At 41.6% G+C, this 121,896-nt stretch overlaps 1 protein-coding gene across 2 annotated transcripts; it reads right to left on the reverse strand.

The window, feature by feature from the left end:
* Positions 1–10,509: 10,509 nt before the first annotated feature.
* RSU1 (Ras suppressor protein 1) lies at positions 10,510–120,847 on the reverse strand. 2 transcript variants are annotated; one of them, XM_075746283.1, is made up of 9 exons: positions 120,651–120,847; positions 120,282–120,393; positions 108,791–108,841; positions 93,956–94,076; positions 90,248–90,366; positions 88,683–88,765; positions 88,299–88,413; positions 73,522–73,654; positions 10,510–10,980 (listed from the first exon to the last, which is right to left on the reverse strand). In XM_075746283.1, the coding sequence occupies exons 2-9, from the start codon at positions 120,388–120,390 to the stop codon at positions 10,878–10,880; spliced, it is 834 nt and encodes a 277-aa protein (XP_075602398.1). In that variant the 5' UTR covers positions 120,391–120,393; positions 120,651–120,847; the 3' UTR covers positions 10,510–10,877. The 2 variants fall into 2 exon arrangements, with proteins under 2 accessions (XP_075602398.1, XP_075602399.1); XM_075746284.1 differs by lacking the exon at positions 108,791–108,841 and having other exon boundaries at positions 120,651–120,806.
* Between the last annotated feature and the right edge of the window lie 1,049 nt (positions 120,848–121,896).

Raw genomic sequence — 121,896 nt, forward strand, 5'->3', positions numbered from 1 at the left:
GTTGCGCTGTTTTCTTAATAATCCCACAGAAACTGATTACCTCAGTTTACAACTAGTTTAGGGCAAAACTCAAAAAAAATGACAAGGCTACAGTCATAACCATCACTTCAGAGGCGGATTATTCATATTATATTATAGGGAGTGGTGAATTACTAAAAAGCCTTCTTCATGTCTGCACCACTGCAATTACTCCCAATTACTGTCACTCACTCTTGTAAGGGATTTCTTGCTGCTGTGTTTGCACCAGCAGCCTCCCTCCATGGGGACGGAGCAGCGTGCCCCAGCTGGGCAGTGCTTCTCACATGTCGCCGGCCCCCCAGCTCGCTGCCGCTGCCCTGGGGTTGCTAATTTTGGAGCAGGGCTTATCCAGGCCACTGTGCAGGCTTTGCCTGGACAGGGATGTGTGAAGAGAGGTCGACCCCGTGTCCTCTCACTGCTATGACCTGCTGCATCCAGCCTCTCCTTTGCAAGACACTTGCCCTCAGCCTAATTACAGCTCTGCCCTTTTGCAGGGCTGACCCTTGCCGGGGCCCGGCGGAGTGTGGGGAAGCAGCCCCTGCACCGCCCCGTAGCCACAGGAGAGCAGCGGGCAGCACCGAGGCATCCATTACATGTGCTCGCACTTTATGCCAGCCAGAAATGAATTGTCTGCCCCAGGCAAGCCTCCACGGCTGTGAGAAGGTGCTGACTCTGTAGTAGCTCCCCTTGCTTGGGCTGGGCTCCCCTGGCGCGGGCTGCTAATCGCCTCTTCTTGTCAATGCTTTTTCCTCCCCTTCCCCTGTTGCTGGTTTGAGGAACTCCTATTAACCTGGCTGATTTCAAGACCATCAAAACAATTGTCTTGAGACTCATCCAATTATTCACCCTGTTGTATCTCTTCCAGGGTGGGAAAGGGGGAAGGAGCAGCCGGAGGACTGAGTCCAGCTTTCCTCTGCGATCATGACAACTCGCCTCCCCGAAGACTCGAGCTCACAGGGGCATGAAGCCTTTTATATCTTGCAATAAGCCACAAATGGCTCCTGCTGCCAAGTCCTCCTGCCCGCTGAGCCCAGCCCAGGTGCCCAGGCCCTGGTGATGGCGGCGGCCCTGGCTGCCCGCCGGCCTTCGCAGCTCTCCTGCTGCAGCAGAGGCACGCACCCACTTGCAGACGCAGCACCATGCCGGGGCACCCGCGTCTCCTCCATGTCTGCCAGTGGCGGGCGGTAACCTCCGGTGCGTGCCAGTAACACCCCAGTGCTTGCATTACTTGGCCGGGCAAGGCATCTCAGAAGCTAGGAGTAATGCACCATGTAACTGCAAATAATTACTGTGGAAATGCAATTTTTTTGGTTTGTTTTCATCTGTGTCTGCGGTATCGTGACTGGAAACAGACTCATGTTTTTGGAAAGGAAACAAAACTCACTCCTCTCTTCATTTTTTGTCTTTTTCTTTGAAAACCCCAGATCTTCATTCCCTGGACACCCTCCTTTGGTTTTGGGAAGATCTGTGCATTGATGGGACAGAAGCAGCTTGGCTCATTCTTCCCTCCTAGATTCAGACTTTTAACAAGAGCCTCATATTGATGACAATAAACCACCAAAACCCAAGCACTTGCCATTATTGGGGGATTTTTTTGCACTTACTAATGCGGCTGCCCTGGTAAGGACTGTTACTAAGAAATACGTGGCACTGGTGTGATTTACCTAGATGTTCCTCCTGCTGCTGATAGATTTGCTTTTCTACACTCAGATGCTGGAGCCTGGTTTTTGAGGTTTGTCCAGGAAAAGAGGACAGGAAGAAGCCCTCTGGTTTGGCGAGGTCTGGTCTGCAGCAAACACAGCAAACGCAGCCCACTCTGCTCTGCCGCCGGACCTGGCCACTCTCCCCTGAGAGGATGCCTTAGAAATGGCTGTTCAGCCACACGGGATCGAGGGAGACAAGCACAAGGAAAGGTGGAGTCACAGCCTGACATAGAGCCAACAACTTGACTCGGTGGAGAGACCCACTGGCCGGTCCTGAGGACCTAGGGGTGGCACCTTCCTGCTGGTTAAATTGATTTCTTCCATGCTTTTAGTGAAGGCAGGAGATACCATCCCCTGTCAGCGAAACCACTGTTCAGACCAGGTGGTCTTGTGTTAACCTCATGAACATCAGCTCAAAAAGTATGAAATCCTCTTGGATCCAGGCTTTGTCTGCCTCTCGGTGCCTGGATGCTCCTGGGGACTGAAATCAAACCTCCCATGAACCCTGGCAGGGAGCTGAGCCTGACCAGCCCCCAGGGCCTGTGTGCCCGGCATGCAATGCTCCTGTCCTTGGGACTCAGCACCAGCTCTCGCCAGCGCCATTTACTGGGGCGCTTTACCCGTGACTGGTGGTTTTCAGCTCTGGTTTGCACTGTTGAAGTCCTGAAGGGAGCACCAAGGCTCGGCTTGGGCTTGGGCTCAGGCTCGTCTGTCCTGGTTGGCTTGATATGGGGGGGTGGCATGGGGACAACATGGCATGGGGACACCCTTCCAAAACCCACGTACGCAGCGCCAGCCACGACTACACGGCAGAGAAGAGCTCTTGCCCCCACCTGTGCTCTTTGGAGAGAAGCCATGTTCAGTGCTGCTCACCTCCTGGTGTATGTTTTTGCAGGATTTGTCTTTTACCCTTCATTTCCCAAGAGGGCTTGTGAGTTTCACGAGCACTCAATGAGTCTCGGGGTCCTTCTCCTTGCTCCAATCCCTACTCCGACCCAAACCTTTCTCCCTCTACCCGTCATCCCAAAAAAGTCCTTACCACGCGATAAGCTTTTCCCTACCTCTAACCCTATGCACCTGCAGTGTTATCCCACTCTTGCTTTCCTCAGGGTCCTTTGGTCACCCTTCTGCCTTGCGAGCTCCCAGGCTGTTGCATGAAAAGGTGCGAGACCAAGGCTGGGATTTTCGGAGGCGCTCGACACCTCATAGGTATTCAGGCTGCCTTCCTCCTTGCTGACGAGCCTCGTCTACAGAGTTTTCCTGCATAAAAAACTGCACATGTCAGAGAGGAAAGACAAATGACGATAGCAATAATGTGGAAGAACATCCTCTGAACATCTGAGAGGGCTAAATTCATGAACCACTTTTATCAAGGCGTACAAGAGGCACTTAAATATTAGCTGCTGCTTATAAATAATATTGGTATGTTAAATACACACATATTTTCACAGTTTTATAAAGCGAGTGATCTCTGTTTGCTTTCAACTGGAAATCATAAAGTAAAAATCAATGAGCTTATATCAAGCTTATATTATAGTCCTTGAAGAGTCAACTGACTCTATAAAAATGACTGTTTTCTAACGAAGATATCATTAATTGGATTGAGTTGGCAAAGTTTAAGTGCCTTGTCATATTTTGATTGCTATGCAGTGCTAGAGCTTATTGATTTTATAGAAAAGCCTGTAGATAAATGTAATGATTAATTTCATTTGGTTTGCAAGAACAGAAAACTTCTATGCAGAAGTGGATGCACTACTTTTTTTTTTTTTTTTTATAACTGCCTGTACCTTGCAAGAGCATGGGTCCAGCTGTGAATCTATGCCAGGTGGCCTGGCCTTCCCTGGTTTCTTATTTACTCAAAAGAAATTCCATTTTCCTCCCAAACCCATGGGGTTTGTTCCCCTTCTTTCATTTCAAGGGCTTTGGAGAGATTATTTTTCAATCTTTATTTCTTGGGCGGGGTGGGTGTTTCTGTTTTCTTGTTGAAAAAAAGGAATGATCGTTAAGTTTTATTCTATATTTCTCTGTAAATCTGTCAGCCACAGGTCTGAAACCCAGGCCCGGCTTGTGGCCCCGCTGCTAGGTCAGTGTTTGCCTCGAGGATGGAGAAGTTGGCTCCAGGCCCCCCCAGCACAGGGGTCTCGGGGGTCCTTCAGTGGCTGGGGGGCTCTCCCAGAGGAAGGTGCAGAGGAGCATCGCTGCCAGGGCCTGCCCTCACCAGGTTTCCTGCACCGTGGACCTGGGGGAATGTCTGCCCTGGGGACTGGCTGCCCCCCAAAATGGGGCGAGCTGGGGTCGTGATCCCCTCACACACACTGCAACGGGACTCTGCTGGATGCAGAGCCCAGGAGCTGTTTTTCCCTAGGCTTTGGGGTTATTTTTAGCCCTTGCTATGGCACTTGGCGCTGCATGGCTGCCTCTGAATTATTTGGTTTCTTAATTGGAGGAGTTGATGTAGAAGCAAAGAGAGGGGAAAGGAAATACCAGCAGCCTCCCTAGGGACACCCTGCCAAGCCTAGAGGTGACAGTCCTGCTCGCTGTGAACTGTCTCGGCATGTTTTTGTACCAGCAACACGAGGAATTAAAAGGATTTCAGGCCTTAATTTGTGTTCAGGTCTGGTGTTTTCATGCCTTGCTGTTCTAATTGTATTATTGCACCCACTGCTGGCAAAGGTGGAAAACTGCATTTCTAGATGCTGCTGGTCATTCCTCCTGTTTGCACAATTAAGCTCCAAGCCTACACATTACCTGCAAGGTACCTGAATTTAAATCACAGTTTTGATTTTTATGTTTGCCCTCAGAACGGATTAGTATTGAATTCCTGATCTACAAGGTGTTTAATGCGTCTCTGGGTACCACCGACTGAGCAGAAATCTTTGAGTAGCTTAAGCTGACCAGAAATTAAGACAGGAAAGTAATTTTGTAGAGTCTGGATGGTAACTGCTGAAATTGTATCCCAACATGTGCCTGTGCACCTCATTCCTCTGAATCAGCGCTGTCTTCAAACATAGATGCTCATTTCTGTGTGATCTTGGGAAATACCAGGTGTGTTTGTCTGAGTAGCTACCTAAAATAAAATATCTGGATCGATATGAGAACAACTAAGAGGTGGTGGAGGGTGCTCAAACCAGGCCACCAACAGTATGGTTTCTAAACCTAACCCCTCTGAGGGGGCACTTGACAAGATGACCAGTTCTGCATGTCACTGCTGCGATGTTACATCCTGAACTGCATGGCTGGAGGGAAAACAACACCCAGTATCAAGCTAAAATCCATATTCCCACTGAAAGCCTGAGCCACCCACGTCCCAGCACACATCACAGCCTTCATGGCATTGCCCTTCCTCCAGCGGTGCCCCTTGCCTCTGCTCCTCTCCGGTGGCTCCTTGGCCAGGCGCTGCCATGCCCAGCCCCACCGGTGGTTCCCAGGAGCGACTTTTGCCCCGGCGCTTTGGTCCTGGGGAGTGCTGCTGACCGAGCTCGGGGCGGCCCCAGCGGGTGCAGGGTTGGCACATGAGGATCACGGGGCAATCGCTGGGGCGGGAGGCATCCCCGTTCCTCAGGCTCTGCCTGGCAAAGAGCTCCCTGCTGCTGGGAAACCCACTGCCAGCAGCCTGTGATTTCCACGCCAGCAAAGCAAAGATTAGCAAAACCACGATAAGCATAGCGTCGCCCAGGCTCAGGCAGAGGGCGAGCCTCCCTCCGAGGGCCTATAGGACGCCAGCCCTTGCGGAGGGCACCCCATCTGAATGATTATTGACATGATGGGAGTATTTTGTCCAGTGCCTGCACGCTGCCATTCGCAGGCACGAGTCGCTCCAGGCTGGAGGGTGCAGGCTCGTCCCCCTGCTAGCACCCGCAAGGCCACGCTCCCCACTCCCACTTGCGCTAGTGGCTGGACATTTGAAATACCCGGGATGTCAGGAAAATTGTGATGCTATGCTCATCACCGCTTGGCTGGGGACCCACTGGGCGCTCAGGGCTGCCGGCGGCGCAGGAGCGGGGCAGAGCGGGCGGAGGGGCTCCCGTCAGCAGCCAGGGAGCCGAGGTGAGGAGCGACTGCCCTGGCAAAGCCGCCTGCCCTGTGCTTTGACCCCAGTCACACCTCATCGCTAAAGCTGCCTCTGAGTGTGCCTAACAAGCTGCAGGGGTGTCTACCGCGGCTGGCACGTGTGTGATTACCGTGCCTTCATCTAAAAATACGGTTAAAATTTTGCTCTAGAGATACATTGTAAACATGTCAATTTTAAGGGCTTTTTCACAATAGGGAAACAGTTCCCGGCGAGCTGTAATTCAGTCCCCGCTCCGAGGGGGACAGGGAGCGGCGGTGCCTTGTGCGGCACCCACAGGTGAGCTGGAAGGGGAGGCAGGAGCTCAGCTGTGCCAAAGGCAGCGGCTCCGGCGGCAGCGCTGGACGGAAACCAACCACAGACATTTATAAATCACTGTGCTTTACGGGCAAATGACTTCTCCTAGGATCAGAGGAAACAAAGTACCCAGGAGGGGAAGAACATCTAACTTTTGGGAGGTTATCATTTCATCCCAGAACATCTGCCAGCCCCGGTGTCAGCGTGAGGCAACAAACACATGGCATGAATCCGGGACTATAAAAGATGTGTCATTGCAAGAAGGAGTAGGAGGAAAATAAAGCAAGTTGACAGCTCACATCCTGTGCCATAATCATAGAAATTGTTAATATTTACAAAATTAACAACTAATACAACCAATGACAATCTCACTCCTCCTGGTTGTCATGAGGATATTAACAGTTACCACCCGCTCCAAACTGGAAATATTACCCGTCTCCAGAGCTCCTGCTGTTCAGCACGCACGGGGACAGCACAGACTCGCCCTCCCAGCTTTCCTACCAGCACCAAGCCGTGAGCTGGCGTGGAGCACCCAAGCGTTGCCGGGGCTGGCGATGCCTCCTGACCTCACCCTGCTCCTTGGGAGGGAGCAGGGCGTCTGGCAGAGCAGCAGGAAGGTCTCTCCCTCTCCCCGGCTCCTCCAGGAGCCCAGCACCTGGCCCCAGGCACTGCAGTGTGGTGCGGAGAGCCAGGAGGAGGATGAGGAGGATACAGGGTGCCTGAGGGCAGAGAAGCGCGGGCCGTGCCGGCTTGGATCATACCACTGAACGAGCTGCCATTTCAGGAAAAATGCCCATGGTGCTGGTGTGATTTGCCAGCTGTAAAGCTGGCAGCTAACTGATGAACAGATGCTACAGTGTCATTTCCTTAATAGGAAAGACCTCGCTAAAACCAGGCTAAAACCAAAATAAAGATGTTTGTGTACCAGTGACTCCATGTAAAACATATTTCCAGAATAAGAATCATAAAAAAGTGAAACTTTAGAATCACAAAAAGTTGCCCACCTTCATTTTAAATAAGAAAGAGAATAACAGTGCTGCCTAAGTTCTCAGAGCTGAGATTTTTTTTGTTGTTGTTCTACTTTTAAACTCTTACCTGTCCACTGGGAGGCCTGCTGGAGGCAATACAGGGTTAACAGACACTGTAAGTACCAGAACACTGTGGATGGTGCCCACGCACACGGGATTCCAGGCTTCATTTTGCCCTGTCTTTAGCAAGAAGCATTCATTCCCCAGGCCACTCTTTGCACAGGCATAGCATATCAGTCTTATGATAATTTAAAAAAGTTTTGTCAGGGTGCATTGTATGCAAAAAAAGTCGCCAAATTCTTTCCAGTTCACCATACGCAAAATCAAAACAGAGAATTACCTGCGCTGCTGTTTTCAAAGAGCTCCCAGGTGCTGGAAAGCTGTGAAAAGCAAATTTCCTTCTCACAGGAATAATTTTCTCCCCTTGAAGTGACATGTTGTTCGCTGTAGGAGAGGCTGGCCCAAAGAGGAAACCTGAATGACTGACCGTGAATAAATGGATGGCAAACAAGTCCTTTTCAAGGCACTCTGACATCAGGGATCTCATTGCCAACCAGGCCAGTGAAACAATAGTGACCAGAGGAGTGAGGAGCTGCCTTTACAGAGCTCCAGGTGGCACAACACCTCGGGGGAGCAGCCAAAGGCTCACCGGAAGGGGCCTCAGCTTGATGGATCCTCTGGAGAAATGACCATGGGGACCATCAGAGGGACTATCACGAGCTACGATGCTCATTAATTGGTTCACTGCACTAGGACACAGCAGTTCCTTTCCTTGAAGTACAGTGGGGAAAAAAAATGTGACCCAGAAAAATGAAATAAGATGGTTTTAAATATTAAAAAAGCAATGACTCTAGAGAAGAGATACATAACATCATCAAACTCACATTAAAACTGTTGTGTAGTTTGCTCGAAGAAGCTGGTACCTTTTTAAAACCACTAAAACATTAGCATGTTACATCCCAGATGGTTTGCTTTTCTTCCCTACGTCTTTTATTCTGCCCTGAGCCTCTGAAGAGCACTCCTTTCCCCTCCATTTTGTTTTCTGTTTGCAAAGCTTTATACATTTCAGTTTTTTGTCGTCTTCTCAGATCATTATCTTATTTTTTCATCTTTCTTTTCAAGAAACGTCTTTTTTCCCCATCTGCCACCATCTTCAGTATAATACTTCTCCCTTTAGGATTTCTTTTATCCTTCTCATCTTTATGCCTTTCACTTATTCTTCCCCAGATCCTTCATTCTTGCTTTTGCTTGTCAAAACTGTGTTTCTTCCTCCTTCATGGGGGAAGAAGTGGGAAGGTTAAGTGGATTTTTTTGCTATGAACACCCAAGAATGCTCCAACCAATACTTCCAAACCCTGCAGAGGAGAGCTTGCATGAGTCTTTCAACACTTTCAAAATTTGCAACAGCAATTAATGAAAGTCTGACTAATGCTTGAATATCAGCAGATTATTTTAAAGCGGTGCTGTAGCTTCCCACCAAAAACATTATCAAGCCTTCCCCAACAAACTTTTATTTTTACACCAGAGACTCAACTCCACACTTTGAAACCCTTGTAGCCCCATAGCAACTTCTCTCTTTCTAAACCCCAAGACACAGAGCAGGTGACAGATGCAGCTCAGACATCACCCGGCCGTGTTCAGCTCTGCCTGGATTTCTGTTGACAGTCATGTCACTACCCCACTCACAGAAAACTATGTCCAGGTGTACCCAGGAAGATTTCAGAAGAGCAGTGAGTCCAGTTTAGCTGGAAGCGAATGTACACAAAATGTCTTCAAGCCTGAAAGTAGGGGTCTAGCCACGGCTGTAGACATCTGCCGGGAGAGCGATGGCTCAGCCCTGTGGGCATTGCCATCCCCGAGGGCTGGGGTAGCATTCGGTGATGGGGAAGGATGCTGGGGGAAGCACCTAGAGCCTCTTCACCCCCCCCCCCCCCACCGATAGATGTGCCCTTGCTATTTATTTTGTTCCACAAGGAATTTGCAAGAGTAGTTTGGGGATCTTCTGACATTTCACTGACATTTCTTCAGGGCTTTTTGTAGCATGGTAATTATTGTCATTAGGTATGCTCACGTGTTAATGCCTACACTACATTTGATTGTGTGCATTCCAGCCGGGGACCAGCTTTTGCTGTGAATTCTTAAAATGCACTCAACCTAGCACCTCCATGGGCCTGTTTCAGCTGGACCTGTTCCCCTAGACATATCACTTAAGGGCTCTGGAAAATCCTCTGCAGAGCCTGCAACAGATAGAATTGACTGTTCCTGACAAGTCTACCATTTTTATTGTTTTCCATCTGCCTACCAAGACTGCCTCATTCTTCTGAAGTACCAAAGACCACTTCAAATATGTCTAAAGCTTGATGCCAACTTCCTAGCCCTGCTTGCCAATTTAAAAAATCTGTTGTGAAATACATGTCAATACATTTACGCCCAGATTAAGGCAACCATGTATTACTTAAAGCCTGGGCTAATCCTAAACACGATCAAGAGGCCGGTGGTGGTAACAGAGTCTTCGGATACAAAATGGCTTTTATTTAAAACCTTTTCTTCTTTTATTGAACACAACAGGCCTGTTTCGACAGTCTGGGCACACCTCCTGGCTTGCTGTCTGGATGGCATCCGAAACTCGGTAACGGGTTGCTCAGGTATGAAATTCATGAAAGCGGCATGGGCAGGGAGGTCCTGACACGAGTGATCTAGGTATGAGTATCTGTTCTCGCTCCTTGAGTTTCCTGGTTAGCTTTTGCTCTGCTAAGACTAAATTGTTTGGAAATCACTGTCTGTAGATTTGAGGTTTTTCTTCCCCACTGGTAAGACCTGAAGCTATATTTCAGATGTTAAACAATTTGTTGTTTAATCACTTCACAACTGCAGCTTCTGAGGTTGGTTGTGGTGCCGGCTTTGTACAGATAAATATAGAACCTGTGGCATTTTCAAAAGCCAGTTGGAACAGCTCTTCAATATAAGCACTTTCACGGCAGAGATTAAATACATTATTTGGGGTTTCTGCCTAAAAAAAAAAAAAAAATCACTTAAAAAAATTGGCAGAAATACCATTTTCTTCAAATGAGAAGGTTCTCTTTCCCCAAATTGAGGCTGGCAATTGGCAGCTCTTTACAAAGACATTTTTTTTTCCTCTCTCCTTTCCCCTACTCCTTGATTTCAAAATAACCTTCAAGGCAAAAAAGCAGGACATAGCAATGTAAAAAAGAAATAGAAACTGATTAAAATTTTTCACTCCTTGAACAGAATGCTTTACATTTTAACTAACTTGTATCAGATAAAATTCTATTGCATTCCTATGCAAGAAATTAACCCACTGCAGGAAACTGGACACAAACATTCCTCAAGAAATTTGCTATTCAGAAGTCTTACTGAAGAAATTGAAACACAATACAAATAAAGACCTTTATTAAAATCACTTGGAATATTATACGAAATTTAATATTGTATAATATAGGTGAAAAAATTATATTAACAGGATGTGATACATGTGAAGAGATGACATTCATATACATATAAACAGAAAAGCTAAAATGTGTTTGACAGTGATACATTAAATGGCTACTTAAATGTGTCCATAATTAGGAGAATATGTAATTTTGTATTCCTTAAGCAATATCTTCTAAAGCTGTATACATAGTAAATTGCTTTTATCTCTTGTGTCTGCTTTCTTATGAGTAACAGGAGATGCATAGAAATATTATAGGCACATGCAAAAGCAATGTAAAAGATATAAAAACAGAGGCAGAAGCCAGAGACTTATTTGTTCTTGGCTGCCAGAGGCTTACGGCTGATCTTCTTTGACTTGTCATTGTTCTTCTTTGGAGGTTCAGGGTTTGCCTGCATGTGTCTGCCATAAAGACTGCAAGAAAATGAGACAAAGAATATTTGTGATACAACCATTACACACAGGCTTTTATTCTGCAACATGTTAAACAATACATCTAGTTACTAGAAATAAAAAAAAGGAAGGCCATTATATTTATTTTGTCTCAATATGCTGAATTTTCTATTAGATCTCATGCTGCAGTCCATAATACTAGGTTTTTCGTGATTTATCAGGAGATTAACATCGGGAAGAGCAGGCCTTTGGAGCGGTGAAGGAGCAATCAGTTTTGCCTTCAGAAACTAGCAACCTTTACTCTGCAGTTATGGGATTAAGGCTCAGAAGGCTGCAAGGATGTGTATTCAAGTCGACAATGACAAAAATTGGGTTGAACTGGAGAGATAGAGTGCCCACTTAGAGCAAAGTGAGCATCGTCCCTAACCAGAAAACCCAAGGGCTTGCTAATGTGACAGAGAGCAATGGTGTCACAGCCGCCTTTGCTGCTCACACATGATTGATAGTACTGGGACAGCTACCAACACATCAATGCCACATTAGTAAGTACCACTGATTAAATGTTGACAAAGTATCCTACAATTAAGATGGCTAGCATTCACAGCGAAGCTAAATAGACTACATGGCTGAGAGGATCTTGCTAAATATCACATAGTAATTAATAGATAATTTATGACTAATCCTGATTAAACTAAATTAAAAACCTACCCAAAATAAACACAGCTCAAACTTAACTTCCCTTATTGACATAAACTGCTTTTTGAAGACGTACTTTGTGGGGGCGTCAGTGTATCTAGAAGGGAACAGAGACAAGCTTTGTTTCTGCTCATTCAGCTGTATAAACACGGGCAATGTTGGCACCAATACTGAGATCCCTCTGAAAGGTGTCCCCCCACTAGTACCTCAGCCTGATGCTGGTGGGTGTCCACCCCAATCCCATACCGGGCTATTGCGAGTCCAGCTAGACACCAACTTCTACCACTGATAGGAATTCCGCTGCTGAAGAGGATAATGGCACCGGTTCCCACAAGAGCCTTCCTTGTGTCATCACTGCCAACTCCACCTTTTGGTGGACTTTGTCAAGGAACAGGACCGATCTATGGGCTTGGCATTGAGCCTTCCTAGAATTGCCTTTTGATGTGTCAAAATCTGGATGGGTAGCTGTCAGCACTGTCGCCACAGAACCTGGGTTCGGCATCTTCACGTGTCTGGGGCACGCAGGTCTCAGCTGCACTGGTCCATCACACACCCCCTCACATGACTCTTCCCCGCTGCAGTCCGTGGTATGCAGGTTGCATGTCTGTCCAGCCCTTGCTACAAACAAGGACCAGGTACAGATCCTTTTGCTATTTTTGCTTAATCATGTTGGGACAGACGTAGTTACTCATGATACGTTGTTTCTTATCCAGAAAGCATGACCTGATATACATTTCTGCAATATATATCAGCCTGAGCAGGTATCTCAGAGATAAAGTGACTTCTTACTTAGAGTGACCTCTTTTAACTTTGCAGGGTAAAACTAATTTCAGCAGAGGATTGGCCCTCCTGCTTCTACAGGGCCTGGTGGACTATGCAGTCAACCATATGCAAGAGACATTGACACAAGGATCCAAAGAGACAGGATCCTTGAATAATCACGCTATAAGGCATGGCTGTGGAGGGGCTATTTATGTCAGATACAGAGAGATTTTAGCTAAGACATATAGAAATTGGGAGGCTAAAAGCTACCATCTGGTCTGAGCTTTATTTTGCTGTATCTGGGGGATACTGCAACCCTGGGGTTCCAGGACTGTGGAATGGGATTAGAGCTAGCAGTAAGGTGGGGTGGAGAGGCAGCACTTGCTTTCACCTCCTCAGCAGCTGCAGTTTTACATCATGCTGCTAAACAGGTTGCTGTCAAGGTGCACTGTATGCAAAACAGCCTTGCTCAAGGAAAATACAACTGTAAACTATGATATTACTTCACCTTACTGAAATTTTATGTGTGCCATCACCTACTGTCAACGAGGGATCAGATGCTGTTTCCTCATGAATGCAGAGAGCCCTGACCCTCTGAGATAACTGCACACTGACTAGCAGCTACAATACACATATTTTTCTTTTCATAAGAGATACAGCCCCAACAGCACAAGGCTATATCTTATCCAAGTATACAGTATGCGTACTAATCAAATATCTATCCTAAATAACTGTCCTGTTTTGGAAGCTGTTAATGAGTTGAGGGAGGGAAGATATGGAAGGAGATGTCTTGGTATCAGGAAATACTATCCTTGTGGAAGAGCACAGAAGTATTTCAGGTGTCCTTCAAGGAGGTTGTCCCATCAGAAACCTATCCAGGGTAGAAAAAGGCAGGGGACAAGAAGCATCTTGTTCTCAACAATACGCAGTGTAGCATTTGAACCACTGTCAGCAATAGTTTTGCAAGTCTGAGAAGTTAGCAACAGAGAATTGGAAATGCATGCTCAAATCTGTGAACACCAAGAGTTAGTTAAATACTACATTAACATTCGAGTTGTTTTTCGGCCCTAGAGAAATAACTCTATGTTGGAGTAGAATGTGAGGTTTTTTCAGGTAATAAGTAAGTAAGTCCCCATTTGGGACTTTAAGCCCTGAATTAACAGACAATCCACAGATCCACTGTATCTGAGCAAAAAGACCGAAGTAGATGGGAGCAGAAGTCTGGTCACTGTTCCGTGCCTTCCACCTCCTGCTGCTCCACAGCTCCTTTGCCTTGTTAGTGCCAACCTGGAGAGGACTAGAATGGCTTTTGTGGTTTTCAGATGCTATATACCTTTTTTTGTTCAGGTTGGTTTAGGCTCCACTTTTTTTGCTTTGGAAACTACCTGAATTTCCGTCTCGGCCAACACTTTTGGCATTCATTCTGTCTCTTGTTTCCCGCTTTCTCAGTACACATGTTCAAGTTTGTGGACTGGTGGAGCTCAGCTTAGGGAGCTTTTTCTGGAGTGAAAGGGTGTGGTGGGAATTCTACTGACTACAGGGATGCTTTTGAAGTGCAGAAACTGAATACTGACAATTCTGAATGAACTTCAGAGTTCTGGGAAAGCCTACTTGGGCAACACCTTCTGACTGTGAAACAAGGTCCAGTCACTGCATGTGTTAAGCAGTAAAAATCCCAACTGACCTGTAAGTATTTTTGATGGTTTTTCTTTGATAGTTGCTCCATACAATATGTAGTGTTGTTGGTGCTCCTGCAATTCCCCTCACCCTATGCAAATACTATGTTAGTAGTAGTAGATGTGCAGAAGTTACAGATGTCTGCAGCACTTTTACATTCTTTTTAGTTACTCTCATGTGCAACCACTTCTATCAGCAAGTGCACTGAAGTTTCATGTGGGAAAATAATTATTTGGTTTGAAATAAGCAAATCAAATATATCTACTTAGGTTTTTCTGGCAAAATTTCAAGGAAGTTTCAGCTGCACATTGCTATCTCAACTGAAGATAAGTGCTCTACAATCTATCACAGTAGTCTGCTTCGCAAAGAGCAAGGATCAGACGTATTTCGATTATATAAGCCTTCACAGACAGGGACTCTCTCTTGTGTTTGCACACATCAAATACAAGGAGACATATGGTGTCACAACAACATTTAAATACAATAATGACTGTGATAATGCCTCTGGAACAGAATTTGCCTTCTGTTACACCAGGGAAAAGAGAATTCACAATTTTCAATGAACTTCTGGTACAACAACAGACACTACTTCTATAGCTCCTAAGGAAAAAAAAAGCCCAGAAAAAAAAACAAAAGAAAAAAACCTAATGGAGCTGACCAGCATGGACAAACAACTATCTGAATTACACCAGAACCTATAACCCTTTGGCTGTAAAGGATGTGGAGTTTAAATATACAGTCCTTAACAATTTTGATACCTGCTGGAAGGATACAGCCACAGAAACCATAGTTTGCACGTGATCACCTGTCAGCCAAGCTGTAGTAACTAACTGTGTACAGGCTCTTGCTTTGGCATCACTGTGAAGTCAAACACGTTAGTCAGAGACACTCGCACACCATCCTAGGCAGCGGAGGTCAGCTTAAGACATGCACACAGAGAATTATGCAGCTCCGCTGATGGACGGTAACGTATTAGGAGATGGCACCTTGACATATCTGTTTGTATGACTAGACCTGACCCTTAGCGAAGGCAGATCGTCTCCATAAACAGACAAAGGAATATTGAGGCAGATCGTGGCTACTGTTTCAAGGCAGATTTGTGAGATAAGTGCTGACACTACATTCACCGCAGCACCTTCACACTTGCTATTTTGGAACATCACCTGTTCACGAGGCTGGTACGGCTCTGAGCAGGACATGACACACACTTCACAGACCGAAACCTCAGCTGAAGAATAAAATCTGGAGTGCAAATAAATATTTCAGATGCTTACGGTTTGCAGCAACAGTCACAAGCTAGTTACTATAACCAGTTCACAAATTGCTGAACCTTTGTAGACTTAGCAGCTACAGTATTGCAGCCTTCTCATTGTTAAAGTGAAAGGGGAGATTAAATACAAGACTGAAAATGCAGAAAGGCCTCAGAGAGAGATCTCCAATTGCTTTATTTCCTTGTATATATTTTTCAAAGCAAATATCTCTCATGAACATAAATGTTTCTTTGTATGCAAATATAAACATAAATGAAATCTCCCTGCATTCTTTATCTGCCCCACTGGAAGTAACAAATGAGAGCACTATGGCTGCTGCAGCAAAACTAACAATATCAAGTGAGAAAGATGCTCATTAAACTTCATCATTCTGCCTACTTTAATGATGCTTTTACTTAATAAAAATTCCCCAAGCAGTTGCAAGGATATTAGGCAAGGTCTTTGGTTATGTATCAGGGGTCTAAGCTGTCACTAGCAAGCATGCAGTTCAGGAGGGGCATTCCCAAGAGGAAAGAATGAATACAGCTTTCTTGTAATAAATTCAGGGAGAATCAATAACCACAGCCTGCCACATTACTTAAGCATTTAGGAAAGTAGGTGATCCTTCTAAATTAAACTACAAATTGGTAAATGTTGCAATTAACAGCATAAGATCAGGCATAGAGCCATGTAACTTGAAAGCGTACAGTCTTGCTACCAAAATCTCTGAATTTAAAAAAGAACCATAGGTAAAATGCAAAAAGTTCAGAAGAGCCACTTTCAAAAACCAACTTCAGCACAATTGCCTCGAATTTTTGTCTCTTGTACAACAAAACACTCACTAGCTGAAGGCTACATGCTCCTGGACATGAAAAGAGTGAATTTGCGTAAGCTAGTGAACTGGTGTAAAGTGTTTGATGGACAAATTGGTTCTCTTGAGTTTAAGCATTTTTAAAGAGGATTTCAAGAATGAGCCATAAGAAATACATTGCTCTCACTTTATGTCTGGAATAGACCTATAGGGTGAGTATGTAGAATGAAAACGATGCACACAGTTAAAGATGATCCTGGAGAGATGCTATCTCCAGGTATGTACTGCAGTCTGAGAAACAGAGGTGAAACGTTCCAGTGCTGCTCACTTTTCCAAAAGCTGGAGCTCAGGGTCAGGCAGGTATTTAATGCTCAGATGCAGCTTCACATATGCGTATTTCCAGTGACATCAACAGGACAGTCCCCAGCCACAGCTGCTGAAGCAGGAGAGGGGAAAGGCTGAATCAGTGGTGACATCACTAGAGACCCAAAGCTGAAAGAAGTGCTTGCAAGACTGATATGTGCTGGTTAGCCTGTATTACAATTCTCAAGCAATTACTTTAAGATGCTTTTGCCCTGGCAGTTTTTGCGTAGCTTATTGCTGCCTCTGGTATCCCCTCGGAGCGACTGAGACGGGCCTTTTCTCCCGTGGGAGCTGCTGACACATCACCTCCTCAAACCACATCTTCTCCTAGGAAGGGACAGATACTGGGGTTTAATTTGCCAGTAACGTACCAGTGAGGGAAAATAGTGGGGGTTAAAATTACTCTGCATGTATCATATTATTTTGGTAGTTTACCAATAATTTATTTTTATTCTCTGTGACATAAGTCGGGTGATTTAAATTAAGAGGAACATTCCATGGGTAAGTGAAACGAGTATCAGGTTTCCTTGCACACTTGGACGGAAGCTGAAGTTTTAGGATTCTTAATAAGGAAGAACAGACAAGAGTGACTCATTTTATTCAGCTAAATTCTTGCCCCTTGTTTGCAAGTGCTCTGAGAGCAGATGGCAGCAGTGTCAGAGATGTTCATCATCTGAAGCTCTCTGCAAGTTTCTTCAAAAAACTCAGCTTTGGCCTGTCATCGGTGTACCAGCTCACTCCCCGTGCTCGGACCCCGCGGCAGCAGTCACTGGCTGAAGGGGGCAGGCGCTGGTGGGGCTGCATGCCTGCTACGCTGCGGGAGCCTCTGGGCTACTGAACCTGCAGCTTTTCATGTGCTGTAAAACTGCTCCAGTATTTTTAGGTCTGTAACAGTTCGTCTTCCTCTGTTGCCCACTCACACTCTGGTTTGCCTAATACTTCAGACTGCCTCAAACCTCCACACCCCAGAGACCAGCCCAAAGACACTCCAAAGTGTAACTACCTGTGATATTTTTCCATTCCCTCCACATGCCCCAATAATCTTCATAACCTTCATAACCTGCACAGTTTGCTTTGGCATCACCTTCCCTAATCCCCCCAAGTCCTCTACTTCTTTCAAAGAGACTGCATCACCAGAAATCTTTAATCCCCTCAAGTGCTTTCTGGGGTCTTAACCCACAGAGGCACTCCGCTGGAGAACTGCTCACCTCTTCCCATCCTGGTTTAGCTCTTTTTGCAGCCAGCTGCACTTTTTGTAGCCCTAATCAGATAAGAAGGAGTGGATTCTGTACAGGTGGAGAGTTAGATACCCAAGCCCATGCTGCAGTCAGTGGAGATCTGGCTAATGAAGCCAGTGGAGTAGAGAGCTTTTTGGGCAATCAAATACAAGTGTCTGCTCTGAGATGCTCAGCTGCTATATTCTGTTACAGATTTTCACCAACCACAGTGGGCAGCTAGCTGACACACGGACACTCACATTTAGGTATTTTAAAATGCTAGATGAAGTCCACCCAAAGCAACCACTCCCTCTCTGTTCCCACTTTGCATGCTCTCACAAGCTGTTAGCTACCTCACATTATAGACTTTGCTGAGTCATACAGTGCAACGTTGACTGACTGTGAATTCCTGCCTAAAACCACTCCAAATCTTAATAAGCAAAAAAATGTATTCTGCCAAAACTGTCCTGAATGTGAATCCTCCAAAATAAGCCCACCCATCCTGTGTGTCTCCTACTGGCTACTTCATCATGCAACTAATTCCCCACAGGGCTCCCTTCTGCCAGATCCGTCAACCCCAGTGTGTCCCCTTTACATTTGTTGTGCCATGTACCTGAAGAAGAGAAAGACTCAACCTCTACGTGCCGTGTTTCCCACCCTCTTTCCCTACAGGTTACTGTCAGAGACGGACCCTGACCAGACGGACCTCTGGCCTGAGCTCTGAGGGTCCCTGTGGTGCTCCTCACAGTAGCATCATCAGTCCTGCCACAATGACACAGCAGCCCAAACGCAGCAGCTGTAAAGGGAATATAGTCCAGTCGGATGGATAAGGAGACACCTCGGGGGAGACGTGTCTGTGTGGGGAGATTTGAGCCGAGGTAACTATGATTTACAAACACCTGCTCTCCTACAGGGCTGGCCATTCCTAGATAATTTTAATTCTGCCAGACATGTCCTCTGCTCTTAAACTGGTTAATTTAATCCCTGCTTTTTTGAACTCACCACCTTGCATGTTAAGGAGAACTAATTTTTTTTTTTCCAGAAAGGAATTCCAAGTAGGTGTTAGGCATTAATATACAGTAATAAAAGAAAGCCTTCTCCTTATATTCTCTGAGGCTAGCAGCCTTTTGAAGCAAGTACTTTAAATGAGAGGCTTGTTAGGGGAGCACAGCTGGAAGCTCATAGAAACCTAGCAAAAAAAAAGTCTTTTTAAAAAGAAAATGTACAGGCCAAGATTTGCAAAACTGGCTAATGACTTTGCGTACTCAACTTGAAAGACCTTACAAGAAATGTGGCTGTTGGCAGAGAGGATATAAAAGCACAGGGAACACCAGCATCTGCTCTCTGAAAGGCAGACCTAGCCAATGCCCAGGGAGCCCAGCACTGAAAATTGCAGCTGTGATACAAAGCCAGAGACACACACAGAGGGGACCTCCATGGAACTATCACAAAGATGGAAAGGAGAGGACGTGCTTATGCTTATTTCTTTAAAAAATAGAGACAAACGCATTAAGATTTCATCTAGAGAACCTATTATGCTGATAAAACAACCCCCAGCCAGCCCAGTATAATGAGTCGGCAACCTGAGCGGACCAGGGAGAGAACGATTCATTTCTGCACGTGGACAGAGTCCTATCAGACTATCCCAATTATGAAGAATTTCTCACCCAGGACTCGCATCTTCAACTGCATCCAGGAGGGCTGATCTCCCTTCTCACGTTCCATTTTGAATGGATCGGTGAGGGGTTCAGCCTGAACATGCAGACCAGTCCCTGGTCCCAGCCCAGGCATGGAGAAACTTCATAGGTCAGAACCTGAAGTCCTCACAGCTGAGAATTCCCGCAGATTGCAGTGGAATATTTTCCCCCTTGTTCTTTTCACAGATCAAGTGGTGCTTTCCCACCATGACCAGAAAAAACAATTTAGTGCCAGATACGGGCATCAGATGCAAACCCTGAGGGCTGAGGTATCCACTAGAACAAATGACATCCTCCACCTAATGAATCAAAAGGAATTAAGAGCCACAGAATCTGCACGAACAGGCTCAGTTTCTTTGGCAGAAGCCAGCACAGGTGGCTGCAGAGAAAAATGCACCAGCAAGAAGGAAAGAGACTACTCAAGTAAGAAAGAAGTGTGTTCTGTTTACTGAAGTCATCTGTATCATCACAACCTTTGTCTTCATGTATTTGTAATGCCATGAGCAACAGTTTGCTCCATTTCACCAAACCATGTTGTGGGGACCATATTCAGAGCCACCTGCATGCTCTCAAACTAACCCTGGACAGGCAGAGAATGCGGTGCAGAAAACAAACTGGCATGCGGCACAGCCATCTTCCTGAGCCAGCTGAACATAGTCGTCTTCATTCTTACGTTATTTTAATGTTGCTGTCCACATGGAGTCCTTTGGGCTTAAGTAAACCAGTGCTCATTTTCCTTTTCGAATGCTACACTAAGGGGCTTGCTGCTCAGATAAATCCCCTTACATAATCTTTATTATTGATTTACTACATGCATTTTGCTGTGCATCTAATTAACATTAAAAAAAAAAAGGGATAACAGAAGGTAAAAATAGCAAGGTGCAAACCAAGGAACTTTAAGTTATTCTACAACTGGCAGGTATGTATTTCTTTCCCAGTAACTAGACAAAGTGTACCAATAAAATGTACAGAAGGGACTCTGGGGAAATACTGATACGTAGGGTCTCTTTTTTCCTCTTTTTTTTTTAAGCAAAACTGAAGTTTTCTGATTAACTGAAGTTAATCTGAGCCTGCTCTGCTGCACACTGAGGATGACCGATTTCACTGGCACTAGCAGGGGGATCATTCAGGGGACCACAATTCTCCGCACGCAGGGTTTATACAGCTGCCCTGCTCTGCTGGGCTGGCTCACCTGCGTCTCCCAGGGTGTCTACCTTCATCATCCCTACCAGCCTGCTGGGCTGGCTGCCTAATGGCTCCTCAAAATAGACACAAAGACCAAACAGTGACATGGTGGGGAACTCAACCTCCTGAATCACCACTCCTGAGAGTCTCAAAGCTGAAGGACTAAGCCCTGGTCCCACCGCACAACCCACTTTGACGCAACCCAAGAAACTCTGAAAGGGTGCGCAAGCTCTGGGGACCACTGTGTAAAGGGGGCATAGGACATACTGTGGGATGCGTACGGGGAGTCTTGGGATTGAGGAAAAGTATCTAAGGATGATACAGGACTTGTGAGATGTTTAGGGGAAGGACCAAGAGAGATGAAGGTGAGGAATAAATGAGGGCAATAGTGTGCAAGCAGGAGGCTGGTCAGCACTCTTGTTTGGCTAAGCTCTGCACCAAATCACCTCCACTTTGTCCTACCTAAACCCTGTTTCTAACTGTTCTCTGTGTGAGTGTGGTCTCTGTTCTGACAGCATGCATGACCTGTCAGTAAAGTTCAAACCAGACCTAGGTCACTAGGATGGACTGAGTCCTGGATACTGGAGAGACCAAGGGTGTGGGACCAGCTCCCAGGGAAGATGAGGGGCTGTAGGCTGGTAAGACTGGATCTGAGGGCCTGACACTTGAAACGTAGCCAGGTACCAGAGGAATCCCTGATATAGGGTTTTCCCTGAGCATTGATCCCTCGAAATGCAGTCTGGCTGTTGTCTGTCCTCTCTGCGTCATGTGAATCTGTTCATGGTTGGCCATGTCTATATACACGTGTATATACGTGTTCTGAACTTGTGGTTAGCCTTGCTACTGGCAGGACAAGGGAACAGGGATATGGTGCAGCTGCTTATTGCCATCAGTGGAGGAATCCTTTGGCTCCTCCAGCCCACTGGATTTAGGTGCTCAAAAGCACTACCAGGAAAAAGGTGAAGAAATTAAGAAACTCGCATCACCTTTTTGACACAAAGGACCACATCTGAAGTGCTATGCACCACAATCCAATTTCAAACAGTCACCTTGATATCCATAAAGTAGAATTTTCCACTTTACAGGGACAGAAATGTGTTTGGGTTAGTGCTTAGACACTGTTTAATTTAGGGTTAAATGCACTACTTACTTTGCTGACGACTGTATCTTTGAAGAAGAGCCAAAAGACTGATAAAAAGCATGCTTTGCTAAAGAGTATCCTTGAAGGAGAGCTGAAAAACTGATAAAGAGGAAACATCCTGCCCCAGAAGGCGCTGAGAGCTGGGCGATTGCCAGAGAGGCCTGAAGTCAACAAGAATCGCCAGTAACCAGGGGATGGGAAGGTGGCTGGGGGCGGGGGGGGGGCAGGTTTACCACCACCTGCCCAATTGAAGGACTATGCAAGTTACAGCCCCCAAACCCTCAAGGAGCATGCCTGCTAATTTAAAGATGCTTGACCAACAGTAGATGATGCGGTAATTAATAACCAATTAGCGTAAATTTAGGCGGGTTTTTCTAATCCTGTAACAACATAAATATGTGGTAGATGCTGTGTGTGGTGTGCTAGCTTTCTGGAATTGCCACCTAGCACCCATCTCTGCACGGATATGAAATAAATAAGATACCTCTGCTCTGTGTGTATATCGGTGTGCTGCACACCGGGTAAATGATCCCACTTTTGGGACAACACCTGAGTCACCTTTGTTTGACTCATGTTAGATATGCTTTTCAGAAAGACTGTTCCAGAGGAAACTTGGAAGGAATTTTTTGAACATGCCTAACAGGTCAATGCAAATACTAAATTTTGCCATCTTCTTCATGAAATCTCTTTCCAGTTCCCAAATACAGCCCTTTCAACTACCCCCCAGCCAGCACTGGCACAAACACGCCAATGATGTCAATTTTCCACACACTCTGATGAGTTGTGCTCAGACAGGTCCACATACATGCAAAGGAGCAAGGAGATTCAAAACCAATTTCAGAATCACTGTCACCATTCATGTTAAAATGCTGGAATTTTGAAAGCCAGAGATCACGTACTTCATTATGGAAGCAAAAAATATCAATACAATGGTTTTCCAGTTATATACATCTATTGCGGGAGACCAAGGATGGTCACACAGACATCACGTAATAAAATGATACAGACCATTCACCCCATTTTCCAGCCAGTTTTGAACAAAGCAGCACACCATTAATATTTGGCAAACAATTACGGGGTTTTAAGCAAATCTTTGGCATTGTTCCACAGCTTTTACTGTGCCAACAAAGCTGTTCCAGAATCTTTTCAGGAGGGACCTGTGTTATGTGGCAGCCAATAATCTTTATGGTAACACTGCAATGAAAATGTCGCTTACTGTAATGAGTAGAGATCATAAGTTAAGCCCCCAGCTACCTTTCTATTATTTTTCATTACAGTCTTTCTGGGTTTGTTATGCCTCGGGGAATTACACCAAACTAGGCTCACTAGTCAGCTCTTCATTACTCAGACCACACTGAAACTGAGCAATCAGCAAACTGAACCAGCTCCTGAGGTAACACAAGACACTAACATTTGTTGGAATATTTACCATTTCTTTTTTAGCTTGTCCTCTTTCTTAAAGCTCTGTTCTGTAAAACAAACTTGCCTACAGTTGGAGGCAGTTCTGAAACAACAGGAAAATCACATAATATTTTTTCATGCCATTAACACCTTGAACGAAGGGTTGGGCTTCCTTCTGTCTACCAGAAACAAACTATGATATATTCCTGTTTTCCCGACAGCAGTGCTTTTCCTCAATTTGTGTTCCGTAGTACTGGGTGAGCTGGGCAAGACAACAAGTCTCACTTGCTGTGTGACTCCTTGTCCCTACTCCATTGCAGATTTTTACACTGGCTTGCTTTCTTCTTGCAACGCAAGAAGCTGACTGTCCTTTTGGAAAACAGCAGTTACACTGACATCAGGAAGTTCTGATATCATCCAATCTGCACAACTTCGGAAGTTGCTTTCAGTGTCTTTCAAGGCCCATGGTGTGAAGAACATAGAGCCTTTTGAAAGGCTTTCTTCTCCCCTATGTCTGTCAAGATGAAATGGCAACACAGTGTCAGTCTGATTTTGATTTCAACAAAATCAATACAAGTTTTGCTTCTGATTTCAGTGGGTGCAAGGCTTGGCCTTTAATGTCACACAATCTATTCCTGACAACTGAAAATCCACTAGTGTGCACCGTGCAGCATGGGCTATCTCGTGAGACAGGTCTCATCATAGACTTGGAAAACACCTACATCTCTTATTTTAGATCTCTCCTGAACAGAGTGACTTGGGAAGTGCGAAGACCTCTAGATTACTTAAGAATTACAACAGAGGTTTCATAATAATTTGTGTTGTAATTAGTGTTAGCAACTGAGGGATACCTTGGAAACTGTGCAAAAACAAACATGGCTTTACGATGTCAGTCAAACAGCATGTTCTTTGTTATTTAAATCATCTACACATGGCCATTATTATCCATGCAAGCAAACAGGCAAACTGCACTTGCAGGACAGCTCCCAACTCCCAAACTATACAGCAACATATGAACAACATCTAGGCTGGCTATGAACACTGGAGTGAAAATGATGTCTTCTCATCAACTGCTAGTAATAGCTAAGGCCAATGAGTCACTCTTCTTAAACTTCTTAATGCACACATTAACCAAAATAGTTTCTCTTACAAGGAAGGTGGGATTATGCATACCGATATGATCTGGTTTTGCTGAACATCTTTTTGCTGTAGGTAGGTAGCACTCATCCTAAATCGTTGGTGCTTATGAACACTCATGAGCTAGAGGAACAAATATGGAACTTTTACTTAAAAGGACAAGAACTAGTTTACTCGATCATCAGACATTTGCAAAAGGCACCCACAGGAGCCTTCAACAGTGATGCAAAATAAAGCAGAGGTTCCACCTGCTTCTGGGCAAGAGGAAAAGGAACATGGAGTTGAAACCACTTGCACTGAATCAGTCTAAAAGTGCCACGGTAGCAACGAGGGCCGAAAGAGTGCAACAATGGGGAGCCAGCCCTCAAGCTGCAGTCTTGGAGGATAAGCTGCAGGACATCTACTCTGCGTCTTCTTAGAAACCTGTTGGAAAATACATTGCAGGGAGGGCAAACATGGTCCCTGGACTACTGTCCTTATTTTCTGGTTCCTCAACATATAAGCTACTAAGATGTTTGCCACATCCCAGCCTATGCACGCAAGGTAGCAAACAGGCACTCCCTTACTTGTGAAACTGCCCTAGTGTTCCCCAAGCTTGCAGCACAGAGTGGATTTATGAGCAATGCAGGAGTGGGAAAAGCAAAGTGGGAAAAGATTTGTCAACAGCTCACTGTCACCAAGAAAGCACTTCATTAGCCTGTCAATTGCACAGTGTCTAGGAGATACATTTATTGACAACTCACTGCCAATTGATCCAACATCTATATAAAGCTCTTCTTATGCAATGAGGTTGCTGACTCACATGATCATCAGATCTATAGAGAACTAATAGCTGTACTAAGCCCCAAATTGCTTTAATTTCTAAACAAAATGAAACCAGAAGTGGTAAAATCCCACCAACATCTCAGCAGCTAGACTACATTCACTGCTTACAGCACAACATTTTAAAATGAGATTCATTTTTGATACGCTTCATAGGTGGGGTATGAACTCACAGTGAATAAGAGTCCTTATACAAAACACTGTTTTTCACTTCTATGGCCATCTGTGCTTATGGGATTACTTTTGAAATACAGGGAGTCTGCATTTTCTACTCCCTCAATTCAGCATGGAAGTACCCAGTGATGTTCAGTTCTGTATGGCAACCAACTGCTCTGTGCAGTCGGGTCCCTCAGCCTCTCGTCAGGTTAGGATAATGCTGTGAATGGCTAATTGATCCTGCAGTGGCTTTAACAACTGGCAGTCACTTCCCACAGCCAGCAGCATTCCTGCAGTGCACATGCTCCTAACCCTTGCTTGTTTTGCTTTGTGCTACCTGTTTTATCACTTCATGATAAGGCAGCATCAAAGACAGCAGGAGTAACCTATTCTGGCGTCTCCATCTGGCACTATATATCAGACTTGTGCTGCTCTGGTGGATTAGTTTCAGATCCCTGTTGGCAGATCAAAGGTAGCAATAATAACCACAAATCAATCCCTCTTTAAGGCCTAAAACATCTTCTCCCTCACAGAGGATGCCTCATTTCTTCACCACCCCACAGCCCTTATAAATACCAGCTTTGCCTAGACACAACAGTTGTATGCAGATACTCAGGCCCTGGAGAATTTGGTGCTGTGTTTTTGGCTGCTTTCTCCTATTCACTGACAAACAAAATAAGCAGCATCAGTAGAGAGGAGATCATATAGATTAAACTTGAGTCCCTGAAAGTCAGAAAGCTGCTTGGTGCCAAAGAGAGGGCATACAGAGAAGATGGCTTGCTTCCCTCAGTCTCATCTTAGGTAATATATTTTCCAGCACCCATCGGTGAGACAGTGCTGTATTTTCACTGAAGCACTCAGCTACCATCAGCTCAGTGCTCTAAGCAGACCACCAGATATTTTCAGAGCACATGTTCAGATACCGAATAGATGCATCCCCAGTTGAATAACTGCACTGTAGACAGGTTGCTTTCTAGTGGCGTTTCCAGACATTTTACCCACTTGATTAGCACACGCTCTAGAAAAGAGGACTCAGAAAGGGGATTAATGAGGTTCAAGATCCACACGGCTGCTCCAATATAGGGGGAACACCTGGTCCCTTTCGCAATGACTGTGCTTGTGTTCTTGAGATGGCGCTTGAATTCTTGATGCTCACCTGTTAGGTCTCAGCTAAAGGCCGTGGGAGTTAAAATATGACTCAAAGGCTAGGTATCAGCTCTCTGCCTGGCTATACTTTACTGTCAAAATGAGATTTTTTACTGCAAGAGAAGTAGCTTTTGTTTGCTCCCTCTCCCTAACACCTTCATGGTGACAAAGCTGTATTTACCAAGATATAGCTAGGCAGCTCCCTAGGACTCAACTCACCCAGAGATATTGTGGCAAAAAAAATATCTGTGCCTTGGATTTCACAGGAGAACAGCTATTATGCTGTAAAAGATATACCTGCATGGGCAGTGAAGACATAAACGCTTCTCTTATCTTTAAGTCTTTCAGTCCTGTAACTTGCAGTTTGAACTATGTCTCCAAAGAGACTGCAACATCAGCTAGAATAGCAACCGTCCAACATTCCTACATTCTTCCTAAAACGAAACCCAGAGATACATAGTGAAAATGATAGCTGCTTAAAGATCTTCTGATATTCTTAAGAAAAAAAAAAGAATCAATTAAAGGCAAACAGCCGCAAATCCTCTTGTGCCAGTATGGCATACTAGTACAGTTTGCAAAGGCCAGAAAGACCTAATATTTCAGAGTTACCACATAAGGGCCCAAAGAACATTTTGTCCTAAAATTCTTTTGAATACAAATGTAAAGTACTTTGATCCTGATTTTTTTCAGTATTCGATTAAGATACAGTGCCGTTCGATTGACTGTTTATCACTGAAAATTTTTTTACTGTACACATAAAACTAGAACATTGTCTCAACATACAGAAAATGTGGATAGTACATATTGCTCATAGCTGCACATAATTTTAAGAAGTGTAACCGTACTATTTCTAGGTAATTTTTAAACTATGACAAAGATGCATGCTATTGAAGAAAAATGGCAAGCCTATAAAAAGCTACATGTATCTGAGTCAATGAAGTATAAAGAGTATCATTTTTTCTTATAGTATGATTCTTTTACATGCTAGTGCAAGTAGGAAGTCAGAAAGATTAATCAAAGATTAAGAAAAAAGACCATTCTCTTCCTCCCCCCTCCTGCTACTGAGCTTAGAAAAATATCCTAAAAAAGAAAAAAAAAAACATTACACTGGCAGCTTCTAAAAGAGTTTAATAAACCTTGGGGAAGGCCTTAGTGTTGAATTCGCCTTCCTGGTAGTACCTAAAGCACTGCTACTAAAGCAATACAATAAAGTTTATGAACTTGTCTTTACTGCTGCATAATTTATCTTTGAGAAACGATACTATGGCGAACAACTGCTCTCTATGAATCTCTTTGGGGCTTCAGTGGACTGCAGTTTTTACCACAGCAAGTAAACTGGATTAAGATTGAACTCCAAACCAAAACATATATAACATAGTTTTGTATTAATGAAAAATAATTCCAAAGTTAAACATCACAATACTCACATGTTTTCTTATGCTCTATGTCAACTTCCCAACTAAAAGTCTTTCTGAGATACTTTACACTGAAAATCAAAAGAAACAAATTCCAGAACTACTCATATTTCTATTCAAGAAATTTTCTCTTTGCTATTAGTTTCCTCCCTAACAAACCCCCAATATATCCCTTCATTAAAAAAATCCACAACAAACCAAACCACATAAACCAAAACAAACCCCACAAATCCAAAACCACACCGCAAATTCAAAATAAACATAACTAAAACCCAGCAACCAAAGCCAAAGGTACATCCACTTCACTTCTTCACCTGGTCTAGTGCTCATGGTGTAGTTTGCTCTGACCACTTTCCAACACTGTAGTTACACTGCTCTAGAAAATGTTTATTTTGGGGGTGCATGCTTTCTGTCAGGTTGGCAAGTTAACATGACTACTTTTTGATTACCAGATTTAATGTGATGGAGGCATGGGAAACCTTAGCCAGAGGAAAAAGGTAAAGGGAAGAAAATAGATCAATCCATTTTTGTAATTACCCCCCCCCCCCCCCCCCCCGCCAAATCAGACGGTATGAATCAGAAGGTGCAACTACACAGAGGGACACGCATACGTGTTATGGAGAAAACTTTGTTGTCACTCAAAGCCCACAAGCCCATGCAAGGCTGATGTAAAGGGCCGTGAGGAAAAAGGACAAAGGAAGGGAGACCCACAGAATAACGGTCAGCCCCCCTTTCTTGCCAAGGACGTATTACATCAGTCTGTAGAACAGCTTCGTAAGAAAACCGTCAGGTATTCAGTGAGCCTGGAAAAACAACAGCGCTGAGGAACTGATGTACAGTACAGTAGGGTAGTTTTCATCCCTGGATGTTATGATTGTTGGCCGGGTGGCATTTTCCTGTGTGTACATCCATTACAAGACAATTTCAGGATGCTGGATTATCTGATGAATTCCAACATTTCCGGGAATGTTCTAGGCAATGGGCAATGTCATATTGATTCTGGTGAAAACAAGAAAATGAAAGGGGAAGGGTACATATACGCACAGGGTTTGTGACCTCTTGCAGTTAGCAGGTGCAGCTGTTGCAGCCATCCAGGTCTGTGGGTAATGACCTACAGATCAAAGAGCCAGAGGATGACTGCCATCTTCTCTGCCAGCGTTAACAATCCTCCCCCTTCCCTCCATATCCTTGCAGCGCTCGCTCCCAGTACAGTTTAGAAATGTGGACACCCAGAAGAAATTGCCTCAGGGAGAGGAAGAAAGACCGAGCTAGAGAAAGGATGAAAGAGAGGAAGGAAGAGCTATGAGGACAAAACAGGGATGAAGAGAGGCATGAAGCTTCATTATGGAAAAGCAGCTGACCTTGGCATGGGAAAAAGAGGACAACACCAGTATACTGCCAGAAACACTCAGGCAACTCTCACTTTGGTGAAGAAAGGAAGCATGGAGGGAATGAAGGAACAGATGAGCCTGCAGACCATGTGAATTCAGGGAGCCCTTATGTTACAGAACAGAAGAACATGGAAGGTCCTTGACAGATGCAAGGAGCATATCTCCCAAATGCTGTGCGAGTTCTCCTTAGTTTATGATTTTCAGTACCATTATTTCAAGACCAAGCACATTCAGCATGAGCACAGACTGCAGCAGACCCTTCCTCGTTTAAACATACATGGTGCTTGTCACTTCTTCACATCTATCTTTCAGTCACATTAGCTCTGTTAATGAAAAAATAAATGTTGCAAAAGGGAAGTATTAACATAGCCAATGCCAGGGATATTAATTTTAAAAACGCTATTTACTTTGTAGCAGAGCAGTCATATATCTTGATCTTGAGCAGTTCTTAGCCTCGTCCAGATTCTGATTCCATGCTGTAGAGACAAACTCTGTCCTGACTCTCCTTCCTGCCCATGAATCATTCACTCGACATCTTTAGTACTGCACCCACTTGATGGGCTTCATGTATTTAGTAAAAGACAATAATTCTTACTTAAGCAAAAATGAGTTCTTTAGTGCAAATCCTGGATAGTGACTTACTGTGAAGTATAGACACAATATGGCTCAAACTATATGTTTGAAGAGATAAGTCACCCTGCTCCAAACACAAGAGTTGGCCTCATGTTTTGTGAGAAATTTGCAGCTCCGTGAAGAGAGTGGGTGGGTTCCCAGTCTCGAGGGGTGAGCACCAGGTCCCATGAGGTGCCTACAAGCATCACTCAGCATCTGGCTTTAAAGATCCATATTACGTCCTAACAGTGCAGATGCAGGACCCTAGTGAAGAGACTCGTGCAGGTAACCTGCCTTCCTGACCTGTTGCCCTAACACAAACCAACCACAGATGTCAACTCTGCATTTTCCCCGAAACTAGAGAAAAAATTAGAGAGCACAAAAGTACTGCTGAAGCACAAGCGAAAGGTCAGCCCGTGGCTACTCTTCAAGGTTTTTTTGATTTGCCAAGAGAACTAGGCAGCGCAGGTGGGAGAGCCCAAGCAGCCTCTGGGACGTGAGGGTGGTGCTCTCAAGACATAGAAGACCTGGGAATTATCTCCATAGCAGTCACTGTTAGAATTAAACCCACTATTTTCAGGAATGGAGAGGAAGGAGAAGCAATTACCCTGTCAGGAAATGTGCCAATAGGTAACTTGGGAATAACCTCCATATGTGAACACAAGGTGAGTTTATTTCCACCACCTCCCCATCCATCCGAGCCACGACTTCAGTCGCTCGCTAGCAGATGCCGGGTGACCTCGGTGCTCTCACGCACTCATACCGCATTACTGCCCGCCTCCCCAGCCAGGCTCTTTGGCAGACGTCACATGCTAAGTTAGCATTACTGAAGCCCCAGCTGATATTCTCTTCAAAACTCTCTGTTCCCCCCGTTTCTCGGTCACTATGGCAACGTCCATCATCCTGCAAACAGCACCAGCCGACTCAGGGCTTGCTCTGCACTCATTTATCTAAGCTGGTTTAAGAATTGCCTCTTTTCCCCATGCAATGTTTCTAAAAACAGGGTTTTACTCCCTGCTGATGCCCCCACATCTTTGACACAGTTCCACTGCCCCGTGTCGCAAACTCACGGCCACCCCAAAAGCGGTTCCACTCCAGACTAGGTAAAAGAGCCAAAATCAAAACCAAACACAGAGCACGTTGTGTGAGTATCTCTAAGTAGTCTGGAGGCAGACTGAGGATCTTCTCTTGAAAACCCTGGTTTGTGTGAGCAGCTTTCCCTTTTAAAAGCTGTCCCTGCTAAGTAAAGGCATTGAAGATCAGCTGCAGATAGCCAAAATAAAAACAGTGGGGCAAGAACAAAATATCAGGGCTTTCCTTTGATCTAATTTCTTCCCAGGATACATCTTCCTTACTTGCTATTTTAATTGGGCTGTGACAATATGTTATTATTCCTTACGTTACACACATTCTGTATTTAATGTTAATCCTGGCCTGAGAGAAACAAGATTTCATTAAACTTGATTCTGTTCTTACTGATATTTTACTATATTCTTGAAATATTATTTCAGTACTGGCAGCTTTAGATCAGATATTCTCACAGCCGTTCTGAATATTATTTTTTTATTTGGAAATTATTTTTAGTAAGGCGGGGAATACATTTGTGGTGTATTTCTTAATTCTGCCAGAACAATGAAGAACAGGCCAGGGGTTCGCAGTTTCAAGATAAAATAATCAACACATAAAATAAAAACAGTTTGAAGGAAGAATGACATTTTTTTGAAGGAGTCTTCCATAATTTTTGCAAAAATTAGTTTAATAGTACTGCTGTTTACGTGTATGGGGATAAAAACTGCACATTGTACAATGGGAGATCTGTAACTTCTCTCAATACACGGGAGAAAACAACATTTTCTTTCAGAAGGAAAAAGTCATTTTCGTTGAGGCAGTATATAATTTTCCACACACAAATGTGTTCATCCAAACCCAACCTACATGTCTCTGTACCTTATGCTCAAATTTTCTCTCAGTGCATTCAATACATTAAGTGCTGCCTAACTCCCACCTCCTGAATTCAGTAAAAAAATCATTTTTTCCTTTAAAAAACACACCCTTTGAAATAGAATGTATTCTTATTGTTATAGCCTACAAGTTAGAGGCTGAAAACAACCATTAGCAACCTACCCATTACCCTGTAAAGCATTAACAACGCGCGAACCACTGCTGTAAGGAAATTGCCCAACGAAAAGGGCAGGGCACACTCCCTGAGCCGCTCTCTTCTGGAGAACAAACATGTACATGGGTTTACCACTCAAAAAGCCTTGCTCCTTTATCCTCCAGTCCCAGCTAACATTTGCTAGCCAGCAAATGAAAGGGTGGGCCACAGCACAGCCAAGGGTTTAGCATCTCTGCACACACTCATGCATCTAGGTCAGCGTCTAGATCCTGGAAGCTCTGTAGGTCTTCCGGAGCCACCCCACCACCCTACGGACAGGGAGATGCGCGAGATTACGCACCACCGTGCTTAGCTCACTGCAGGCTACGCACCCCTTATATGCCTGAGCAATCAAGTCAAAGTGTTTGCTGGTTACTGTATTAAACGAGGGGAGGGGATGTACTGAAACTTGCACTTTTGTAGAAGCATGAGGAAAAGAGATGATCCAACATTGCTCAGAATCATTTTAGAGCCTCTTAGTTCAAGCTACAATCCCAAAATAATATGATTCAAATAATTCAAAGTAGTTACAGAGTTTAGCAATACAGTGGTATTGAAGGAAGTGTGGTCTACCCGAAGTAAACATGGTGAACCAAAATCACACGAAGGAAACACACAGTCCTAAGAAGACGATGAGCAAGAAAATACAAGTTGGTTGTGCCTTTGACATTTGTCTGTCGTGCCTCTCCCCAACCATCCACTGATTGGTAATGGGAGGAAAAGGCAGCCAATATCCTTCTATATCCTATCCTTTGATTATTTGGTGTCCTTGATTTCTGTTTTTACTAAATTCTCCATTTTTCTGCTATTGCTGCACTGCCTCCCTATCTCTTCCCTTTGCCTAATCAGCTGATTCTCCTCATTTATCTTCCCTGTCAAGAATCTTGGCTCTTCCCATTTCTCTTCCCTTTCCAGCTGATCAGCCTTCGCCTTCTTACTGGTCTTCTTCCTGTACCACTTTTATGCTTTCTTCCTGCCTTTCCTTGTTTCTCATCATTTTATCACTCTTTTTTTTTATATAGGATACTCATCTTTCCATCTGTGCTCCCTTTTTGCCTCTCAGGTGGTTAGATCTGAATAGGAGTGACTTTGTTTTCAGACATTTAAGTAGGAAAATGAATGACTCTTCTTAGTATTTTCCTCAGCAGATGGACACACACTACACAGAGGCGATCTGCTATAATGTGTTTTAAGATATTTTCCTGGATCGTTCAAAAAAATATTTTAAAAGTATTTAAAAAGGATTTCATATGAAACATTTCATATAAATCTTTATGGGAATTGCAATAAGTTCCATTTTTTCCCTTAAAAAGTAGGCATGAAATAAAAGTTATTACTGACATCTGTCATATTATAAATTACTTTATTAAATTTAGTAGTGGCAGCAACAGATGTAGCATAAAACATTGTGAAACGATCTCTTTAATAGAGCATCCTTTAAGGAAAGCAGCTTCATCATTGACAGTCATTTAGTAACACAGGAGGCAGCTTCCCAGAAGGTATTTGCTGCTGTTATATTAGAGGTAATTAAACTATAAGGTGATTTATTTCTTTGCAGCCACGTAATTGAACTTTCTAAAGCCATTAATGATACCTTATGAAAGTATCAGCAGATATGGAACATGATTATCCCCAACAAAACTGCGTTTACAACACAGAGCCACAAAAACTCTACAAAATGCCATTTGTTGGCAAAACATTAATATATTAAGCCACAAAGGACAGTGCACTGAGGGTAGAAACACTGTCACCAAATGTACTGCTCTCCTTCACCCTTCCCCCAGCTCTCCCCTTCCTGTGACTGACAGCAATTTTCTGAGTAGGCATTATCTCCAGGCAAGAAAATCTGCGTACATAAAAAATAGTTTTACATTAGTTCTATTGCAGCACTATTGATTACTAAAGGAAGCTGTAGGCAACAATATATATATATTTTTTAAAAAATAATGTGCATTTCAGAGTCAAAAAACCCCTATGTATAGAAATTCAAAGGAGTATCAGTGTCTCGCACATTTTCCCCACCATATTAACTAATCCAGCAAAAAAGATCCTTGGTATGTCATTTGCTGATTGATGAGCACAGAGAGCTGAGACCTGAGCACGGAATTTTATTGCTGAAGACATTTTCATCTGCAGCCAAATCACCAGGGAAACACTTTGTCAAACAACTTCATTCTGCAGGGAGACTTTGTGACACTATTGGCAACTTAAGAATTTGTTCTGGTTTTTCCGATAGCATCTACCTGTCCATGTTGAGAAATATTTACAGTAGCACTGCAATTCATGCAGATGTCCAGCTTAAGACCCGGGTACAAGTGGTTCACATTTCATCGCAACAATATGTAAAAAATAGATGGTCATGAGCCCTATTTTTTAAATCCATTTATCTATATAGAAACGATCCAATATATTTTTGGCAGAGTTCAATACCAAACCCCTGTACTCTCATAACAACAACTGATCTTATATTGAGCATCTGCAGGGCTACAAATTGTTACTTGTTTTCAAGAGCTAAAGTACCTCTTTTACCCTTTTTTTGTTTTCTTTTGCAACTGGGGGCACTGACTTGAACAATCTGCTGCTAACTTTTACATCATCACGTTAGGCAAGATATTAGGCTTCCAGTAGGACACCACGGGTTAATATATCCACACTTATCCTCTTGCTGCTCCTGAAATCGCTAATAAATTTGAGTCATGCTGATTGTCTTGAAGCTTCTAATTATTTTCGGTGTTGAACAAAATTCCCAGGTTTCACAATTTTTTACTGTAGTGGCAGCAAAAGTGACCTACTATGAATTTTTCCCTGCTGAGTAACAGGCATTCCGCATTCTCAATGGCTCAGGCTATGCTGTCCACAATGGGCTAAATCCAGAAATAGGTAGCCCCAATCAGGATTTAGGCATAAAATTGTACGTACAATTCTTTTGTCCACAGATGAGCATAAGAAAACAAATGAACAGCCAAACAAGATGCTTAAGACTTCCTGGCATGTGGTGGAGTGGGGGAAGCGCAGAGCATTACTATTTCTCTGCAGATACAGGCATACTTTCAACCCAGCAGAACAGTAATAAACTCCCAGCTTTGATTCAAGCTAATGGTAAAACTCCAGTCCCTTGCATTCAACAGGGTTAGAGTTTCTCCTTGGGATTTTAGGGTTAAATCCTCTAAGCCTCATTGACAATTCTGCATCTGAAAAGGGGGGTTAAGCTGAATAATCATAATTTTTCCCTGAGAAGTTTCCCTAGCTACTGTGATGCCATTTTATGTGGGCAATCTGCCAATGGCATTGTTTCACCGACTAATTTAAAGGATGGGGGATCAAGTGTTTAATACTAGCTGCCAGTCAGCTTGCAAATAAAAAGGCTTTCATCCCGCACTGAGCATCCATTTCCACCATTCCTGTCACCACAGGATCCACTCAAACCCCCACTGCTGCCCATCTTCCTGATGCTGCCCTTCAGAAACACACACAGAATTATACTTCAAAAAAACCCCACCCCATGCCACACGTATACTAAGCAAAAATAACACACTGAAATATGCTCTGAGCAAGTTACCACCAATTTCATTACCTTTTTTAAGCTATGAATACATTTTAATAGTTAGCTCTTATGAAACATATTTCTCTGTATCAACTACTCTTATATGAAACCCTCGGATCAAGGCCTACCTCAGACAAATCACCCCCTTTGTTTCTAGATAAATTCTGGCAGGGATGAATGATTTGATGTGAGATTTTAAAACTGCAGTTCTTCATACCTGCTGTTTCATTTGCTCTTTTTTTTTTCCTTCATAAAAGCTGAATTAAAAAAAAAACCCCAACACATTCTTTCCTACACCATGAACAGCTTAGTAAGAACAAGTGGGTGGGTCTTTTACTGGCTAAAATACATTGTGAGTAGAGCCACGTGCCTAACACTCTTGTCTGAGACCATCTACACATCTTTCTAAACGACAGCTGTGCTCTTCTTACAAGTACCCAGCACTAAGCTGCTTTTGCAATGGCTGGTGAGAGGAGCGCCCAGTGCCCTCTTCATATGTCCTTGGTGTGAAAGGTAGAAATGACTCCTCCGGGCTGGGTATCCTCAGTCTGACACCACTGGTCTTTTCCTAGCAGATGACTTTTAAATATTTTTTTTCCCCCAGATATTTGCTTTGTGATCTTTGGCTTGTTGATCTCTGGCTGGTTGCTACAGCTTGAAAGTTCAAATGGCATGCAAATAAATATAATCCAGACAGCAGTGTAGTAGTTCTTACACTCCAGAAGACGAAGCACATGAGGACAGGTTCACTGGACACCTCGCCTCACAGCTGGAAGAGGAAATGCTTCTCCCTTCCTACCAGAGCGTATGAATACAGTTTGTTACAGGCACCATCGCGTTAACGTGACAGGTTTACAATGCCTTGGCTTGCTCAGCAGTAATGATCTCTCCACGTCCCTGTCAGATCAATGCATGGCTTTCCTCGGGACCTACTTACTGGAACACTGGTCAGGAGGGAACGTAACTTTGCAAAACAGCATCCAAACCACATGGCTCCACTAGTAACTGCTGCAGTGAAACACCAGGCTGCTTGCAAACTTCTTCGGCTCAGTGTGCTGGAAGGATGCATCCCTGACCCTCCGCAGACCACACTGCCGCGCAGCTTTTTCTTGTGTTACCTACAATTGTTAAGGATTTTGACCGAATGATCTAGATTTGTTGCAAGTCCTTTCCCGCCGCTGGGTGGTAATTTTTGGCAAATGTCTCACCCCATCTGGTCTTTACCACTGGCAAACAGGTGACAGTGGGAGGCAGTTAAGGTACCGTCCTGAACATACTTTGACAAACTGCAAATGGAAAGAAATCATGCGACATCTCATTACCATAAAAACATGCTGTTTTTTACTGTCTCCTAAACATAAGTGTAGCTACGCGTAGCTTGATCGTGGAGACCTGTTAAAAAAACAGAAACAAAACAAAACACCCGAGAAATGACAACTCAGCTCTTACTGTTGGGTAACGAGTCATTTCTTAGAGTCCGCAGAGCAACTTCTTCATTTGAAGCAAAGAGGTGCTTGAGTGGAGGGGGCAGACATGATCTTTTTCTTTTTTTTTTAAACACTTCACTGTTACAATCTAACCTGGTGAAACTAAATTTCAGTAACAATATATGTGGTCGTCTTCTTTTATATTTAAGCCATTAAGTTTTAATTCTCTTGCTCTATTCGAGTAATAGCTGTGAACAGCATTGCTATTAGTCCAAAGAGAGTTCAGAAGGTAATTATTCATAGTTACCTTAATCACAGATGCAGGCCATATAATTAAGAAATCAGTTCCTAATTTGAAATTATTATTTTCTGGACAGTGGAAAGTCTATCCCACAATTTGGAAGCTGTTTCTCAAGGAATTTCATTTTCACACCTCAGAATTACTAACGTGAAAACACCTTCTTTCTGCATGTCAAACACAAGGCACTAACACTGCACGTGTCTGAGTCCCGAACGCGGCATCACCGCAGCGATGCTGCCTCTTTCAAACCTGCCTTCTCTAAGACAGAAGGCATTAATACCTGACTGAACCGTGCCAACATTGCTGCACCTCAGGAAGCTGAACCCCAGCTTCTCAAAGAAATGTTGGAAGACTGCTGCTATGGACTTATTACCTAATAAGCTTTAGGGTACAAATGCTAGTTTCACCTAAAATGCATCCGTTTAGTCATAAAAAAGGGCAGCTTTATGATAATTCAACAGGAATGTACGTTGTCTTCAGTGCACACAATCCCTTAACAATAATTTACCCTCCTGATCTCTTTTAAAAGAAAGCAAAAGCCAGAGTGCTAGATGGCGAGAGCAGCCAACATCATGCGGAAATGAGCAAAGCCGGTGCGGTCCCCTCGCCAGGGTCCCATTGCTGGGGGCAGATACACAGCTAAGGTCGTAATGGAGCAACTGCAAATGCTGTGTTTTCAATCCTGCTTCAAAACTATTATTTAAATCCTAATATATTGCTGTCTCCATCTGAACACCAGAAATAGTAAGAAATTAGGACTCAGTACTTATTCATGAGAACAAATTTAAGCAATTCTTCTTTTCAGGATTACAGGCTTGATTCTCCTCTCGTTTGCTCAGACACAGAAAAGGAGTAATTCTGCTGAGGTCAATGCAAGAAAAGGACGAGTCATTCCTTAAGCGCAGGTCTGTATGAAAGGGAGGAAGCAATTCCCAGCCAAGGTAGCACAGACAACAGCAAGCAGTGAAGCAGCCGAGCTATGAGGTTCACATCAACTGTCAAGACTACACTCAAGAATTCAATGGGTGGACTGACTATAGCGACACACAAACAAGTCCACAGATAATTCGGAAATGTTTCCCACAGACTAAAGTCACACAAAGACACCACATTAAAATGCACTGAAATGCCTGCAATGAGGTTTAAATTTAATTAATAGGATACAAGATTCAGATGGACAGACATGAACAAAAATAGACAAAATGAAACAAAACCCTGAAGCTCCCTCCTTTCCACTGCAGGAAAAGAACTTAAAAAAAAAAGAAAAAAGAAAAAAAGCCACGGATATTTTACAGGTATAAGTATTAATAACGGTTTCTATATTCCTTTTACTTCCCTTTGAGGGAACACTTTTTTCTGTTCTGACAGTGACAACTTCTTTGACAGACAAGAATACTCTTCAACTCCATAAGGTATCAACTCAAACTGCCTCTTAGGAAGCCTCAAACACCGGTGACTACCACAGAGCTCGAGGAGTGCCAAACCTGAAAATCCCTATCAAGAATCTTGACAACGAACACCACAGCCTCACACCTACTGGAAATCAGCCAGACGGATGAAGGAACCACTATGTTTGCAAGAAATTTTATTCAGAAGTACAAAGCCAGGATGATAGTACAAAGAAACCTGTCAGGGCGGACAGACAATACATTTCAGATCACCAGAGTGACACAGCAGACAAGTCACACCGAGCAGCACAGCAAACAGCAGCAGCTGAATGGCCAGGACCACCACTGGGGATCTGCAAGTGAACTAACATGTAGGGAACAACTCTTCCCCATACCTGCTCTCACTCTTCTCTGGAAAGGACTAATTTTTAACTTCATGGGAGCTGAAGAAATCTCAGCAGAACAGAAGAAACTTGTTTTGCAAAATTTAAAACCCATTCCAGCTTTAAGGAAAGCATGAGGAGGCCTGGACAACACAATAAAAAATGAACGGAGAACTCAGTTTTGCCACTCTCTCTTCAGGAAGTATTAGCAACTTTGCCTTGTAAGACCCTATGATCAAATGAGCTCTGACCTCAGGGGACACAGCTGACCTTGAGTATTAGATCTACCACTAATACACGGTGATGCAGCTAGGCAACTTTTTTTAATTAGCCATGCATCTCCAGAATACAGGAGCTCGCTTACCAACTGTAAGCTGGAAAAAATTAGGCTACAGAAGGCCACGCTAGGCCAGAGGATTAATCACTGGAAAGATTCCAGTGTCCGATGCTTTTCATCACTTCTTAAGTTCTCACCTCCTTTAACTTGGCAAGTCTATGGCATTACGTGAAGGGACTTCAACAGTTAAAAATACAGCTTCTAAATTATCTGGATCACGCCTTTGCTGCTTGAAAATAAGCATCTTTTCTTCCTTGAGAATTACTTTTCTCCTTTACTTGGCTGCTACCAGTATGTAATAACCATCAGGAACACCTGTTGGGGAAACTAGCAACTGCCCCTCAAAAATAAAGTGAAATTACTGCTCTTCTGCAAAGAGGATTTTCTAAAAGCTGGCTATTTAGGCCGCTTCCAGCCTGCACAAACACTCTTCTCCAGCAGGAAACACAAGAATTTTTCTATATCAGGATCTCATCTGTTTCTCTGAAATTCCCCAATCAGTACTTAAGAATGAGGTAATTTTTTAATCAAAAGCCTATTCTGTGAGCTGTCTGCCCTCAGGTCCATCTCATTCATCTCTCTGGACATGGGTTTCAGTTTTGTCCTCCGAAGAGGTTAACAGATTGCTGTAATTGGATGCCCCCAAGAAAAGTGCTTCAAGTATCAGAGCGGCCAGAAACAGAACCCAGCCCGTGCTCTGAGCAATGAAAGATTTCCCCCTTATTAAATATTGCTAACAATGTGTTTTAAGTACTTCAGGGGAAAGGATGATCTCAAGAGTTAATTCACTTGTATCTTGCTATGAGAAGGTCTTCCCTGGCATTCAGGCTAAAACTGTCCATATCCCCCTTGTAATAAGCTAAAAAAAAATTACTCTGACTAGTGCATTCATCTTTTAAACATCTGTAGACTGTTATGATCCTGTAATTAACTTCCTCCCCTTACTGCATTGCCAGCAACTACTACTGCCACAGCTCCTCATGTGTCTTCTGCTTTATTTGCAAGCCTATCTCCTCAATTATTTTCTAAAATTACTTCATGAAAATGCACGAATAAGAAAAGATATCTTTACTGACCTCTAACCTTGTGAAACCTGTATGGTATTTTTCATGACTAAAAAAGCACACCTGGTTCTGCATTCTTTCTGTGTTTTGTTTTTGGGGTTTTTTTTAGGAGGATTGTAACGAGGTCACATCACTGTAATTACAAGCAGAAAACAAAACAACTTTCAACTAATCATTCACAGTCAGTTAAAATGGACACGTCTGAACAACATGCAAAGCTATGTGACACATCATCTTTTAAAAAGCATATTTCTGCAAGTGAAAACCTCATCAAGTGTCACATACTCCATCACAATTAGGATTTCTTGAAGTTTCAACCTGAATATGCCTTATACCTTTTAATTATCAAAAGAGTTGGAATGTCCATGTAGAATTGGTGAATATTTATTGAGAGTTAGCATAACACTGAATAACCAAACAAGGGTAAATATATATGTGCAATCCTCTGTGATGGCTGTGAAAAAGAAACCATGTGAAAACCCCTAACTACCAAATCAGATTAGACTTTTCAGTATTTCAAGCTAAACTGAAGCCTTCCCCATTTTAACAAAACTGAATATCTAAACTCTGTACTGACAAAAACTCAACTGTTATCTGTTGATACCACTCACAGATAAAAATGGTCCCTGGGATGGCCCACACCACACAACAGCAATCTACGGTATGCGGACTACGGGGAGTAAGTCCCGCAGTACCTAACACGCTGAATCGAAGATGATACATCTGGACAATACCAGTTAAATCCATAAATACAGTGACTCACTGGAAGGATAATAAGATATCATCTCTTATTGAATCGGGATGTGCAATGATGGATACCCTAAAGAATGATGGATATGCTTCAGTTAGAGGGAGAATTTCTGCTACACATAGAGATATCAGAGGCAGATCTGAAAAAAATATTTACAGCCTTCAGATGAAACACAAATATTATATCAAAAGCATTTGCTATATCACTTAACCCAGGCAAAGATATAAAAATACTTTTAACGTGTCATCTTTTAAAAGCAGGTCTTCCAGAAAAATCCAGTTATCCAAAATATGTTTCTTCTATTTCCCGATGCTAGAATTTTGAAGCAATGTATTAATCAAAATTGTTTCTAAGAAGTGGGATGTTTCTTTTTCCTTTTTGTTTTTATGGCTGGGACAGAGTAGCGAGGTGAAAAGGACAACAGACCCATTCATTAAATTACACACACACATATATATTCTTTTACATACAGATTGTCAAGAAAGTAAAAAAGATCACCATCACCCAAGTGTGAATAAAAAAATGTAATTATATTGACAATTCCTGTTTTAAAGGCACCAGAATTACCTGTCACACCAGAGCACTGTTCTGCGGGTCTGAGGGACAACTTTGAAAGGCATTTGTCACTGCACCGATTCACTGGAGCTACTGAACCAATTCACACAGGAAAACCATTTAAACTGGCAGCGCCTACAATGCAATTGGACTGAAAGGCAGAAATATTTGCTCCAAGTTTGAAGTGTGTAAGACATGGGGACAGAAGGTGGCAAAAAAGCTTTCTTAAAAATATTAGAGCAATCAGCTAGGACTGTTATATCAAGCAGAGGGGAGAACTCTCTGGGAGCAGAAGCACCAGTGAAGCATTTGTCCCACATTAAGCTCTGCTCCCAGGGACGTCTCTGGGTGTTGTTATTTACATGCTGAGAAATTCTTGCAGTGCACCCAACTAAGGGTGATTACTCGGGAGGAAAGACCTAATGACAAATGTTATTTCTGCAAGAGCACATCCTCCTTAAAAGTGCTGTCTTTAAATCTAACTACAGATCTAATATATTTACTAGAAACTCTGCTTGAAAACCTGTGATTTCCCAAAGCCTTGCTTTATGATTGCTCCTCTCCTCAGACAACGTTTTTCAGCGGGTTCTAAAATAGCCTGGCGGTTTCCAACATAAAAACTAAACATATCTCCCAAAGCATCAAAAAATATAACTGATAGATAAAAGCACTTTATCTGACTTTTAAAAATACTGTTGTTGGAGTTACAAATCTGGGAAACGTAAATAAGAACTGGGGCTACTAGGTGCTGTTAAAAGAAAACTATTTCATATCGTTATATGGTTGCTTTGAAGCTTCTATGTCAAAATAAAGAAGAGGGATTTTATGGATACAAGAAAAATATTTCTTAAGTTCTAGGTGTTTCAAAACTTGCCTAAAATACCATATGCATACTGAATATATGTGAAAATGAGATGGATGAAAGCCAGGCGGCTTTTACCGCAGGGGTAAAGCACGTTTGCCTCAGGATACGAGGGTGTGTTTCAGCAGGTCTTGGGGAGCAGCTGGTACGCTGGAAGGTGGTGTGACTGTGCTTCTACCCTTGCTCTGAGCCTCAGCACTGAAGAAAGGGCAGGGAAGCAAACTTGTAGCAGCTGAGGTCTTAAAAATAGCTTCCAGCCCCAAAAGCTGAACTGGCCCTGAACTAATCGTAGCGTCTCAGGCAATGTAGCAGTTACAGAGTGACTCTGTGTAGACTACGGGTCAGCAACGTTGCACAAGTGGCATGTCAGACTGCATGTATTCATCCTAAATCAGTAGAAAGCCAACAGGTCCTAGAAGATGCTGCATCTCAGAGGAAAACAGGGCTCTCCTTTTACCAGCAGTATCTATCCTCTGCGGAGGAACCAGCTCTTCTGAGATGACAACTTGGTGGGGAGCAAGTGCCAGAGACGCTACTTCTCTGGGACACCCCTCAGCACGCTACAACCACTAGCTCTTCTTCTGCTAAATACCACCTGAAGTATATGGCTCTCTTCACAACATACTCTTACACAGACTACGTCAAACAGACAGCTAGCATAACATGAAGGTGCGTGGACAAGAGGAAGAAAAACCCATACCAAAGGGGTATTCTCAGCCCCAATTCTCAAGGCATCTCCTCTTTGGTATGTGTCACTCCCTCCTCCTGTCACCCACAGGTGACTTCTGCACGACTTTCTTCTAACTCACATCATCTCTGTATCACCAAATAATAAGTTTTCTGCCCACAGAGCTTTAGGTGAATCCAGCTCCAATAACCTGAATATTATGCGTTTCCTCAGAACATGAGTACTCTGGCTGCATGCTAGGAATCTCCAGGAGACTGAAATGCAGCTCCTTCCTGAAGGCAAAAATTGCACCTGGGGGTAAAGGTGTAGCCAGATGCAGTGCCTGGGTCAGGTGATGGCACGTGTTACGGACCACTATTTCTAGACACAGAGCAGATTTCTCTGTCAGTACAGACGCTGTTTATAAACTGCTGTGCAGATACATATTGCAACATCCCACCACTGTGTGTGTTCCTTTCTGGTCCGTGCACCCCAATTTCTTTTCCATGGGAATAGCGGTGAAGCGGGTATGAAGAGGAGTGGCCTTGCCTTGAGACAGCAGCAGAATGAGGCTGGGATGCACAGCTGGACGGGGAACCTGGAGGCTCAGCTACAACATCCAGCACTTTCTTGGCACGCTGGTCTGCACACGTTCATGCTGCTGCCACGGGAATTAAGCAGTGGAGAAGATTCGTCACAAGCTACGTGTTCGACTAGCTGCTCACTAAGCATTCACCCTTAATAGACATGTTTCTTAATGACCCTAGAAGCAAGAAGAACAGGATGTCACACGAAAAATTTCTTTGTATGTGTCCTTTTGCTGTATCCTTTTAGCAGCACTGTGTGCTATGGACTGCAGGACTGGATGAGCCTTGTTTGACCCAGCACAACTATTCATTCCTGTAGCAGATCCTCTTCTCTTCCTGCAATCAATTTTAGAGAGCTCCTGAAGTGGGGTCACACCTAGCGTATCTTATTTAACAAAACTTTCTTCCACCAGTTTGCCTAACTGCTTCTGGAACACGTTTACGCTATCCATCTCTACAACTGAATGACGTGATAAAACCCAAACTACCTCCCTCCTTCCTTCTGTTTGTTTTACATCTGTCCCAGATTATTTCTCATAATCCAAGAATTATTAAAAATAGTGAGTAAAGTTCCTTATTCATATCTATCACGTCACTTATTATTTTACAGCTCTCTAACACATCCTGGTTGATTATTTCGACGATGGAGAGTTCAAGTCTATTTCTGCACCTTTTTATTTCTTTTCTTACACTTCTCCATCGAATATACAGTTTTCCAATATTAGTAGCTTAATTAATTTAAACACCTTCCCTTCCTAACTAGGTAAAGCCAATGAAAGCCTCTAAGCTCTGAATCTGCAACCCTTCAACTATTTCTGATATAAATCTGACCCAAAAATTGTAAATTTTGTTTTGTCACCTAATGGAATAATTTTTCACTGTTCTTTTCTATATGATTCCAGGAATGAGGAGATTTTGTTATAGTTTTACAGATGTGTACTACACAAATCACTTAGATACAGGTATGCATAATCTTAACCTAATAAATATTATTTTGAAAGTTACGGGCTTCAATTGGCACAATGACTTCTAAGAGAAAACCATTATTTTTATCACAACTGCTCACCTAGAATACCCAACAAAATCCAACAGAAAAAAGAGAGAATTAAGAATTTTTTTTTTCCTTTTTCTAAATTAAACAAATCCTTATGTGTCACGATGTCCCTGCTGGGCCCTTCTAGGTCGTGCTGACCTTTCACTCAGGAACGGACTCAAACCTTTGCTGTGAGATAAACAAACAAAAAGTATTTCCCAGAGGAATAATTTTATCCCTCGCCAGGTAAGTGTCCCCTTGCCTTTACGTTCCCATATTACTCTTGAAAGACATTGACAGCAGACTGAAGGCTCTGTCACACAAAAATTACATCTGCAGAGGACAGGAGTTCAATCTTGTAATGCTTCCCTCTGACGGGATAAATTTTTTGTAGACCCTCTCCTAAAAAGGAAAGTATTTTTCTCTTTCTAATCGGTTTCATCTTTTGGCAAAATGAGCCTCACAATTTCAATGGAGGCTTGTGAATGAGATGGTTTATTGGAGAGGAAAATGATAGCTACTGCTTTCTGACCTCCAGAAAAAAGGAACACAATTAAAACATTAGCCATCCCCTACTGAACAGAAAGGCTACAGCAGATGCATATGTGCCAGAATATCTGCTAAGACTAAACCGTAACTCTAGTTTGTTTTAGAAATTTCAAAAATAAAATGAGAGAAAAGTGAGCCTGAAAGGGAAATTGCATTAGGTGGAGAACAGTGTTTTAGGCTGGATATAACACACTTCTGATCATAGAATTGAACTAGTCCCATTGCAAGCGAAACACTCAGCTAAGGACAAGCAGAAATCCTGCCAGGGTGGCCCAAAATATTCCTGTTCTGTAACAAAAGATCCACTGCAATATAAAACATTCGTACTTCAGTATGTAGCGTTACTCTGAACATGCTTCACAAACAAATATAAACACTAAAGTTGATAAATAATTAGCCTTTTTTTTTTTTCTTTTACTTAAGGAAGGAGAAATAATACTGAGCAATAATGAAAACCTGACATAAAAAAACCCAACACGATAATTACCAAAACAACATCTCCCTCAGCAACACTGAAAAGTAAGAGCAACAAAATGTGCACAATTTTCCTATAGACAGCATATATAAACTTTTTTTATTTTTTATAGATGCTCATTTTACCAAGCACACTTCCAGGTTAAATAAAATAATGTTATTCGAAACGGTTTACATTTGAAATGTCTTTTTTTAACTTTAATACATCCTGACATGACAGTCAAGTTTTACAAGATGATAAAACATGTCTGTTATTGAGCAGAACTACTCTTCAGAGCATTTCTACAACTTCATCTTTGTATCCAACGATGCACCTAACGCTGAAGTCTAAGAAACAATACCTGTTTGGCTATCTCTTAGTGCTTAAGGGGCTCAATAGTATTTTGTGTGGATAACTACATTACATACAAATACTTCATAATTTATTTTTGGTGGTGATGTATATAGAGTTTACTGTTAGCCACAGCAAATGCAATTTTTTTTTTTAAAGGAAAACTACAATTGCTTATTCTTGAAGCCTGTATTTTACACCTTTGTGAGCATAAGCAGATAAATCTCAGTGTCACTGTTGCTGAGATTTCCTGCTATTTTTATTTTCTACTGACAGAATATTCAAAGCTGACAAATGTTGTAGAACAGGCATAGTTATTAAAAGCTTCAATTTACAGCAAATAGTGACAGTTTGCTTTTGCTCCTCATAAACCAAAAATCTAAGAGGTGTAAATACAGGGAAGGTGGCAACAAAACACTCAGTTCTTTAAATAATTCTACAAGTAACGGTGATACAGAGTAACACACTTGCTTTCACTGTGTGCATCCGACATCATCAGGTTTATGGATCTTGAAACAGCCCTTTTAAGTTCGGCTTACACAAAAAAACCCAGGTACCATACACCTAAGTGAACAAAAAGACCAAAAAGATAAAGGGTGAACTGTACAGTATATTTAAACACACCTCTTTGAACTTCTGGGCTTTGCTGTGAAATACTACTGCTCTTCTTTACTGAGGTGGTGCTTATGTTTGATGAAGTGGTGTCTCTCACCTCTCTAGCTTCGGTCCCTAAAATGGTTATTTCTCCATCCTCACTTCCCCCTCTTCCCTCACCATAAAATTTGGGTAGCAATTACTACTGAAGTTTTCCAACACTCAAAAAGTTTACATTTATCTTTCAATAACCATATCAAATACTTTATTTCAGCACACAGGTCTCTGAATCAGATGAATTTTAAGCCCTTTAGTGCAACAGGGAGGTCATTGTCTGAGATGATGAGGATCCCTCGGAGCATGGCACTCTCTCTGTGTAGAGATGGCTAGTCAGATACATAGAACATTCCTGATATTAAATGCTGAATTGCTGGCTGTATATCCTGCAAATTAATCATATTATAAGGTAGAGTATGAAGGATAAGGAAGGAAAGCATATCTGCCACTTCATGGTAAAGACCGGCAGAGCTCAACTACACCGAGGAGAGTTGTTAACACTTTCTATTTTGGAGGTTCTGGCATCACTGCATTGCCAGCACACACACTCTGCCCGACACCTGCACGGAGGCTGAGGCAGCCGCAACGTGTCGGAGCCCATCTCACAAAGGACCTACAGCAGGTCTGTGGATGGGCAGCATCCCCTGGTGATGGAGCTTAAAGTGTTTGATCTCCCCACTAGCAAAGAGTACTAGCACAAGAAAAGGTGATTTACTGAGTGACAGAAGCGAAATATGGAAGACTAAATCATCTCACCCAAGCTGAGATCATAAATGAACATGCTGAGTAGCTATTCTGCGACTGCTGTGTCCCACGACCCTAACCTGGACAGTGAGCACACTCAAACAAGTCAAACAAAGAGATCTCCCCTTATTTCTTTCCCCTAAAACAGTTTTCACTGAGCAATTTTTTCCCCACATATTCAACTCTAACTCAGGAAAGGCCTCCCTGTGCTTGAAAACCCGAGTTAATAAGTCTGCATTTTGCACAATTGACACTAAAAAGTTTTGTGTAATTTTTCCTTTCACTGCATGTGAAAACTCCCAGCACAAAGCACAGCACACACTGCTTTGCTCTCCAGTAAGTTAAAAATTTCTAATAAGGCTCATTTGCAGAACATCAGGCTTGCAGAAGAATATTTTTTACTTTAGGTATAATATGCACAGTAATTGCTCTGAAGCCTGAAACAATAGGTATTTCAAATAAAACACCAAATCAGTCGTTGATTTCACTTGGGGAAACCAATTTAAACACACCTGTGGGTTCCAACCAACACGAGTTGCAGCATGTTTCAGTAACTGGCCATAAACAATCTGTATACGATGGGATGAATACACAGGAATACTTAATATATACCTTAATAAGAACAGCAATCTGAAAGTTATATGTTTGATGCATCAATTTGAATTTTATTTCTTACTTTCTCCTAGTTATTTTCTCAGCTCAAAAAAAAAAAAAGTAATGTTGACTAACAACACAGTGAAATTCTATTTATTTCATCTTTTCACACTGAAATTTTTAAAGTTGACCTACAGAAGACTATCTTTCAGGCTTCACTGCTGCTTCTAAAAAATCCCCAAAGGAAAAATCTATTGAAAGCCACGCTTGACAAGAGCAGAAAACAACCTCATAAGGTAGCAAGCAAGCTGTGGCAGATTTCTCTACTTTAAATACTTATTTTTGCTTACTAAGAAATTTGAAGGTTTTCTGTTCATATTTCTGTTCACATTATTTCCTGACAAAGTTCTGTTTTCAGCTACATGAGGATATTGTAAAAGCTCGTAACTTTTGTTTTACAGTAAATAAACTCTTTCTCTCTCCTATGTAAGAGAATCGTCAGGGCTTGGGACAGAATTATTAAAAAAAAAAAAAATCAGAAAATTTACTGTAATGTCTTATGTGTGGTTGACACCTCCCTCTAGCAAAACACAGGCTATAAAGCAATATGATGGGTCTGAAATAAGAGTACTACAGTTCCATGACAGAGGCTAAGCTGAGAGAGGTATTGCCTTGCAATGACCTCTGCCCACTGAGAAGGTCAGAAGCAAACCAAACCTGCATTCCAGATTTCATGTGACCTTTAGAAACAGTTGCTGACCAAAATTATGATCTCTCTGCTGAAGCCTCCCCAGCTCCTCCCAGAAACTCCCCATATAGTGTCAGATCTTTCTTTTCCCTTTGAGATCTGATATCACTATTGTAATCTTTGTTCATCTAAATATTATGTATTTACACAATATTTATGCACCTAAAGCACCACGGATAGACCTGAAGATCATCTGATTCTATGTAACAACAAAGAAAGAGGGTGATAATTAATTATCACTTCAGTAGCTTTTTAGGGAGAAGGAAAGGTACTTTCTTTTCTTCTTTCCTTTTTTGGGGGGGGGAGGATGGAGAAGATGAGAGGAAGGGTGAAGAAAGGCCAGAATTTGAGAACACAGTAAGAAGTAGAGTCAGAAAAATAAGGCTGACAGGACATTGAGAAATCATCTGCTTCAATCTTCTGCTTCATGACAGAATTAACTCTAACTTGTCTTGAGGTCTTTTTAAAGATGCCCAGTGATGACAGAAGTCAATTCGAGTCCAATTTTTTGTATTATTCTTCCTCAAGACCACACTTTTTTTCCCCTTCCTCTTCTTCAAAGACTTGTAAAATATTTGAAAACATTTCAACATTTACTTCTTCAGGGTAAAGCCTTGACTTTCTCCATCTTTCCTCATAAGTGAACTTTTTGAGCCTTTGACTTTGCCTCTTCCTCTCCTCTGGACTTTCTCTAATTGGTTCCTATCTTTCCTGCAGCTGGGCTACATAACTTAAAGTAGGGCTGAAAGAATTTAGTACAGCGGGTGCATTACTTCTCCCATGTCACGTAAGACACTTCCCCAGTGATGTGGTGGCACTGGCTGACCCTCTGTGCTTCCAGAGCTTGTTCTGCAGGCCCAGTGCTCAGCAGTAATTCCCAGCCATGTATTCCTGCAGCCAGTATTTTACACGCAGCTCTGCTGAACTGCAGGCTGTTCTTTTCAGGACACAGTAATGGCAGCAGGATTTATATTTCAAATGTTATTTCCCTAAATCATCAATGGTGGATTTTTTTAACTGTAACTCTGTCTCCTCTACTGTTACCTTCTCTTCAACTCTGCTAATCACTTTATCATGCTGTCATGTCTACAGAAAAAAAACTTGTCTACTGCTCTCAAATACCCAAGTTCCAAATTTTTCAGAGGAATACTTTCTTATACAAATACTCTATGACTAAACAGTCAGTAGGCAAGTAGTACAGTAAGTAGAAGAGAAAGAAAAACAATGTCTGATATAAACACTGATACTCAGGTTTGGCTCAATAAAGAGGCTGAAGACTTTAAAACTTTCTTAAGCATTCATGGTCATTCTGAAGAGTCATTTTCCAACGCAGATACCTACACTCTGATCCAGTGAAGTGCTCAAACTAATGCCCAGCAGGTGTAGGCCTGGCAGGTGTAGGCATCTGTAAGGGAATATACAGCTATTAAATGAATTATGTAACACCTCTGATTCAGGTGCCTCGTGCAACAAGCACAACAGCGATAAAGAGGGAGTCAGAGCTCTAGGGCGTGTCAAACTGTAATGAAATAAAACCTAGGTTGGCTAATGTGAAGAAAGTCTTGGGTGAATTAAGTTTTGTTGCAAAGACTTGAAAATTCTTCCACCAGAAATCAAACAAATTTTGGAGCAATCAGGATTTGAATCCTGATGCTGTTTCCTTCACACCACTCTGAAGATCTGGCCATTCCCCACTGTCCAGATAGCAAAGAGCATTTTTCCCTCTGTATATGTCACTCCAGTCCACACCAGAAGGCACCAAAAATAGTTTATTCTTCTTCACCGCATTGTGCTCAATTTTCTGTTTCTCTTTAGTTGGTTCTGCCCAACTACAACCTGATACAAAAGGATCATCTTTATTTTCCCCTATCGATCCCACTTCCTCTGCCCTATCAATGACGTTAGCTTTATTGTCCCATTTCCCACATAGCAAACTCCTGATGTTCTTCCACCAACCCATGTATGGACAATCTCTCCTGCCACGCTGTGACAAGGAATTACCCCCTTATCACTCAACATTTGCAATGAGGTCCCATTTATATGGTGAAACCTCTAAACAGTTATCAAAAATGATCATGAAATTATAGAGCACTTGGGAAATGTTTATTCCCTTTGACATTGTTTTGTCTTTCAGACACAGTTCTCAAGATCAGGAACTGTCTTGTATTTGACTATCTTCCAGGATATTTTGGTAGCATGCAAAATCTAATAATCATAACAGCAATAAAAGCAGTAACACATTTCAGACGCTGTCCTTAGAGATTTCATGTTCCAAAGGGTTCAGCCAATTAATGGAAAACTCAATGTTGCCAGTAATTGCTTTTAGAGTTGGTTGGTTCAACCCCTTTGAATATGATGGTTATATTCCCACCCACTGGGTAAACAACCCTGATAGAAAGCTCATTTGCATGATTTTTAGAACACATCAGCACAAACTGAAGTGATCTGCATGATTTGCAAGGCCTACAACATGATGGTTTTTTTCAGTTCATGTGACAACATTAAAAAAAAAAAAACCCTCTTGCAACTCAGTATGGGAGGAGGGTATTAGAGAAAAATCCCTAATAGAACCCTGTCTTTTTAGCTATAACACATATTTAGCTTCTTGCACCACTTAGTCAACAAAATTAGCAATCAGTAGAAACCGTAAAGCAAGACAGATGGTTTAGTTACTGTCAGTAACATATTTCAGAGGTCTGTAACAAATAGCAGCATCAAATGAATAAATAATGTTCAAAGTCTAACAGCCGGCTTCCCTAACAGTGTGAAAATATGTAAATGTTACATCGCTTTACTCTTCAAACTGGCTCTCCTTTCATTCCTCAGAGACTCTTCTGTCAGAATAACAAGCTAAAAACAAAATATGAATGACAAGTGCACATACTTAGCTGATTGAGAACACAGAGTCGAACAGTAACCATATTAATCTCGTCTCTCAAAGAGGCTTTGTGAATTCCAGGCAGAAGTATTGATTTTGATCTAGTCTACTGCAGTGTAGATTGATAATCGGTGTTCAAAATCTATGTGGGAGTGCTTTCCTCCAAAACGGCAACCTTCAGCACTTTTATTAGTTCAATTAGGACACCTAGAATTTTATACTTAAAATCCATTAACATTGTCAAAATTCTCTGCTATGTCTATACATCCTTGCCAAACATATGAGTTGTGAACTTCCAGTATATACATAATCATAGGCCAAAGACATAAGGAAACTCCCTGCCAACTCACAAACCACCTCACCAGACCAATGCTCCTGAAGCTGCTGTTTAGCACTTAGAGGAGTAAGATGCAGGGGATTACTTGGGACGCAGCGGCTCCTTTCAGCATCAAACAGTGGCGCTCAGCTCCCATCGCTGTTCGTTTCCGCGTGACGGTGCCTCATCTGAAAAGGTAAGGCTGGTCCAGCCACAGTGGTGGTTCTTTGCCACTATCCCTAACTGTGTATTAGCAGAACAATTTGATCTTCAGTATAATAAATCCCATCCCCACGTTTGGCCCTCAATGAATCAAGAAGATCAGTTCAAACAGAAAAAACACCCAACAGTTAGTGAACTTCCAGAACTTCCAGGAAGTACAGGAGACTGTGCTGGCAGACAGTCTCAGGAGCTTCACAACAAAATGAGATAAAATTCACCGACAACACATCTGTAAATAGGTAAAATAAAAGGAAGAGTCAAGGATGTACTCTCCACCACCCCTAATATGACGATGCTGGATGCTGGGAGAGAACAAGGGGAAAGGACTGCAGGCAGCAGCCAGTCTTGTGTGCTCTCCCTGGACAGTATCTCCTACCGCCTCTTGCGGGGGGAGGCTGCGGGCTCGATGGGTCACGGGTCTAACACAGAAAGACTTTTCTTGTGTCCTTAGGATGTCCATTGTAGAACCTGGGAGCTGAAGCAGTCAAACTACAGGTTAAGACTAACCACAAAGGAATCATGCTGTAAAGGTTTTATTCAGAAAAAAATCCAATATGTTTGTCCAAAAAGGTCAAGAATCATTATTTTAAAACTAGCTATGAAAAAGTCTCAAGCTACTAAATGAAAACTGAAACATTTCATTTAGAAGTTTCACTGTGAGAGGTTAGGGAAGCGGTTACCTAAATTCCAATTAGTGCTGTATCCCATGATTTTCATACACTAATTCACAAAGGCCCATTTTAATTAAAGGAAAAACGCCAGGTCACTTTTGTTGGCATCATTAGGAGGAAAAAACCCCCACAACACTCTACAAACCAACAGTAAAAAAAAAACCCAGCAGGCACAAGCAGATGTTTACCGCTCTGTAATGCCATAAATAACAATTAGATTAAATCAGACTTCAGGAACAAGGCCCAAAGTTTGAGCTGGCATTACTCTTTACTGACTCAAAAAGTTTCTGAGATTGTAATAGCAATAGCGTATAGGATTTCCCCTCAATGGAGTAAGTTCACAGGAAAGCAAAGGGTATAATAAAACTGATGACAGTATCTCATTGGCTGCTGTTACAGAAGGACTGACCAAGGGTAGTCATTGGCCCAAATTGTCTATTATGGTGGTTAAAAAAAAGGTCTGAAAAACTTTCAGCCTCCCCTGGTAAAATTGATGTCACATTGTTCTGAGAGGGAAAAGGGCTGTCTGCTCTCTGAAGGAGAAAAGAAAGGTTAAGCTTTCCAAGTGGTCCATCTTTCATCCCCAAAACAATTGTACTGACAGTAAACCTGGAGCCTGCCGCTGCCCTGAAACCCACAGGCAGTAGGAAGTGTCACTGCTTGCAGAGACTTCGCAAAGAAATTAATACCACTGGCTCACTATTAGCTTGTAACTACAAACCTGTCCTGGTGTCTCAGTAGCTTCCAGCCAGTCTGCCTCTTTTTGTGCTGGATACCCAGAGAGAAACTCCTTCCAACTACAAAACTCCCAGAAAGTCCATCAAATATCTTTTATCTACACTGCTTGTGCCGGCAGAACAGATGGGTGAGGCTGTTTGGACAACCGTGTGCTTCTCAAACTGCTGCCTAACTAGAGGTGTAAAATGTTGGACCGCATACAGAGAAAATCCCTTTGCTAACTGTAGTGCAAATACAATTTCAGAGAGGGTTTGAGGCACTTCGTCACGCACTGCTCTGTTGCCTGCCTGGGTCACTCCTCTCAAATCAGCGCATAGTTTGATGTTTGCTGCTACTGGGCTGTAAGGTTTCAGAATCCAGTCAATTTGGGTATTTGTCTTGTCCACTTGCTATAGCAAACACTTTTAGCCATTCCTATCTGGGAATTGATTTCCGTTATCACATCACTTCAGAGAAGCACACCAGGATGTACAGACCATTCCGACACAATACCCTTAGGTTGGGAAGAAGCACGGGGTTAATTTGTGAGAGGAGTTTTTGTTCTGCCTGAGACATAATGACGTTGAATAGCGCGTTTTCACTGTGATCCTACCGGCTTGAACCACAGTGTCACACTTTCTGCAGAGAAAAAAAGACTTTTCACGTGTTATTCTGCTGAAAAGTTAAAACAGAAGGCAGCCCCCAAAATCTGGCACAACAGTCCCAAACATTTGAGTACAGAAACTAAATGAACAAATATTACTATGGAAAGGTATTTTACTTAGTTTATGTAAGTGTGAGCTCAGACAGAAAGTGGATAAATAGGCTGGCTAAAACAAAAAAATTCCTGAGATTTCTCCTTATGGATACTTACATTTGGCCAGCACATCCAGCTAAAAACCTCCCCAGAAAGGTAAGGTAAAACACATGCAGTTGCATTTTCTCTCTTCTAGCTTTCCTTATTTTCTCCTTTTTTCCCCATTTTATTTGCAGCATTATGCCTGTGTGGAAGACCTTAATCTTGCAACAGGATTTCCTGCACCACTTGGAGTCCAAACAATTCTGATGTTTTGCAAACCCCTTTGATAAAGAGAGAGACGCTGCACATCTTCGGGAGCAGGGAGTGCACAGCTGGGACTGTGGCTTTTGTTTGAATGTAAAGCAATTGCCATACCTCAGGCGTTCTATAGGCAAAGCATGGTCATGGCAGCAGCAGTCACAAAGCAATTTGTCATGCAGATTTGTCATGGTTAGTTTTTCAACTAAAGTGGTTTTTACTTAAACTGTTTTCTGTTTAATTATAAATAGGAATCTGGGTGTATTTCAGCAAGACATGAAATAATAATGTATAAAAAGGGACAGTTCCTTTAATCTCCACCGAGACATATTTAATCAAATGGAAGGTGTCCGTCTGATGGTTTGCATGGAATTTCATTCGCCTTTAATTGCTGTTGACAACTAGCGAAAATAATGCTGCATCACCATGCAAACGGCAGTACAATAACCCATTTGTAAGGTATTCACCATAAAGCAAAACATTCCAGCTACAGTAGCAGACTCCTCTGGCTTTACACAGCAAGCCCCAGCCAACTTATAGGAGTTCTACACTCCTAATGTACAAATGTTTTAAGTTAAATTTTGCTTTCTGAAAACTAAGCTTTTTCTTCTTGAGCTCTTCCAAATTACTTAAAAAAAAAAAATAATTGACAAGATACACAAGATGTATATGTACCACCTTACAGATATTGGTACAGGCAGACTTTTTTTTGTTTCAGTTCTCTTGGAAATGAGTCTACCGTCACTCTATCTGCATATCAGGTTGGTGGAAAGCCTTCCCAGCCTGGTTTTTTTGGTTGGGTTTTTTTTTTTTTTTTTTCAGCAAGAGAGTCCTGTTGCCCTGACAAATCCGGGGGAAAAGCTGTGAGGCACCACACACTCAGTAGGTATATAATTGATTTTTATAACTTTGCTGGGACATCTGTGGGGAAGGTTACAAAACTGCATTATGAACATCTTTCGCCATCCTATGATATCTTTAAAAGAAGAAATTTATAGTTGTAAGCTGGCGAATGGATAAGCCCATAAAATTTAATTAAATGCATATTCTAACTTTTTTCAATGTATATCCCTTTTTCATCTAAATAAAACCTTTTCTTAAAAAAACCCCAAACAAACCAGCAAAAAATTACATGTAGAAAATACGTATTGCTACTAAACCCTTTGAAAGTATTCTTAAATGTAAACTACAAATACATGTTTTTAAGAGATGTTGATAGGGGTTTTGGAAAATGCCCCATGGATCATTCTAAAATTTAGACAAATTTCCATTATAATGTCATGATAAAATGGTTCAGATAATGTATTGAAGCAAGACATAAGAATGGAGCAGTTCATCTAGGCAGCAAGCAGTTATGAATAATTTTAATAAATATGCAAAGACTACATTCTGCCACATAAAACAGCTAGTCAGTTGTAAACCTGCAATACATTTTTAGACTATAGTATGTGTATACCTAGAATTAAATAATTAATTATGATCTCCATGAATATAATAATTTGGATTCTGCAATATCTGCATTTTGCATCAGTTCCTCCCATGATTCATTTTGATCATCTCAGTATTTTACCTATGAATATTATTTTTACAAATTTATTTTTAACACCATTCATATTTTTATTTCGTGCCAACAGAATTCTACATTGCAATGCCCATTGTTTTCTAAATCTATCCTTCTTCCTAGAAAAGAATAAAATGGAAATGAGTTAATGGATGTATCTTCTGAACAATACATAATTTCAGCACTAAACTAAATATATACAGGAATGTGGGAGAATATTTATGGATAGATGTGTGTGCAGAGACACATACACCACCAACATATAAACTCACAACTTGTTAGAAGTCCACCTCTCTCCTTCTAGCAGAAACACAGGGCGTGTTTTAGCTTATCTTAATTCAGACTCCCTGCTTCTCTGTGTACTCGTTACTGCTCATGCATATATTCCTATGCCAGAGTACGAGTGAAAGTGGCCTTTCCAATTCCCAGCTCCACTGTCTGTGAAATTTGCTTGTGGAAAGAAAGATTTTGTGTGAAATATGTCCTAGTATTACCTAATATCACAAACTGATCCTTTACGGGGAAAGAGAAATGACTAACCTTCCCCCTTATTATGAGGGTCTCATTTTCTTACACATAAATTTGAACACCTTTTTCAGTGAGGATGTAAAGAAAGCAACTCCCACTACTTGCTTTGTGAACATAGGTAAACCTGGCTCTAGTAAACCAAGTTTCAGAGGATTAAAACTAAATATTAAACATAATTTAACATAAGCAATGAAACAAAGTTTATGAATAATTATCTACATTAGTGGATACATGAGTTGTCAAGCAGAGGGAATATGAAGTTTTAATTACCATTCATAACACCATAAGCCACACAACAGCAGGCATTTATATGTCCATAGGTAAATATTACTGGGAAAAAAAATAATCAAGCAATGCAACACTTATAAAATTAAATCTCCAGAAAAAGGAGCAAGCATCAGTACTGCCACAATCTAATGGGAATCAAAACACAACACCAGCATGGGAAAGGAAGATGTTTTATCTTTGCAAACTGAAGGGTCAAATATTTGTGAGCGCTCAGGTTACTGCCACTAGTCTAATAAAATGCATCTGTGGGTTTCAAGTTGGTCCATAAGAACCTTTACCTGCAAACTCTCCTCCATAAAACAATGTGGGATGTGCAGATTATTGCAACTCTCAGACACGTATTTGCCACCTCCAAAGCTATCAATCTTCACAGTGAATCACTTGGAACTGATGCACGACTATCAGCCAGATTTTGATCATAGCCACTGCTGAATCTCTAGGGCAAATCTAGTTGGTAGTATGTCATCATACGAACAGGACTGTACTCACGCCGAAAGTAAGAACTTTTCCAGAAGAGATTAAAATCTCATTTTGGCATGTGTCTACAGAACAGTCTCAAAACTGAAGCAAAGAGTAAACAAATTAATCAAAATCTAAATTGTGAAATGCCAGACTGAATTTCCAAGAATTTCACCTGACTTGAGGAAGAAATTATTTTGTTTCAATTCCCAGAGTAAAATTGCAAATTAAGGCAAATCAACAAAGAAAAAAAGATATTCAATATTACTAATTTAAAAAAAAAAAGGCAAAATTGCTTGGTGAAGAAATCTGTAGACATTATAGCATGATTTGATGTACCGGTGTGTAAAAACTGGTTTTGAACCATCTCTCCAAGTTATATCAAAAGTATCATACCAGAGACCACCTCAGATGCACCAGGTCAGGTACAGTAAGTATCTATCTAAACACACTGAACAGAATTCATCCTCACTAGCTTCTAACAAAAATGCAGGGTACAAGAGACAACCTCATAAAAAAAGAAAACATCATCTGTTCCTCAAGTTCTCCATTCTATTGATTAGAGCAGCTCTTGACCCTTTCCATCAATGGCAGGTCCTATGGAAGGGGCTGCGGGATTTTGGACCTGAAGAGCAGGAACCCACCCCGCTCGAACTCTGTGTGCTGAAGAAAGGGTAGATCTTCATGTTTGTGGCATCTATGGCACTCCAGAAACTTCTAGTCAAGTTATGGAAAATGAAGGCCTGGCCAGGTAGATTTTACACTGGGAATGAAGTGAACGGAGCAAACAGAAACTGTGCTCTCTAACGCCGGTGTGCTATAGACTGGCTGATTTCTTACCAGCCATCTGAACTGCAGATTCTCCACAGTAAAATGAATATGTTTTTGTTTACTGTATATGCATTCAGTAGCCTGATATGACCTTTAGGAACTTATGACCCTTAAAGTAAAGTTACCTTGTGTTGAAATCCTTGAGAAGTCGTCACTGTACAGACGTCAGTAAAGCTACACATGAAATCTGTGACAGACACAGGACTGGGATTCTAACTTACACTTTGTCAGCTTCCTGATACCTCTCCAATTTATAGAAAGACTTGGATCTCAAACTCCCACTTCACTATTCACCCAACGGATACTTCCAAACTTCCTCTGGGTGTACTCTGAAATACGTTTCAAGCAAGCCTCCTGAGCCACTGTCCAAATCGCAGCCTTTAATCCACAGTTATTTAACAACTCTATTAACTGTAGTTTTATATATTCCACCACAAAGCTGTCCTAAACCTGGACCAGTCCAAACTCCAGTCTGCCTTAAAATCAAGACCAGGGAAGATTAGTCCGGTCTATTCTGAGTGCAAATGCTACTGAGCAACAGCCATATAAAAGGTACACAGAAAGACGGTTAGTTATTTTGACATGTTAATGACAAACACACCAGCTTAGAACTGTCATGTTTAATTACAGATTTGTCTCAAAAATAAAAAGAAGATAAAAATCTACTCTTAAAGTAAGATTCACACAGATGAAACTGTAGGTAGGCTGGTAAAGAGAGGTAAACAAAATGTGCAGCTGCAGTCAGATGTTAATCCAGTGATTACTGGATGTTATCATTAGTACTAAAACCACCACACCTTTATAGCTATAAGAGAAATTAAGAGAACTGTATCTAGTTGTCTTATGCCTTACATACACCACTAAACAAGCAACAGCAACCATTTTCAGCCGTATCTCACTTGAACTGGAATCAGACCGTGGAGATAAACTTTGAGAGCTACAAGACAACAGTGTTTCTGTAAGCCGCTCATCCCATAGACAGCCCTTAGGACTTAGGACTACAAATACAGAAAAAGACAATGCTGAAGTTAACTACGTTTCTCCTGCAAAAGCATGCATTGGCTGCAAGAGGGAATAGTCGGGTTTCTTTTGTGTATTGCTCACAGTTCTGCATCGCTTGGTAGCCACCCGGAAACATCCTTTCTGGTTATTAACACAGAATAAATTCAATCTCCCTTCAATTATTTTTTTATTAGGCAAAACATAAGAAAGCTAGCTACAAGAACCCCACTAGTGAGACGTGCGTATTTTCAGCATCACCAGATTTATGTGAAATACATGGGCTGTCAGGATTTTTCCCCTCCTCCTATTTTCTGCACAGACAAGTCCAGACTTCCCACCAGTTCACTGATGTTGGGGACTTTTTATTTTTAAGTTCTTAAAAGTACTCATGTTCTCTTCACAGGATATTTGCTTCACTTGGTGCATGAAGAGAAAAATGCACGTAAGGACCAAGGTTCTCCTCCTCATGCCTTTGGATGCACAGCTGATATAACCAGCCCCTGCAACTTAAATTTACCCCAGCCAGGCTACCTCTTCCATGGCTGGGCATCGCTGCCCTCTGGGCTAGCGCTGGTGTTCAGGCACTGAGTTCAAGGAGGTAATTCAGACTAAAACTGCCAAAATAAGTGATTAGTTTCCAGCTGTATCAGCTCCCCGAATCCCCTTGCTACGTGGTCATACAAGAGCCAGCGCTGGCCCGGTGTGGACACACAGGGCTGGCATCACTTGATTGCTTCAGCAGCGTACCACCCATGGAGTGGCGGCCAAGGGCCCAGCATTCCCCTCGGGGGCCTCAACAGCATGACTTAGTTTTTTAGTGAAGTGTCTTGGCCCCTGAGGTGCCTCCTGACTACAGGGACAACCTAAGGTGACACTTTCATCCTTGTCACGACTACTTGACATGCTTACGTTCGAGTAGTGAGATGAAGCCAGGCTCCATAAAACAATGCAGTTTTCCATTTTCATGGCTCCCCAAACACCCGCCCTCCTCTGAGGACAGGGTACCAGCTTGCACATGGACTTTCCCACCAACACATTGACTCCAGTGAGCCAACAGCAGTTATCAAGGGAAGGTGAAGCCACCAGTATGTCCTTACCACACACCAGTGGCTGTGCCCCCTTGCAGTCGAACAGCCCAGATGGGCCAGGGAAGCCCATTGCTTCCGCACAGGCTGGGGAGGAGACTCAACCGATGCAAATGTTAAATGCAAGAGTGTTGTGGTAAGATGACCATTTTGCTTTAACAAAAAGATAGATTTGGGAAGTATTCAGCTCTGGTTTTACTCAGTCACAACGACAGCCACAAGAAGTGTGAATGGAACATTCTTCTTAAAATACCACACAAGAAACACGCACTCCTTTCAGACAGCAGAAAGATTACTGTATCAAGTAAGACACTAGAGGCTTAACTGGAATGAATATCACAGCTCCTTATGGAACCGGATCGGAGACTGAGGCATGTTTGGGGCATGCTGGTACTATTCGCAATGTACTTCCACACCACCCTATTCCTGAAGTACACATGATCTACTGCAAATAACTATAAAAGTTTCAGATTTTAATTAAAGTTCTATATTACATTTTACATAGACATTTCATGCTTTCTCAGAATGGTGCTAACATGAAAAATACATACATATATATAAAAAATTGAAGGAAGAAAAGTCTAGCACAAAAGGAAGCAATTGTGTGACAGTCATGACTATTTTAATGAAAGTACAAACAAAACCTCTGACCCTAGCAGTAAATGCAATACACAAGTGTCAAAAACATGTAGCCTTGAGTGATCTTTTACATGTCACTTTGTTCACCCTATTAAGATGCTAGTTGTTTCTTTGATTTATCTGATAATAAATTTTTGATGACTAGTGAGTCTCATAAAAATTGCTCTGGTGCTGACTACATTGATTAATAAGCCCAAAGAATCGAAACTGTCAGAAATTCATGTGCAAGAGTAAATTATTGCCAAACATACATTAGATATTCCATAAAATATAGAATAAAAAAGGTTGATTTGGTAATTTTATCTTGCATCAATTTGCTTGATATAATTTATATTCAGGATCACCACTGTCAGTCCTTGCATACCTTTCCTTTTTTTAAAGTCAACATTAGAGTAAATCTAAATTTGGGACAGCCAAGAAATGAACTGGAGACAGAATATCAAATACAATGATCAAAACTAACATTCAGAATTTAGCTTGGAAATTATGTCCAGTTGAAAGGTGACTAAACGCTGTTTTCTCGGAGTTGCGGCTTTTGTAAGGAAAATTCAGTTGTATTTTAGGAGTCAAAACTGGCACACATCTATCCATGCCTAAATCCCATTTTTCCAAAACTGTGATATCTCCTTATTGGGGCCTTTCAATGTAGAAAGTTCTTGCAGTGCATATGAACTAACATCTTTGAGGAGTTCTGGACTCTGCGGTCTCGCTCTCTTGCCTTGGGTAACTCCCAAAAGTATTTAATGTGCATAAAGTGCCACAAAACCAGACACTGGAGCAGGTCAGAGGTAGGGATCTGGGTATACATATGAATAGGGATCAAATTTCTCCTTTTCCCGTCAAGGGGAACCATACTTACAGCACGAGCTTTAGGATTTGCTCCATTTACTTCTGTATATATTTACCACCATGTGACAGCATTTTGTTGCAAGATATATGATTGTAGGATTGAAAACTTATCTGATTATAAATTTATAGGTGGGCTTTATGGATAACAAAAAAGGATTAAGGAATCACGGTTCCCCATTCAGTGAAATAAATGCTGCTATCTACATCCAGCACTAGCGCCAGCTTCTTAAAACATCTGGTAAAACTCTGAAGGGGGCTAATATTCTTGCATTTATTATTATTGCTTTGTTGAAACTGGAGCAATTGAAATGGTCAGTATCCTAAGTAATTCTATTTACTGTTTACGCTCCTGCACACTTCTCTTTAGACTATAATTTTTTTCCCCAATTTCCTAACCAACTAATTAAGAAGAAAAACTACAGGATACTTTTCCCGGGATGTTTGATACTAACTGATTTTTCTTATCATATTTTTAGGGTTAAATTATTAACGTGGTTGGGTACCACTGTACTACAGCCATTGCAAAGCTGTAGTCAAAAGGACTTAGCTAAACAGGACCCAAATCTGACTATCCACAGATTTAACAGTAGGACATTTCTTGTTTGGAAGAAAGAAAGCATTGAAATGTAGGACTGAGAAATCCTCTGTCAGATAATGTAGAAGCTCCTGATTTTCAGGTTATACTTTTCAAGAAAAAAATAACTTTAATAACAAGAATTTAAAATGAAATCTGATCATAACCATTTTCAACACTGTGCGTTAGGTATAAGGGGCTGTAAAAGTGCATATAAACCAGATGGCAGTAATACCTGCTAAAATAAAATCATGGATTTAAAAAAGTTTATCAGAGCTTGCACTACAAGTGGCTCCAGCAAAATACACCAGAATCATTCCCACCTCAGCCTTCCACTGGATAAACTGCTGATAAAGGCTATCATAAAATTAGGGACACTTCTCTAACTCATAACCCTCACCGGGAGGGTAAAAAAATTGCTAAAGATCACACAAAACTCTCAAATAATGCGAGACTGAAATAAGAAACTGGAGTTCAATAAAAGGCAGCATGTAATAAAACAGATATGACTGCGTAGAGAATAGAAATTGCAGACAGTTCTGCTTGATTATAAAAGCGCCACTTTTTAATTTATCTCTCAAATAAAACCAGCAAATGTGTGCAGTAACTCTTCTTGTTTGGTTGTAAAGAACCAATCTGAAGAAGAAAACAAGAAAGCAAATTAACTAAATTTTGAAGATTACAAAGGGTTAACAGGCTTACCACTACTTACTGTTAGCTGCACAAGTTTACCAGAAAACCCTTATTGCTACTAACATGGTTTCCACATTAGTTATCAATTACTATCATTTTGTCTGCTGTTTCCTATTGATTCTTCTTGTGGATTTTCTTTAAAATGCTCTATCCTTTTTGTTACCTCCTGTAAAGTCCAAATTCTGTTCTCTGCAATATCCTCACCGCCCCCCCCAAAAAAAAAAAAAAAAAATTGAGGCACCTTCAGAAAACATCAGTCAAGTTTCTTAACTGGATACATTTTGGACACACTGCCTTAGGTTAGCAACAACACTACTCAGAAATGTTGAAAAAAACCCTTGAATCCATTGGAGATGAGGAGCTGGACTCACCATGCCCATAGCAGCTAGAGCAGCAGAGCACACTATCGGATAAGAGGCTTTAAAATTGTAGCAGTTATAGTAAAGTTTAAAATCAGACAATAGATCATCATCTTTGTATCTAGGCATAACACATTAAAAGCCATCACGGTTCATACAGTAACTTTGATACCAAGATGTTGCTCTAAAACACATTTTCCCAGAAAGTATCTTGAAGCAATCAGAGGATAATGAAGGAGAATGAATCTGGTACCTTCCCTGTCAGCTTGCCCTAATCAGCATCCCTTTACAAGGTTGTACCTTGCTTTCTTTTCTTAATCTGCCTGACTTCTGCTCTCAAACAATTTTCAGGTGTCTGTATCTAAACACATTTTTAACATCCCTTTAAAACTACTGACACCAGAACTGAATTCAGTATCAGCCTCAGCTGATGTTGAAAGAGTAAGTTCCTACTCCTGTACTCACTAAGCCGAAGCTTCTTTTTGGCCTTTTGGATATAGCATTGAGCTGTGAGCTGAGAGTGCACTTCAGTTACAAGCCAATTGTTTTCTGGAAAACAGTATTCATTTTATTATTATTTTTTATCCTTTTGATCTCCTTCTGTAACCACAACACGTGGTATATGCTGCATAACTTATTCATAGATACTCAACTCTTCTTTGAGCTGTTTTAAAATACACTATGCACAGGCACAGTTCATTAAGTGATCCAGGACAGCCCATGTTTTCACTGTTGTCTTTCACCAACTTCCAGGTCACCTACGATGTTTAGTCAGAAACGACTATATATTTGCTTCCAAATACCTGAGAAGAACACTGAATATTTACAGGTCAGATCTCTGTGGAGCTCACCAGAAATGTCCTTGTTGGTAATTATCTCCCGAGACCTATCAGACAGTTGATAATTCTTCTTAATGTTTTATTGAAATTACACAGTGCAACGTTGTGCAGCTGTACAAGCTAAATGCTTCACAAGCTAAATGCTTCACAAAATTTTACGTAGTTAAAGTTGCCTTGACCAACCAAATTTATAACATTTCTTTAGGAAATAGCTCTCAAAATATATTGTACAAATTATATTCATACTATAGTCATATTCTTTAAATCTTCATTAGTAGAATCCCAAGTCTCTTCTTCACTATTTAACCCCAAACTGATGTCAGAGTAAACTAGGTCATATAACCAGTTTGGTCTATTCACCTTCCTCGATGTTGGAAGGATACTAGCACTTCTGTCACCTTTTGGCATTTCCCTGACACCACAATTTAATTAAGACTGAACTTTGGTGAGTTCAGACTCTGTCAGTCAAGCCTCCAAAACCTTCTGAGTGCCTGTCCACAGGCCTGGAGGTTTAAAACCAGTTCTCACAACAAAATGCTGGTGAGGCTTCTACTTAGTGGACTGAGAAATAGCACATCTTCCCTAGAAGATAATCTTGTTTGCACTGAACATAGAACAGAAGCATGACAGAAAATGACTTTCCTTCCTTCGTCATTATTAATAATCTGATTATCACAGTTCAGAAAAGGGTCCATTTAATTTCTAGGATTTACCATAATCAGATAGCCATAACCAGCCTCTCCGATGACTAAGAGCCTAACAAGATAGATCCCCACTTTGGATTGCCCCTCTTTCCCACCACACGTACTTTATTCAACCCCGCCTATCATTTTTCCTGCTCAGGGTGCCACTTGCCTGCAGCTGCACATCTCGCACTTTGCTTGCTTGCTTAGACCCCAACCTGTCCTCTACGCCAGGTCCTCAATTCTGTTTCTTAACACTTTCTTCAATACATCTCTACCTGTTTCTCATTTTGGGTTTTACCATAATTACCACTGATTTTTAACTCAGCTACTGATCTTGCCTTGCCCTACAGTTAGATGCAACTTTGTCTTGTTTCCCTACTCAAATCCTGTATCCTACTGTCACTGTTTCCCTACCTTTGGTTTCCCCAGCTTCTGCTCTTTCCTCACTTATTCATTCCAATTCTGCTTCTAACACAGCCCTAGACATCCGCCCCAGTGACTTAAACCCTGGGTTATCATCCTTGACATGGTAAATGGATTACTGCATAATATTCTAAACTTTGTATGAGAGTTCACATCAATGGGAACGGTAATATCAGTAGTTAGACCAGTATTTATCTGTGCAGTATCTATATCTGTCAGGAACATCAGTGATAGTTTTGTTTTTATTACATATCCATCTCAGTAATATATAAACACAAATATACAGAGATACTGTTTTTCTTGTTTATCTTTCAACATGGGTTCCAGTTTGCTCTTCTTTAGGGAAGAGTTACAGATTTGCATGTAAATGCTGTCTAAAGATGTCAGGGCTCTGAGTCATCTATTTTTCTCTGTTGGAAATAATGTACTAATATATTTATCAATTTTTAAAATACAGCCAATAAATACAACATTTGGTTGGAATACGAATCAGTATTTTCATATAAAATATACAGTGCCATGCCTGTGGTACAACAGAAACAAACGTAAATGACATTTTTATATTTCCCCACATCAGGTTGATAAAAGATTTTTATTGGTTAATTAAAATTTTTTTACTGGTATGTGATCAAAATGTGTGAATCAGGATTGTTAACACTCATTTATTTCTTAGCTATGATGGATCTTGCTTCCTGCCATCCTTCAAGGGAAGCTTAATTTGCCGTGAGTTCATTTTCACAGGAGATGTGGCATCTCAGAGAATCTCACCTAAGGTAGACCATTGAGGTCATCTCTTTTCCACTGTCTTTACCCAGTCTGTGAAACCACCCCAAAATACACGAGGTCACGGCTACCACTGGCACAGATGGTGCATCCAAGTCAGGGGCCAAATGGTAAATACATCAGGCTAAAAAGTTACTGAAATATAGAGGTGAGCTCCAGCAACAGGCTCTTGGACACATAACACCATCTTATTTCCTGTCCTGTGGGCCCAGGACAACCACACTGTGCAAATGAGAAGGGAAGAGAAGTACTTACAAAAGATTCATCCTACAAGCAGATGCACAAGAGCAATCCCTCTAGGAACAGTAAGAATACCTGTTCTAAAAGTAGAAGTATTTGTAGAACTGAGTCTAAGAGAAAACTAATGCATGAAGCCTTCTATTCCACAAACTACCAAGAATACTAGTGACAAAAGAAAAATGAAGAAGGAAAATAGCACATCATTATTTTTCTTAGCAAGGCAGGGTAGACTCACACGATCCAAGTTCTTTAAATTTTCATTGACCTCTGTGCATCATACAAACAGCTGAGGCATCTAACTGTACTTCTTTGAATCAAATCTACATTAGATGTTTAAAGCAGTTGATCTGTGTTCCTCTTTATGGTCTTTATTTCCCCCAGAGAGTCCAGACTACTCACCATTAGAAATTACTCCTGAGATCATACTGTGCTCAGTTCAGTTCTTTCTGGTATTGTTACAAGATCAGAGAATGACTGGATAATACAAGAAGTTATTTAATTTTACTTAGAGACAGCCAAAAAGAAGCATTCTCTCTACGTATCTCTTCAATCTAAGTAAAGAAAAGAATATTAGGAAGACTTTTATAGCCTCAAATGAATTTTTCCTAATGGTTATATAATTTATACAATAACAAGTAATTATTAGGTTATTGAAATATTTTAGTCATTTTAAACATTGCACAAAACTGCCATACATGTTTAAATAAAGCAAGTTATTAAATGCAGGAATATGCAAAACAATCTTTTGCCTTATTTATATTAACAGACAACAGAACTTTATCTCCCTTAGCTTAATGTCAACTGCACTGTGCAATATACATTCCCTAAACATATAGGGAAAATCTGGAGACACGAACACAGGGGCACAAAGGTCTGCCTGCATCACAGGCATGCCGACCTCTGCCATAAGCAATCATGTCACATGCGCCTGCCTAGATTGACCCGTGCTCACTTTGAAACAAACACGATTTTGGCTTTCATTCCTTCTGTCAAAAGGCTATTTCTATTAGAAAGTTATTACACCTTGCTCCCTTAGTAATTAAAGACCTTCCTTCAAATATACACCTGATGAGCTTATTTATATTTGTTCTTATGCCCACTGGTTTTTTATGCCTTAAATGAAGTCTCTTCCTTCCCCTGTCCCTCCCAATGACAGCAATGATTTCTGTTATCAGGCTTTGCTTTGCCAAATAAACCATGTACCTTTTAAATCTACTCTTGGCTCTTCATTGCTTTTATCATACTTTTATCCTTCCTCACTTTGCCTGTTCCTGCCTGAATTCATCCTTCATGAACATGATGACCAGAAGTGTGTAATATTTCCTTTTCTGTACTGGAAAATTTCCACTCGCTGAACCCAGCTCTGGAGATCGTGCTTTTCTTTGTCTTTCCCTCACTCCAGCATATCACACTGGTGGCTCACAGAAAACCTGTAGCTAATACACCCAAGCATTTCTCTTCATTTGCTAATTCTTCCTGTGCAGCGTGCTGATTCTCTTCTCTGCTGCTACCTTTGTGTCATCAACAAACATCACTTAAATACTCCTGCTTTTTGTGCTAACATAAAAAAAAAAAAAAAAAATTCTTGCAGGTCCAAGACCATGCTGCACAAGTAACACCATTGCAGGACAATGTCCTCTCAGTTCAACCTGCTGATGCCTCCACCTCAACCGCTGGCAATTCCCAGTTCCCCAGCATGCTTCCCAACCAACACATGGATTTTTTTACCTGTTTGACCTCTTTTCCACTCTGTGGTAGGTGGTTTTACTGATCATCATCTTTACATCTTGGACAGCACCAATCACACAGCTGAAATTTTATTGGCTTTAACAACTGTGGAATAAGGACTGGAGTTATTTCAAGATACTATTTGTATTCTAGTGCATTACTCTGAGTATCTCTAGTTGTTAAATGCTGAAATACTCTTCCATTAATATAACCCAGGAGAAGAATCTCTTACTACATGACCTGTGTCTGCTGCCTTGGAAGTAGCTGCTACATAATAGTGGGGGTCCAGTACAATTCATTCTCGAGAAGAAAGCTGGGGCAATTATCTCTAAATAGACGACTGAATCAAAAGCGGATTTTTCCAGACTGTCACTGCCGATAAAATGAGGTTTTCAATTATAATGCTTAGCACAGAGCAGCCTGCCCAGGAAAACCTATGTTCCAATGCTGCCAAGTGATATATGCTCAGCACAGCATTTGTCAAACCATTTCCTCTAGTAAGAGTTAATGTGTCAGTCTTTAAAATGGCTTGCTCTTCTACCACCTTTCCTGATGGAAATGTGAAAAGTGCAACTTACTTCCTTTCGCAAAACATCTTGTGGAGACTCTTGACTCCAAATTGACTGCCTCGTGGGGAAAACCTGCTTTCGAGAAACTTAACAAACGGTGACTGTTTTACAATAATTCTGCCTCACTGGAATAAGGAGGTCAAACAGGGAGACAACAATCATTAAATAAAATGTTAAAAAGTGATTTCTGGGTTCTAAGCACTCATGACCTAGCAAATTGTTTTGGTTTAGTTGAGATTATACTATCAGGTGATGATGGCTGCAATAGACTCTGCTGCGATAAAAGCAAAATCACTACCCTTTCGTTACAAGGACGAACAGGCAAAGAGCAAGTTTCACATGAAGATTGATCAAAAGCACATGATTAATGCCAGAAATGTACCCAAAGAGTGGCTTTCTGGATTAACTTTGCTGTAAATGCCAGCAACCAAACCCACCCACTGGTACCAATAGCATGTCTCAGCTTTACCTCACCTTAATCAAATCACTAATTATCTTACACTGATCCTGATGAGCATCACAAGATTTCAGGTCTTCATAGGAGCTTAATTCACCATTTTCTTTCAAACACTCATGTCTGTCTTCACTTGTCTAAGTACATTGTAACCACTAAATCATACAATCCATCATCTCTTTGTCAGTACCCTAGACAGAGATGATCCTCTGAGAATATGCTTAGAACATAAAGGTCACTTTGAAAGTTTACTAAAGGCATGAATAAAAAATAAAACATTTAGTTAAGCCCTTTGAGGAGATGAGGTTGCCATTACCCTTTACTGTTTGAGCAAGTTCAACTGCTTTTCAACACTACCGTGACACCGCACGGGGAGTTCAATGGCAGCTCCTGAGTATACATACAGAACCAAAACCAAAATTCAGCTTACTAACTTAACTTTCAGAAAGTTAGAATGGCAGAGATTAAGAATCATTATATACATGGCAAACAGACCTATTTCCAAAGGATGCTGTCACAGGATGATATGTGCAGTGGGTGTATTTTAGCCAACAAATGCTAGCAAAGTGCCAAAAGCTGCTGAATTTTCTGTTAAGAATTAAGAGCCCCTCCACACACGTTTTATGTCACAATATATGGCCCATCTTTTTGTCAGCACAATTCTTCCTTGAAAAATGAGGGTTGAAAAAAATCACCTGGCATCATTTCTCATGCAAGGTAAGGAAATTAAAGGAAATGAAAGAAGCTACAAAGTAAGAAGAGCTGATCTGAGGGTCCTACTGGCTAACATGCTTCTGAAGTGAAGAGCTATTCCAGTTTTATACTTAGTGTGTAAGTACGATGTAAAACAGGAGTGTGAAAATGTAAAAGTATGTGAGACAAATGACATTTTATCTTTAGACATAATCACCCTTCACGGGTGTCATCCCTACTTACCAATTAATCACTAGAGCATGAATATCCTAAGACAAGGCTAAAAATGGTGTGTAATTTTTCACTAAACATGCTTGAAACAGCCAGTAGATTTCACAAAGGAAAGGAGAGGTTTGTGATCTATTTGGTATTTGCTTTACAAGTGGAACCTCACAGAATCTGAACAGAAACCTCCGATATTGACCGCAGTGTACAGTTATGGCTTCTGCCAGCCATCAGTAGAAACCTCAAGGTTTAGTAACATGAATGCAAGGGAGTGCGTTGCCAAGACTCACTGAGTTATCACTTTCTGGCTGAGATAACAGCAACTGAGTAAATATGATGTTCTAGTCATTGCAAACACAAAATAAACTGTATTAGCATAAACCCACTTAGTGAAACGTAACTTGCTAAGCCCCTGAAACTTGGCACTTGTGATTGTATGAGCATACCCTCTCTGTCTTAGCTAGTATAGACAATGTTAGACTTGTAAACAAAGTAAAATCAATATTTCCAATCAGCCAGCAAAAGCAACGGGCATAAGGAGACAATTACCATCTCTGGAGCTCAAAAGCCATCTACCATATAGATGCACAGTTCCTGGTGTATGAAAGTACTTGAAAATAAACTTACTGATATGATTGTCAGCTGCTAACATGTATGAGCTGTCCTCTCTTCTCAGTGTTGCAAGTGAGGTTATCTAAACAGCATTCTATCCAATCATCTATTTAACTGTACTGCTTTGTCTCAGAGTAAAAGTTAAGCTGGCTGGGTCTATCAAATGCTGCAAGTTAATTTTTAAATTTTTCTTTTGGGTGAATGATCAAAAAAAAACCCCAAGAGCTCAATTTTGCTTAGTTACATATATACCAAGAAAATTACTGCATTCATATCTCAACCTTAATGAGAAAAAAGACACAGAACCTGGACATAGGCTCTGAAAGAAAAAGGAAGTTGGAGGTGGTGTATAGCTGTTAGTGGGAAAAGATCAAAATTTCATCATAAAAAGGAGTTTTCATTTCATCTGTGTTCACAGCTTATTTGCTTTTGTGCACAATAATGCTACTAGACCTGCTACCTAGATTATGCTATTGCTTATGGATTTTAACACCTAAAAATCAAATGCAAACAGAAAAATGTCTGTAGCAGGTGGCATCCAAGTAATTCTGAGATCACATATTTAAAGGTAACTGGAAATAAAAAGGACAACCTTTTTCAGCAGGAAAATCCACAAACTCTCTTTATAGCATGTGGAACAAGTACAATCAAGAATCAAAAGAAGTTGCTACTGGGATTCTAACAAAAATACACAGATATTTTTTATTTATGGTTTAAATATAAAATGGTTATATGCTGAATATAAACAAAAAGATATCTAATTATTAACATCTGCATGTATTTGGTTTTCATCACTAATCTTTGAAAATAATGACATTTTCATTGAATAAGCCTCTAAAATCAAAATCGAAGCTATGAATGAGCCATGGAAAGATTCTTTGATTTTATTTTTTCCCCCTATTAATGGGTAGAGTCTGATTTTGCTTCCACTGTTAACTATACAGGCTTCAACTATTTACTGTGGACAAAATCAAAATCAGCCCATTAGCCAACAAGACACTGTTACACCTCAGCAAAGAACAAGACAGCAAACATAATATGGCTAATTTAAAACAAAGAACAATAGTTGAGGCAACTGATGAATTACAGAACCTTTTATGTCAATTTTGATTGCACAAGAAGGAAAGTTGCCAGAGCTGTTTAATATATCCACAGTTACAAAATCTTTTTTCTTTTTTAATTATAGATCCATAACAGCAGCGCCCCACCCCCCCAAACTGAATATGGGTCAAATTCTCAAAACTGCACTTCAGTCCTCAAAACTTCCCTGTCCTCATGATGCCCAGCGCTGTCCCTGTGAGCACTGCATGAGGGTCCCTAATCTACATTGCTCAGCAAACAGAAATATAAAATTGGCAATAAAAAAAATAACAAAACATTATCAAGAAACCTAGATGTAGCTACACAACAGACTGTGGGGAAGGGATGGTCTAAGGACATAGACAGCTGTTCCCCTACACCATGTCTGTAGTACAGAGTACTACTGGAAGAAGGGTGTTGCAGCCTACTTAAATCTATCTTGAGAACACATCTTACAGCACAAATATCAGGACACTTCTGAGATAGATAGATACACAATTTTTGTAACCACTCTCCCATCTGTGATCCATTTCACTTAAATTCTGTAAATGAAGAATGGCCTACAAAAGCCATTGCTGGATCATTTAGTTTCACATAGAAATTTACATCTCAGTTACTTAACTGAAATCCCAAAACCTTCACTTGTGAATACTCTCCTTCGGTAATTGAGTTCAGACAGCTACTGTATAAAAAATCATCAGAAATGCTGCTAAATTATTAAAATATATTTTTAAAATAAAGGGGAAGTGCAAAAACTAACTTTCCTGCCTAGAGATTGTACTGTGTGTTGTACTACCTATTGCTTCTAGGAAGACAGCATCAAGGTTGTTGACAGACACATAAAAATAACTTCCCATCTAAAGTTTTGCTGTGGATTGGTATCATGGAAATTTTTACTCAAAAGAAATATTTCAATTCAGTGAATGATTAAAGACATTATTTCCTAAACAAATGCTTAGCATGGAGAAGTCCCAGCATTAGGTTCATTTTTTTCCAGTTACACTGTTGAAGAAAGCACTAGTACCTGTATTTCAATTACGAGGGCTGGAGACTTTTGGAAACCAGTCCAGATCAAACCAGGTTTGAATTCTGGACATCTCTTTCAAAACATAACCACCTGCATCCAAAAATGTTACCAATCTATAACACCTTACTGTACATACTTAAAATTAGTACTTCTCAAAGGCTTGTAATCCTTGATCTTTTATATCTCTTACTTAAAAGCTCTTAGAAATGAACAACAGATACAGAAAAATATCAGTCTTTGTGCTTCTCTAGCATTTCTAAGTCACATTTATTTACCTCCTAGTCAGCAAAATTCCTTAATATAAATGTACAGATCTGCATATTTGCCCTAAAGACCAAGCTACTGCCTAGATTATGAAAGAAGGGGAGTAGCTGGTAACACTTTGCCCAACACACTACAGGGAAAAAACCCCAACACAGCTACAGTATACAAGTAACATGTAATACTTACTATTTATATGTTTCTGAACGAATGTATTCAAAAACATGAGATACTCCCAGCTGGAACTGGTCAGCAATAGGGGTAACCCAAGGATTGTTCTCTGCTTTGAAGACTTGCTTTTGACCAGTCAAATCCAAATTACCTGAAAGGGATTAAACAAAACAGTGTATGAAAAAAAAATTGAAATATGAAAAATTTGAAAGAAATATCTTGCTGTGAATATAACATTTTTCATTCGTTTCAGAGAGTACAACCATAATAAAAGCAAATATTTCAGTCTTTGTGGACAAGAAAAGGAGGACATAGTAGTTCCCACCATGATGGATGCAGTTCCACTTTATTCTACATATATGCTACTACATGTTGCACAACAGGATTGAACTCAGCCCACTGCACATCATGTTTATTCTTCAAATGAGTTTCAAGTAGGGCTTAATAGTGCACAGGTGTTGGGCTGTTCTTCTGCAGTAGAACTTCACTCAGCACAGGCAAAACAACTGCAGTAGAACTTGGGGCTTCCCGATTCCTAACTCCGAACCTCCTAGCTCTGTTGCAGCATTAAAAGTCTCGCATAACTTGACCATTAAACATAATCTTCAGGCCTATGGGACAATTCAGCAAGGCATCCCTCTCCACCATGGCTCACAGGAACGAAAGGAGAATGACGCTGTGGTAGGAGTTTGCTCTGCTGAAGCTTAGCATTGCAAAGCATTTCTCCATCACTGCCCCAAGCTAATGTCAACAAGCAATGCCCGACAGCCTTTTTGCCTTCCCAGTGCCCAACGTGGTGTTTGTACCAAGATCCTACCACTGATCCGTGGTTATAGTTCACTATACTGAGAAAAACAAAAAGGTCATTCTTGCAACATGGCAGTTTTTACCAATTGTATTGACAGGAAGACTTAAGAGACCTTTTAGGGGTTTGCTTGGGGTTGGTTTGTTTGTTTTGTAAATGTTTACCACCCAAAATCAAAACAGTACGTGCTCTACTGAAACTCCTCATGACTATGGATCCAACAGGCTCAATTCCAGGACAGTCTAGCCATTGAAATATTTTCTTGTGTTCTTTAAATTAAGAAATCTGTGCTATCATTTTAAATTCATTTTTGTGAATTTTGTGAATTTTATGATGAAGAGAGGCCTACCATCCCTCCAGAAATCTAAAGTAACAAATAATAATAAAAAAATAAATCATTAACTATGGGAAACAAAAAAATAATTACAATGTTTTGAAGACTGACTGAGCCAAGCTATCAGAGAAATCTGAAATCAACCCGATGTGCTAGTTTTTCAAAATTAAAGGCACTCACGTAAGTAGGATGAACACACAAGCTGCTGCAAGCCGCGTGCTTGCTGGCCATTTCAGCGCATGTTCTATGTTACAGCTAGTCCTCGATGCATTTCTCTCCGTAAAAAGGGTTAACACAATTAGAGTAAAGACAGACCATTATACCATGTGAAAAGATGTCATGCATCTCTTACCAGCCCATCAACAAGTTACCATTACCTTAGCGAGCTCATCTGTCAGCTGTCTGAGACCTGTTCTTTTGAAATAACAGGCAGGGAGCATTTCAGCCCTCTGTCAGCCAGGCAGCAATTGCCCTCGCTGCCTCACGCTTCAGTGCGCCTCGTTAGGAGCCTTGCACCCATCTCCTTTATTAAGGGACTCGGCAGCCCTGTTCTAACAAGGATCAGGAAGCAGGATTAAGTACTGTGACAAAGAGGACCTAATAAGCTAGAAACCGGTGTGTCTAAATCTACGCTGGCTGGCTCAGAGCGCAGGCTCATGCTGCTCGCCATTCAGTTTGCAGGCACAGGCCACCGGGGAAGCAAGCCAGTGCTGTGATTAGCCATAACCCTCTGACCGGTGCTGCTATGAAGAACATGTATCAGTCAGGGGCTTGCTTTGCAATTGCAAATTGGATTTTCCATTTTATTACCTGTAAAAAAACCACATATGTTGCTCTCCAGAACTACCAACGCTGTAAGCACTCACTTATAATTACAGCTCTGCAAGTACTGCATCCAGGTAAAATGATCAATCTGTGTACAACTGATAAAAATAGTTAAATTTGGGGAGGCAAGCTTGGCCCCATCATGGATCAAATTCAATGGTGCTTACAGGAATAAGTCACACACTCCCAAAATCTCCACAGCCAGGGTCTCAGCTGAATCCTCTCATCCTGACCTGTGTCAGAAATTTAACTCCCAGGGGATGCTGCTGCATTTCTCCATCCCCACAGCGTAGTGCGCCCACTTCCATTCCAAATACCATGCACAGCCCATTTAAGCATAATTAATTGTAATAAATACTATTCTCCTACAGCCAAAGAAACCTTACAGCAAAAAGAGGACTCAAGCAAAATGAACTGCAGGTCTCCATACCAAAGTAATCACTTCATTTTCCTCCGCTTTCTGTTTTTCCCCAAAAAACACTGGGGGCAGGTACAGATACTATTTTTTACCTTCAGAGGGAAGGGGCAGGCAGAAGCCCAAAGGGTAAAATTAACCTCATTACAGAGAAAATTGGGGCACCCAAAAGTCCACAATCTGCACTGAAATCCACCCCTTCCCTGCCCAGGACGCTGCTCTGCCTGTCATCCTGGCAGCCCATCCCTCTGGCAGCCTACGGGGGTCAGCTGCCACCTCACAGCCAGGGGTTTTATTTGAAGAATTCAATCAAGCGTTGCAGTGTGAAAAGGTACAACCCGTCTGTCCTCAGGGCAAGGACCAGGCAGAGAGCGGGTGCTCCTCCGCAAAGGAGTAACAGAGGGCTGCCCTCACAGAAAGCTGGGAGGACATGGCACCCAACGCTTTAAACTCCTCACTGTTCCATACTGAAATTTCTATCTGGAAACGAAGGACAGAAATGGGCAGAAAACTAAGCAGGGTAAGAAGTCACAGAGAGCCCACCCCACCTTACCAGCACTAGGGAGGAAACAAAGTGTAACACTCCTGCCATAAGGCAAGCCACTGGAGAACAAAGGCGGCATATAATTAAAACTGAGACAGGATGACAACATGTCACTCCTGCATAACTGTTTATTGCTTGGGGCCATATCCTGGTGTCCATTTTGCTTTTACAACTAAACCATGTGGGAATCGAGGGCTTACCTAATCCTGCTCTGGCTGCAGTACGTCCAGGAGTCCCAAGCCTCAGTAACATCTCAGGAACATTACGTGCTGGGGTAACCAAACACATTGAAGCCCTGCATGAACCCTTCTGCCTCAGTGCACCAAGATGAACCCAGCAGCATGGAAGAGATGATCAAACCCGCCTGAAGCAATGGCTCTGGTACCAGGCTCACCGCCGGAGTGCTATGCAACTGGATACCTTACAGATGCGTCCCCCCCCAACAGTATCCTTGCCTACACTTTTCTTTTTTATGGCAACGCTGTGCTAAGAGATGCTGTTATTCCTTCCCTGCAGCATTAGAGCCATGGGCCAGGGAAAAAGCCATGGCAGATGCGCCTTCATGCATATTGTCTAAAAGCAGCATCAGCAAAACACTATCCCCAGGCCTTTAGGAAATTTATATACTGTTCTGCTACACAGATCACATCAAATCCTTGGGATATTTTTAGTAAGCAAAATACAAAATTGCCTCTAGTAAAAAATCCAGTACTGAAGATTCAATCACAAAATATATTGGGGTTGGAGATTGCATTGATCATTGCTGGTTTGTTCTGTCCATGCATATCAGCCTATTAAAAATATTTATCATCTCTAAAATTTGGCATAACTAGGAGACTGAAATTGTATTTCTTCATAATGGACTTACAGTTCTTGCTATTTTGCCATACTGAAAGAGACCAACTCCACTGAAATGCATTACAGTTACATGCCTCTGACAGAGAAAAGGAGAAGCCTATCTTTAAGACTAGTCAGCACAACTCCTTTCCTAGATCATATAAATTCTTCTCAAATTATTTTTGAATGCTTCTAAAATTATTCTTATAAATAAATAAATCATCAAAACTGTGTATCTCAGAACCCAGGTCCAACATGCTTAAAGACTCTTCTAATTTCTAAGCCTAAAGGATATTTTTTTCAGTTTTCTATCTTAAACAGACATAGATTTCCAAGTAGGAAGAATGCAAAGTGGACATAAGCTGCTGCCGGTGAGGACACTGAAAAGAGAACAGTCTGGAAAACAGAAGAGAGAGATACAGGTCTAACAGCTGACTGCTGCGGATGGCCTGCATGGGATGACCAAAAACCTTCTAAAAGGAGCCAGCTGTGTGGTCTCAGAAATACCTGATCTTGGCTTTTTTTTTTCCTGTCTCAGCACTCATTGTATCTAAAGATGATCCTGAACCATTAAGTTTGACTGGATCAGTGTGACTGAACTTTTGTGTTTAACTCACCTTAAAAACAAATTGTTCCTATGCCCAACTAGTAAGCTGTGCAGACCTGAAAACTGCTGCCCAAATCTCTTGTTAACTGCCACCTGGAAGCTACAGTAAATAGATCTACACCAAAACAAACCCTCGAAAATTCAAGGACATAATCAAACTATGCATATTTTGAATTTTTGTATATCCTAGCTTCTGCCATCCATTGACTAGAAATACCACTTACCACTACTTAAATTCAGAGCTCCCACAGCCATGGGTAGGCAGAAGGGATATCTCATATGACAGTGGGCACAGCCCACCCTGAGTGACGTTAAAGGGAAAAGGCAGCTACAGTTTCCCTGCACCTCCCTCAATGAATCTATCCTGCGTTTGATCTAAAACATGATAGTTAATGTTTCTTATCATTTTCCTTCAGTGCTGTTGAAAAAAGAAGTGGTTTGTGTGAACATTCATATTTTGCCCAACTGCCTGCAAAGGTCAGAAAAGAGCTCATAAAAGCAAATAAAATGCTGCCTCCCGCAGTCATGTTTGCAGAAAGTGTCAGAGCGGTGATAATGCTACCTACCACTTTGACCAAGGGTGTCTCCAGACCTCCCAGGCTCCTCCCATGCATTATATCTAGCCTTCAAGCATCTCTTATATGCAACTATAAGCCCCTCATCCTCTTGTGACCTATGATATATGCAGTGTATAATATTTACCCAATGTATGTATACTTAAGGTACAGTAAGGTATGACTAGTGTATGTAGGCATGACTTCAATACAAGCAAGAGAAAACAGAATGAGCACAAACCTGACTTGTCCTTTCCACTTGAACGCCCCTTGGCAACACTTTAAATACTTTCAAAAATTAAAAGATGAAATACAGTAATTAAACAACTCTGACATTTGAGAAGTGAACATTGGCATTCAGCATAAGAAACATGATCCTAGCTGTAAAATGCCAGATCAACCCTTCTTTGTAATGGTTTAAATTCATCCCTAGTGGAGCTTCATTAAAATCAATGGAAATCATTTTTGGCCTGCATACTGTTGAGTTTCACATCTGTGTCCCGTTGATGCTCTGACCCACCTTCCAGCCTGCACTCTACCGCTCTGACCTCAAGGAGAGTCCTCAGGCTGTAACACATCCCTCTCAGCAATTCCTCTTAAGGCTGCAGTTTAAATGTTCTTTCCATTTACAACACAAAGGTCTTACTCTCTCACTGCCGTACATAAGGACGGGAGGAATGAAATTAGTTTTATTTCTTGAATCCTGTTTTATTAAAGGCTAAGTAAGGGATCAATCCACTACACTAAATTTAAACTTAGGTTGTATGTAAAAATACGTCTGTCCTGGCTTGGTTTAGATTTGCTTTACACTACAGGGCTTATAATTTTTATTACTTTTGTGGCATGTGCTTTGCCTCCATAGAGAGAGAGCGTGGGGGTGGGAAAAGTATCATGACTATTATGTCATAAAAATTATACCAAAGGATTCATTGTGAACAATGTCTTAAAATCTATGTTAAAAAATGAAAATATATACTGATTTCTATGCCACAGTGTGTTATTAAAAGCAAATGATTTTTACACCAATCTTAAGCACATGTAAGCTGTGCATCGGTAACTCATATCATTCCTACAAACAAGTAAGATCAGGTCTGCTTTGAAGACCTCTTCACTTTTGAAGGATTAGTAACAGAAGAGAGTAGATTTAAACAGTAGTTATAAAGGAGCAGTAAGACAACAGAGAGCAAAGACTTCTTGTACATAAGTGAAGTGTGACTCAATCTTTTTGGAACCAGCAGAAATACTCACAGAAATATTCAGTATGATAAACAAATCTACAGCTCCATAGCATATGTCAAAAATATACGTTTGCTTATCGATGAGCTTCTATGCACTAAAAGAAAACAACTAGTAAATCTAAACCTAGACTGAAGCGCCTCCAAAAGATCGATCCCAGCAACACTTTTGCCCTCTCGCCCCCACATTCTTGTACTGGAGAAGGTCACCAGCACTTCAGAGAACCCCGAAACAGCATTTGTGGTGGTTTTACCTAACAGGGGAAAAGTTCAAGTCTCAAATAACAAGAAGTCAGGTTCAGTACACACTAATATACCGAACAGGCACTCCAGAGCATCCATCAGACAGAAGCAGGCTGGAAGCCTTCCTCTGACCACACCGACAGGAACGTCTGTGGCCTCACCTGAGCGTTAGACAGGAAGCCCCAGGGTAAGAGAAGGCTGAACCAGCAATCTGAAAGCCAAACACTGAAGCCTAAGCCCGCCTTCAGTTTTACAGAAAACAAGAGTGCAGATATTGTAACATCACACGTTATTCTAACAACTTGTTAGATGTAAATGAGAATTTCCAATAATGAGTTCAGAGATTAGACCACAACTTGAATGTTCACTTGAATACCTCTAACAGTAGCTGTGTCAGTTCAGTAATTGAAGAGTTTAACAAAGACATTTCAAACAGAAAAAATCTGGCCTGAAAAACATCAGGAGATGGAGACTCTGCCAGTGGTGTCTTGTTCAAATGGTTCATCACTGTAAAAATGTATTCTTTATTTCAGTGCTGAACTGAGCTGCCTTAGTTCTCAAACACTGCTGCTTCTTCTGCCCATCTACAAGGGAGAAAGATGACCTGTCCTTTCCTCTCATGAAGTTGGTGAGGATCGGCAGCTACGTCTCCTCTCATTCTTCCCTTTGATAGGTTAAATAAAGACTCTGATTATTCTGTGTGATCCCAAAATAGCTACTCCATTTGCTTCAAGTCTTAGCAAAAGGACCACAGCTGAAATGAAGTAAAAGCAGAGCAACTAAATCTTGAATTCTTTACTCTTGACATAAAGGTGAAGTGATACAGGGAAAGCTGGTATTGCCTCAGCTAGTGCTATTACAGTTCTATGGGAAGAAGATTTTACTCTCTAGCACTGTCCCACCTCAGCCTTTCATAGAAGAGAGTTTAGAACAAAGTGAATTTAGTCCTGAGATATTTATACAAAATTTCAGCATCATAGCAAGGGTCAGCCAGAATCATTACACCAGAGTGTAATAGGGAGTCTGGCATGAGGAGACCCACTCCAAAATGGGTCAGGACTGAAGACAAAACCTGGGAAAGACAACAGAATGGATGAAATACTGAGCTTCTCCCTTAAACCACATTTCAGGCATTAAGTACAGGCAGAATATAGACCTAACCTGGCTGAGCAAGCTCACATTTCCATATTCAGATGACAGGAGGAGCAGTTAACTCTCTGGGAACAAGGGGAGAGCCCTGGCAATTTCTACCATCACTCCACACAACAAACCTGACCTTAACAGAAGAACTAGTGGAAAGAATAAATAATATTAACATTCACAGGCAGCCACAAAACAGGAACTTAGTCAATGCAACACACAAGGGACTCTAGCCACACAACACTGCTAATGGTGTGTACTTCCACATGACAAATCACGCTCTTTCAACAGCCAAACTCCACCACACACGGCCTTCAGGTACCAAGGCAACCAGCCTGGCTGATGCCGTCATGTGGGTAGCTCAGGGGAACGGCAGAAGAAACAGCATTTTGCAAAAATCCAAGAAATTACTTCAAAATGTTTCCTATATTCTCATGACTCAAATAAATTAATTTCTCCAAGATTTCTAATGTAGGAGACACCATTTCCTAGAAGACCTATAAGTATTGCTAAGTTTCACCAATTTCTTTCTTTGAAAGGTGACATGCTGGAAAAACCATTCCATTCATGCTCTTTGTAACAAATGTCAGGCACTGACTGGGATCTGGAGGAGCAAGCCCGACAGTCACTGCTAAGTGTTCCCGGTGAAGAAACCCAAGAAACGCACTATGCAGCAGATGGTTTCTGTAACAAAGGGAATTAACACGATGTCAAAGTAGTTTAACATCAAAGACGTTTTAACGGCACAGGAAGTATTACAGGCTTAGAGGATCAGCATCCCAATTTATTTTGAAATATATTGCACATTTTTTCCAACCTCAGAAACTCTCCTGGGATTCTCAATTACACATGAACTCAACAGAGCATTCTCTCTTTGAAGGGTCCTTATCAGGCCAAAATCTAGTTAATTTAAAAATATGAGTTCAAAAAGGATTCACTGTATTGCTTTTGCCCCACACCTTTGAAACTTCCATTCAAACACAGGTTGCCAAGTACTCAGAAGAGCAAAACCACTTTTAAGTACTATGAAATACGTAAAATGAACCAAATTTAACACCAAATATAACATTTGCTCAGATGGCTCTAATTACAGTACTCTTACCTACTGCAGCTCCGACAGAACAGATGAAATATTTGCTGACAGAAACATCATTATTATGCTGATGGTACTTATAATCAGAGTACAGTCAACATTAGGAAAGCCTACACACACACTGTAGCAATCAACAATAGGACTTGCATATTTCAAAAACTAATGTAAGATCAAATCTGAACCTTGGGAAGTTTGGCAAGGAGTACAGCAGTGTAAGGAAATGAATGCCTGTGGCGTAAATCTTAATGATGGGCTATAGAAAACATCTTTCTGCGTATAACGAAACTGCAAGTTGTCATCTCTTCCCATACACCTTAAATCCCCTCAAGTACTCTGTGGACTCTGCCTGGTTTCTAACCACATAAAAAGTGGTGGGTTTTGGTGGTGTTGGGGTTTTTTTGTAAGGGTTTTTTTTTTTAACTTAAAATAGGCCTAAAATGAGAAACACAATTAGAATATTCACAAATTTTCAGAGATGCTTTTCTTACATAAATAATCTGTCCATGACCTATCTTGTTGTGTACAATTTTCTATTACTCCTTAACTAATAACTGCTACATCAGTAGTCCCAGAAAACAAGTTATTCTGTTTATCCACTGGGACGTTCAGTAAAGCTCCTTACTTTCTTACACCACCTTTGCCTTAGTTCCAAAAATAGAAACAAGTAGTTTTCTTAAAATTGCAAGATATGAATTAGTTGTTCCAGTGCTCTGAGCTGGTGTCCAAAGAGCCCCAGGATATCCCGGCTTCTGACAAGCACCACAGACCTGTATTTGCAGGTGTGAGCACTGTTGTGTTGTGGCACAGGTAGAGTGCAGCGACAGTTTATACTGAAATAAGAAAAGTTGGGCGTTTACGTCAAGTATATTAAGAAAAGAAATATCTTTTGTGAAATAAGTGATTCCTATGTGTGTTGGTTTTGCATGGCAAGGTTTTGGTAGCGGGGGGGGCTACAGGGGTGGCTTCTGTGAGAAGCTGCTAGAAGCTTCCCCTGTGTCTGACAGAGCCAATGCCAGCCGGCTCCAAGACAGACCCGCCGCTGGCCAAGGCCAAGCCAATCAGCGCCTCTGTGATAACGTATTTAAGAAGGGAAAAAAACAGTTAGGGAGAGCTTTTGCAGCCGGAGAGAGGAGTGAGAAGATGTAAGAAACTCTGCAGACACCAAGGTCAGTGCAGAAAGAGGGGGAGGAGGTGCTCCAGGCACCCGAGCAAGATCCCCCTGCAGCCCGTGGTGAAGACCATGGTGAAGCAGGCTGTCCCCCTGCAGCCCATGGAGGGAGGATGAGGGGGTGTAGAGATTCCACCTGCAGGAGGCTGTGGCCTGTGGGAAGCCCACGCTGGAGCAAGCTCCTGGCAGGACCTGTGGACCCGTGGAGAGAGGAGCCCACGCCAGAGCAGGTTTGCTGGCAGGACCTGTGACCCCACGGGGGACCCACGCTGGAGCAGTTTGCTCCTGAAGGTCTGCACCCCGCGGAGGAGACTCATGTTGGAGAAGTTCGTGAAGGACTGTCTCCCGTGAGAGGGACTCCATGCTGGAGCAGGGGAACGATGAGAGGAGTCCTCCCCCTGAGGATGAAGAAGCGGCAGAAACACCGCGTGATGAACTGACCGTAACCCCCGTTCCCCGTCCCCCTGTGCCACTGAGGGGGGGCGGAGGTTGAAGCCGGGAGTGAAGTTGAGCCCGGGAAGATGGGAGGGGTGGGGGGAGGTGTTTTAAGATTTGGTTTTATTTCTCATTCCTCTACTCTGTTTTGCTTAGTAATAAATAAGATGAATTCCCTCTCTAAGTTCGGTCTATTTTGCTCGTGATGGTAATTAGAGAATGATCTCTCCCTGTCCTTATCTCGACCCACAAGCTTTCCGTTATACCTTTTCTCCCCTGTCTAATGAAGGAGGGGAGTGATAGAGCAGCTCTGGTGGGCACCTGGCCCTCAGCCAGGGTCAACCCACCACACTATGTTTGCACATGCCTGTTATAATTACCTAAGTAAACTATTTCGTTTAATATTAACTTGAACAAACAACTGCAGCAACTACTTTGCATAATATAATATTCATTCACAAATTCTAGAGTCATTTCAAAAGCCTAAATTTTAAAATGTCTTCCTGTGATGGAAATATTGAGACTTTTGGCAGGATTCCTTGAACCTTCTATTTAAAGTCAATCCTTTATCCACGGAAGATAATTTAGCTGTTCAAAACTAAAAAATGATGAAAGAATTACTTCGCCATTCTGACATACAGATTTAATTTACAAAATGTTTCACCCTCCTTGAAAAGGAACATGGCTTCTTACCCCATCAAGTTATGGTTTGGGTTTTTTTTCTTTTTTAAAGAGCTTGAATCTTCCATTTTTCAAGTATGTACCTAATTGCATAGTTTTCATATTGTGTCCCTTTACCTGAGGAACTTATTTGATAAACTACAACAGCATTGAATAGCATACTTAAAAGCCATTGATGCCAACATTCAGTTTTGGAAAAGATGGTAATTAAAAATGCATGCTTAGAAATCATTGCTCTTCCCACACGCATAAACATGAGCGAACTCCGTGTACGTGTGTGCACACATGTGTGCTGGCGGCAGGCTAACGAACAGAGTCAACATTAGAATCTGGGTTTTAAAAATCATGCCATTTGTTTTCACATCAAAACTGCAAACCTACAGATAAGCTAGTGACATTCTCTGGGTGGCTACTTACATTTAGCTACCATTTTGTGAATATTCTGCACCATATACTACTCCTATATTCCTGACTCTCTAAGAAAATCTTTTACGTGGCACATATGGGTCCACCCAGATGACCATACAATGAACTTAAACCACCACCATTGATCTTACTAATTGCATCTGCCACTTTACATGGTTCTTGTTTCTACTCAGCTTTCTTTCCAAACACCGTTCCAATTGTTAAATGGTCAGAATACACAAAGTGACAGATTTAGTGCTTCCTTGGCAATTTATATAACTGACTGCAACTCTGTTGTTGCAGTGAATCATGATTTATTTGTCTCACAATGCAGCACATAACCTTTTAAATGCTAGGGAAAAAAATGCCAGCGCCTCTTTAAAGTTTATATATGACTGCCCACCACCATTCCTCATGAACGGGGTTTTGAGAGACAAATGATAAAAACAAGCTGCAAATTCCACCCACCTACTCCTGGCCATTTCCTGCGTTCATCACTCACGCGTACTATATTTACAGACAAGCACCCTCACCCAGAGCACCCCTCTTTTCCTTCTGGTCAAGAATATTTTTCTTAAATTAGTGATAGGTATTCTCTGCTAAACACAGAGGAGGATAATACTCATCTCCCTGAGCCCTCTTACTGGCGTGTGCCACGCTCAAATCACATCGGGTGAAATTAAGAGCAGACTGCAGAGTTTTATTTATTGGTATCTCTCTCCATTCCAAAATTGTGATCCCAATGCCTGTCTGTGGCCTGTTCTCATACTCTACTCTCCACACCTTCTCCTGCACTTATTTCCGTTACCTTTAAAAACCAGTGTAAGGTACTCCTCCCCTTCTCTTCATTCAAACGCACTACTTTATCCTGGTGTTTATATTGTGCCCATCTCCCTGGTAAATGAACATCTAATGACTCATCGTTGTCCATCAGTGCCCGAACTAAGCCAGTCAAAAGCCTTCAGCACCTTTAATTATGAAAGTGATAATGAGAGAGGAAAGATTGTTTACTTTAAATGGAGCAGCAGTACCTCCAATTAATGCAAATAGGATCTGCTCATTGAAAAGCTATTTATCCAACATGGACAGCACAAAGTATTTGGATAGTTCTTCTTACATTATAATTCCATTTTAAAAATTTAGGAGGGAGAACTCAGAAAGCAGATAAAATTGTTTTTCCCTCAGATGGCGACTGTGGAATTAACAGTACATTCATTAGGGTGTAACACTCACATACCACCTTTCACTGGCAGACTTTAAAACTGTCTGCAAAGACGTGCTTCTCAACATTGCCCTAGTTTGCAGAAGGGAAAATAGGGCTGCACAGAAGTGACTTTTCTACTCAGTCCGCAGATTCATGCTTGCCTGTGGCCTGCTCCTACTGGACCCCAAACAAGCCCTCCAAAGCCCAGCCTGGTGCTCCATTTACTAAAATCCATTCCCTAAATGTTTGCCTGATATTTAATAAATAAGAACATTGCTTTGCACAGTGAATATGTTTGCAAGTTGCACAAGTAACAAATCTAGACTTCAATGTAATGTTCTCCGGAAATATGCCCCAAAATCTAGGCTATTTTAAATATTTGAGATAGTTCTAGCACCACACATGGCGTAGACTGCAACAGAAATTACGCCAGCTGATCATGAATGAGGATCTTGGATAAGACCATAAAATGAAACACTGGTAAATGAATATATGAAGAGGAAAGTATAATTTATAGAATAGCATTTGAGTAATAAAGAACAGAGGTGACAATGACTTAAGCTGTGTCAATGCACCTCATCCTGATCAGGTGGGGCAAAATTACAAGTCCTTTTTCTACCAGATAGTGATATTGTTCTATAATGCAGACAAACGTTAACTAAAAGGAGAAATGCTTTCCTTGGCCATCCGGAGTTTTGCAGGTACGTGCAAAATAAACATCAAGAATTTTGTTTCAAACGTTTCCATTTGGTTTGGACAATGATGGTAAAACCATTTACAGTGAATTTGCTATTATGCTTGTAAGGCAGCAGCATGTTTAGAACATTTAATTAGCCACAGAAGGCGGTTAGACTCAGTGCAGCATTTAACTTCCACTTTCTGGAAAAAACAAGGCTATAATTTAGGAAGCTACATAAAAGTACATTTACAGACACATGCTTTTGAAAGGTACTGTGTTGAAAGAGACTTTATAAATAAATACGACTTTGACAAAAATCTAAAGAAAGTATACCTGTGTCAAGGAATAAACATCTGAAATTAAGGAAATAAGAGCAACTTTCATCCACCAGTGGTGAGGAAAAAAACAAACACCTCAGCATCATATAGTCCGCTCCATTGATAAAGGCAAAAAAAGCCATGGTGGGTAAACAAATAAGAGTCAAAACAAACATCTGTCCCCCCTCATAGAAAAAAAAGCAGACACTTTGCTGTATAAAACAAAAAGCATACATTACAGACTGTCACATTTATTCACACAACCGCCACATGCTCTAATGGGTCAAAGCAAGTTCTTGTGAAAACATATTATTTTGCTTTATCACGTTAACTTCAGTCACTATCCTTCAGAGTTTTGGGAACTGGTATTTGGAAGGTATTAGTAGAAACAAAGAAGCCCCTATACAACTGTCCACAATAACAAGAAACAAGGAATAAACCCTGCGTAACAGATGTTTCAACAACAGGTAACTGATACAGCTACATTATTCCCAACAAAAATATTTTATGTCAATCTTTAAAAAGATCTGAAACCAAATTCTGGCTTAGGGCAAACAGGCACAACTTCTACTGAAGTTAATGCCCCTCACATAAAATGGAATACTGCAATACAAATTCAGCAAAATCGATACTTAAGTTTCAAAGAAATACTCTACCTTATAGGTTGAAAGAAGCCACTTGTAACCATATTTGAATGGCCAGTATCACAAATTCAAAGTACATCAACCAGCTCCACTGCTTTAAGTGAAAGAGCTGTCAACTCACTAAGAAAGGTAGGCTACTGAAACAGAAAAACAAAAAATTCCTCTAATTTAGCTGTATTTTACTCTGGTTGATCAAACTTCTATTTTTATAGGAAAAGTCACAAAAAAGTCACTTATACTGCTGTAATTTTTGCTTAATATAATTTTGGCTGATCCAGTGTTCTCAAAACCCAGTCAGAGACAATAGCAGCTTTGCAGACCAAGTATTTCTGATATGTTATGTAAAGCAAGATGCTATATACAAATTTGCAGACAGGTGTACTAATACACAAGGAAAACGTAACATGTAAAAAACTAATAAAACCAAACACACATCGTCTTCTGGACCCTCCTGCATATCCAGTAGGACTGAAAAAGTGAGTGTTTCTCAGGGGAAAGTAAATATTAGCAGCAATGATGACTTCAGCATAATCATTTCCTACAGTTTAACAACTGGTTTCATTTCAGAGGAAACGTAGTGCATCATTATCGTTATTATTCAAATAAATAAATGATTATCCATAATCTTACCTAGTTCTGGGGGCAGCACAGTAAGACGATTTCCCTGGATATGAAGTTCCTTAAGCTGAGTGAGCTCACCGATTTCTTTAGGCAGCGATATCAGGTCATTGTCTCTAAGACTCAGCTAAGAGTGAATATAAAGTAGTCAGAACAGTTTTCGGTTACCATAAAGCAGCCTAAAACAGAACTCTGCTCCCTCTGCCCCCACCTCTCTCCTAAACACTCAATTCTTCCAATTTATTTACAAGTGTCTGCTGGTAAACAAGAAACAGTTCCAGGTGTAGTGGTCTATTCCTGCAAACATACCCTACTACTCCTCAAATTGACTAGATTCTATTCCTACAAGCATTGCAAAGTGAATTGATTTTCCAAGAATTTAGATAAATTACTTACTATCTGCAACTTTGTGAGCTTCCCAATATCTGGCGGCAGGATTTCAAAATCGTTGTCACTTAGATAGAGTGCACGCAGGGTGGCTGCAAATTAAATAGCAATATATAAACAGGGTGGCATACAACCCAACCATTTGAGGTCTAATCAATAAAAGGGAGTCAGGTTTGATTAATAATCCTTACTTGGTGAGAAGCCTTTGACATACCCAGGGCTCACAATAATAACAAGCAGGTCAAACTTAGATTTACTAGCTTACTGTATTGTTGGTGAGTTCAGGAAAACATCTATATTCAAAAGGACTGGCACAATTAACAATTTCTACAATAGTAGACACTGGCAGGTTCTAGCATACAGTCTCAATGCTCAGATGTCAGAATACAGTCATTACTCTTTATTGCCCTCGATTCTTATTTATTACATCAATTTGCCTCCTAAACAAACATTTAAAAAAATTATCTGAGCTTTTTGGACAAACACACATCTATGTTAAGCTCTGTAGAAAGCAGAGCTTTACACTGTCAAAGAGACCTGAAAAGAGAGTAATAGAGAAGACTCAAACTGTAGAATTTGTAATTTCCATGCCTAGCCTCTATGAAATTCACAGAAGAGTGACCCAGCATAACCACGTAGCTTGCTATTATTGAATGAGCATACATGTCAGTTCGGAAAAAAAAAAATTAAAATGAAGACTCACAAAGACCTGTTGGGTGCAGCGGGAGGGAAGGTGGTCAGGTCAGCAAAACCAGAGAGGAGATCCCATTTGTCCTACGCAGTTTACTCCTCCTCATCATTTCATTAAATGCGACCCTTTTTAATAACGCTAACTTAAAAATTTCCCTCTGCCAGGTTACAATCACAAAATCTCTCAGACAGCAGCACTCCTCTCCCCTCGCCTGTCACTTTTGCTGCTGAATGCACTGATCCTGAAGCCACTTCAGCATAGTACACTGAAAAGAGGTAGCAGAATCACTAAAATCCAGAAAGTGCCAGAATTCGAGTTGCTTAGGCAACCATAATGCAGCCCTTTTGCACATTTGCGTTACAATACCTTTATTTTAACTCGGAGTGTGTATTTTTAACACATGCAAAGGTCAGCTCAGCTCTACCATTCCTGCACCAAGCTTTGTAACCTTAGCATATTTTTAACATACTGGACGCTTCAACATCCACACGTTGCTGAAACTATTTCAGTAATGAACCATCAGGAACACAATTGTTTCCAGAATCAACACACAACAGTTGCCTTGGAAAACAGTTCATTTTTGCCTGAGGCTTGCAGGCTTCCACGAAGTTTTAACTGAGTATGGGACCCAAGGAAATATTACTTGGAAGAAAACTAATATACCATTACTAACCAAGTTTTCTCATGTCCAATGGTGTCAGGTGACTGTATATCAGTGATAAATATTGCTGAGCTATATAGAAATATTCAAGAGTTATTCAAAGAAAACCATAAATATCAGAAAAATTCTGTTGGAGTTGTGTCTCTGTCAAGTGAATTTCAGCTGCAGAAAGCAAAGCACCATATCATGAAGATTTGTAGGGTATCTAGAAAAGTCTCTTACTCAGATAGAAGAAGTTTCCTGGTAGAGAACTTTCATTTAAGTTGTTGTAAGTCAAGTCAAGAACCTCCAGAGCTGGTAAAGAGCCAAATCCCCTTGGCAAGGTGTTTAACCTGTTCATGCTGTAGGTAAAGAGGAAAAACCAGAACATGACATCAGTATTCACTTCATCTAGTGGGAATAATATATGCAACAACAGTTTCATTTCTAAAAAGTGTAATCTACACCAAGCTTCCCTTTTGTTTTGAAAAGGGGTTGATGCTACAAGATACTGAGCAAGCCTTTTGCAATGCAGACCTTTTTTTTTATGTCTCACTCCCATAAATAACGCCCCAAACTCATGTACTTGCAAGGGATCCCGTCCGTTATGTCAATCAACAGCCACACCTGAAACATGAAGCACAAGGGAGAGAGGTGCCACACACAGTGCTACACTTGGCTTAAACAGCATGCCACGGAGAAAGCTGACCCTTGGTAGATGAGCTATCTTCTAGCTAAACTACAAATTATGTTTTTACACATCATCCCAACCATCTGCCATTCCGCCGTACCACATAGTTCTTCACCATGGTACCAAATACAAAGAGGAATACCTCAACTGCATGGTATTTATGTTCACTGATAATTGCTGCTCAAACCCCTTCTTAAGAACAGCAAATTTGTGTCACTAGAGAACTATTGATGCACATGGAGCATGAAGTAAATAAAATGTCAGTCCTCTGATTGATGAGGCTTAGTCTAAATATAGCTTCTTCAGCCAGTCTTAGAGCATTTAGGAGAGCAGTTCCCACTGGCAACAGCCAGAAGAACATGGGGAAAGCTACAGAAAACAGTAACTTTTCTCTGACCTCAAAAGGCTTGAACAAGGTGATCCAGATAGTCACTAGAGCTGCTGCAATGACAAAGAAAGGCAAAGAGCTGGAGACTATATTCATGGAAGCTTACCATTTGTGTACGAGCTAGAGCGCTGGCTGCTTATGGTGTGAACAGAAAAAAGCTACCAGCTTATTACTCACGCTGTTCCTATTTCATGTACACCAAACATGTAGCTTGCATGTATGGATCTTGTTTCAGTTGTCACTTGAGTTTGAAAGTAGAACAGGGAAATATTTTCAGGAAGAGCATGTACAGGTAGCAGTTTTGAAGAACTGGATTTTATCCTCATGTGATGCTTGGAAACAAGCGTGACACTTTATGTTATCTCTAAACATATTCTGAATTTGACTTTCCTTCAGATGCAAAAGTGATAAATAGCAATAGCCATAACTGATGTCAAGAGGGGACATAATGTGAATGTATGAAGCATGAGGTAATGCTAAAAACTAGGAAAACTCAAGACCAAGTATTGACAAAGTTAGGTACCCAAAAATAATTAAGACTTTTGGCTCTAATGTCTAGGGCCTTCCCTCCCCTATGTGATGTCTGTCAAACAGTGTGCTATGCTATATGATAACTACGATATACATCTGTAGGACAATTAGTAAGCCCATCTTCTAAAAGCTCTTTGGATGCTGAATTAAACACAAGAGTAGCTGCACCTCCAGATTAAGCACAATGACTACACACCCATGTGAGCAGAGGCAGGAGAAACACATACAACATTGCTTTTACAGACTCTCAGATACTAATCTCACCTTTCCTCTCCCACTTTTGCATAAGCCAGCCCCACCAGAACAAGAACCTGTAGAGATCAGCTCTCTGTAGCTGAACTCTGTATGAAATCTTCTTCCTCCTCATCTCCCATTAGAAGTCCTACCAGGGACATGCACCTAGTATTACTGTTGTAGTAGTAGCTATTAAAATACAGAAAGGCATTCCCCACTGTCACTGTTTTTAAAACTGATCTTTATATTAAATAGGACTAAAAAAAGCAGCTCCTTTTTCACTAGTAAAAAGAATAAGTGGCCCTGCTGGCCTTCTCTTTCATAAGCAAGGAACAGGGAGAGAAAGAGTGTTCTTATTGACAACAGGCTGAATGGAATCTGATCTTTGGCATGGGAAAAAAACCAGCTCAAAGTCCCTGTCCAGCACAAGTTCAAACACTGAACTTGTGCCACAACTGCCTTACAAACTTTTTTTATTTATTTCAAGCTTTCAGTGCAGCAGTACACCTTCCCTCTTTCTACCCCACTACCTAACCTTTCTGCACCAAAACCCTCCCAAAAATAATCTATGCTCTTATTCAAGGGTCCCCTCTCCCTAGAGGGCTGTTTTGATGCCCTGCCTGTGCACATGCATTGCAGATGACAAAAGGGTTTCTGGGCTGCCCCCCCCCTGCCCCGGCAAACTACTAGAGCAGAACAGTTTCCTCTGACTCCAAGGCCCTCTGAAGCAGAACCCATTTTGCAGCACTAAAGCTGGGCTGCAAATCCTGTGCCTGGAAGATTACGGATAAAGACGGCATTAAGAAGGAAGAGCATTTAATCCGCAAGATCTTGGGCCGCATGACACAGGAAGGTGGCAACTGTGGTTCCAGAAATGTCTGCTGGTCTTAACCCCACGTGGACTTTTGCACTACATTTTTTTTACATTAATGAAAACCAGTATTTGACCTACACTAACAGTTGTGACTGTTTTAATCCATGGAAAGAGCCCAACTTCTTCCTCCCTCCATACACTGCAAACACTTCTATATGCCATTCCAAAAATATGGATTTAATGCCCAAGATATATAGAATCCTGATCATGAATTAATATTTGCTCTGAAAAGCAATTCCAGGTTCAAACAGATATTAATGCATACTAGAGATCTAAAGAGACCAAATAAAGACCAGAGAAGACAGATCACCATGAAAACATTTATTGGTATTCCAACAGTTCAAGACGCAATGCAATTATCACCACTTTACAACAGTATACCCAGACCCTAGTGAAAATAATTTGGTATTTAAAATGGTTTTTAAAAAAGTTTAAGGTGTTCAGCAGTTTGAATTTATAAAATACAGACATTCTTTCTATGAGAAACCCATAAAGCTAAAGCTTACCCCTATCAGTGCTTTCCTAAGTAGTTACACTTTAAATTATGCTCAGTTAAAGAAGGTTCTGTGCTTCACATTTATTTTCTTAATAATTCAAGAAAACCTTCCACAACTGTAGTTATTATAAAGTATCACCAAGTCTACTGGCATATAGTATCTGAACACTTAACAGGAGCGCCTTTGATTTGAATTCGGTCAATACTAGCTCTTTGAATTAAATGCATGCCACATTTAAAGATTTGCTGCTTCTTTTACAAGTTTACTAGAATTTGAAATTTCTGTAATCCCAGATTCAGGACTATAGAATTAAAGTCCTATATTAACATGGAAAAATTAGCATTTGGGGTTTTCTGGTGATTTTTTGTTTGTTTGGGTTTTTTTGGTTTTTTTTTTTTACAAAGCAGAATAAAAAATAGAGCCTGACTCTTAAGCAGCAACCACAGAATTAAGAGACAGTTGCAGTAAAATTCAATAACCGTTAAATTTGACTTCAGTATTAGATGAATGTGAGTTGCTGTTGCCCTTAAACAGTTATCAGTATACCAGAGTAAGTGCTTGATCTCTTTTGAGTATCCAGGACACCACCTAAACACTCTGAAGCCATAATTGCCAAGTTATCCTCACAAACACTTTCAAAAAGAAACTTCAATAGCAAAACATAAGTTTCAGGTTCAGTTGCGACAACATTTGACAGTACCTCTATTACCACAAATTTTTGCATTAAGATACGCACCCAAGATTCAGGTGTTTGAGCTTCTGAAGGCTGCTAATCTGTGTAGGCAGCTCCTCAATCTGGTTGTTGAAAAAGTTGAGCACTTCTATGTTTCTCAGGTCTGCGATGTTTGCTGGCACAGCTGTGGAAAAGTTTTCACAGTGAGAGACTGCAATTAGAGCAAGCTACCTAGACTATAGATGCTCTGCTAGCACCTGTCTTCTGTGCTGTTTGTGCAGCAGCTGACAGTAGAAACAGCATCTAATAGCTATTGCAATAAAAGCAAAGTTTATTTCAAAAAAGCCTGAGAGCAGTCACTTTGTACTCTTCAGAAAGTAACTACCAGTATTGTAAGATATTTTGACTAACAAAAACCATTGCAGAGAGAGACAAGAACAAGAAGTGCTCTCCTGGACTAACACAGAGAAGCAGGCCATCCTCTGAGTGTGTGTAGCACACACAGGTCTCAAAAGAGCAGAGCCTAAGAGACTCAGATCATTTCATCATCTGAGTTAAAAAATGAATGATACAAGTAGTTACACCAAGACAACAGTTTTATTAAAGGTCTTTAACAGCAAACAAGAAACAAAAATGCATTTTTAGACATGGCCCATTCCACTTACTGCTTAAATAATCTAGTATCCAAGTTCTTGTCCATTTAAGATACAACAAAGTTTACAAAAAATTAAGTTCAGCCCTAAAAAATGAACTGTTTAGCCAAGCCCATTTTCAGTTACCTCTCGCGACTGAATAACTAACTGATCAATACACATACATGGCTACATTGGATTACCAACAAATCAATATCTGGTTATTATCCAGAAACATGAAAAATAAGGCAGAAGCACAATATGAACATGCCTGTGCACATGAGGTTAAAAAGCTATTCAGATTTGCATTTTTCCCCCTTCAACACAGCGAGGTTTAACAGACAGCTGAGGGTTACACAAAAGGAGGTTGGCAGATCACCTGCGCTGAAGCTTGCACCTGCGTTCAATATTCACCTTGGTTCGGTCTCAACTCTGACTGCATCAGGAACCCACAGAGTGCACATCTAAATAATTAGAAGTTTTTATGAGGCCATGATTTTCTTTTATTTGTTGGCATGAGGCAATCTCAGTCTTAAAATGGAGTCAATAATGTTTACAAAGCAGAACATTATAGTATGCCATATCTACTAGATTATAAGTCTAATTACATTGTGAACAATAACGGGATCCCTAACAAACACTTTAATTACACTACATAAATATCACTGTTGAGGGTCATATTCATTGCAGGAGATTTTTAGCAGACTTTTTTTTCAAAGTCGTTAGGGCAAATCTGAACATTTAAAAGCCCTCCCTTTGTGGTATTTTCCAACTGGTCCACGCGCATCTGTCACTCAATGAGAGCAAGAATTATGTGCCTTCAGAAAGTAAAGGGTAATGTACTACTACTGTTGTTTTAAGTTATTCCCTAACAGAAGTTAACTGAGGATTTTAATTGACATAATTCAGCTGTTTCCAGCCTCAATATTTCACCAGAATAGTAATTACCAGTATTAAAATGTTTTCCTTTCAGAAATTAGACTTTATAATTTGACTTTGATGAGATGCAATGGACTGGCAAACCATATTTCTGCTCTTCTCAAACAAATACTATGTTTATGCAAGACTAGGAATCAGAAGTACTAGCAAATACAGGTTTTAGTTTAGTCAAAGCCTAAACAATACAGAGACCAAATACAATTCTCCTGAAGTTACACTGTTGATGCAATTAATAAAAATTTGGTATGACTAATACTACTAAAAATTTGGTATCACTACAAAGGAAGCCCATGAAACTTTTTGATCTTGCTATGAGACCGGACTACAGAAACCGTCAGACTACAGAGACAATTTGTTAGTGCTACCCTCATGCGAGGAAAGCCAGCAATACCTGATGTGCCTTTCAGTTGAATCAGTGTTGGTTAACAGGCACCTCACATTTAGTCAGTCCTATTCACGGTGGATTTAGTTACCCAATGACCTCCTGCATCATGGAGTAGCAGCAAAGTAGTTCTGCATCTGTGAACAGACCACAAGATGGGGACAAGAACCCTCCAAGCAGCCTCACACAGGCCAAACAATAAACGACATCAAAGCAAAAAGCTGGTCTCAGTTACTGAGCTACCTTGAACTAGCAACACTGATTTAGTGGATGTCTCCTTTCAAATACCGGCCCAAACTAGCTTGCTTCTCCCCTTAAGAATAAATGAATTCTTAAGTCAGAAGTGAGATACAAGCTTAAGCTAGGAGACTGTGGAGAGAGGAAGAATCATTTCTAGGAAGAAGGTGAAAAGTCATCTTAATGTAGAGAAAAAACCCAGCCAAACAAAAAACCCACAAAACAATCAAAAAACCCCCCATGAAACTGCCTGGAAAGAGATGACATCTAGACATCAAGACAGGAAGAAAATGGCTTCCAGAGATTTGTTCACGACGATTACACTTGCACTGAAGACCACAGCATCAGAGAACCCTAGTTTCAATGCGTAACTACACAGCTGAAGAGTCAAATTCTACCTGCTCATCCCACTTGCAAACACGGGACAAAAATTCAACTTCCCTTAGCTAGTTTATCAGAGGAGGTTTTTATTTGGTTTTCTTTTGTCAGGGCACGGGTATGAGTAAGTGTCTCTAGTGAACAATGTGAGTTGTGTTCTTGCACGCTGTCCACTAAGTTTCTGATATATCTGTATAATTCCCACATACTGTATTTCATGTCGTGCATTGCACTTAGGATACTTTATATCATTATTTTCTTCAAGCCATACTAAAAGCTGCGTGGGTAAGCAGGCTGAGATGAGAAAAAGGCTAAAAATTTAGCAAAGGATTTAGATGAAATACTTTGTGTGTCACCCTGCTAAATCAAAATAAAAAGCCCCAATCCACAATTGTATTTTTTGGTTTGGATGGAGGGGCTGGAGGTACTTCATAAGAAGGAAAAACAGAAAAGTCGGTCAAGACCAGGCTTGTGGTGGGGAAAGAGGACTTTTTCCTGTAACAGCTCATTTTCTGATTCAACAATTCAAATTCAGCTGTAATATGAATGAATGCTCTCTTGGATTCAAAGAAAAACAGACTGAAATTAACTCCTGGTCTTGTAGTTAAACTGCACAGGTTCAGTACCTTCAGGTCTAAGAATCCCTGAGGTTGACTAGGCAAGGTTGACTAGGCATATAATGTTCTCTGTCCTGAACTTTACACAACTAAGTGCATCCCTACTACCATCCCACTGTTATGTTGCAAAATGCTTCCCAAATATATAGCAGACTGCCAAACACCAAGAAATTCATGTTCTGGCAATACTGAATTCCACTTGAGCCACCTTCTCATGATGAGCTGTGAGAGTGAACTGTCAGCATCCTGGTTCCATTCACCCACATATTTACAGTACAATCCACAGTGTCTTAACAACTCTTCTAAGACCATCTGCTGCCCAGTGTCATTAACAACTAAACTCCCCCTCAGCAAATGCTAGTAAAATTTGGCAGCCCAATGCCTTTGCATTCTCCTGGGAAGCTTCAGTCACATCATGACAGCCCATTCATATTAAGTTCCACTTCACAAGACCAGGAACAGCTTCCTTCCCCTTGTTCAATACTGGAAGTTGCATACAGTGATTCACTGTGGCAGCTATAGACTTCACCTTGATTTCAAGAGTTTGGTTGAGAGTGAAAGAGACAGTCTATAGGCTGTACACCAAGGAGTAAGAGGACTTTCTTTGTGCTCCTGGAAATAAGGGTTGGTAACTTGTTATGCTTCGAAGCATTTAAAAACAAATAGGCTCTTCTTTGCCTTGAAGTTAGTGACAATTCTTCAGGTACTAAAATATATTCTTATCAGACCAGCCTTTCACCCGAGGCAAGTTATTACATTTTATTCCTACATAAGCAGCAGCTGTTCAAAAGTTTGGATATGATTTCCAGAACATACATAAGAAGGATAAAATGCTTCTATTCAATGCCTATATAACTCCACACCTAAGTGTCCTGGATCTGGACCTTAGTTCTCTCTCCACATCAAGAACTAGAAGCCAACACTAGACATCTATCCTTACTAGAGGTCTGATGTTGCCCTCGGTTGGAGAACAGATACTGGGTTAGATGGACCTTTTCTCTGAGACAGATATCATGCAGAGCATTGTGCTGATAACATTTACATCACAAAGCAGCTTGGAGTTAAGTGTCTCAGATGTAACCCTTTCTCATAAAGCAGGAAGTCAAGTGGTTCTCATATCACTACCTAGAACTGACATCTAGATCCAGTTCCTTTGGTACACCCAACATCTGACAAAGGAGGAAGAACACAGAAAATCAAAGAGGACAAAAGGAGGTGTGTTTTCTTCCCTCCAGTCATTCATCTAGGTTTCAATACAATTCCTCTTGTGGTGGCAGAGCCCTTCATACAGCTGAAAATGCACAGGCTTCACCAAGTCTCTATTCCTGAAAATGAACCCGAGTTTATTTCTCTTACAGCTTCCGTGAAGCAGTGGAAAACAGGAATCCTCATAACTTCAAAAGTAAACAAACTCTGGTGTTTGCAAGATTAAATCTCCATTTGCTTTTCATCTATGAGATGAAATCTACATTGCTTTTTTGTATTTAGTAGGGACCAACATTAAATCAAACATTTCTGAAGACACTCTTAATAAGAGACTCCCATATCAAAATTTCCTTTACAATTTAAAACTAAAATTTAAAACATTTTAGACAAGGAAGCTCAGATGAAAAATGTGACGAGTCAATAAACTACCCAATTGGACAAGTGCAATGATTTAGTAAAAATCTAAGTTTCCATGAGAGGAACACATGGTATGTAAACCAAGTTAAACATTTCAGTTCATTTATACCTTAACATCAAATGTTCAAAATAAACATTGTCCCATTGCTGCTTGGAAAATGGTATCTGTAATACCTGCCTGTTCATAAAACTCTGCATGAGTAAGCTTACGGTCTCCTCAATAAATTCGATTCAAAGGCTACAGAAAACCTCCCATTGAATTCAATGGGTTTTGAATCAGACATCAAGTGAAATAAGAATTTTAATTATTTAAAATATGATTAGGTTTTTTGGCATTCACATCTTTAGAAACTTCAGGCTGCAAAATCCCTGTTTTTTCAGCACGTTTCTTTAGTTAATGAAGTAATTTCACAGTACCTAGGAACATAACGTTCAGTAGTACTCCAAACCTTTACAGGTTCTAAGGGAATATTTATCCAGAAGAGCTATTAAAATAGCACTACTTGTCAGAGAAGAGATTTATAAGACTATGCCAGTTTCTCATTAAACTGTTCCACTTAAAAGCTGGTCAAGAGTCATAGAGAGTAAAGAGAACTCAATACAGACTTTTGAGAGTGCTGTCAGTCCACTGGAGATCCCAGGTAAGGTTTTCTTGTCAAAAACAAGAATCTACTTCTTAAATCTGAAGTAAAATCTGTGGGCTGTACAATATAATAAACCCCGCTCTGCAGACTGTTGCTAATCCAGTTAGCGTCAACAGGAACTTTTCATGAGTAAGGATTCCTTAGAGTAAAGGTCAAAGACATGAAATGTTACTCACATTTCATGGAGGAGGAAGAATTTGGAATACTAAATATATAATGCATTCTGTGCATCCAATATAACTGCACTTGTAGAGCTGGAGTCATGTTTAGATTAATTTGACAAGGGTTCTGTTATACTGAGAGAGAAGCAATCAGCTTCACCAAAATGAAAGAGGAATTAGCAGAGGAAGAACATAACAGTTTTCATTTTAAATATTCATAGGCATGCTGATATCATACTTGGCAGTTAACTGGAGAAAATCCTGATCCCAAGTGAAGTATACAGTACTTAGTTTACACATTATATAGTTCAAGTTTCCCCTTTTGCCCTCCCTCCACTCTCTTCCAAAGATGGATACCAACCTTCCTCACACTGAAAACATTAAAAACAAACTTGCCTCCTTAATCTTCAGCTCTTTCCAGAAACCAGTAGAGTTCTTTTTTGCAATTATCCACAGAAGCAATGCAGTTATTAAAATGTTCTTATGAACATGTTTAAATTATACTATAGCTCACTGATGTGCTACTGTGCTAACAAAGCAATTTATCAATAAACAGTTTTAATTCAGAAGCCAGAGTCTAAGGAGAAGTGCTGTGAGCACAAGAAAGGCTGAGAAGAGACTGGGAATCAAGTGACATCTAGTGAAGACAAAGGACAAATCTGTTCTTCTCTGAGAAGAAAGCTTAAGACACACTTCAAAGTTTGGAAAGAAATACTAGAAACCAGGGGCTGAGGTTCGGAAGGAATTATTAGGTTGAAAATAAGTTACCTAACAGTAAAGAACTGAAACTATACCAAAATAGCTCACGAAGATCTGATGTTTGTTAGCTTTTTTACAGCAGTAAAGAACAGCACTGTTCAAAATGTTGACATAAATATGCTCCTACATTACTACAAACAGTTTTGAAGAAAACTGAGTATTAGCCAAGCTTTTTGAATCAGGTTACCATGCATGTGTAGTGGACCACAGCATCTTCAGCTTCAATAATTGTTTTGTAAGGAGTGCACAGTTCAGCCAAGATGGTTTGCTATCTTACTTTTATGGTCAGAAGAAAAAAGCTCCATGTGGTACACTAGACAAAAAGTTGAAGAACACAGGCTACATCCCCTTGATACAGGTCAGATCATCTGTACGTGTTGATATCTTCAACTGCAGGGAATGGTTAAGAAAAATAACTTCTGTAGGACTAAAAAGAACTTTAGCTGATAGTGTTAAATTGAGATTTATTATTAGGCTTCCACCAAATGCAATTGCAAATGGTGTCACTATATCCCAGTGAGTGTCCTTCAGGTGTTTAAGTTGTTTAAGCATGATCTTTGCAGAGTTTCACACTACTGCACAGTAGCCAGCTTTAGCTAAATCAAACCAGCTGAAGTTCAGCATGTTCACCTTCCCCTCCCTCAATATTATCTTTACTTCAGTCTATTTCACATGCTTTCTGCAGTTTACAAGAGGGACTAACCAAAGATGCCCTGAACACCAGATCTTGAACAGATACTATAGGTTACCCCACACAGGTCAAGGTCACTTCAGCCTCTTACTCGGGAATACTGATCTACTCTGTACTTAGCAGAGCTTGTTTACAAAATCCTGCTTTCACTCTGAGTATCTAACAAATAGTCCATAATTTCAGTTCATTTTATTGGACAGTATTAGCAGTTTACACTTTCTATACCACTGAAATGTTTGTAAGGTCCTCCCTGTGCCTCTACGTTAGCTGATCCCAGACTTCAGCTGACTATACATTTAATTTCCAGCTACACCAGGTATTCCTCCCAGGTAAGAGGAACCATGTTACCACAAATTGCCCATCCTCAGATAAAGATTAGGAAATTATTTCACCCTAAGGGTTAGTTCACTCTACAGAACAGGGCACCAATGGAAAGAGTAAGAGGCCAGATGGGTGAGTGGTCTCAAGGGAAAAGCTGTGTCATCATTCACTTCAGCACACCTGATTACTAGAAGAACAAAAAGAATACACAGAAAATAGAACACAAAACTAAGTATGCAAGAGTAAATCCAGTTTCTCCTCAATCTAGATGAAATCTACCTTCTCACCTCTGTCCTTCAATATCAGCAACAAAAAAATTCCACTCAGCTTGTTAGACAGTAAATTCTTTAAGACAATACAAAATTAAGCTCTTTAATGAAGTCAGTTAACTTGTGCAACATTTATTAGCTTTGAAAATGCCAACTTCAATATAGTCTGTATTTGGCAAAAGGATTTGCAACAATTTTACATTACAGCCTATACATACAAATGGAGAAAGATAATTTATATGGGGTTCCCACAAAAAAATTTACAGCTATTGGAAGACCCGGGGAGATAAGTGAAGACCCAAAAAATTTGTACTAAAACATATCAGAAAACATTGAGACTTAAAAAAAGGAGTAAATATGTTTGCTGATGCCTTTTAATATGAGAACAACAGCTTCTGAAGAACTATGTTAAAAACAAGTGATTTGTGTCTAGTGCTGTATTTAGTATGTACGCTTACTTATGCAAAACTGACTTCATTGCTATACAGTACAAACTTTGACAATTTAATTTATGCATAAACTGAGGTAGTTTCAGCATGCACTCTTCATACTATTACAGCACAAAACTCTTTCATAAATTATTCTGCTTCATTCTCCCCAAGCTTCTTAAAAACAAAATTTATATTATTTAAAGCTATAATGCTCTACCATCTGTACTTTCTCAGAACCAAAGGTTTGGTTTTTTTTCAGGAAGAAAAGAAAAAAGCTAACAAGGTATTTAATCTAAACATTTGTGCAGAACTGGAATGTCACAAATTTAGTAAGGCATATGTATGGGATCTCCTTTCCCCTCCTTCTCACATCCCCCTGTGCACTGCATTCATAAAGATATTTCCCTTTAGAGATCCCTGCACTAGAAATAGGAAGTAAAACCAAATCAAAATATGTAATAAAAATGAAAGGCTTACAGTTAATTTAAAGTACTGCTTCCAAGCACAGCTGAGAGGCCACTATGAGGCAGAAGACTTGTGCTTTGGCCACGACCCTAGTCCCACTACGCGGACAGCTTACTTGCACCATTTTGGGGTATATCATGTCAGTACAACACTGTGGAATGACTTACCAAATGGAAGCAGAGGCAGAAGCAAAGTAGAGGAGAATACAAGAAGCAACAAAGAGTAAAGAGTATATGGGCATCTAGTTCCCTCCAGAAGTCAGCAAGTTTGCTATATAAATAACCTGATGGCAGGCAAAATGCAAAGTGTCAGACAATACCAGTGGGAGACACCATAACACGTTTCAGCAGTCTGGAGAAGACAAAGCAGCTAGACTGGGAAGGAATTCGGGACAGACAGATGCAGTGTTGCTGTCTTTGGACTACCTCCAACACATCTAGGTATACACTACAGCCAGAAAGGTCACTTATAAAGGAGGTGCCCTAATATAAAAATGACACTAAGGGATTTTAGCAGCATGTTAAATAAGATCAAGGATGCAGTCAGGAGAGTTAACAGCAATGAAGGGACAAGCTTCTGTGCTGGTCACGCACAGAGAGCAAGACAATTTAGAAGGTGATGGTAGAGCAGAGAAGCAGTAAGCTGTGTGAATAGGAAAACAAAGAAAGAGAAAAGTTTTGAAGTGGCCTGCTGGAAGAAGGCAAAATCCACAAGGATGATAAAGGCTGACCACGTGGCTGTCAAAGGAACATTATTGATGAGACACAGCTATTCTGACAGGATCAGAAAGTGAACTTAGAAACAAAATTCAGGTGTGGAAATGGGAACCAGCAGCAAAGAACTAATGGATCACCTCACAAAAAAGAAAGGACTAAAGATGAATAAAGGATTACACTTGAGAATCAAGGAAGACGCAGCAGAAAGAGCAGAGGACAGTATAGGACAGCAGCTCAGAGGAAAGGGAGAGGAGGACAGAGAACATGACATCAGGTAATCTAGGGGAGGTTTGAGGAAAAAAAAAGAAGTTGTTTCTGATGTCTCATCATTTGGACATTTGATAATATTGGGCAAGGTAACAGAACATAAGCGCAAAAGGATAGAAAAATCATCAGGAGTGAGCTATGAATAGCAGGTGACTTTTGATAACATTTAAAGGCAGCAGAAGAATATGGTGAAGCTGGCGAGCACAGGATCACCTGAGGTTAAGGAGACTGAGGAGAATTACAAAAACCAAGCTGCTGTCCACCACTACCTACCAGGCAGGCTGAATAGCTACCAGAAGCTTAAGCGTCTTCCCACGAAAGAAACTGCTAAAGCTATTTAAACAGTGACCTCTAACGGACAAATCATATAATACCAGTATTTCCACTAAGCTGAAACACCCATGGACTCAGGTACAACCAGATAATGACCAAAAAAAGCTAGAATCTCTGAATAGATTCTCCAAATGATTACAACATCAATTAATCATCTCAAGTGGGTAAGTCAAATAACTGTTACAGTGCTAACAAGTCATCAAAAACTTACAGCATATCCCAAAAATACATGAAAATAAACCATGTCAAGTTGGCAGCATAATAGTTGCGCTCATATCTGTTGTCAATGCTGAAATAACTTTTAACATCCCAGCCTGCTTTCCAGTCACGTCTTCCCCTCTGTTCACTCCTGCATTGGACTAAGTTAACCTGAGCTTCTGAAAGCTCTTCAAGCACATTTCCTATTCATGATGTAGTACAGGGATTTTAATTGTCAAACTTCATCAGCATACTAAGTAAGGATATTAAGTGGGACTATACTAGGATGTGAAATTTTGTATACACTTGAAGTAGCTGGAGAATAGCTTGAGTTAGCCTAGCTATCTAAAGTCTAGAAGTTTTAGTACCACTTCATACTTAATGGCAAAATAGTTCACAAAAGCTGTGCTGCAAGGAAATAAAAAAATCAGGTAAGGCATAAGCCACAAAATATACGCTCAGCTTCCTTTTAACTGGGAAGTTTCCTTTTAACTGGGAGTTTCTCTATTGATAATTCTACTCCAATTATTGCTCACTTACAAATCTAGTGGCATAAGGCGACCAAAAGGCGAAACCTCATCTACCCTGCTGACTTCACTTTGAGCCTGCAAAGGTACTTTTCTTTTTCTCCAGTCCAAGGCAGCCATTTGGTGTTCTAGTGCAACCAATTCATAAAAAAAGCTAAGCCCTCAAGACAATGATACACAAACCTTATTCCCAGCTGGGAAAAATGCCCTCATACTCACTCATCTATTTTACACTGTCTCCCAGAGCTCCAAACCACCCTGCTTGAAAGGATGTGGGGTGAGTCCCTGAGTAGAAAAGACAGCCAAGCCCAGCAATATGCCTTTCCTCTCCCTGACCGGGGCTCCCCGGACATCCCAGTATTCTGCAATTCCCAACCTGTCCCCCAGAACCATTATGAAACCACAAACTCTAGCTGAAGAGGTCTGGACGAAGTAGGACAAAGTTTGATTTCAAGAATTTCTATGACAAATTCCTTTCATCCCACACGAGGGTGTCAAAGAGCAAGTGGCCAACGTTGCTGTGGACTTCAAGGGAAGGTACATTCCACTTGAACTTTGGTGAAGCAGCCCTAAGTAAAAGTGCACAAAACAGTGAATGCATACCCATAAAAATTATTACTGTTGCACAGAAGATGCAGAAACAATATTTGTGATTCACCAAACTGATCAATTATGGTTTCTGCAGAAGTATGTCCTGTAGCTCCAACTCCCTCCATATCCCTCCAGCACAGCTACCCTCATTCCCTACCACTATTGACGTCCTATTAACTATCCTACTGAGCAGGAGGTGAATGTAACTTTTATGTCCCCCAGCTACCATCAAACGACATGGAACAAAGACAGCCTGGTCACATATATCCAACTTAATCCACCACACTGAAGGGTAGATGTCTATTGCTCTGCCACTCGTTTCCACAAATTTGAGGAAAAAATTTATTCCATTTATTTTGATGTTAGCCAGTGGGTTCAAAAGACACCTGGGTCAGGATCAGACAACCTACACAGGCTAACAGCATAACTGTCACTGTTGTTAATTTTGCTTCTCAGCTATATACAGGATAGAAGGCTTTAAATCACTAAGTGATGGAACAAAAACCACCCAATACAATCTATGGAGACACTGGCCCATATGCTTACTTTAAGTTAAGAAAAAACAAATACTCACTTTCTCCCTCTGCTTTCAACTGGATTGTCACAGGAGACCCCAAAGTGGAATCATCCCAGGTTTGTCACTTACACAGCAACTGGTTCAACAAGACTGCAAAATCTCAGCTATTTAGCTTCTCCTAGCATTTGGCTTCTGATTTTGAAGCATAAAAAGTTCTCATCAAGCAGCAAAGGACAGACTCAGCTGTTTCAGAAGTTACCTAGAGCAGAAGCAGCCAGTTCAAGACTCCACCATTAGCACAGCACCAGGCAGCTGAGAAAAGTCCAACCTAATATTCTCCAGGAAAAAAATATAATCCATGTGGACTTGAGTACATCTGATAATGAATGATTTACTGACATGTACATGCACAAGCACCAGCAATATGAATGGCATACTAAAAATATTAATAAAAACCACACCACAAAAATATTCTAAGCAGTATGATGGATTTAATAGCGCAGTTCTCTTACTTACTAATGAAACTTTACTTAATTTTAATAGAGTTTGCTGGCAAAAATATGAACTATGGTTACATAAAAAATATGCATATCCAAGTTTTTACATGTATTTATTCTTCCAGATAGACATATTTACTCTAAACAGCAGAAAAAAAAGCAAGCAGAACACTCATTTAAATGGCAGAAAACTAGTAGAAGATGCTAATATGACCTTAGTGTATCATGTCAAGTGTCACTGCCACCAGCTCCCTAGTCATTTTAAGAACAATCTGCTAAGACAATTAATTACATAGCTTAAAAGATTAGGTCAACAGTGTCAAATACGAGAATATGAACTTGAAATTTAGCCTTTTAAAAATGTGTGCTGTCTATTTAAATGTCTACATCAATTTGTGAAAGAATAGTAAGTTTCAGACTTGATGAGTTAGTTCTCAGGAGAAGCAGTGGTTTTACCTTCCCATAAGAGAAACCCAAACATAGCAATTAGAAAGGTTGACAGAATCCCTTGGCTGAGAGAACAGATATACTTACAACCTGCTGATCTAAGGGCTGCTTTAGAAAAAAGTAATTAAAAGTTGAGATTTAATATAGCACAATTTCAGAGTAGCAGCAATCCTTGATGCAGTATTTTGAGAACTAAAACTGCTTTAAACAAATGGTGTAGTCTGGATTTTCCTCGAATAGTTAAAGTCAACCTGAATACATCCTCGTGGACAACTCTCATTACCATATCTCCTTCCTCCCCAGTCAGGTCTACAGCCAAGATTCATAGCTAGGACATAGGTTAGTTACTTAGCGTTTAATTTGGGCTGAAGTACGTCACTCCCCCTAGGCTCAGTTCTCAGACAGCCAAGTTTACCATGATTCAAGTCTTGCAGGAGTTTCAGCCTGTTTTTTCTTCCTCAGAGCAATGCAGCTATCTGCTACCTGCCCAGCCAGCTGTGGGTTCACCTGAACTCACCCTTTAGCTACATTTAAGATATGTAAGGTGTCATGTGGAAGACATGATTAAGTCCTTGGAAGTCTATCAGCTTTCAAAAGCAGTAAAAAGCTGTGTGTTTAATAGCGATGCCTATGATTTTTCCCTTCCTGAATTTGCCCATGAATCTACCCAATTGCTCATCATTTACATGTTAGATGGCTAGAAACTGTGGGTCAATTTAGAAATAAATTGGGATTTCTTTGAAAACTACCATAGGGACAAAAACAAATAGAAAGATGCCAGTCTAACTTTATACAGTCAGAAGCAGGGTCTAGAATAACTAATTCAGACTTCTCACAGCCACTTACATAGTGCCCATAGTTTTACCTATTTACTACTACAACAAACCCTTTAAGCTACACATTAGTATCCAATAAACTGCATCCAGAGAAGAAGTGTTTATGTGCTAGAATCTAAGAATATTTTCTTTTTTTTCCTCATGCTTAATCCTCTGCAAATGCTCAAAGCCTTAAGTGACATTTTCACATTAATGCGTATGTTTCAAATAACACATATTATTTTACAGCTCACGCCGCAAGTAGTTCAGAGTTCAATAGGTTGGGGTTTATTGGTTTGTTTGGTGGTGGTGGTGGGGTTTTGGTTTTTTTGGTAGTTTTTTGTTTTGGGTTTTTTTTAACCCCCCAGTCTCAATTTGTAAAGCTTTCCTTGTGTATAGACTGGTATGTGCCAAAGCACCTGCCCGCTCATCTCCTCAACACACGCTCCCTTGGTGGTTCCATTCCCCTCCCCATTTCATGCACTCTTCAAAAATTCAGTTCCAAAAATGGGAGGACTGGTTGAGATAGAAATCCACTGGCACATGCAGAGTGCAGGCAAGGACAAGCAGAACATCAACAAAACCAACACTTTTCCTCTCTTCAGAAGATGCACAATAACAGGGATCAGATGAAACTCATTCCTTGTATTTCAATAACCAAGAAGCAGGAATGTTTGCACAAGACACCAATGGGTAAGCCTGAAGCATTCTTCTACAAAAGAATAATTTCTTTTGCCTTGCAAAAGTCAATCTGATCTCTGCCTCCACTAGGTTAAGTCTCACGTTTATGTTACTCTCGTGACATACTATTCACCAACACCTCACTTAACATCTTCTTTACTATGGGAAGTAGGATCCACAAAATAATAACTGAAGCTGGTAACTGAAGGTGGTATGTGCAGTATAAGCAAGAGACAACTTACACTTAAAAGTTTTTTTTGACAGAAGTAGACTGCTTGACTTTCATGCCTGAAGCTCACATTCAGTTGCCCTTGCTCACATAAGTTTGGTTATAGATAAAATGTAATTGAGGTGTAATTTATTTTCACTTGCTTCAGTCAAATTAATTATCCATCTACTAAAACATAAACCCTATAATTTCTGATACAGTTAAAATAAATAAATCAGAAGTCCTCATCTAAAAATAAGGAGTTCAGAATTGTGGTAAGGAATGGATTTTTGGCTGAGCTGGTAACAAGACTGCGAATTACAGATCTTCCAGTATGTGGAAGATTTGTATTGAAGTTGGAAAGACATGTACAACATGGCTGCTAAGTCACATACTCAATCTCTTTATTAAAACTGAAGTGTTTCACCAAAAAGCACTCTTAACAGTGACATTGCTCTCTATTAAAAAAAAATAAAAATCAAACTAGCAGTGTCAGCTTTCAAATATTGCTTAACTGCCTGTAAAGAAGTCCAAAAACAGAAGTATACTTACTGGTAAGCTTGTTGTGACTCAGAACCAGCTGTGTGATATGAGACAATGTAACTGCAAATGAAGAGAGAAAGAAGTTAGTTTATGGACATGGCAACTGAGAACTTGTTTCTGAATGGATTGAGAGCAGCCCTGAGGAGAAGGACTTGGCTGTGTTGGTAGACGAGAAGCTCAACATGACCTGGCAATGTGCACTTGCAGCCCAGAAAGCGAACTGTGTCCTGGGCTGCATCAAAAGAAGTGTGACCAACAGATCAAGGGAGGTGATCCTGCCCCTCTGCTCCGCTCTTGTGAGACCCCACCTGGAGTACTGCGTCCAGCTCTGGGGGCCCCAGTACAAGGAGGAGATGGACCTGTTGGAGCGAGGCCAGAGGAGGGCCATGAAGCTGATCAGAGGGCTGGAGCACCTCTCCTGTGAAGTCAGGCTGAGAGAGTTGGGGTTGTTCAGCCTGGAGAAGAGAAGGCTCTGGGGAGACCTTATAGCAGCCTTCCAGTACCTGAAGGGGCCCACAGGAAAGCTGGAGAGGGACTGGTTACAAGGGCATGGAGTGGTCAGATGAGGGGTAATGGCATTAAGCTGAAAGAGGATAGATTTAGACTAGATATTAGGAAGAAATTCTTCACTGTGAGGGTGGTGAGGCACTGGAACAGGTTGCCCAGAGAAGTTGTGGAGGCCCCATCCCTGGCAGTGTTCAAAGCCAGGTTGGATGAGGCTTTGGGCAACATGGTCTAGTGGAGGGTGTCCCTGCCCATGGCAGGGGGGTTCGAATTAGATGATCTTTGAGCTCCCTTCCAACCCAAACCATTCCATGATTTGTGATCTATTTCAGCTAAAAAAGAGGCAAGTTATTCTCTCCTCTTCAGTAACTCTAGATTCATATGCACTGTCACAATAAAGAAGACAAGCTCAAGGCGTAAGGACATATCCAGCCACTCCTCTGCCCCTTTATTTCTAGTTTCTGTTACTGCATCAAACACGACTTGAGCAGTAAGTACTGGTGCCTCCCAGCAGAGGTTCTGGACACACAAACACCTTCCTCATTTCCATCCTTTGAATCCTTCCTAAGGAAAACCTGATAGGTACCTCAACATTTATCCCAGCAGGAACACATGCCACATGAGCAATTGCATTTCCACATGTTGCAAATTCATTATCAAGCCACTGCTAGATTTCAGTCTTAAGTACCAATAGCTACATTTACCACCTCACACCCATGAAGCACAGTAGCAGATTAGCATTGTTGTGTGGCGAATGGCCTGGTGACAACATGCAATATTTACTCAAATTAATGGAAAGACTTGATTGATCAAAGCCCTTCAGATTCCACCTTATAGAACAAATGAGTGCAGGGCACAGGGCAGCTACAGAGACCAGCACTCATCCTGCACCTCTTCATCCTTTACATTTCTTCTTGCCTACTTCCACCTTGCACATCACCATCACTTTCCCTAGAAGCTCCATAGCCCAACTGACAACAGTATCTGATCAGAAAAATACGCTAAATAGCCAGAGGAGAAACTTGCACCTTGAAGTATTTCTCAAACATCTTCCTCCTCACTGCAAAAGATTTATTGTGTTTTATTGAACTAGAAAAAATTGAGAGATTTTCCTCCCCTCCATCTTTTCCTTACTTCCAGTGTAGCCTCTTCAAAACAGCTCTAGAACCTACCTGGCTGCCCCTCCAAGGCAGCTGGGAACTTCTCCTACCTGAAGGACAGCTGTAGTGCTACATCTCTCATCCCTCAGAGCTTTCCTCAAGCAACACACATCACCAACATCAGCCCAGAGACAGCCCACAGGGGTAGTGCTGCCTTAGGGAACCAAGATACCTGGCCAGCATGTGTGAAAACTGGCCATGCTTATGAATACTTATTAACTGCAAGTTGGAGGAAACAGCTTGGAGAGCTTTTACTTACTGATATTACTGATACAGCAATCTGTTTCAGCTAACCCTTGAGAGCTTATGACTTATCACAGGCAAATATAACCTGTTAACAGAATTAAAACAGACACTCAAAGGCAGAAACAGATCAGAAAGTTCAGTGTTTAAAAAGAAAAGCATCGCCACAGTTCCCTGTGCAATGTAGGTTGTGGAGGAAGGAAAGGCAGGGAGGAGAAAGGAAGAAAGTGAACCCACCCTAAATTTCTCCTGAAATATGAGTGCTCCAAGTACGGCCTGCACCAGCGCATTGAAGCAGAACAGGAGGACAGAGAGTGAAGCCCATAGAAAGCCTATCAGAGGACTGTATAAAAAATAGCACTAAAGGGTAGACAAGTACAGCAGCCTCCACAGAGAGCTCTAAGCTTTATAACATAAAAGACACATCAGGATCTGAGCAACCACTTAACACTATTGATTACTTACACATAGACCTAAATACAGGAATGCAATTTACACAAAAAAAAAAAAAAAAGAGAAGATGCTGGAGATAAGCATTTGTTCACAAGCTTGTAACTAAGTACTCCTTTTGCTTTTATTTATCTCAGTTTAGATATTTTAATAGTTGTGACAATCAGTGAAATTCAACATTTCACTGGCCTGTGATATCCAGCCTTGACTAGTAAGAACACACCCATCAGCAGAACAACTCTACCAGTTAGCATCCTGAGATGAGAAGTGCTCTAGTGTGACATCTCCAGCTCCAAGGCAACGTAATCTAGATCAGAGCCAGATCCCAACTGACATCACCAATGCCAGGAAAAAAACGTCTTTTCCTGCATTTAACTTACAAAACAAGTCATTCTAGAGCTCTGAGGCTTTGCCTAGACTCACCAGCATCAACAAGAAATCAGTCTTGCTCCACTGTATTTAAAGGGAAACAATTTTCCTATCAGACAGTGGAGTTACCTACTCTGCCCTAGCCCATTTCCTCCCATCTCACAAGGAGAATAATGAGTATCTGCTGCATTACAACTCAAACAGCTTGTGTGCTCATCCACATAACGTCCTCCTGTCCAAGATGCCCCCTTTCTCCCTCATAAGCCAATATAGGAAAGGTCCAATTAATCAAGTAATATCTTCCCCAAGCCTCAAATGTTCAAATAAATCCTAGGTGATCAAAAAGGCAGGAAAAAAAGCACACAACATGTACAAAAGACTTACGCCAGCTTTGCACTCTCGGTTCCTTTCACACTGGCAACCGTGAGTACAAGCTACATCATGCCTTTGCAAATTGCAATGCCTGCAGGCAGCTCTGCACATTAAGGACCAAGAAGAGTGCCTTTAAGGCTGAAATGTGGAGCATTACAAAGAGCAGGGCTCTGGCTGCCAGCACCAGATCCAGGAGATGGCATTCCAGCTCTGCTCTTGAAGATTTGGAGTACAGGAACATTTCAGAATTTCTCCGTTGCCCTTCCCATGCCAGTAGCATTGGAAAGTAAAGATTTTGTTTAATCTGCCTTAAAAAAAAATAAAAATTGGTTTTCGATACTGTACAAAGTTGCTCCCCCCTCACTAAGATTTGTTTTTAAAGCAGAGAAATTGAACTAAAGTGGCAGAACAAGATCAACCAACACCACCTCACCTCCATATTAAAAAGCCAGCACCTCACCACAAGCAGGATGGACACCTGGACTCCTAACAGGAGGGACCCCTGCATCACTGCTGCCAAAGGTCTGCAGCAGAACTGCAGGGGCAGGGACCAGAAAGTCAAGCCAGGTGGCCAGGCACAGAGAGAGTTCTAAGAGAACTTCGGCACTATTTCTTTTTCCCTTTGAAGCGGGTGCTTCGTTTGGATTATTAAAGCAGAACAAAGACTGAAGCTGTCACCACTGACCAGTCCATTCCAGTTTTGCACAGAGCTTTGCCAGCTTTAGTACAGAATCTGAAGTTCAGGTAGTATGTTCTTTACTTTGTTGGGAGTCTATAATAAACTTTACATTAAAACCAGCAATCCCCATTACAAGCCTTGTAATAAGCAGCTAGACCTACTACATGAGGAAAGGCTCTAATTTAGTTTATATCCACCAATATGATACGCCTTCCTCAATTCTTTTCTGCCTATGAATCACCTTGTCTCTGAAGAGGATATGACTTTGTTAACACCAAGGCTAGACATGTCCAAGGTTATCAAAATAAAACAAACTCTAAGGCAGTAGTAAGGAACTAGTCCTGATCCCCATTCATGGCCAACTCAGTGAAGCACTCGTTTAAAGCACGCAAATCAGAGTGACAACTCAAATAGACTAAAAGAAATGTTTAGGATTTTCTGTTTGTGTGCTCAAGATGTAATTCAATATTTAAAAGAAAAGGCACACCAATTAATATTCCTAATTCCTGAAAGAAGCCAACTTATGAGGAGACATCACTTGCATCTGACTCATTTGCAGCGCAGAAATTGTAGTTCTGAAGTCACTGAACTGCACTAAGTGCTAGACAGCAGCACACATGCAAGTACCTGCTCTGGATCACTTACAAACTGAACTGAGAAACAAGAGAGTAAGAAAAAGGAAGTGTTTTACAAATAGAGAACTGAGACAGACCCTGATCTAATCCATGTGTTCGGGGGGTTGGACTAGATGACCCTAGAGGTCCCTTCCAACCGCTACCAATCTGCGAATCTGTGAATATGGTGAACCTTTCCTGCCACGATTTTATTATTTCTGTACATAAGTGAGGATGCTTACTCAAGGGCATTTAAGCTTTGGAGCTCCAGACTTGGGTCTTCTGAACATCAAACTCCTGCTGAATTTAAGTATCTTAAGAAGTTCTGTGCATATTTAGTTTTTAAAGGTAAGCCTGCTGACTAAACCGTCAAGCCATGTGTACTGCTGGCTTTTAACAACACAAGCTTACAAGTGTTTTCTCACTACTCCCTCTCCATATTTGTCACCTCGCTGCCTTCTTCAACAGAGTCTATTTTCAGAAGGGTTTCTTCTCACATGTCTATACAGAACAGAACAAAGTCTCCATGTCAAAAATTTTGAGCCAAAATCCCTAGATCAAAGACATTTCCATCTGGACTTTACTGTCTAAATTCAACTGAAGCCTAGACACCTTGTCTGAAACTCCACTATCTCAGTCAATCCTGATGCATGACAAAGAATCCAATTGCGTCTTTGACCTGCAAAATGGGCTGATGTCCCTCAAAGGAACAAAACAGGTGACATTCTGTTATTATTTTTAAAAGAGCAAAGGTTTAAGCATCTGTGCTCTGGACTACTTCCAGCAGCATTGTAGCCATCTCTAGACAAAAAGATTTTCAATCTTGAAAGGTGCAAAGCTACTACCAGTTTGGAGACAGATTTACAAGCATTTTAAGGAAAAGAGCCTAGATATAAAGTGTCATTTGGTCCCTCCTTACAAGGAGGGGAATTTGCTCCCTTGCATTAAACTGACCCGTGTGAAACAACCAGCCCCTGGAAATCCCAAGTTTTTCAGTACACTGCCACTCACCTACTCCTGTGCAAAGGACTGTGCTGTGGGAACAGCTGACTGGTTTTCCTCATCCTATATATATAGTCAATTCTGCATGACAACTATACTATCAACTCTTCTGATAAAGACATCTATCCTAAGCAACTAATTAACATCACCAAGTAACATCTAGAAGGCTGAAGGGGGCCCAGTGGGGCCATTTTGCTCTGGATGTAGGAGCTCAGGTAAACATAACTGAAGCAGCAGGACTTGCTGAGGACCACTCAACAGGTCAGATGGTTCTCCTGGAGTGCCAGTCCCCTGAGGCTCGAAGGGCACTGCGATTCCCACGGGCGAATTACTATAATCTCTTGGCGATGTCACTGGAGGAGCTCCCAGACACAAAGCAGCAGCTCCTTGAGGACTGCAGACCTCCGGTGCCTTGGTAGCATTACAGAAATTAGCACACAGGTGATAAGTTATTTTGATGTCAAGAATGCACTGGATATCCACACAGAAGTTTAAGGGTCAGAATACTACTCTTTGCCAGAGCAACTTACTTGTATAGTAACTACAAATTATCATTATGGTCCCAGTGCCACTATTGCTTCAAAACAGAGTGGGTCAAGGGAAGAATATTTGAGCTTTTCCCTTTTGGCCCTAGTATCTAGCGGTTTCATATACTGCTGCCAAGCCCAGCAAATTAGCTTTATGTAAAATATTTAGATGACAAGACTTAATTTCTTTGAAAAAGGGAAAAAACTCAAAAACCAGGAAGACTCCAGAGACCTTGCTGAACAAAGATAAGACATTGCCTGTCCCACTGGAGGAAGTTAATGCAGGAAGAGCGTTGCAGTATCGTACAAAACTACACACAAGTAGCTTGTCCCTCAATGTTCTGTGCTTTGGTTATTTTAGGAGTGGACAATTATATCAACACTAACTTTCTGATAAAAAATTCTAGGCATGTTAATTCCTACCACATAAGCATGTACTTTATGTAAAATATGAATAGCTTACAGATGGAATGATAATGAGAGCAAATTAACACTTACAGAGTAAATAGGATTTCATCCAATATTCCTTCCCTGCGAACAAGACTACAGAGCAGCAGATGTCTCAAGTTATTTGGTCAAAATAATTCCTTAATTCATGCCTTCCCAATATCGATCACTTAAAGAAAAATAAATTGGAGATTAGAGACTGGTCCCTACTGCAAGAACAATTCCATAATTGCTGATGGCTGTTTAAAGTCCTACCAAGAAATGCCCTAACCATCAGGCTAGGGAAAAGGCACATCACGTCCTACTTGCTGAATCAGATTGTTCCCACTACAGGACATGCATTAACGCTCTCTGCCATTACCTATCAGTATCTGGGTGCTTTGTAAAAAAATGATCTATTTATTTCACAATATGGAATTAAAAAACCCCCACGTTAGAACACTTCCACAGGGCAAGACATTTTTTAAAACTATTCATGTATGGATGCATAAATATAATATAGATGTGCTAATGTGGTGGGTTGACCCTGGCTGAGGGCCAGGTGCCCACCAGAGCCACTCTATCACTCCCCTCATTCACCAGACAGGGGAGAAAAAGTACAATGAAAAGCTTATGGGTTGAGATAAGGACAGGGAGAGATCACTCACTAATTATCATGACGAGCAAAACAGACTGAACTTAGAGAGGAAATTCATCTTATTTATTACTAAGCAAAACAGAGCAGAGGAATGAGAAATAAAATCAACTCTTAAAACACCTCCCCCCACCCCTCCCATCTTCCAGGGCTCAACTTCACTCCCGGCTTCAACCTCCGCCCCCCCGCAGCAGCACAGGGGGACGGGGAGTGGGGGTTACGGTCAGTTCATCACGCGGTGTTTCTGCTGCTTCTTCATCCTCAGGGGGAGGACTCCTCTCATCGCTCCCCTGCTCCAGCATAGAGTCCCTCTCACGGGAGACAGTCCTTCACGAACTTCTCCAACATGAGTCTCCTCCACGGGGTGCAGACCTTCAGGAGCAAACTGCTCCAGCGTGGGTCCCCCGCGGGGTCACAAGTCCTGCCAGCAAACCTGCTCTGGCGTGGGCTCCTCTCTCCATGGGTCCACAGGTCCTGCCAGGAGCTTGCTCCAGTGGGGGCTTCCCACGGGCCACAGCCTCCTTCAGGTGCCTCCACCTGCTCCAGTGTGGGGTCCTCCACGGGCTGCAGGTGGAATCTCTACACCCCCTCATCCTTCCTCCATGGGCTGCAGGGGGACAGCCTGCTTCACCATGGTCTTCACCATGGGCTGCAGGGGAATCTCTGCTCCGGCGCCTGGAGCACCTCCTCCCCCTCCTTCTGCACTGACCTTGGTGTCTGCAGAGTTTCTTATATCTTCTAACTCCTCTCTCCGGCTGCAAAAGCTCTCCCTAACTGTTTTTCTCCTTCTTAAATACGTTATCACAGAGGCACTGATTGGCCTGGCCTTGGCCAGCGGCGGGTCCATCTTGGAGCCGGCTGGCATTGGCTCTGTCAGACACAGGGGAAGCTTCTAGCAGCTTCTCACAGAAGCCACCCCTGTAGCCCCCCCTGCTACCAAAACCTTGCCACGCAAACCCAACACAGCTAACAAATGCTGTAACATTTGTTTTATCGCATGCCAGAATAATAAGAAAAGCTTTTAATGTTTTAAGCTGTTTCACATGGTCATTGCAGCAGTAGGAACACCTAGATCAAAGGATGTTTTTAGTCTCAAATGAAATCTCTTCTCTACAGAACATCTTTGAAAAAAGTTTTCTCATAGTACATTTCTGAAAGCCTTGAAAATCCAGATGCTTTGAAGGCCTGTAGCACAATTCTAGTTTGTACTTTAAGTCATTAGTAGAAAACAGGGAGGTGCCTGGATTTGAGGAATATTCCAAATAGAACTCAACTTCTAATGACATTAACAAACTCATGAGCAAGCAGTGGTTCAGGGACTGCTGAACTTCTCTCTGTGAATCTGACCCCCACATTATAAACCAGATGACAATTCCACTCTCCCTTTAATAAACACAAAAGCACGAAGAGATGTAGAGGTTGCCATGCTTCTAGGTCTAAGCTAGTTTAAGACAGTTTCAGATACCATCTCCATCCAGACAGGAAAAGTATTTCATCTTGATTTGGAAAGAGACATTTGCATTCGACAGAGGCAAGTTTGGTCTCTCCCACAACTGCTACAGAGGGTGGAACTCAGGGCAAAAGAAAACACAAGTGGCTGCCCTGTATTGTAGCAAGTCATTCACTAGACTGGAGAGAGAAACCAGAAGAAAATCCTACCCAAGCCAGGGCATACATCCCCCTTTCTCTTTTCTTCTCTTTCCCCCCTCCCGTATAACACCAGTTTTCTATGATCACTTACGGCTGATTTGTTTGGGTTTTTTAAACCCACATGACAAGAATAGGTCTGCACCTGCAGGAAGGGGATTGGCACACTGAGCAGATGCTACACAGTGCACTGCTTCCAAACTCACGTGTCTGCATTTATTCTATGTGAACTAAATTAAGAAAGCTTAAATACAAGTCCACCAGCCACTCTGCAGCAAGTATTCGAATATGCAGTGGGACAAGGCTTGGTCCTTTTCTTAAAGAGTAACCAGGACTATGGGGAGCAGCTTATTTTAAGAGTTATTGGTGACTGGCAGAGGGGGGCATTCACAACTATTAAGTAATTACATGAGAAAAGATCCTTATCGGGGACTATTGAACACAATCACTTAAGAGTATCCTACAACCTAGCAAGGCCTTAAACCTCAAATGGCCAAAAGCAGGGAAAACAGCACCAAAATGTTCTCTCCAATCATAATCTAAGCTTATATCTGAACATCGACTAGCGGCCCTCATTAAAAACAAGATGATAGGAAAGAACAGTCACTGGGCATGAGTCATGATGCTTGTTTTTAACAAAGATTTTTATTTCATGGAAAAAGCAAAGTTTCTAAAAAGGCAAGCTTTAACACTGCACTGGGAAGATATCCAACACACCTAGAAGGGAAAGCACCAGGTCAGACTCATTTAGCTTCCCTGCCAGTTCTGAGAGCCAGAGCAACCCAAAACACCCAATCTCTACTAGAAAAGGTCAGCCATTAGGAGTCAGATGACAGGGTTAGAAAACAAGCAAGTTTAACATTTTCTCAAACCATTACCTAAAATTCAGAGGTAATACCTGTTCATTATTTTTAAAGGCATATTTGGAGGAAGTTATTCCTTTTCCAGATGGAAAGTGGCAAATACCTTGATGATTAAAAAAACCCCACAAACAAACCAAAAAATTCCCCAAGCCCCCAATTTATAATGCCTTCTCTGCCAAAGTGCAGAGGAACTGAAAAAAGCAAGAAGGTCTCAATTAACTGAACAGAAACCAGTCATCATTTCTCCCTTCCCTAACTGCCATCTCAAATTGGAGAAGGCTCCAAATCTCCATGCTAAATCAAGTTACACGATGCGCACCAAGAGCATCTGCACGCCGACGCAGTGTAACTAGGGTACCACAAGTCTACATTTTGTGTAGGGAGCACCCTGCCAAACAAGCTTCAGATGCTTAATTAGCAACATCGTGGTCCTTGCCCCTGCCTGCACAACCAACCCCAAACAGTCTTTGTACAAGAAAAGTACACTCTGGCATTACTGATGTGCTTCAACATTACTTTTTTTCCCCTGCCTGAAAGATCAAAGCTGGCTAATTAATTATGTGTCTTAGTGGGGATAATAGGCACCAGGTCTACTTAACAAAAGCAACAGTACTCTGTTGGTGCCCCATACTCTTAATGAGTTAGTTTATCTGAAATGGGTAAGCAGAGTTCTGAAAGTGGGTCTGTAGTTAAGGTAAGCTAAATGCTACTTTGTCTCAAACAATTGTTCATCCAATAGAAATACAGTGAAGTTTTCTATTTAACATGAGTACATATATAAATAGGCTCTACAACGTAATATTCCTGAAATCCCACGCACAACTCAGAAGCGGGAAAGAATCAGTAAAGAATGAAGGCTTAAGTACAGAATCTAGTTCTGCAACACCGTACTTAAGTCTTCATCCCTTGCTGATGGGACTGACGATACTTTGGGCTGCTCCCAACTCTGCCGGCAGTGGTGAGCTGGTAGTGAGCCACGTGTCTCCCTGAACTCATTTCCGTCATGTAAGATGAGTTATGTACACTTGCTATCAAGTTTAACAAACATGGTAAAGAGCTAGACCAGGAGACAGAGTTTCAAGTAAGTGGGATGTTTTAGATTTTGCTGTTTTCTCATTACATCATGCATTCAGGAAAATTTTAGCCTGTGGCACATTACAGCCAGTCACAACTTTAACTTACTGCGTATCAGCTATACCACAACATCATACGTATTCTTAGCCAAAGCAAAAGTAAGGCAAAGTTACCTGCCTTCCTCTTTGTTTATGTGTTCTCCAGAATTGTGACAGTATGATGTTATTGGTATATTCCATGTGCTGTAGTTAATTTACAGCAAATGCAACATACTAATAACAACATACTGTCACAATTCTGGAGAACATATGCAATCATGCAATATCCGAAGTATGACATAGCTGTATCTGTAACACAGTATTACCTCACTCTCCTTCAGCAATGAGCCATGTGTAGCTCCAGGCTAATGTTACCCTGTCCCTTTCAAAAACCAGTGGAGCTGCTACTTGGCTGGTGGTTTTGCTTCAGTAGTGGGGAGAGGCAAGGAGAGACAGGAGGCCGAGTCTCCCCATCACTCAAGTGCCAGAGTGACATAGTGAGAGTCAGGGAGTACTCTGGGTTGCAGCCAGTGCACTGGCAGAGGTGAAGGGTGAGACAGGCAGGAGCCCCAGCTCCTCACGGTGCAGGTGCAGTGGAGCAGGGGCTCTCCTGAACACACGGCTCGTTACGGTGCTGCCGGGAGCTGGAAGCAGAGTGTTTCCCCCTGCCCGCGATTTCTCCCCAGGCCTCCGACGCCCAAAGCTTCAGGCCACCCCCGGCACAGACGAGGCTCGGGTACCCCACCGCCCAGGGGCCGGGCGGCAGCCGGGTGTGGTGCGGCCCGGACCGCCCCGCCCAGGCCCGGCCGCGCCCCCGGCTCGTCCCGGGACAAATAAGGAAGTTTCCGCGCTCTCCTCGCCCGCCGCCGGTACCTACAGAGGCCGGGCACGTCCAGCATGTTGGAGATGCCGCGGTCACACATGTCCACCTCGGGCTGGTTCTTCTCCCTGCTCTCCTCCACGATCTTCTTCAGCGACTTGGACATGGTCTGCGCGGGGCAGAAACGGACACCGTGAGGCGGGACGGGGGGCGCCGGAACAGCACGGGGACGGCTCCCACACTGACGGGACCAAGGGCAGCGAGCCCGCCCGCTCCGCGCCACTGGGGGGTCCCGTCCCGTCTCCTCGCACCCGCCCCAGCCCGGCGGAGCCCTGACCGGGATACCGGGATGCCGGCCGGCGGGCCGGCCGCCCTCCCGCCCCCGGGCGGAGGGACAAACCCACCCCTGTCCCCAGAGCGACTCACCGCGCGGTGCTATGGCGGAACCCGGCGGGACGGGGAAGGGGTCGGGGTCGGCGCTCGGCTCCCGGCGGCTCCCCACGACTGCACGCGCACGCCACGCCCCACGAAGCCCCATCCCACCACCGCCTCCTCCGCCATCGCACGCAGGCGCACTGCGGCCCTTCCCCGGGAAGCGGGAGTGCTCCCTACTCCCGGCCCCCCGCCCGAGCGGTTCCACCCACGGCTAGGAAGATGCCGGGCCAATCAGCATGCCTCCTTGATGCCTGCCCACTGACCATTGGCTGGAGGCGCTGGAAGAAGGTTCGCTGGCCAATAAATGCGCCCCGTAGGCGATAGTGGGTTTTAGGCCGTTAAGCCTCTGCGGTTCCGTTTGTGCGACTGCGGCTTTGGTGCATGCGCGGTGGCGGAGGCCGGCGACGGCCGTGTGTGGCAGGCTGGCTCCTGCCCTGTTCCGCCCTCAGAGCGGCGGGACCGCCGCTGGGCCTGGCGTCCCGCTGCGGGGCCAGCTCCCGGCGAGCACGGCTTTGGGCAGCCGCATGTCATCGCCAGACTCGCAGAAATAGCCCGGGCTGCCGTGTGGTTTCCGCCAGGTAGCGGGACGGGCTGGTTACAGACTGGGGGGACCTGCCGCAAATGCGGGGCAGCCTTGATGGAGCTGGCACGTTAGGAGGGGGAACGGCTGCCTTAGTGCTGCTGCTCGGGTGGTGGCCTGTTTCTCAGCGGGCTCACTTGGGTGCTTGTACATCTGGGTGGTGTAAGCTCCACAGGCTCACAGAGTTGTCTTTTCAAAATACGGCATTAACACTGTTTCCATTTCTTCAGCACTTGGGAAGCACTTCACAAACATAAACCCAAGAAGGTGGGTTGTGGTGGATATGGCACCATGTTGCACAGAGGAGGAATGTGTGCAGGTGCCCCGTCCCACAGCAGCACCTCCTTGTGCCCTGGCTGGGGTCCCAAAACCAGCTGGGCCGAGCTCAGTGTGGGTGGTTAACTCCACGTCCCAGCCGGTCAGCAGCAGGAGGGAGGAGAAGCTGTGGAACTGGAAAGCTCAGGCTCCCTAAAAACTGGCCAAGTAGGCTTTTGGAGCACTCTGCAGTTTGGCAAAGGCTACCTAAGGCAAAAGACGTTACTGCAAAAAAAATTTGGGTTCATTGAATCAGTGGTTTCCATTTCTTCAGGTGTCTGTGGATTTTCTGGTTAGCTGTAGCTGCAAAACTGGTCACAAGGCTGAGCCCAGGTTCTCAGC

The sequence above is a fragment of the Balearica regulorum genome, chromosome 2, assembly GCF_011004875.1.
Source record: "Balearica regulorum gibbericeps isolate bBalReg1 chromosome 2, bBalReg1.pri, whole genome shotgun sequence".
In the NCBI taxonomy this organism is placed as follows: Eukaryota; Metazoa; Chordata; class Aves; order Gruiformes; family Gruidae; genus Balearica; species Balearica regulorum.

Coding starts and splice junctions, on each gene's coding strand:
- RSU1 (XM_075746283.1), bottom strand. CDS start 120,390: ATGTCCAAGTCGCTGAAGAAGATCGTGGAGGAGAGCAGGGAGAAGAAC. Junction 94,077..108,790: donor GAGTCACAACAAGCTTACCA/GTAAGTATACTT, acceptor ACTTTTCCACAG/CTGTGCCAGCAAACATCGCA. Junction 88,766..90,247: donor AGGAAACTTCTTCTATCTGA/GTAAGAGACTTT, acceptor TTTAATTTGCAG/CCACCCTGCGTGCACTCTAT.